The 103,022-nt window shown below is 39.8% G+C and overlaps 2 protein-coding genes across 6 annotated transcripts; one reads left to right on the forward strand and one right to left on the reverse strand.

Moving 5' to 3' along the window:
• Positions 1–41,311: 41,311 nt before the first annotated feature.
• Positions 41,312–79,476, reverse strand: C11H12orf4 (chromosome 11 C12orf4 homolog). Of its 2 annotated transcripts, XM_060112908.1 has the most exons (14): positions 79,202–79,476; positions 77,394–77,596; positions 75,287–75,432; positions 72,992–73,173; positions 69,824–69,923; positions 69,613–69,734; positions 64,141–64,247; positions 63,578–63,775; positions 62,365–62,493; positions 58,215–58,289; positions 54,087–54,289; positions 43,289–43,346; positions 42,511–42,578; positions 41,312–41,909 (listed from the first exon to the last, which is right to left on the reverse strand). In XM_060112908.1, exons 2-14 carry the CDS (start codon positions 77,569–77,571, stop codon positions 41,817–41,819), a joined length of 1,659 nt encoding a protein of 552 aa, XP_059968891.1. In that variant the 5' UTR covers positions 77,572–77,596; positions 79,202–79,476; the 3' UTR covers positions 41,312–41,816. The 2 variants fall into 2 exon arrangements, with proteins under 2 accessions (XP_059968891.1, XP_059968892.1); XM_060112909.1 differs by lacking the exons at positions 41,312–41,909; positions 42,511–42,578; positions 43,289–43,346 and adding an exon at positions 49,886–50,986.
• A 124-nt stretch (positions 79,477–79,600) lies between these two features.
• Positions 79,601–102,664, forward strand: RAD51AP1 (RAD51 associated protein 1). Of its 4 annotated transcripts, XR_009533836.1 has the most exons (10): positions 79,601–79,750; positions 85,090–85,139; positions 86,941–87,082; positions 89,893–90,002; positions 91,964–92,050; positions 92,557–92,706; positions 96,861–97,022; positions 99,992–100,141; positions 101,130–101,270; positions 102,266–102,349. XR_009533836.1 is itself a non-coding variant. In XM_060113765.1 (9 exons), exons 1-9 carry the CDS (start codon positions 79,734–79,736, stop codon positions 102,394–102,396), a joined length of 999 nt encoding a protein of 332 aa, XP_059969748.1. In that variant the 5' UTR covers positions 79,601–79,733; the 3' UTR covers positions 102,397–102,664. The 4 variants fall into 4 exon arrangements, 3 of the variants coding, with proteins under 3 accessions (XP_059969748.1, XP_059969750.1, XP_059969749.1); XM_060113765.1 differs by lacking the exon at positions 101,130–101,270 and having other exon boundaries at positions 102,266–102,664; XM_060113767.1 differs by having other exon boundaries at positions 101,130–102,358.
• The last annotated feature ends 358 nt before the right edge of the window (positions 102,665–103,022 follow it).

Here is a 103,022-nt window from a genome sequence, read left to right on the forward strand (position 1 = left end):
CCAGCCTTCCACCTCCTGCTGGGCCGCTGATGGGTATTTCTTTTCCTTCCAAAGCTGAGGACCCCAAGCCCTCAAGGAGCCAGTGCTGCTTTATGTTCTGTTTCAAAACCAGGACCAGTATCTTTGTCCCTTCTTAGAGTGATGCTTGTTAGAGGAATGTCTGCCCAGAACTACTTGTGCCCTGGGGATTTCCTCTTTTGGATTTTATATTCAGACTCCTTGCCTGCAGAGGACCAATCTTCGTTATGGGTCAAGCCAATAGGTTGGGTTCCCTTTTCCTCCAGGATGGGTTCTTTCTCAGGGGACCCCTCAAAGCTCAGGCAAATAGACTTCTGCTGGGGTCAGCCCACCAGTGGTCTAGAAGCAGAAGTTCAGACTAGAGACCTTGCTCCTCTCCCAGCCGTCCTCTGCTGGGGAGGGGTGAGGCTGGACGCTCAGCTTTGTGGCCTGGTTGTCCAAGGATTTGCAGAGTCTGCTGGCCAGGGCCGTGTCATCCTCTCCACCCCAGAAATCACCACCGTGGGTTCAAGTGCTTCCTGATCGACGCCCTTCAGTCTGAAACCCATCCTGCTGTGTCTCCCAGTCTCCCCCTCTCTCTCTTTCTTCTCTCTGGGTCTCACCCGCTCTCTCTACCCCCACCCTCTCCCCTCTCCCCCTGACTGTCCTCCAGCCTCATATACAAGCCTAGAGCGTGAGCCAACTGCCCAGGAGGCGGCAGCTCAGGGTTGGTTGACCACGAGGCCAAACACCTCAGCTGACTTTGCAAAGGGCAGACGGGTCAGATAACTTTCTGGAACCTGGGAACAGAAGGGATTTGGGCTTGCCTCAGAGCTTTGAGGTTTCTCAGATTTGCTTTTCATGATCATCATCGAGTAATACCTGCTGCGGGCTGAGGCAGGGGTGCACCCTGCCAGCCACCGTACAGAGTTACGTAAAAGACTCAGCCCTCGGTGGCAGGCTCCCCAGTGTGGCAGGACAGGCCCTCCACGTCCTGACCTCCGCTGGCCTCTCTTGCTCCATCCCCTGCCTCTTCCCCTTTGGGAATTTTTGCTGGAGTGGCCAGTGGCTCTTGGGCACACGTTGTGCTGCTTCTGCTTCCGTGTCTTTGCTCAAGCTGTCCTCTCTTTGCCTGGCAAATGGCTTCCCATCTTTAAAGACTCAGCTGAAATGTCACCTCCGGAAGCAATCCCTGACAACTTTCCACCTGTCCCTAAGCTGGACTTGGTACCTCTGTCTTCCCTCCCCCGCATCCTCCCTTCATGAATGTTTTTTTATTTTTTTTATTTTTATTTTTTTATTAAAAAAATTTTTTTTATTAGTTTCTGCTTTATAACAAAGTGAATCAGTCATACATATACATCCATTCCCACATCCCTTCCCTCATGCATCTCCCTCCCTCCCACCCTCCCCATCCCACCCCTCCAGGCAGTCACAAAGCACCGAGCTGATCTCCCCGTGCTCTGTGGCTGCTTCCCACTATCTATCTACCTCACGTTTGGTAGTGTATACATGTCCATGCCTCTCTTTCGCTTTGTCACAGCTTACACTTCCCCCTCCCCATATCCTCAAGTCCATTCTCAAGTAGGTCTGTGTCTTTATTCCCGTTTTACCCCTAGGTTCTTCATGACATTTTTTTTTAAATTCCATATATATGTGTTAGCATACGGTATTTGTCTTTCTCTTTCTGACTTACTTCACTCTGTATGACAGACTCTAGGTCTATCCACCTCATTATAAATAGCTCAGTTTCGTTTCTTTTTATGGCTGAGTAATATTCCATTGTATATATGTGCCACATCTTCTTTATCCATTCATCCGATGATGGACATTTAGGTTGTTTCCAGCTCTGGGCTATTGTGAATAGAGCTGCAATGAACATTTTGGTACATGTCTCTTTTTGAATTATGCTTTTCTCAGGGTATATGCCTAGTAGTGGGATTGCTTGGTCATATGGTAGTTCTATTTTTAGCTTTTTAAGGAACCTCCATACTGTTCTCCATAGTGGCTATACCAATTCACATTCCCACCAGCAGTGCAAGAGTGTTCCCTTTTCTCCACACCCTCTCCAGCATTTATTGTTTCTAGATTTCTTGATGATGGCCATTCTGACTGGTGTGAGATGATATCTCATTGTAGTTTTGATTTGCATTTCTCTAATGATTAATGATGTTGAGCATTCTTTCATGTGTTTGTTGGCAGTCTGTATATCTTCTGTGGAGAAATGCCTATTTAAGTCTTCTGCCCATTTTTGGATTGGGTTGTTTGTTTTTTTGCTATTGAGCTGCATGAGCTGTTTATAAATTTTGGAGATTAATCCTTTGTCAGTTGCTTCATTTGCAAATATTTTCTCCCATTCTGAGGGTTCTCTTTTGGTGTTGTTTATGGTTTCCTTTGCTGTGCAAAAGCTTTGAAGTTTCATTAGGTCCCATTTGTTTATCTTTGTTTTTATTTCCATTTCTCTAGGAGGTGGGTCCAAAAGGATCTTGCTGTGATTTATGTCATAGAGTGTTCTGCCTATGTTTTCCTCTAAGAGTTTGATAGTGTCTGGCCTTACATTTAGGTCTTTAATCCATTTTGAGCTTATTTTTGTGTATGGTGTTAGGGAATGATCTAATCTCATACTTTTACATGTCCCTGTCCAGTTTTCCCAGCACCACTTATTGAAGAGGCTGTCCTTTCTCCACTGTACATTCCTGCCTCCTTTATCAAAGATAAGGTGACCATATGTCCGTGGGTTTATCTCTGGGCTTTCTATCCTGTTCCATTGATCTATCTTTCTGTTTTTATGCCAGTACCACACTGTCTTGATTACTGTAGCTTTGTAGTATAGTCTGAAGTCAGGGAGCCTGATTCCTCCAGCTCCGTTTTTCGTTCTCAAGATTGCTTTGGCTATTCGGGGTCTTTTGTTTTTCCAAACAAATTTTGAAATTTTTTGTTCTAGTTCTGTGAAAAATGCCAGTGGTAGTTTGATAGGGATTGCATTGAATCTGTAGATTGTTTTGGGTAGTAGAGTCATTTTCACAATATTGATTCTTCCAATCCAGGAGCATGGTATATCTCTCCATCTACTTGTATCATCTTTAATTTCTTTCATCAGTGTCTTATAATTTTCTGCATACAGGTCTTTTGTCTCCTTAGGTAGGTTTATTCCTAGATATTTTATTCTTTTTGTTGCAATGGTAAATGGGAGTGTTTTCTTGATTTCATTGTCAGATTTTTCATCATTAGTGTACAGGAATGCCAGAGATTTCTGTGCATTTTGTATCCTGCTACTTTTGTAGCAGGATAATTTTGTATCCTGCTACTTTACCAAATTCATTGATTAGGTCTAGTAGTTTTCTGGTAGCATCTTTAGGATTCTCTATGTATAGTATCATGTCATCTGCAAACAGTGACAGCTTTACTTCTTCTTTTCCAATTTGGATTCCTTTTATTTCCTTTTCTTCTCTGATTGCTGTGGCTAGAACTTCCAAAACTAGGTTGAATAAGAGTGGTGAGAGTGGGCAGCCTTGTCTTGTTCCTGATCTTAGTGGAAATGGTTTCAGTTTTTCATCATTGAGAACAATGTTGGCTGTGGGTTTGTCATATATGGCCTTTATTATGTTGAGGAAAGTTCCCTCTATGCCTACTTTCTGCAGGGTTTTTATCATAAATGGGTGTTGAATTTTGTCGAAAGCTTTCTCTGCATCTATTGAGATGATCATATGGTTTTTCTCCTTCAACTTGTTAATATGAATGTTTTGCATGTTTCTCTATCACTACCTCTACCAGCTTATACCATAATAATCTGATTAGGTAATCATTCTGATAGTGAAGTCTTGGATGCAGCCATGGGGCCTTATTCGTCTCTGTATGTTCAGAACCTAGCACAGTATCCGCCACATAATAAGGTTCATGAAATAGTTGAATAAATGGTATTGAATTCAAGGCTTTGAATCTGTGGATTTCACTAGATGAGTGATTCTCAAACAAGTCCCAAGCCCTCTGTGGAGGTGTGATCAGAACTTTTGTGGGGCATATTAATTTGAAAAACCACTTTTGATATTACGATTTGCCTTCTGTCATAAAAAAACTTAAACTGGGGGCTTCCCTGGTGGTGCAGTGGTTGAGAGTCCGCCTGCCGATGCAGGGGATACGGGTTTGTGCCCCAGTCCGGAAGGATCCCACATGCCGCGGAGCGGCTGGACCCGTGAGCCATGGCCGCTGGGCCTGCGCGTCCGGAGCCTGTGCTCCGCAACGGGAGAGGCCACAACAGTGAGAGGCCCGCCTACCGCAAAAAAAAAAAAAAAAAAAAAAAAGTTACACTGGTGACATCGGCTTCCACTATGATGGAGAAACTTGTACTGGCCTTGTGCTCCCATAAGCGACAGTTGGAAAAATAGATGAAACAAATTCTTAGATACTGGTAACAGGCAGCCCTGTTACTGTGATCCCTGAAAGGAAGGAAACAAATGAGATGGACCCTAGGATCACCTTTTCTTTCTGCTTGGAGGCACCTTCTAGGTCACAGAGCAGGAAAGGAGAACCCAAGAAGAGCCCACAGGCCCCTGAGTTGAGGATACAGAGACCAGAGTTTGGGGAGGATGAGGCAGCCAGAATTTGGTACCAAAGAAGAGACAGTATGTAGAGAAAGAGCTCCAGAAATCGGTATGCATTCTCCCTTAAGTCTATTGCTGAATACTAAGCCACACAAGTATAGGGTGAAACTCCATGAAACCAGGAAAAGCCCTGCCAGACAGCTGTACGTGGAATGATTTCCAACACTCACACTGGGCTGTTTGTGGTCAGACCAGTCAGAGTGGAGACCACTAGATTTTCTCAGCAGAGAGCACAGAAGAGCCACATCTTAGCAGTGGAGATACATGGGATCTGGGCTAAGACTCTGGACTCTCTCCCCAACATTTTCAAGACTTCTACTTGGACCAAGAGGCAATAACAGGATCTGGATTTACCCTCCTCATCCAAACAACTAAAAAACTGGAAAAGATTAGTCAAACAACAGTTTTCCATATATTAGACATCAGGCAAGAAAAAACAGTGATTCCTGAGAAATTAGAAATTGGCAAGGTGAATCCTACACTTGCCCCACTTACTATCTTAAGAGAGTTTTCAGGCATGCCACAGGAGGAGAAACCTAGGTGGAGCCTGGTAGACACCGTGAATTGAGGAGGGGAAGCTGACTGAGGGGACCAAGGCAAAGGGAGTTTTCAGGGTAGAATTCCAGAGAAGAGAGAATGCATGGAGAACTCAGAGACATGCGGAGGACAACCCTCTTGAGTGATCAGCAGAGTTCTGATTAGTGCACGTATAAGCCACCCAAGGCTGGGGAAAGACTCCCCCCAAAGACTTAGACAGCACAGTAGCTGGAGTTCACATAGGACTGGAGACAGTGCCTGTTCCCACCAGACAGAGGGAAATATACAATAATTCACAGGACATTGGTTTGAGTATTCCCAAGGGTCTCACCTTAAGAGTGGGAGATGGTTATCCTCAGACCAAATGCTGCTCTAATACCGAGCAAATATTAAAAGAAAAATCCCAAAGGATCAATCTGTTTCCAAGTAACTTAAATTCACTCCCAGAAAAACTCAAGAATATTCATAAAAATACAAGAATATCCAGACCCCAACAGGACAAAATTTAAATGTCTGGCATACAATAAAAAATTACCAGTCATACAAAGAAGCAGGATAGTATGAGTCATAATAAGGAGAAAAAATTTTAAAGTAGAAACTAACTCAGAACTGACACAGATGTTAGCATTATCAGATAAGCACATTGAAATAGTTATTATAATTCTATTTTATATAATTCTATTTTATAATAGTTATTATAATTCCAAATGCTAAAGGAAAAAATAAAAATGTTAAGTAGAGACACAGATGATATAGAAAAGACCCAAACTGAACTTCTAGAGATGAAAACCACAGTGCTTAAGATGAAAACTGCACTGGATGTGATCAATGACAGATTAGACATTGCAGAAGAAAAGGTTAGTAAAATCAAAGCCATAATAATAGAAACTATTCAAAATGAATCATAGAGAGAAAAGGTAATTTTTAAACTGTACAGAACATCATTCAAGCACCCTAATATATGTGGAGCTGGAGTCTCTGATGAACGGGAAGTGACAAAAAATATTTGAGGAAATAATGGCTGATATTTTTCCGAATTTGAGGGAAACTATAAAGTCCCAGTTTCAAGACACTCAAACCCCAAGCACAAGAAACATAAAGAAAACTATAAGGTAATCATAATCAAATTATTGAAAACCAGTGACAAACAGAAAATCTTAAAAGCAGCCAAAGAAAAAACACATATTATATACAGAGAAACAAAGGGAAGGATGACAGCAGGTTTTTTTTTTTCCCCATAGGAAATATGACAAATGAGAAGACAGTGGACCAACATCTTTAAAATACTGAAAACACTGTCAATCTAGAACTCTATAGTCAGCAAAACATCTTTTTTTTAACAAAGGAAAAATAACATCATTTTCAGCTAACAAAAGCTGAAAGAAGTTATAACTAGCAGACCCACACTGAAAGAAATGTTAAAGGAAGTCCTTCTGGGAGAAGAAAAATGGTACTAGGGGAAAGTATGGGTCTACATAAAGGAACGAAGAGCACCAGAATGGTAAATATGTTGGCAAAAACACAAAATTTTTAAATTTGTTATTTAAATCCCTTTAAAAGATAGTTGATGGATTATTGTTATTATTTGTGTTTAATCCATCAACTATCTTTATCTTTGAGCTTATAATATATGTAGAATGTACATTGCATAAAATGTATGGCAACTATAGTAGAAAGCCCAGGAGGAGAGAAATGCAGTAAGGTTCTTATGCTGTATGTGAAGTAGGATAATATCACTTGAACATAGGGTGTAAGTCAAAAATGTACCCTATACACCCTAAAAAAAAAATAACAAAGAGTTACAGCTAATAAGCTAACAAATGAGTTAAAATGGAATCCTAAAAAATACTCAGTTAACTCAAAAGAAGGCAGAAGAAAAAATGAAAGAGCAAAGAAAACAAATAGCAATATGTTAGATTTAAACCTAACTGTATCAATAATCACATTAAATGCAAAAAGTTTAAGTATGTCAATTAGTAGGTAGAGATTGTCACATTGGATAAAAAAAGCTGACTCAATGGATGCTGCCTAGGAAAAACCCACTATAAATACACAAATACATTAAAAATAAATCAAAATAAAGCTGGAATGTCTATGCTAATGTCAGTCATAGTAGACTTCATATCAAAAAATAGCATAAAAAATAAAGAAGATCATTTCATAATGGAAAAAAGGCAATTAATTAAGAGGACATAAGAGTCATAAATTATTATGCACCTGACATTAGAATTTCAGGAAACATGAAGCAAAAACTGATTTAACCACAGAGAGAAATAGACAAATCCACAATTACATTCAAATATTTAAATACTGTCTTGCAACAATTCACAGAACAAGGAGACTGAAAATAAGTAAGGATGGAGAAGACGTGAACAGCCCTATCAACCAACCTGACCTAGTTGACATTTATAAAACTCTCCATCCCAAAACAGCAGAATACTATTATTTTCAAGGGCACATAGTACATTTATCAAGAAAGATTAGGGTATGGGCCAGAAAACAAGCAATGGTAGGATCCAAGTCATATAAAGTATGTCCTCTGACAACCATGAAATTAGAAATCAGTGACAGAAAATATCTGGAAAATCCCCAAATGTTTTAAAAACTAAATAACACAATTCTAAACAATCCATGGGTAAAAGGAGAAATCTAAAGGGAAATTTAAAAGTGTTTTGAACTGAATGAAAATGGTAATACAACTTGCCAAAATGTGTGGAATTCCATTAAAATAGTATTTAGAGGAAAATTTAGAGCACTTAAGAAAGATCTCAAATCAATGACCTCAGCTTTTGATTTCTCAGAACTAGCAAGGATAAACTGGAACTTCCTCAGCTTGATAAAGGGTATCTATGAAAAACCTGTGCTAACCTTATACTTAATGGTGAAAGACTGAATGCTTTCACCCTAATATCAGGAGCAAGGCAAATATGTTTTCTCTCTCACTTCCTTTCAATATTGCCATTGGAGGTTCTGACCAGTGCAACCTGGCAAGAAAAAGTAAAAGGTGCTGAGATTGAAAAGGAGTTAGTAAAACTGTATTTGCCGATGACATGATATCATTATGTTGTAGGTAGAAAATCTAAAGAAGTTAAAAAAAACCACACAAAACTGTATTAAAACTAATAAGCGAGTTCCATAAGTTTATGTATTAAAATCAATTGTATTTCTATGTACTAACAATGAACAGCCTGCAAATGAAACTAAGAAAATAATTCCATTCACAACAACACCAAAAAGAATACAGTACTGAGGAATAAATTTAACAAATGACGTTCAAGACTTGTACACTGAAAAGACAAAACACTGCTGAAAGAAATTAAAGATCTAAATAAATGGATAGACATTCCACGACCATGGATCGTTAACACTCAGTGTTATTAAAATGGCAATTCTTCCCTAAGTGATAGATTCAGTGTAATCGCTATAAAATTTCAACTGTTTTTTTTTTCAGAAATTGGCAATGTAATTTTAAAATTTATATTAAAATGCAAAAACCCCTAATAGCCAAAGGAAAACCTTTTTGAGACAGAACAAAATGGGAGAACTTCTTGATTTTAAAACTTACCATCTTGATTGCAAGATTAGATTTCTAGTAAGTTTTTTAAAAATAAATCTTTTTCATAAGGATAGAAATATAGATCAACAGAACAGAACTGAGAGTCCAGAAATAAACTTGTACATTTGTGGTCAGTTGATTTTAGACACAGTGGCCAAGGAAATTCAGTGGCTGGGGTGGGTCTGGGGGGGTGGGTAATCTTTTCAACAATGGTTCTGAGACAGCTGGATGTCCATATGTAAGAACACAAATTCTTCTAGAACAACATCACGTCATACGCAAAAGTTAACTTTAAAAATCTGATAAATTTGACTTCTTCAAAATTAAAAGTGTTTGTACTTCATTTTACTTTCATTAATAAAGTAAAAGAAGCAGATGTAAACTATTATATATAGGATGGATAAACAACAAGTTCCTACTGTATTAAAAAAAAAGTAAAAGGAGCCCCAGACTTGGAAAAACATTTGTAAATCATATATCTGATAAAGAACTTATATCCAGAATATATAAAGCCCTCTTACAACCAATTACAAGAAGACAAATAACCCAATTAAAAACAGGCAAGAGATTTTAGTAGATGTTACCAAAGAATATATATGAATAGCCAAAAAGCAAATGAAAAGATGCTCAAGATCATTAGTTGTCAGAGAAATGCAATTTAAAACTACAAGATAATCCTTCACACCCTCCAGGATGACTTTACAAAACAAAACAGATAATAACAAGAGTTTGTGAGAGTCTGGAAAAACATGGAACCCTCAACACTGTTGGTGGGAATGTAAAATGATGCAGCCTTGAATAATAGTTTGGCAGATCCTCAAAAAGTTAAACATAAAGTGAAATTAAAATATATGTCCACAGAAAGACTTGTATATGAGGCTCATAGCAGTATCATTCACAGTTATCCCAAAGTGGAAACCTTCAAATGTCCATCAACTTGTGAAGGCAGAAACAAAATGTGGTCTATTCCTACAACAGAATACCATTCGGCAAGAAACTGTTACAAAGTACTGAAACATGCTACAAAATAATAGAACCTTGAAAACATTATCCTAAATGAAAGAAGCCAGAAAAAAAGATCACATATTATATGACTCTATTTACCTGAGATGTCCCTAAAAGGCAAATCTATAAACACAAAAGAAGACTGGTGGTTGCCTGGGGTTGGGGGTTGGAAAGGGGAGTTATAGCAAATGTACATGAGGGATCTTTTAGGAATGATGGAAACATTCTAAAATTGAATTATGGTGTTGGTTGTACAACTCTATAAGTTACTTAAACTCTGGATTTTACCCTTACAATGAATAAATTTTATGGTATGCAAATTATACCTCAATAAACCTGTTAAAAAGAAAAGAGGGCTTCTCATAGAAGCTGATGATTTGCCTCTAAAATTTATAAGAAATGTAAAAGTCCTAGAATAGTAAAATTGCTTTTTTGAAAGAGAACAACAAAGTTGGAAAACTTACACCAGCTGATTTCAAGACTTCTTTAAAGCTACAGAAATCAAGAGAGTGTGGTATTGGATTGAGACAGATACATGATCAGTGGAACTGAATACAGCCCAGAAATAGATTCACACATGTAAAAACAACTGATTTCCTCAGAGATGCCAAGGTAATTCAACAAATGGTGCCAGCACAATCCACAAACGTGGTAGGCTGAATAATATTCCCCCACCCCCAAAGATGTCCATGTTCTAATCCCCGGAACCTGAGAATAAGTTACTTTACATGGCAAAAGAGATAGTGCATATGTGATTAAATTAAGGACCTTAATATTATTGATATTATTGTTTATTTCAGTATTATGATAAATAACCTGACTGAATGAAAGATTTGGGGAGGTGGGGAGATTATCCAAGATTATCCAGGTGGGCCCGATGTAATTACAAGGGTCCGTAAACATGGAAGAGAGAGGCAGAAAAAGAGTCAGAGGATGATGTGATTACAGAAAAAAGATACAGAGCAATGCAATATCACTGGATTTGAAGATGAAGAGAATAGGCCATGAACCAAGCAACGTGGGTGGCTCCTAGAACCTAGAAACGCAAGGAAATAGATTGTCCTTCATTTCCTCCAGAAAAGAGTGCAGGTCTGCTGACATCTTGACCTTAGCCCAGTGAGACCTGTGTTGGACTTCTAGAGAACTGTGATAGAGTAAGTCTGTGCTGTTTTGAGTTACTAAATATATAGTAATTTGTTATTGCAGCTACTTTGATCCATACCTCATATCATATATAAAAACTACCTCAATGTAAAACTAATACTGTGAAACTTCCAAAAGAAAACATATGAGAAAACACTTAATGACCTTGCTTAGGAAATGACTTCTAGGTATAACACCAGAAGTAGGATCCATACAAGAAAAGACTTTTAAATTGGACTTCATCTAAATTAAAAACTTCTGCTGTTCAAAAACAATGTTGAGAAAGTGAAAAGCCAAGCCACAGCATAAGAGAAATAAAGGACTTTGACAGTTCAATAATAAGGTAAATAACCTGACCGAATGAAAGATTTGAACAGAACCTTCATAAAAATTACACAAATGGTCCATTAGCAGATGAAAAAATGCTTTACATCAATATTTGTCAAGGAAGGGTGAATTAAAACCACTAGGAGATACAACTTCATACCTACTAGAATGGCTAAAATTTAAAAATGTGATAATGCCAAGTGGTGGAGAGGATGTGGAGCAACTTAGAAATCTCAAACCCTGCTGGTGGGAATGTAAAATGATACAACCACTGTGTAGTTCTTCTAAAGTTAAAGCACACACTTACTATTCGACTCAGCAATTTCACCTGGAGATCTTAACCTGTGAGAAATGAAAACATGTTTCACACAAAAAGTGTAAACTTGTACATGAAAATGGTAAACTTTATGTGGAAATTCATAGCAGATGTATACACAGTTGCTCCAACTGGAAACAACCCAAATGCCCATCAGCAAGAGAATGATTGACAAACTGCAATCCATCCACACAATGGAAAACTGCTGAATAATAAAAAGGAAGGAACTACTGTAATATGCAGTAAACCTGGATGAATCTGAAAAACAATTTGCTGAGCCCAAGCTAATTTAGGCAAAAGGGTTCATACTTTATGACTGCCTATGGAAAATGAAATGCTAGAACAGGCCAAAAAAAAGTGTAAAATGACAGAAGGCAGAGCAGCGGTGTCCTCAGCCAGTGATGAGGCATGAGGGAACATTTGGGGTGTGTGGAAATCTTCTATATCTTAACTGTGGTGGTACACATTTTCCAAAACTTATTGAATAGTTTACTTCAAAGGACTGTATCTTATTCTATGTAAATTATATTTAAGAAAGTTGATGAAATATGACTTTGAAATTTCAAATAATAAAAGGAAAGCCATACATTATTGATTCTATCTGAATAGATAGAATAGACTGAGCACTGACTCAAGATACTTGAGAAATAAAGACATACACAGTCCCAAGGTGACATCAGCTCCAATATTCTACAACTTCATGAAAGAGGTTGAAAGCTCAACAAAAGAGGTTTAGGTTTGACATCAGGCAGAAATTCCTAGAAGTAAATATAGAAGAATAATTCATTTGGGAGTTAGAGGGGAAATTGGTGGTCATCTCATACAGCTTTGCATTCTATTTAGGAATCCCTATGATAGAATCTTCTATAGTTCATCACAGAGCCGCTGCTTGCAGATACCACCCTACAAAGTTAATCCATTGTTGGTCTATTCTAATTGTTTAAAAATTCTTGAACTGGGAATCTCTCTGCTGGTGACTTTTACCCCTGGGTCTTAGTTATCCAATTTTGGGGTTTTACTGTTACGAGCAAGTCATTTAGGGGGATGTGCCTCTCCTGAAACTCACTTTCAGGGCAAGAGAGATATCCATCTCCATGGTGGTCAGAGTGCTGCCCCTAATAAAAGACTCCACTAGTGCTTGCCACGTTCCTGCTAATAGCCAAGGGGCTCAAAGATTGTCCCTCAACTAGCTTGGCCTCAACTCTTTACCTTTCTTGCAATTCTGCACTTTGACCAAAGGCTCTGTCATATATTTATGGTGCCCAAGCTAATTTACTAGTGGGAGAGGAAATCTTGGTGTAATCCCTCAATTCAAAAGAAGGGATGCAAACATCTGATGGGAGCTGGACCTAGTGATTTCTGAGGTCCTGTGGTTCTAGGAAAGTTACAATACACTGTTCATATTAGTCAATTCAGAGTGTCACACATGGCCATACATATCAGGCTTCTGTGACAAGCAATGTTAGCTGGCTACCCAACAGATTTCCTTTCTTTCTGCTTTCACATGCAGCTGTGTATGCATGTAGTATGGGCAGTGGCAACCCTTTTGTGACCATGAAGTTTCCACAAAGCCAAGAAAAATGCAGGAGGCTGAACAAGAACCTGACATTGTTGAGCTGCTGAATTAAGCAACTCTGAAATCTCCCACATCTAGACACTTTCAACAATGAAATAAATCCCATTGTCGAAGTACTTTTAAGTTGGGTGTTCTCTTTTGTTCTCTTTCCCTAGACAGATGCATTCAAACTAAACACAAATTCCTAAGCCATCCTAATATGCAGATCCTAGACTGAGACCGGAGATACATCTTTTAGCTCTCTTTGTATTTAGGTGGTAGGTAGCCAGCTTCTAAAATGGGCCCCATTGATCTTTGCCTCTCGGTGTTTACACCCTTAGCTAGCCTCCCCCGACAATGAATCAGGACAGGTCACTCTGACCCAACAGACTATGGTAGATGTGAAGGTGTATGATGTCTGATGTTGGGTCATGAAAAGATTGTAGATCCCATCTGGGTCTCTTGGTTTGCTTTGTCCCTGCCATGTTGTGAGGACTCTCAAGCAGCCCTGGGGAGGGGACCGCGTGGAGGAGAGCTGAGGCCTCCAGTCAACAGCCACGTCAACTGGTCAGGCATGTGAGTAGAGCAGGTCCTCCAGCTGAGGCCAAGCCTTCAGATGGCTACAGCTCTAAAGCTGATCTCTGACTTCACCATGTGGGAAACCATGAGCCAGAGCACCTGGCCAGACCACTCTTGACTTCCTGACCCACAGAAATTATGGGAGATGATCAATATTTAAGTCACTGAGTTTTGGGCTAATTTGTTGCACAGAAATAGATAATGGATACAGGGAGAAAATCTTTTTATGTTAGGACCCAAATACTTCTCCTCAGTACTTGGTCACAAATACTTTCCTTGCAAGTACACAAAACCCCCCTTGATTTCCTAAATTTCACCCAGAAATGATTCACACTGCGATTTTTCTTCCTTTTGCACCCAGCCCATAAGTCCAGATGCTCCACATTGTCCCTGTTCTAAAAACAACTATTGCCTAGTCTTCACCTCTTCCTTTTCTTCTCCTTCCTAGATTTTTCAATACCAGGTCCTCATAGTATTAGATCACTCGGGGCAGGAGTCAGCAAACTACATCTTGATGGCCAAATCCGACCCTCTGCCTGTTTTTGAAATGAAGTTCAGTTGGAACACAGCCGTGCTCACTTGTCTACTTATTGTCTATGTCTCCTTTGCACTACAGAGTTGAGTAGTTGTGACAGAAACCATGTGGCTCACAAACCTAAAGTATGTACTATTTGGCCCTTAACAGAAACAGCTTGCATCCCCAGCATTAGGGTTTCTAGTATTTTATACGTGTTGCAAAACTCCAGGGGAGAACCAGTCACAACTACCTTTGTGTGGCAGTGTTCACCTTCCCAATGTAGGGACTCTGTTCCTCTCCGGTCCTCACCTCCTGTTCTGTAGACATCAGCACATCACAGCCCAACTAATTCAGCTCTTCTGCTGTTGATACTGGAGTTCTCAATCCACATGCGAGGTTTCGAGGCAGGGGAATGGTTCCTTTTATTTTTGCCATTCCCTCCCTCCCTCCCACCCTCTCACCCTCCCTCTTTCTTTCCTTCTTCCTTCCTTCCTTCCTTCCTTCTTTCTCTCCACTAAGGATGCATGAAGTGGTAAAAATATTTTAATTCATTACTTATGAATTGAGAAACAATGCAAGGAGATGGGAAAATTTTACTCTGGAAACACACATACACACACACACACGCTCACACTCACACACAAAACCAGGCCAAGTAAGTTTGGCATGGAGATGTCATACCCTGACCCGTAATCACAGAGCACTTCTCAGATCTGGCCCTTCAAAGAGGAAGAGGAACAAGGGTAATTCCAGCTATTACAGGCTCCTGGGCACCAAATGAAACGCTCTGCTGTAAATTGTATATAATCAGGGAGGAAGACTTTTATTTGTCCATGGTTATGAATGGGACTTTTCCTTCCTCTTGTCTAGAAGGAAAGGAACGGGTTTAGATCAATCTGGGGGAGTTTCACTTGGCTGAGGTGACCAGAACGCTCTCTGGATACAACCAGGACCTCTGTCCTATATTCAGTACCTATGTAAACAGAGAATCTCCTGTCCCTTTTCTTATACCAAGATTTCCCTTCTCTTTACCACACAATTTCTGTCCTTAGGACGAAGCACATTAACTGCACGGTGGTGGAAAATTTCAGATGCTTAAAAGTGATGGATACAGAATACAAGCACCTGCTCATCCTATAACATTTTTTTTTAATTTTATTACTTTATTTTATTTATTTTTATTATTATTTTATTTATTTATTTTTGGCTGCGTTGGGTCTTTGTTGCTGTGCGTGGACTTTCTCTAGTTGCGGCGAGCAGGGGCTACTCTTTGTTGCGGTGCACGGGCTTCTCATTGTGGTGGCTTCTCTTGTTGCAGAGCACGGGCTCTAGAGCACCCGGGTGAAGGCTTCAGTAGTTGTGGCATGCAGTTCAGTAGTTGTGGTGCACGGGCTTAGTTGCTCCGTGGCATGTGGGATCTTCCCGGACCAGGGCTTGAACCCATGCCCCCTGCGTTGGCAGGCGGATTCTTAACCACTGAGATACCAGGAAAGTCCCTCATCCTATAACATTTTTGCAACTTTATCCACATAGTCTCTGCCCTCTGGGAGCTCACAGTTTTGTAAGGGAGACCAATTATTTATAGGAAAATGCTGAATTACAGAGGACTGGACCCTTGAGAGGCACAATTGAGAAGGACCGTCAGATACTGTATACGTGTTTTCTGTGCAGGGCAGGCTGAACAATCTCCTCCAGGTTAAGCTTTTAGAGATGAACCTTCCAGGGGTGATTGGTGATGTCCTGCAGGGTGGTAACAGTGGCAGTTGGAGATTGGATTGCCCCTACGATTCCCACTTCTACACCAGGACTTTTCTTCAACCCATTTTCTCTCAGCCCCACACGGGGTGAGATACCAAGAAATTGGAGTGAGGGGTGGATTTACTCCCACTGGGGACATAGTCTTCTGGAATGGAGACAAGAATTGCATCCACAAAGCAATTAGAAAACCAGACAGAAGAAAATCCATTTCTGAACTGTGCAGAACAGAGAACAGGGAGTTCCCAAGCGGAGGAGCATGGTTTGGAAACCAGAGAAGCCGGGGCTGAGCATCGTGGGAGTGGGGTGGGTGGAGAGGAGCGGGGCAGGGCCAGGCAGGGGGAGAGCAGCCCCTCCACCCACAGAATAAGTCATCCAGTCCCTCCCGACCTGGTCCTCACCGCCACCTTCCCTTTCGTTTTCCCTTTATGCTTTTTTTCCTTTTAGTATCTGATGCTATTGTTTATATTTTATTCTGAGTTTATCATCTACAATCGTTGATCTCTCTCATTTATATAATTTAATCAGTTACTTTTTGCCACCACTTTTCTACCTCTATAACGTTTTCATTGTGATCTATTTATTTTTCAATATTTTTAATCTGTCCAGATCAATCTATCTACTATCCAGCTATCTATCTACTCTCATCTATCTATCTGTTGTCTATCAAACCATCTATTTCTTGAGCCTCATTTATCTTCATCTATCTGGTTTTTTTTTTTTTTTTCGGTACGTGGGCCTCTCACTGTTGTGGCCTCTCCTGTTGCGGAGCACAGACTCCGGACGCGCAGGCTCAGTGGCCATGGCTCACGGGCCCAGCCGCTCCGTGGCATGTGGGATCCTCCTGGACCGGGGCATGAACCCGTGTCCCCTGCCTCGGCAGGCGGACTCTCAACCACTGCGCCACCAGGGAAGCCCCATCTATCTGTTTTTATTTCCTCTCCTTTCTCCTTCATGTCTAAATGGTTATCTACCTTAATTCTTTCATCCCTAATATTCGCCCTAGTTTTCCTCTTCATTCCCTCTACTCTTTTCCCCACCCTTATTTCCATGCAATAGTATCTTCCTTTATAGGGAAACTCCTCCCTCCCCCCAACTATTTGGTTTCCTCTCATTAGTTAGTAATAACAAGCAAACAGTCCTTCTATGTACCAGGCAGGGTTATAACTGTTTTACATATGTTCATTCATTTAATCCTCATGACACCACCGTGAGGTAATTGACTCTCATTATCCCCATTTTGAGGAAAAACCCAGGAACAGAGAGGTTTAGTAACACGCCCAGGCTCTACAGCTAATAAATAGCAGCGCCAAGACTCAGTCCTCCAGCATCCGTGCTGTTAACCACTATGCTATGCTAGCTCTCAAGAAGGTCCATGGTACCTCAACTTGTCTAACTGTGACACTGAGCCCCATGCTGCCATGCTGGTTAATGGAGGCTCCTTCATCATTTGGGGTCCTCACTCCTCAGGGTAGGACAAAATCCCAGGAGTTTTATGCAGAACAGAATGCTTAGGAGAGAGGCCCTTCTGGTCTTTGGTCCACTTAGTCGAGCTCATACGTTCCCTTGGGTACAGGAGTCCCTTTGGAGGCTCGGAGCCCTGGAGCCCTAGGGCTTGGGGTCAAGCTTCCAAGATGCAGCACCATCACCCGTTCTGAGTTCCCTACTAGCCTCAGAACCAGAAATCACTGGTTCTTCAAAGTTTGGGGGAATCCTCCACTCTGTTCTCTCTGCCCTCTCAGTTTCAGCTCTCATTACTCTCAAAGGGTCTCCTTGCTCTCCCTCATCCCAACAGCAGCCCAACATTGAGTTCAGAATTTCTAAACAGGAGGGTTGTCTACAGGCAAGTTGCTTTTGGCCTTGTTCCCCCAAACTGCATCCATGAGGGAACACAATGTCTGCACCATCCAGGAATGAGGGAGGGAGATACAGAGGAAAGAAGACATAGCTTTTTATCTCAATAAATTATCCTACCACACATCCTGCTGTCCTGGATGGAGTGAGAAGACTGTAGGCAGGAGGTGGCACTATGTCATATCCTGTCCAGGTCCTCATGCCTCTGAGCCTCTTAGCTTGTTTCTGTGTCCTGTTTCTCCTCACGTAACCATTCCTGCTTTTGTAGCTGGGGTGATCTGCTTGAAACACAACTTTATCCCATGCATTTTCTGTTCAGAAGGATACTATCTGTTCTGGAATTAGATCATGGTGAGGGTTGCATGACTTTGTGACAATAGTAAAAACTTACACTTTAAAAAGGTGAGTTTTATGGCATGTGAATTATAGCTCAGTTTTTAAAACGAAGGCTATTATCATCTTCACCCTCGGAGTTAAATGCCCAGTCTTCAAGGTCTTCCACAATATGATCCTACGTTATTTCTCCAGGCTTATTTCCCTCTACTCACCTCTCTTCTCCACTCTTCAGCTCAGTTCTCCAGACCTCTGGTCCTGTCACTTCCTCGACCTAAAATCCTTTTCTCCTTCCGTTCATAAATCTCTCTCTCATAGTTTCTTCAAGATCAGTTCAAGTTCTTCCTCCTTGATGGAACTTTCTCTGACCTTAGCCTTCATGGATCTCTTCTATTCTAACACCTTTTCCATGATGTATTCCTACTTTGGCATAAACTTTAGTAGACTGACTGTTCCTTGAGTGAAGGGACTCTTCCTTTTCATCTTTGTGACTCAGCATCCCACAGTGCCTGGCATTGAGTAGCCACCTTAAAAAGTGAATGAGTGAATGAATAAATGCATTTCCCTAATCTCTAAATGGTTCACATGTGCCTCTCTTGTTTTTTCAACTAGATTGTAAGGTCCTGCAGGAAGGGTCCAGGTCTTCACTTGAGATTTAACACTGGATCAGAACAGGATACCTGGTTGACCCTTCAGCTACAGTAAGTCCCCTACATACGAACCTTCAAGTTGTGAACTTTCAAAAGTGTGAACGTGCATTTGCGTGTCCAATCACGTAAGTTAGTTCACATGTCTGGTGTACATTGTCATGTGCATGCATCCTCTACAAGTGGTTGTGCTTCTGTGTACTTTACTGTACAGTACTATACAGAGTACAGTACAGTATCTTTATAGATAGAATTGAATCCAGCAAGGAACCAGAACCTGTGCCATCAACGTCAGGCGTGAGTGAAATTGCAGCTTGCCCCCCGTTCCCTTTGCTGACGATCCTTCAGCTCTACCATCTCCCACCTCCTCTCCCACCTCCAGTCAGTAATTCTTCTTGCCTGTTCACTCAATGCCAGCCCCTGTATGCCAGCTCTTGTGCTGGACTACTATACTTTTCAAGGTACTGTACCACAAGATTAAAAATGTTTTCTATATTTGTTGTTTGTTTGTTTTTATGTATTATTTGTGTGAAAAGCATTATAAACCTATTACAGTACAGTACTATATAGCTGATTGTGTTAGCTGGGTACTTAGGCTAACTTTGTTGGACTTATGAACACATGGAACACTCTTGGAACGGAACTCGTTCATATGTAGGGGACTTACTGTACTTAGTTACCTGATGGTTTAGCAGAGAAAGTTGCCCTTTCCCATTTCATTGGTGATGGGCTGGAAAGGGAGGATGCTGAACAGGCAGGGAGAGTCCCCAGGATGCCTGGTTGAATGGTGGTTGCTCCACCCTTAACCACAAATGGTTCATTGACCACCGCTTTGGCATCTACAACAGTCTTTGGAAAGAGATGTAGTAATTTCCCCCACGGGGCTTATTTTTAAAATCAGTGGCTGAGAATGCCTGCCAGAAGTGGGGTCAGACAGCTCTGAGCTGCCGGTGGATGGGATGGGTGCTGTCTGAGAGGAGATAGAGGGGTTGGCCCTTAATTTTGGACCTCTGCTTCCCTGGAAGAGGAAGCCAGGCCAAAGGGAAGGGATGGCTTACACAAAACAGACCACAGCTTCTATGAGGATGCAACCATCTAGCCAGGCAGTGTTTTCTCAGTTCTAAAGTTTGAAGACTGGGGCTGGGCCAGCCAGAGAGCTACTGGCCTTCCATTCACTCAATGGAAAAAATTAAAGTTTTATTAGTTCGTACATGTGCCAAGTACTCTTCCAGGCACTAGGGATTAAAGTGTGGGCTTGATATAGTTTCCGCCCTCCAGAGGCTTACAGACACGTGGGAGAAGACAGACAAGTATCTGTGTAAATATGCTAGCAGGTAAATATATTAGTGCGGTAAGTGCAGCAACGTAGGTAGAGGGGTAAGGAGTCCAAGGAGTCTTCGAAGAAGTGGCATCCAGCTTGAGACCTGGTGATGAATAAGGGTAGCCAGACAAGGGAGACAGGCATTCCAGACAGTAGACTGTGCAGTGCTCAAAAGAGGAAAGAAAATGCCACGTCCACAGGTAGTTCAGTTGTCTAAAGCAGGGGTCACCACATAGTGGCTCAAGAGCCAAATTCAGCCAGCCACTTGTTTCTGTAATTAAAGCTTTATTTTCACATAGTTCCACCCATGTATTTACATATTGCCTATGGCTGCTTTTGTGCTACAGCTAGAGTTGAGTCATTGCAACAGAGGACATATGGCCCTGAAAGCCTAAAACATTTACTATGCTGGTCGAGAGACTGTGGTTCAGGGAAGAGATTGGAGAGTGCCAGGAAATGAGGCTGGAGAGGTGACTGGGAGGCAGACAATGAAAGGCCTTGTAACCAGGCTAAAGGTTCACTATTTTAAAAGTTAGTGGGGAGGAACGGATGTCTTTTCAGCGGGAACACAACATGAGGATATTTGAATTTTAGGTAATTGGGGTGGGATGAAGAGAGAAGAAGAAGCAAAACTGGGGTTAGGGAGGACAGTTGTGGGGATGGTATACAGGTAAGAAATAATGCCCTGGACTATAAAGGCACCAATGGAATGGAGAGAAATGGAAACATTTGAGAGAAATATGCAAGATTTGGTGATTGATTAGATATGAGGGTGTGTGAGAGGATGAGCTATGAGGCAAAGCTTCTATTTGGAATTTGTCTAAGATGAGGAATAAGCAATCACGACCCAATAGCCCTTCGGTAAAATTTGTCTTCTTTGCATTCATTACTCGAATGCATCAAATTCCTTGTCTCAGGATTTGTTTGTTTTTACAGTCTGCTTAGACTCAATATTATCACTTTCATGGGATGTAGAAACCTTATCCCCGTAGAGGTCTCTTCATATTGTAGTTGTTTTGTGCATACCATCTACATACATTGAAAAGCTCATTACACAATGTTACAGTTTTTGCTGTCAACTGTCAAGTGTATTTTAAAGAACTCAAAAGGAGAATAGTCTATCATATGTACGTGACATTTACCATTTCTGTGGCTCTTCCTTCATCCCTGATGCTCCAGGTTTCCTCCTGAACCTTAATGTCTGAAGAACTTCCTTTAGCAATACTTTTAAAGCAGGTCTTCTGGCAACAAATTCTCTTAGTCTTTCTTCATCACTGAATGTCTTTATTTGTTTCATGCCTGAAGATATTTTCACTGGGTAGAATTCTGGGGTGACAGTCTTTTTCCACTTCCTCCTGCTTCCATGGTTTCTAATGAGAAATCTACTGCCACTCCTATTGGTGTTGCCCTGTAGGTAATGCATTGTTATTTTCTGGCTGCTTTCAAGATTTTTGTTTGTTTGTTTTTAGTTTTCAGCAGTTTGATTATGATGTGTCTGGGTGTAGATTTCATTGAATTTATCCTGTTTGGGATTTACTGAACTTCTTGAACCTGTAAGTTTATATCATTCATTAATTGGGAAGTTTTCAGCCAATATTTCTTTGAATATTTTTCAGTACTACATTCTTTCGCCTTTTGGGACTCTAATGACATGAGTGTCAGACATTTTGCTACTTTCTCACAGTCCCCTGAGGCTCAGCTCATTTTTTCACCAATCTTTTTTTCTCTCTGCTGTTTAGCATGAAGAATTTCTATCAATCTGTCTTCAAGTTCACTCATTCCTCTCTCTGTCATCTCCATTCTGCTTCTGATCCTATTCAGGATTCCTTTATTTTTTTTTTTTTTTAATTTTTTTTTTATTTATTTATGGCTGTGTTGGGTCTTCGTTTCTGTGCGAGGGCTTTCTCCAGTTGTGGCAAGTGGGGGCCACTCCTCATCGCGGTGCGCGGGCCTCTCACTATCGCGGCCTCCCCCATTGCGGAGCACAGGCTCCAGACGCACAGGCTCAGTAATTGTGGCTCACGGGGCCAGCTGCTCCCCGGCATGTGGGATTTTCCCAGACCAGGGCCCGAACCCGTGTGTCCTGCATTGGCAGGCGGATTCTCAACCACTGCGCCACCAGGGAAGCCCCAGGATTCCTTTATTTTGAAGACTGAAATTTTTAGCTCTAAAGTTTCCACGTAGTTCTTCTTTATATCTATTTCTTGGCTAAGAATTCTTTTTATTCATCAAGAGAGTTTTGTACTTATTTCATAAAGCATGTTTTAATAATAGCTTTGTGGTATAATCCCAATATCTGTGCCATCTTAGGTTATCTTTTAGGAGTTGAGATTTTTCTCGTTTGTATGGCAAGTGTTTTTAGATTGTATTCAGGACATTTAAAATATTATGTTATCAGATTCTAGGTTTTGTTTAAATCCTATGGAGAATGTTGATATTTTTCTCCTAGCAGGAAATCAACCCAGTTTGTTTCAGGCCACAAGTTCAGACAAACATGTTGTGGGTTATGGTTTGAATGAGAGTTCCATTTTCAAAGTCTTTGCAGTGCTATTAGAATTTTTCTTGCATGGGTGCTTCTCAGTGGACAGACTGGAATCTGGGTGGTGGTCTATCACGTCGTTCAATTCTCAAAGTTTTTAGTATGAGGTTTAGGATCAGATCCATGCTGTCATATCTCTGGAGTAAGCCCAGGAGCTCATAAACTATTTTACGGTATAGGTTTCAACTTCTCCCTCTCTATGATTTCCCTGGTACATTCCCTGTACCAGACATCTGGGAATTTAGTTTCCCTACTCAGTGTACTTACTGCAACTGCTGTTTTTAAAATTTTTGTTTATTTGTTTAATTTTATTTCCTCAACCTGGGAAAGCATCTTCCTGTACTCTGTCTGGCTAACTAATATTAATTTTTCAGGTCTTAGCTTAAATGTCATTTTATCCTAAAAGCCTTCCCTTATTGTCATATCATTTATGTTCCCCTTATCTTCCCATAGGGTTACATATGTATTTGTTTATTGATCTAATATATCTCTCCTACTGGACAGGAGATGAGATGATGTGTCTTGTTCACCTTTATGTAATATTTCTATATTTAAAAGTTTATGACATAAAAGACATACTCAACACATACTTATTTTTCTTCCATCTTCCCACCCACCCATCCATGTCCTGCCTCACCCCCCAAAAGATATTAAGATCCTCATATTCAAAAATGGCTTTGGCTCTCAAGAATCAAATTAAATCTTATCTTTTCATAACTTTATAATTTGTAAAGCATTCTCACATTTCCTTTTTTTTTTCTTGCCTGATTTTATGAAGTTGAGAGGGGGGAAAAGGTACTTTAGAGACAAGTAAACAAAGAGTCAAAGACATGAAATATTTGTCCAAGGCCATATCTGGTTAGTAATGGAAATGATGAGTAGGGCTGGTAGTAGGGTGAGGCAAGTGAGATGGCTACGGACCAAATTTAAGGAGCATTTACTCTCAGGGTTGTGAATGCTTGCACACCCCTGAGAGTGAATGCTTTCTTATATACTTCACTCTTGGCATTTTGTTTACCTCTTCTTAGGCTTGGCCCTGCTGGTGGATCAGTTCAGGTCTTTTTGACTCCAAAGTCTCCTTCAATATTTTGACAGAGAGCTCTAATCAAATGTAACCAGCCATTCATTCAGGTCTGACTTTCAACAGTACTTTGAGGAATTTTGGTGTCACAGACGTCTGGCTTTTAGCCTAAACTCCTCTCTAGTAACTGTATTACCTTGGGCAAATTACTTTTCCTTAGATATAAAACAGATATGATATCTATCTCATAGGCTTGCTTAAAGATTAAAATGATATAATGTAGGTATGGCAATCGGCTGGTTGTCCTTAATATTTGTTTTCTTCTTCTATAGACATAGGAATACCAGTTTTTATTTGGGACATGGCACCCAAAAAAGGGACTCAATTTCCCAACTCTTTTGCATGTAGGTGTGAACATGTAACTATGTTCTAGCCAGTGGGATGTGAGTGGCAGGGATGTGTATGACTTTTGGATTGTATCCCATTACCACTTTCCCCTTCTTACTGAGTGGAATGCAGACATAGTGGCAGGATCTCTTGGGCCATGAAATAAGAGCAGCACCTTAGTGATAGTTGAACAAAAGATGGAGTCCTGGAACCCTGATACCTTTCCAGAGCAGAGCTGGCATTCTAACTTGGATTTGAATATAAAAGTAAAGTAAAATTGTATCTTTCCTTCACCAACATAACCTTGATACTTGGTCACAGAAGTTGAATTTACATCTTAAACTTATGCAGTAGGTAAAGGAGCATAGGGCTTAGAAGAGAGTAAGTGTTTAATACTGGTAAGATATTGGTAAGTATAATCTGCATGTTTCTGTTAAGCCTCATTCATTAACATGGACATAGATTGATTTGAATGTGGGGAAGAAGTCCATATCATGAGTAGGTTTGGAGTTCAAGTTTACACTATCCATGTGTTTTGGGAACAACCAGTTTTTAATAAACTAACATAAAATTTGGTCCTAGGCTAAGAATACCCTTGGGTAGCCTAAAAGAAAAATACATTAAACCTTTCTGGAGGGACAAATTCTCAAACCAGTTTATACAGACTTATTACAAAGATCCAATGAAAGGTAACTTCATAATAAAAAATTACAAAGCAAACAAGGACACAGTCAACAGTGTATGAGAACATGCAGACTCCATAAACAGAAGAGATTCCTAAGAACTTGAGATAATTGAATGGTCTTTAATTCATACATTAAGGGAAAAAGAAAGAGCTTAAATAAACAACTGAACCTTACATCTCAAGGAACTAGAAAAAGAACAACGTAAGCCCAAAGTTACCAGAAGTAAGAAAATAACAAATATCAGAGTAGAAATAAATTAAATAGACACTAAAAAGACAATAGAAAAGATCAACGAAACTAAGAGTTGTTTTTAAAAAAAGATAAGCAAAATGGATAAACCTTTAGCCAGACTTACCAAGAATAAAAGAGAGAGGACTCAAAATTAGAATGAAAGAGGAGACATTACAACTAATACTACACAAGTACAAAGAATCATAAAAAACTACTATGAACAATTATATACAAAAAAAATCAGACAACCTAGAAGAAATGGTAAATTCCTGGAAACATTCACTCTACTGAAACTGAATCATAAAGAAATAGAAAACTCAAACAGATCAATTACTAGTAAGGAGACTGAAGCCATAACCAAAAATCTCCCAACAAAGAAAAGTCTAGGATAGGATGGCCCCACTGGTGAATTCCACCAAACATTTAAAGAATTAACACCAATGCTTCTCAAAGTCTTCCGAAAAAATAGAAGAAAAGGGAACACTTCCAAACTCATCTTATGAGGCCAACATTACCCTGATAACAAATCAGAAAAGGAAATTACAGACCAACATCCTTGATGAACATAGATGCAAAAATCCTCAACAAATTATTAGCAAACTGGAATACATAAAAATGATCATACACCATGATCAAGTGGGATTTATTGAAGGGATGAAAAGATGGTTCAACATCCACAAATCAATCAACATGATAGACTGCATTAACAAAATGAAAGATAAAAATAATTTGATCATCTCAATAGATGCAAAAAAGGCATACATGTCAAGGCCATACATGTCAAGCCCACAGCTAAATTTATATTCAGTGGTGAAAAGCTGAAAGCTCTTCCTTTAAGACCACGAACAAGACAAGGATGCCTGCTCTTGCCACCTTTATTTAACATAGCACTGGAAGTCCTGGCCAGAGCAATTAGGCAGGAAAAAAAATAAGGTGTCAAAATAAGAAAAAAAGAAGTAAAATTGTCTCTATTTGCAGATGACATAGTATTATATGTTAAAAAACTATAAAGAGTCCACCAAAAAAGTTAGAACCAATAGACAAATTTGGTAAAGGTGCAGGATAAAAAATCAATATAAAAATCATTTGTATTTCTACACACTAACAACAAACTATCAGGAAGAGAAATTAAGGAAAGAATCCCATTTACAATTACATCAAAAAGAATAAAATATCTAGGAATAAATTTAACCAAGAAAGTGAAGGATCTCTACACTGAAAACTCTAAGACACTGATGCAAGAAACTGAAGAAGATACAAATAAATGGACAGATATTCTGCACTCAAGGATTGGAAGAATTAATATTATTAAAATTCCATACTACCCAAAGCAGTCTACAGATTCAATGTAGTCTTCTGTCAAGATTCCAACAGCATTTTTCTCAGAAATAGAAAAAATAATTTTAAAATTTGCATTGAACCACAAAAGTCTCTGAATAGCAAAAGCAATCTTGAGAAAGAGCAAGACTGGAGGCATCACAGCTCTTGATCAAACTATATTACAAAGCCATAGTACTCAGAAGAGTATAGTATTGGCATAAAATAGTGAAACAGAATAGAGAGCCCAGAAATAGGTCCACACACAAATGGTTAATTAATTTATGACAAAGGAGCCAAGGATATATAATGGGGAAAGGACAGGCTCTTCAATAAATGGTGTTGGGAAAACTGGACAGTCACAAGCAAAAGAATAAAACTGAACCCTCATCTTAAACCACTCACAAAATTCAACTCAAAATGTATTAAAGACTTGAATGCTAAGGCCTGAAACCATAAAACTCCTAGAAGAAAACGTACAGCATAAGCTCCTTGACATTGGCCTTGGCAATGATTTTTTGGATTTGACACTAAAAGAAAGGCAACAAAAGCAAAAATAAACAAGTGGGACTATTCCAAACTAAAGAGCTTCTGCAGGGCAAAGGAAAACATCAACAAAATGAAAATGCAACCTATGTATGGAATGGGAGAAAATATTTGCAAATCATGTATCTGATAAGGGGTTAATATCCAAAATATATAAGGAACTCATACAACTCAATAACAAAAACAAACAAACAAATAAACAACTCAATTAAAAAATCAGCAGAGGAACTGAATAGGCATTTTTCCAAAGAGACATACAAATAGCCAATAGGTACATGAAAAGATACTCAATATCACTAATAACCAGGGAAATGCAAATCAAAAGTGCAATGAGATATCACTTCACACCTGTTAGAATGGCTATTATCAAAAAGACAAGAGACAACAAGTGTTGGCAAAGATGTGTAGAAAAGGGAACCCTTGTGCATGGTTGGTGAGAATGTAAACAGGTGCAGTCACTGTGGAAAACAGCCTGGAGGTTCCTCAAAAACTATTCAAACAGTTCATGACCAGGGAAATCAAAATGGCCAACAAACATGCTATGCTACACAACATCACCAGTGACAACAGAAATGCAAAACCAAATGGCACTATTTCTTACTGGAATGGCAAAAATTAAAATTTCTGAAAAGTTCTTGCCTGGTTTCTACAAGGATATGGAGGAAAAAAGGAGTGTTCATATACTGTCAGTGGAAGGGGAATTTGGGAAAAACATTTTGGACTTAAATTTGGAACTAACCAATTCGAAGTTGTTAATACTCTAGAATCCACCAATTCCACTCACAGAGATACACCCTGGAGAAGCTAACGTGCATGCACAATGCAAAGCGCCTCACTGTCCATCAAGAGGAGAATAAACAGATAAACAAACTGGGCCGTACGCATATAATTTAGAGCACTCAAAAATAGTATATAGCAGCTAAAATGAATGAAGTGGCTCTATCTGTATCAGTATGGTTAAATTTCAAAAGCATGATATGGGGTTTAACAAAAGCAAGTTGTTGAGTGACATGCAGAAGATAATGCTTTCAGTATGACACCTTCAGCACACCTCAATACGATACATTTTATGGCTACACTATATAGACATGGATGTACACCATACAGATATGCACTGAAACTATAAATAAACCCAGGAGAATGAAGAACATCAAAGTTAAGACAGCAATCACTACGGAGGAAAGACTGATACACTGGTAGCAGAAATATTCCCAAATTTTCTCCCCACCCCGTGTCCATGCTTTTTGCTATGGGACTTTAGTAGCACTTCTCAACAAAACAGGGAGCCTATTACCTCACTCCTAGAATATGCGATGGCTTTGGGACTTGCTTTAACCAACGGAATGTGGTATACAAGTGATGTGTGTCAGTTCTGAGTCTAGGCCTCGGAGGCATCGCACGATCCCACTGTCTCTTCCGATCTGCTGACGCACGTGAGCAAATTGGGGCCAGCCTCTTGGAGGATGAGACCCAGTGAAGGACAGTCCAGGTGTCCCAGCTGAGGTCAGCCTATTCCAGCCCACAGCCAGCTGACCTCCAAACACCTGAGAGAGACAAGCCAAGATCATCAGAGCCGCCCACCTGACCTACTGAAGCGGATCTGAAGACTGAGCCCAGGTAAGACCAGAGCAGCCGAGGTGACCAAGGAGTCATGTGGAGTAATAGGGCTTATTGTTTCGGCCACTAAGTTTCCAGGTGGTTTGTTACTGAGAAATAGCTGACACTGGAGGAACACAGAATGCAGGAGGGCAAAAGGGACAAGGGTTCAACTGTGTCTTTGATGCTTCACGTCTTAAGAGAGACCCGAAGCAAACACAGCAAAACTTTAAGACTGCACAAATATAGGTAGTAGAGAAATGAGGATTTGTTATCTAATTCTCCTAGCTTCTCTGTGTGAAGTATTTCACAATAAAAGAAAATTCACACGGAAGAGTAAATGTCCAATGTGCTACACCAGACAAGGTGGCCTAGAGGGTTTTAAAAAAGAACAAAGAGATGAACTTGCCCTCTTGCCCCCTCCCTACTTCACCGTCACCACACACACACACACACACACACACACACACACACACGCAGAGCCGAGGGAGTGGCCCAGGGATTTCTGAGTTCACATTCTCTTCTCTTATCCCCGGGACGCCTTCCCTAACCGTCCTGGAACTGAATCCTTTGCCAGCATTTAATCCTCTGGCCTCAGTGAGTCATCTGCACAACAGCACACAGCTGATCAGCTCACGGACAGGAGATCCTCAGAGATGAAGCAGGGCAGAAAGCACCACAGGGGCAAATTCGATGCTCCTGCTCCGGGGGCAGCAGACTTTAAACCTCCGAACTACTTCCTATTATCGTGACGTCCAAAATCCAGATTCACCCGATAAATATGTGAGAGTCCTTCCTGTTCCACTCAAATACAGGGTCAGTCACCTACCCTGTGACTTCCTCCTGACACTCTCACCTGCCCCCCCCCGCCCTTTGAATGTGTTGCCGCTCCTGGCACAGGTGGCGTTGTGTGTCTGCCAGGAGATCTGGGCTTGCCCATCGAGAGGGACGAAAGCTCCAGGGGATACGTACTCCATGCCAGAGAGAGAAAGGGCCAGGCCGTCTGCTCCCAAGGGGCTCAACATCCCTCTCGGCCCAACGCATTGCTCGTGTTTCTGTTTTGACGTCCACAGCCATCTATGTGCATCGCATTCTGCACTGACTGTGTACCTTCCTGTGTGCGGACTGGTCCTGCGAGTTACCCTGAGTTCTCGTCCCAACTCAATTGGGCTGCACGCTGCCTCAGGACACGGTGAGGTAAGTGACTTCGTGTCCCTACAATCCAGTGAAAGGAAAGAAGGAAAAGAGGAGAAAGGTCAGACAGGAAGGAAGAAAGGAAGGAAGGCAGGATAACAGCAGCACATATTTATAGAATGATTATATGCCAGGTCGTGCGCGCTTTCTTCTTTAATCCTCCCAACTACTAAGTGAGGTAGATACTATTATTAATGTTTCCTAGCTTACAGATGAGGAAACACGCTTCCGAGGGTAGCTAATACGCCTGAGGACAAGCCATAGCAAGTAAATCAGGGAGGCAGTCTTTGAGGCAGATTTGTTTAACTGGGTTCCCATCTCTGATGTCAGACTGTCATGCTGAGAGTTTTGAGCACAGAGGAGCAGATACCAAGGAACCAGGACTTCACCATAAAGAAAGAAAGGAAGGAAGGATAGAAAGCAGAAGAGAACACAGAGGTAGGGAGAGGCCCACTAACACAGGCGTCACACCGAAACTGCACGGTTTCTGCTTCATCCCTCGACATCTCCAGAAAGGATCTGCGTGCTTCTTGGGTACTGTGTTCTGGGTTTCATTCTCTATGTGCCAAAGGCATCCACAGAGAGCTCGTCATGCTCTCCTGCCTGCGAGAGAAGACAGGCAGACAGTCGACTCTGGGGCTGTGGACCCTGAGTTAGCAAATCCTGCAAGCCTCTCATCACATTTTCATCAGCCAGTCAATATATAACCTTTCTTATGTGTGTTTCTTTCTAAAGACTCCTTATTTAATACAGATTGTTGACTCATTAACATTGAACTCACGACCAGCAGCGCCGCAACTGATGCCTAAGTGGACAAAGCTCACCTAACACCTGTATTTCTCCATAAGGCACATCACACCCTCCTTGCACTTACGAACCCCAGATAGCCTTTCAGCACTACCCTTGCATTTTAAACAGCAAAATCACCAAGAAAAAGCACAAAAATGTAAAAAATGTGGCAGGAAATAGACCTTGAAAAGGACACTTGTTTATGTTAGTGGAGCTGAGACCGGAAGGTGGAGGGTCACAATTCTTCTCTCAGCTGGGAGTGTGTGTCCGGCGACTCAGTTTTCCGCTGCTCTGTGCATGTGCACAAATGATGCCCAAGACGGTGCCAAAGGGCCCCCCTTTCATCCCGAGGGTCGGTGACAATATCCACGCAACTTGGAGTTGATGAGACTACTGCTTTTGTAAATGCTTTATTATTTTGGAGTTACAAATACATTTTAGCAAGCAGGAGAATTTGCAAATGTAGAGGCCACGATGAGTGAGGATTCACTGCATGTAGCATGCAGTTGAGCCAGTTCTCACACTCGGACATAGGAGGAACTCTGCTTCTTCTGGGAAGACAGGAAAAGCAGCAGTAGTAGTAACTGTAGCTGTGTATATGGAACAGGACCTCACGTGTTAGTCCTGCAGGGAACCTCAGGAGGCTCCCCATCCATTCCCGGGCTTTAGTTGGGATTTTGTTCTGGTCATGAGAGATTGTCAGCATCACAGGTCACAGAAAAGTCTAAATCTTCTTACTTTAATCAAATAGCTCCTCAAGTCCATCGCCTTTGTACAGCCTTCTAGATGCTGGATCTTGCTTAGTTCTGCGCCTTCGTGTACAGAAGAAACTTGGCAAACACTTGCTGTGTATTGAACGAGACTCAGGTCAATCTGCCACTACGCGGTCCTTACCCCACCCTCCCTTTGTAACATATTCACATGTAAATATTTCCTTTTAAAGCTGTGTTTCCCACCTTGAGGTTTCTGGAATTCGCGGTCCTTAGAGTTGTCTTAAATATGTCACTGAGCTATTGAAAAAAATCTTTCCAAAAATACATTTCACTAGGACAAGACTTCACAGGTTAACATAAAATGGCAAGGTTTTGTTTTTGATTTTGTGAACCCGCCTGGAACTATAGAGTGATAATTTTTTTTTGTAATTCATCAGTATTTTATTTATTTAATTTTTGGCTGCATTGGGTCTTCATTGCTGCATGCAGGCTTTCTCTAGTTGTGGTGAGTGGGGGCTACTCTTCGTTGCAGTGTGCGGGTTTCTCATTACGGTGGCTCCTCTTTTTGCAGCACGGGCTCTAGGAGCACAGGCTTCAGTAGTTGTGGCGCACAGGCTCAGTAGTTGTGGTGCACGGGCTCTAGAACACAGGCTCAGTAGTTACGGTGCACGGGCTTAGTTGCTCAGTGGCATGTGGATTCTTAACCACTGTGCCACCAGCGAAGTCCCTGTACAGTGATAATCCTATGCCATGATACTATCTATTGCTTCCTAATACCATCTATCTCTCAGCTCCACAGACATGTCTTTGATGAATGAAAAACAGATAACTGCTCAAATTGTTTGCTAAGGGAAAGTTTTCAGAACATTTCAGGGAAATATGGGGGTAGATAATGGAAAGGTTCTTTGATGGTTCAAGGATAGAAAACCATCCATCTAAATGGTTCTGAACACATGGAACTTTTTGTAAATAGGTGTTATAAAATATTTTTTTATTATTTCTAAGTAATGATAAGGATTTTTACACTACCCTGACTTCTTTTAGGCAAAGCAGTCCAATTTCACCTAAATGGGAAAACTAAGTAACAGAAGCAAACTTCTTCACCTAGAAGCTGGAGAACAGGCCTGCGGAGCTGCTCTTTCAGCTTTGCTCGTTCTTTCAACACGGCTCTGCTGATTCTCCCGAGGGCCTCTTGAACAGGAATCTGTGAATTCACCTTTCCTTTGTGGAACATTTTTTCTTCTTGTGAGAATCAGCCAGGATCCAACAGCAGTGACACAGACAGCATGTACTGGGCCAGTAAGAGATCTGCGAGCATCCAGGCAACCTAAGTTGTGTTTCTCTTGAAATTCCTTTTCATGCATTTCTTCCATTCCCGTTGCAATGTCATTCCGAGGAACAGCTGGTGCCACCCTTCCCCATCGAGGCAAGGTTACAGCCTCGCTGGGTTTTGTGCTTTGAGAACAGAAATGGGGGCAGGGGAGGAAAGGGCAGTAGGGACTGGAGACCTCAGGCTCAGTGCCTGCTTCATTTCCAAAGTGTGTTTTTAAAGCCTTGAGGACCTTGTCGTCTGTCGTAAGAATGCTTAACTGTTTGTACAAATAGAGAACCTGACGCTCAGTGAGACAGTCTTCACCAATGTCTGCACGAAGGCCCGGGCCCTGACCGGTATCCGCAGAAGGCTCTTGCAATCAGCTTCTTCACCATCCGGGCTTTGTATCCCGCCTCCTTTATCTACTCCTGCTCGCATCTGGACCTGACACCGAGGATGCCCCTTCTCTTCTCAGCCAGCCAAGCCATCTTCTTCACATCATTCACGGAGTGTCTGAGACCACTCCCGTCCAGGAAGGCTTCTAGACACTCAGGGAAATAGTCTTAATCTCATCCTTCTCAGTCCAAATACAAAACTACAGACTTCATCTAAAATCTTTACCATTTAGTATTTTAAAGTATGTAAATTATGTATTTGTTATCGGCTTAGTGTTTGGTGTGTCTTCATAAAAATGGTATGTAACACCATAGCTTGATTTTTTCCAGTCTTACCACTTCTGTATATTTCATAATAGAGCACCATGTGAAAAACAGATACCTAACACATTTATTTTGATTTCATAGGCGCAATGGTACCTTTAAATTGCCCTGCTGTGAAAGCCACCACTTCATACCTACTAAAACAGCCTCGAGGTGACAGAGGAAGGGCTGGGTAGCAGCTCTTACCCACCTTCTGTGAAGGAACCCTTATCCCTGCACCTGACTGCACCCTTCAAGCTGTTGGCTTTATACTTGGTTACAGGAATTCTGTGAAGATTCTCCTCTTTTTGAATGCCTTTTATTCATTTACTAAAATTTTTTTTTAATTTAATTTTACTGAAGTATTGTTGATTTACAATGCTGTGTTAGTTTCTGGTGTACAGCAAAGTGATTCAGATACATATATACATACTTCTTCAGATTCTTTTCCATATAGTTTATTATAAGATATTGACTATAGTTCCCTGTACTATAGGTAGGACCTTGTTATCTATTTTATATTATATATAGTAGTTTGTCTCTGCTAATCCCAAACTCCTAATTTATTGAATAGGCATAAACTGAACATCTTTTGATCATACTACACCCACTTCAACTCGACCTGTCATAGTACAAACCTCGACAGTCTCTGACCCTGGTCTTGCACAGACCAGTCTTCTGTCTACCTGGCTTTGCATGAGAAGCAGTTGCAATGGTAGCATTCATGCTCAGAAGACAATTTCTTGCTCCAAGAACAGAGCACCTACCTTGTTCTTGGTGGGATCACCAGGCTCTTTGGAAAAGGATGTGGAAAGTGTTAGTGAGTAATGGACCCAGTCTGGAGTGGTGTTCTCCTTAGGGTTGTTACTGGACAGTTGTTTCCTTGAGTAGAAAATCAAGACACATTCTATGAGAAAGTTTTTTCTGTGCCAAAAGAGTTTCCCTCAGTTATTACATTTAGGCATACTAATAGAGTGCTTTTTGTTTCTTGGAATCAAGACAGACCATCTTATGATGATGTCAGAGGTCCTCCAGTTCAGTCCGCTGGCCAGTTACAATCTGCATACAATTTGGATTGGATGAAACTATTGCTTTTGTAGATGCCTTTATTCGTTGTAGTCACTACTTGTAGCAAATATGTTCTAGATGGGATAGGTAAGGGATAGGGAGCATCTGAGAATGTAGTTCTACAAGGAAAGACAGTGGAAAAGGTGGCAAAACAGCAGAGACAGAAATGGGGACACAGTTATTGGCCAAGTAATGCAGGAAGCCGAAGGATTAAGGAAGCTGAGAGCGCAGTAAGCAGAAATAAAGATGCTCCCCGCTGTCTGATCATCACCGTGTTGACTCAGTGTCACTAAAACACTGCCAGTTGCTGCTTTAGACCAACTTCCACCAGGCCCACAAGTAGGCACACTACTTTCCCAGTCCACGAAACGTTATTAATAGACAAGGGCAAGGTCACAAAGGGAAGATGAGATGGGGTAAAGAATCCAAAGTCCTTTTTTGACTCATATAAAACCTTAGAAAGAGTACCTTAAAAGCAAGTTTTTGAAAGGGAGGGATTTAAAACAGTCACATTTGTCTCCCATGCTTCTATAAAAAGATTATCACAAGAAATCCATACTTGCAATGTATATTTCACTGCTTTGTAATTTTTAAAATTTAATTGGAAAATAAGGAAGAGGGAAGGTTTTATTTGTATGTTAATTAAGCCTTGTACCTGGTATGATTCAAATCTTTTGGAAAAGTCAAATATCTCCATGAAATTGTAGTGAATAGTCTCCTACACCTAGTATCTGTGTGTGACACATAGGAAGTTTTAACTCACGAATATTCACAGATAGGACATAATGGTAGGAAAAAAGGATACTTTTTTTTCATAGAGACTTTAAGAATAACTGTATAGAGGAGAGGAACCAAGATGGCAGAGCGGAAGGACGTGCTCTCACTCCCTCTTGCGAGAACACCAGAATCACAACTAACTGCTGAACAATCATCGACAGGAAGACACTGGAATTCACCAAAAAAGATACCCCACATCCAAAGACAAAGGAGAAGCCACAATGAGATGGTAGGAAGGGCACAATCACAGTAAAATCAAATCCCATAACTGCTGGGTGGGTGACTCACAGACTGGAGAACACTAATGCCACAGAAGTCCACTCACTGGAGTGAAGGTTCTGAGTCCCACGTCAGGCTTCCCAACCTGGGGGTCTGGCAACGGGAAGAGGAATTCCTAGAGAATCAGACTTTGAAGCCTAGTGGGAATTAATTGTAGGACTTTGACAGGACTGGGGGAAACAGAGACTCCACTCTGGGAGGGCACACACAAAGTAGTGTGCACATGGGGACCCAGGGGAAGGAGCAGTGACCCCAGGGGAGACTGAACCAGACCTACCTGCTAGTGTTGGAGGGTCTCCTGCAGAGGCAGGAGGTGGCTGTGTCTCACCCTGAGCACAAGGACACTGGCAGCAGAAGTTCTGGGAAGTACTCCTTGGCGTGAGCCCTCCCAGAGTCTGCCACTAGCCCCAACAAAGAGCCTGGGTAGGCTCCAGTGTTGGGTTGCCTCAGGCCAAACAACCAACAGGGAGGGATCCCAGCCCCACCCATCAACAGTCAAGTGGATTAAAGTTTTACTGAGCTCTGCCCACCAGAACAACAGCCAGCTCTACCCACCACCAGTCCCTCCCATCAAGCCTCTTAGATAGCCTCATCCACCAGAGGGCAGAGAGAAGAAGAAAGAAGAACTACAATCCTGCAGCCTGTGGAACAAAAACCACAGTCACATAAAGATAGGCAAGATGAAAAGGCAGAGGGCTATGTACCAGATGAAGGAACAAGATAAAACCCCAGAAAAACAACTAAATGAAGTGGAGATAGGCAACCTTCCAGAAAAAGAATTCAGAATAATGAGACTGAAGATGATCCAGGACCTCGGAAAAAGAATGGAGGCAAAGATCGAGAAGACACAAGAAATGTTTAACAAAGACCTAGAAGAATTAAAGAACAAACAAACAGAGATGAACAATACAATAACTGAAATGAAAACTACACTAGAAGGAATCAATAGCAGAATAATTGAGGCAGAAGAACGGATAAGTGACCTGGAAGACAGAATGGTGGAGTTCACTCCTGTGGAAAAGAATAAAGAAAACAGAATGAAAACAAATGAAGACAGCCTAAGAGACCTCTGGGACAAAATTAAATGCAACAACATTCACATTATAGGGGTCCCAGAAGGAGAAGAGAGAGAGAAAGGACCTGAGAAAATATTTGAAGAGATTATAGTCAAAAACTTCCCTAACATGGGAAAGGAAATAGCCACCCAAGTCCAGGAAGCACAGAGAGTCCCATACAGGATAAACCCAAGGAGAAACACACTGAGACACATAGTAATCAAATTGGCAAAAATTAAAGAAAAAGTATTGAAAGCAGCAAGGGAAAAATGACAAATAACATACAAAGGAACTCCCATAAGGTTAACAGCTGATTTCTCAGCAGAAACTCTACTAGCCAGAAGGGAGTGGCATGATATACTTAAAGAGATGAACGGGAAGAAACTACAACCAAGATTACTCTACCCAGCAAGGATCTCATTCAGATTTGATGGAGAAATCAAAAGCTTTCCAGACAAGCAAAAGCTAAGAGAATTCAGCACCAACAAACCAGCTCTACAACAAATGCAAAAGGAACTTCTCTAAGCGGGAAACACAAGAGAAGAAAAGGGTCTACAGAAACAAACCCAGAAAAATTAAGAAAATGGTCATAGGAACATACATATCGATAATTACCTTAAACACAAATGGATTAAATGCTCCAACCAAAAGACACAGGATTGCTGAATGGATACAAAAACAAGACCCATCTATATGCTGTCTACAAGAGACCCACTTCAGACCTAGGGACACATACAGACTGAAAGTGAGGGGATGGAAAAAGATATTCCATGCAAATGGAAATCAAAAGAAAGCTGAAGCAGCTATATCATATCAGATAAAATAGACTTTAAAATAAAGAATGTTACAAGCGACAAGGAAGGACACTACATCATGATCAAGTTATCAATCCAAGAAGATATAACAATTATCAATATATATGCACCCAATATAGGTGCACCTCAATACATAAGGCAACTGCTAACAGCTATAAAAGAGGAAACTGACAGTAACACAATAATAGTGGGGGACATTAACACCTCACACCAATGGACAGATCATCCAAAATGAAAATAAATAAGGAAACAGAAGCTTTAAGTGACACAACAGACCAGATAGATTTAATTGTTATTTATAGGACATTCCATCCAAAAACAGCAGATTACACTTTCTTCTCAAGTGCGCATGGAACATTCTCCAGGATAGATCACATCTTAGGTCACAAATCAAGCCTCAGTAAATTTAAGAAAATTGAAATCATATCAAACATCTTATCTGACCACAATGCTATGAGATTAGAAATGAATTACAGGGGGAAAAAAACGTAAAAAACACAAACACATGGAGGCTAAACAATATGTTACTAAATAACCAAGCGATCACTGAAGAAATCAAAGAGGAAATCAAAAAATACCTAGAGACAAATGACAATGAAAACACGACGATCCAAAACCTATGGGATGCAGCAAAAGCAGTTCTAAGAGGGAAGTTTACAGCTAGACAAGCCTACTTCAAGAAACAAGAAAAATCTCAAATAAACAATCTAACCTTACACCTAAAGGAACAAGAGGAAGAAGAACAAACAAAACCCAAAGTTACCAGAAGGAAAGAAATCATAAAGATCAGAGCAGAAATAAATGAAATAGAAACAAAGAAAACAATAGCAAAGATCAATAAAACTAAAAGCTGGTTCTTTGAGAAGATAAACAAAATTGATAAACCATTAGCCAGACTCATCAAGAAAAAGAGGGAGAGGACTCAAATCAATAAAATTAGAAATGAAAAAGGAGAAGTTACGACACCGCAGAAATACAAAGCATCCTAAGAGACTACTACAAGCAACTCTATGCCAATAAAATGGACAACATGGAAGAAATGGACAAATTCTTAGAAAGGTATAACCTTCCAGGACTGAACCAGGAAGAAATAGAAAATATGAACAGAGCAATCACAAGTAATGAAATTGAAACTGTGATTAAAAATCTTCCAACAAATGTCCTGGACCAGATGGCTTCACAGGTGAATTCTATCAAACATTTAGAGAATAGCTAACACCCATCCTTCTCAAACTCTTCCAAAAAATTGCAGAGGAAGGAACACTCCCAAACTCATTCTATGAGGCCACCATCAGCCTGATACCAAAAGCAGACAAAGATATTACAAAAAAAGAAAATGACAGACCAATATCACTGATGAATATAGATGCAAAAATCCTTGACAAAATACTAGCAAACAGAATCCAACACATTAAAAGGATCATACACCATGATCAAGTGGGATTTATCCCAGGGATGCAAGGATTCTTCAATATACACAAATCAATCAATGTGATACACCATATTATCAAACTGAAGAATAAAAACCATATGATCATCGCAAAAGATGCAGAAAAAGCTTTTGACAAAATTCAACACCCATTTATGATAAAAACTCTCCAGAAAATGGGCATAGAGGGAACCTACCTCACATAATAAAGGCCATATATGATAAACCCACAGCAAACATCATTCTCAATGGTGAAAAACTGAAAGCATTTCCTCTAACATCAGGAACAAGACAAGGATGTCCACTCTCACCACTATTATTCAACATAGTTTTGCAAGTCCTAGCCACGGCAATCAGAGAAGAAAAAGAAATAAAAGGAATACTAATTGGAAAAGAAGAAGTAAAACTGTCACTGTTTGCAGATGACATACTATACGTAGAGAATCCTAAAAATGCCACCAGAAAACTACTAGAATGAAAACTACTAGAATCAATGAATTTGGTAAAGTTGCAGGATACAAAATTAATGCACAGAAATCTCTTGCATTCTTATACACTAATGATGAAAAATCTGAAAGAGAAATTATGGAAACACTCCCATTTACCATGCATCAAAAAGAATAAAATACCTAGGAATAAACCTACCTAGGGAGACAAAAGACCTGTATGCAGAAAATTATAAGACACTGATGAAAGAAATTAAAGATGATACCAACAGATGGAGAGATATACCATGTTCTTGGATTGGTATAATCAATATTGTGAAAATGACTATACTAGCCAAAGCAATCTACAGATTCAATGCAATCCCTATAAAATTACCAATGGCAATTTTTACAGAACTAGAACAAATTATCTTAAAATTTGTATGGAGACACAAAAGACCCCGAATAGCCAAAGCAGTCTTGAGGGAAAAAAACGGAGCTGGAGGAATCAGACTCCGTGACTTCAGACTATACTACAAATCTACAGTGATCAAGACAATATGGTACTGGCACAAAAACAGAAACATAGATCAATGGAACAAGACAGAAAGCCAAGAGATAAACCCACACACCTATGGTCAACTAATCTATGACAAAGGAGGCAAGGATATACCATGAAGGAAAGACAGTCTCTTCAATAAGTGGTTCTGGGAAAACTGGACAGCTACATGTAAAAGAATGATATTAGAACACTCCCTAACACCATACACAAAAATAAACTCAAAATGGATTAGAGACCTAAATGTAAGACCATACAGTATAAAACTCTTAGAAGAAAACATAGGAAGAACACTCTTTGACATAAATCACAGCAAGATCTTTTTTGATCCACCTCCTAGAGTAATGGAAATAAAAACAAAAGTAAACAAGTGGGACCTAATGAAACTTCAAAGCTTTTGCACAGCAAAGGAAGCCATAAACAAGACGAAAAGACAACCCTCAGAATGGGAGAAAATATTTGCAAACAAATCAATGGACAAAGGATTAATCTCCAAAATATATAAACAGCTCATGCAGCTCAATATTAAGGAAACAAACAACCCAATCCAAAAATGGGCAGAAGATCTAAAAAGACATTTCTCCAAAGACATACAGATGGACAAGAAGCACATGAAAAGCTGCTCAACATCACTCATTATTAGAGAAATGCAAATCAAAACTATAATGAGGTATCATCTCACACCAGTTAGAATGGGCATCATCAGAAAATCTACAAATGCTGGAGAGGGTGTGGAGAAAAGGGAACGCTCTTGCACTGTTGGTGGGAATGTAAATTGATACACCCACAGTGGAGAACAGTATGGAGGTTCCTTAAAAAACTAAAAATAGAATTACCATATGATCCAGCAATCCTGTTACTGGCATTACTGGGCGTATACCCAGAGAAAACCATAATTCAAAAAGACACATGCACCCTAATGTTCACTGCAGCACTATTTACAATAGCCAGGTCATGGAAGCAACCTAAATGCCCATCAACAGACAAATGGATAAAGAAGTTGTGGTACATACATACAATGGAATATTATGCAGCCATAAAAAAGAAAAAAATTGAGTCATTTGTTGAGACGTGGATGGATCTAGAGACTGTCATACAGAGTGAAGTCAGAAAAGAGAAAAACAAATATTGTATAATAACGCATGTAAGTGGAACCTAGAAAAATGGTACAGATGAACCGGTTTGCAGGGCAGAAGCTGAGACACAGATGTAGAGAACAAACATATGGACACCAAGGGGGAAAACCACGGTAGGGTGGGGATGGTGGTGTGCTGAATTGGGCAATTGGGATTGACATGTATACACTGATATGTATAAAATTGATGACTAATAAGAATCTGCAGTGTAAAAAAACAAACAAAAAGACAACTAATACTAAACTTTCTTTGGGTTATTTGTATGGAAATATGTTAATATAAATGTTTCAGACATTACATGAAATTTCTAAAAATCTTTTATGTTCTGGTATAATGTTATAAGTCATAATTCTAGTTATTACTTTAAAATGTATATCTCAGAAATAACTAAATTTCCTTGTCAATTGCATTATAATGAACTTTCACCAAATCTTTAACCGTGGTCATTTTTAAGTCTTTTGTCATTTACAGACAGTTCTGGGTGTACTCATGCTTTCGCAAAAATGTTCCTATAAAAGGGTTTCATCTTCAAGGAATTCATGGAAAAGACTCTGACAAGTACAGGTTTCTGGTAACTGACTATACTGCTGAACTGAATGAATAAGCATTTTCAGAACTTTAATGGAAAACTGATGAATTCATAAAAGTGCTAACAAAAGATCAAGATGAAAAAAAAATTAATTACATGGGACTGAGTGAACTGATGAGGATGATTATAATTTTTGTGACTTTGTTTGAATTAAAAAAAAATCCCACAAGGACTCGGAGGCAAAAAATATACAAATCAATTTTCACTGCAAAGTAAAGGAGCTGTTACAGTGGAGGATTACTGGACTGAATGTCAATATTATGACATAGTATGAGTGTGTTTCGTGTTTGGTAATTGCAATCATTGTTGCTTTTGTTGTGGTCATCCATTTACAATGCCTGGTGTCAGTTTATCTCTTGTAAAAATAAAATACAGTGTGTGTGTGTGTGTGTGTGTGTGAAAAAAAAGAATAACTGTATAAGTAAGGGGCTGAGCACTAGTCTGTACAGCATGTGGATTTTGGAACGTTTAACAGATGTTTATCATGATTTGATTCGTGGCTTGGGTGGCAAGTCCTCTTTCTGGGCGTCTTTTGCTTGACAGAATCCCAGCACATCTCAAGTTCCTGGATAGTTTACGCATCCTCTTCTGCCAGATATCAATCTAGGGGGTTTAGTGCTTAGATGTCAGGGTGAGTGTTGATGATACTCGGAAGATCTGGGGAAGCATGTTACTAAGTTGGTAAAACATTTCTTCAGAAATGCTCTGTTAAGAGGTAAGAAAAAAAAGTTTGCACTTGTTAAATCATCACTGATTAAAAAAATTTTTAAGTATTCTAAAACATGGAAGTCATGGCAGTAGTTCTAGACATGGAGTGTAATATGTGAACACTATCTTTCAGAGCTGATTTAACTGCACAGCTGTGGGCAGGGGTGTTTCTCTGGATCCAGCCTCTGAGAACCTATGCTATTTCTGTCAAATAATAAGTCTGATTACCAGAAAAAGCCCTAGATAACAGTAGTGCATTCAGTGATAAGTTTTGCTAAATTCTACATAGAACACGGAATCATTCTCTGCTCATGTCCTTCTTTATGAATCTATATAACATAAATGTGGGGCGGGGGATGAAAGATGAGTTAAGTTCAGCTTTGGGGTTTAATCAAAGATCCCTTGAGTGGCAGATACTAACATCTTTGACAGTAAGTTAAGTGCCTTGATGGCATCCAAACACTTCTCCCCTTAAAACACAGAAAGCTGCTAGCATTTTCTTATGCTATTTTGAGTTTACGGCAGTGTGCCCAGCTATGTCTGCGAGGAATATCACAACAGAGACTGAACTGGGGTGAGAGCTATCCAGATAACACACCTGTGGTACCAGAAATTGCACTGTCCTAGAAATTCCTCCATCCCATGAAGCCATTTCCATCATGAAACCTAAAATAGAACAACAGACTTTGCTGAATTATGAGTTCTGGTCTTCAAACCTACCAGTCCTTTATTGAAAATAAACTGAATTTTCATCGTGGGGCTGCACGTCTTGACTTTTTAGGTAGCTACTTGCCAATAGGAAAGGTTAAGCCTGAAGGCCAGATAAACTTCTGCAATCCTTATTTCTCCAGGCCAGAGAGGTTTCACATAGTTCCATCAAAACACTTGTAATGATTATTTCTTAAGTCCTATTTTGCCTCCACACAATGAAGCCAAACAGGTTATTAAAGATTAATTAAACACGTGGTTCTATTTTCTTTTCTTTTTAAGAAAATAAAAGGTAACAGAGAGTAAGCTCCATCAATGTCCAAATATCCTCACATTTCAAGAGGTCTGGAGGGAGTTCCCTGGTGGCCTAGTGGTTAGGATTACAGGCTTTCACTCCTGTGACCCAGGTTCAATCCCTGGTCAGGGAACTGAGATCCTGCAGGCCGTGTGACACGGCCCAAAAAAAGAGGAGGGCTGGAGATTTTATTTTGTGGTTGGAAAAAGGTAGATAAAAAAGCCGCTATGAAATATTTGCTTGTTAAACCATTTAACTGAGGCACCAGATGACAGGGGTAACTGCTACAATTCTTTCTCCTGGCTTGCTCTACTTTCAATATTTTCAAGGAAGAAATATAGGTCGCTGTTGTTAAATATAAGGTTGTGTTTACCTTTGACACACTTAAACACAAGTTCTGCTCTCCTTAAGCACCACGGTATAGTCATTTCCTAAAAACAGAAACAAAACAAATCATGTTTTTAACTGAACTTTGTAAGAAAGAAAAAAATATATATATGGTCAGATCTTAATTTATCTATAATGTTGACCATCCACTTACAGGCAACCATTAGCTAATTTCAGCTAGATTTCCTCTGGTTTTTAGGCATGTAACCTGTTCCAGCTGTTAGAATATACTTGTGGAATGCAAACTAACTGAATTAGCCTAGTCAATATAATTTTAAAAATGAACATTCCCTTAAAACTTTCTATATAATTAACTCTAAAGACAAATATATGTGACATAGGAACTCCACCTACTTCTCTCAATATGTTAGCACGAATAATTCTATTAAATTGTACAATATTTGAATAAGCAATGCATTAAAATGGTTTCCTTGGGGCTTCCCTGGTGGCTCAGTGGTTAAGAATCTGCCTGCCAATGCAGGGGACACGGATTCTATCCCTGGTCTGGGAAGATCCAACATGCCACAGAGCAACTAAGCCCGTGCGCTGCAACTACTGAGCCTGTGCTCTTGAGCTCATGAGCCACAACTACTGAGCCTGCAAGTCACAACTACTGAAGCCCATGCGCCTAGAGCCCGTGCTCCGCAACAAGAGAAGCCACCTCAGTGAGAAGCCCTCGCACCGCAACGAAGAGTAGCCCCCACTCGCCGCAACTAGAGAAAGCCCACATGCAGCAATGAGGACCCAATGCAGCCAAAAATAAATAAATTTAAATAAAAAATGTTTTCTGTGTATAACATGTTGTTACAAAGTACCAGAAACAAACAAGCGTCCTATCTCAGCCACCTAACAAACCAAATGAGCTCTTTTTTGGACGCTCCTTCCTAACCCTTGACCAAGTGAGCACATGCGTGCTGCGAACCAACCAACCCACACATTTATACTTTTCTGTGGTCATGATCAGTGATTGTGCCATTTTAACTTCTATTTCTTTTCACTATTATCGAATTACTTTCCCATGCTGCAAGTCTCTATAACTGTAACAATAAAATATGTTTATTAATTCATTATGGTGATCCTTCATCTCTTTGGGCCTTAGGATCTTTTTTACACTCTTAAAAACCACTGAGGACTGCACTGAGCTTTTGTCCTTGTGGATTATGTCTCCTGACATTTATTGCATTAGAAATTAAAACAGAAAAAAATTAAATTAATTTCATTTAAAAACGATAAACCCACCATATGTTAATGTAACGTATTTTTTTAAATGTAAAGTTACTATATTTTCCAAAACAAAAAAATTTGAGTCAGAAGAGGGGCAATGCCTTACATATCTACAACTCTCATTAATGCCTGGCCTCACAGAAGACATCTGGACTCTCACATCTGCCTCTGCATCAATCTGCTGTGTGATCATACAGCTTCGGGAAGAACTCAATGACGCTCAAGCAAGAATGAGAATGCAAAAGGCACAGAATGTCTTAGTATTATCATGAAAATATTTTTAGTTTTGCTGACCCCCAGAAGGGGCTAGCATCCTGGGGGTATCTTCAGAACACAATTTAAAAACTGCTGTTTTATTGAGTTAATGCATCATAATTTATTTAAATGGCCTCTTATAACTCAATTTCCCCTTTTTGTTAATAACGTTGCAGTGGACATATTTATGTATATGATGCATGTGTGTATCTACATCTATAGATGTCTTGTTTTTTGAATAATTTCTTGGAATACTTACTCCTATAGATTAGTGAAATAAAATTCAAGTTTTTCCCTAAAAGGTAATATCAATTTACATTAGCCATTTAGCAATGTATGCATCATCCAATTTCATCATATTGTTCACCAGCATTTGGACACTTAAATATTATTTAAAACATTATTTAACATATTTTCTAATTTAATAGATCCAAAACAGTATCACCCTGATGGCTTTTAAAAAATAGGTTTTGGGCTTCCCTGGTGGCGCAGTGGTTGAGAGTCCACCTGCCGATGCAGGGGACACGGGTTCGTGCCCCGGTCTGGGAAGATCCCACATGCCACGGAGCGGCTGGGCCTGTGAGCCATGGCCGCTGAGGCTGCATGTCTGGAGCCTGTGCTCCGCAACGGGAGAGGCCACAACAGTGAGAGGCCCGCATACGGAAAAAAAAAAAAAAATAGGTTTTATTTTTTGAAAGTTTTAGGTTGACAGAAAAATTATGAAAATGGTACCGAGAATTGCCATACACTCCCACACTCAGTTTCCCCTGTTAACATCTTATATTAGTAGAGCCCTAGAAGTGAGGCTGTCCACGTACCTATCAAGAATAAAGAGAACATACGACACACATGAACTTATCTACAAAACAAAAACAGACTCACAGACATAGAGAACAGACTTGTGGTGGCCAAGGGGGAGGGGGGAGGGGGAAGGAAGGACTGGGAGTTTGGGATTAGCAGATGCAAACTATTACATATAGGATGGATAAACAACAAGGTCCTACTGTAGAGCACAGGGAACCATATTCAATATCCTGTGATAAGCCATAATGGGAAAGAATATGAAAGAAATGTAAATATATGTATAACAGTCACTTCGCTATATAACAGAAATTCAACACAACACTGTAAATCAACTATACTTCAATAAAATTTTTAAAAAAGGAATAAAGAAACCAGACTACATCAAACAATGGCAGGAAAATCCTTCAGCAATTCTAATCTACTTGGGGTTTTCAGCGATACGTACATCTAAAGCAATAGCAGACTACAACTGAATTTTTTTCTACATTGTAAAATCACAATTGTGAAGTTATAGGAATTCGGGTGATGACACTGAGGTGAAATAACCAACACACACACAAACACAGAAACAGAAAGTCCTATTTTTAACAACTGACAGGAGAAAATTATTAAGAGAGAACTTAGAAGTTCATTTTGGAAATGTTTCCCCACCAAATAAGGGCTTTAGCCCGTATCATTTAAGGAGCCAGATGAATCAGAGGCTGTTAGAAAGAAGCAGCTAGAATCTGATCTTCCAAGTACCCCATGTACTTTTATTGAACTTAATCATAACTGTCAAATTGCCATGATGTCACTAAAGGATTTCTATTTGCAGTCAGTTAAAAATTAAACCCCAAGTACATTTTTATTCTTTCTACTGGGTGCACTATTCTCTTTGTAAATGCAGTACTATAAACAAATTACTTAAAAATCAGAAAAAAAACCTGAACTACTATTGATACCTTATTATTAACTCAAATCCATTGTGCACGCAGATTTCCCCAGCTTTTACCTAATGATGTTTTCTGTTCGAGGACCACATCCAGGACACTTCACTCTATTGAGTCATTATGTCGCCCCAGGCTTCTCTTGCCCTGAGTTTCTCAGACTTCCCTTGTTTTTGATGAGCCTGAGTTTTGAGGAGGGCTGGTCAGGTTTGAGGAGGGCTGGTCAGGTATTTTGTAGGATGCCCCCTATTAGAATTTGATGTCTGCATCATGATTAGACAGAAGCTATGGATTTGGGCAGGAAGACTACAGAGGTGAAGTCTCATTTTCATCACACTATGTCAAGGGTAGATAATCCATGTGATTTATGACTAGTGATGTGAGCCTGGAACACCTGGCTGGGGTGGTGTTTTTAAGGTCCCCAGTCCTGACCTTCCCCTCTGACCTCTGTGGAAAGAAGTCACTAACTGTGGGCAGCCCACACTTAAAAGAGGTGGAGATTTTGTGCTCCCCTCCTTGAGGATGGAGTACCTACATAAGTTACTTGGAATTCGTCTGCATGGGAGGTTTGTTTCTTCTCCCCTATTCATTTACTTATTCGAGCATTTGTTTATATCAGTCTGGACTCATGGATATTTACTTTATATTTTGGGTTATAATTACCTAACCTTCTCTCAGTCTTGCTCTAATTGGCCTCTCCGGCATTATTCACACTTTGCATGAAACGTGCCGGCCCCTCTCCTGGGCTGAGTGTCACTGAGCTATCCCAGGCCTTCACCCATCTCTGACAGTCTCTGCAATCTCAGGTCTAGTTATTGCTATTGCTTCCCACGCAGTTTCCTGGACCCCAGAATTTCCCCCTCGAACTGATTTGGCTGATTTATCTGAAATACCTTCTGATCACATTAGACTCCTGTTTAGTAAGTTGCAATTGCTTCCTACTGCCGCATGAATATCATCTAAGACTTTCTTTAGTATTTAAGGCTAATTACCTTAGAACCCGAACTATCTCAGCTTCTATGACTTTTAAATTAAAAAGTGAGGTTTCACTCCAGCCTGCCTGTCCGCCTTTTCCTGAACATGATCTGCAATGCCTGTCACCCGCTCCTCCCATGTTCCTCAAGCCATTTTTTTGCCTAGAATGCCCTCCCCATTCTTCCCATCTGTTGAAACCTGCTCTTCCTTCCCTAACCGTCCTCTCCTTCATGAAGTACTTCCTAGTTCCCCAGCTACAAATGGTGTCTCTGAACTCCCAAAGTACTTTGTTTTTGTTTTATCTCCATGATCACATTTTACTCTGTCTTTTTTGGGGGGGGTGGGGTGGGGGGCGGTGGTAGAGGAATAGGTAGGGAGATGGGATCTATGTCTTCTTTACTAAGGTGTGTGCTCTCTAAGGGCAGGAGCCACTTTTTATTTACCTTTATTACCTTTATGATGATGCCTCCTGCAATACTGAGCATACAGATGCTCAAGCATACAGGTTGAGTGAGTGAATCCTTTATTATCCATGGAAATTTAAAAAGAAAGTGACTTTCTCTGTAGCTAGAGAATTAGGCTTTGAGAGGAAACTACTTTTTTTTCTTTTTCTTTCTGACTGTGCCTTGCGGCATGCGGGATCTTACTTCCCCGACCAGGGATCGAACCCGGGCCCTCAGCAGTGAAGTGCAGAGTACTAACCACTGAACTGCAGGGAATTCCCAGGAAACTACTTTTTCGTGTCCAAGATACTTTTAAGATTGATAAATAAAAGGGGTCTCGTTGCCAAAAGGGCTAAAACGTAAAGAATCCTCTTTTCCAAGACTCTGGAAGCTTATAAAAATGACTAGTAGAATTGCCTGATGTTTAAATTAAGTTTATAATACGTCTTAGCTTCAAAGTTCAGGAAGAATATTTCCTTGTAACTGCCAAGGCTGTTACAAGAGAGCCACGATGCCTTACGGGAGTACACACATGCACGGAGTGACAAGTTTTTGTCTTTTGGCTTATTTCTGCCTAGTTTTAAAAAATGTACAGAGGGAGCAAGGTGACTAAGAAATACCTACCTGCGGCTAAGAGGAAATGCTGATAGCTCTGAAAACTACAATAATAATGTCTTACATTTACATGGAGCTTTACAATATACATGATTTGTATCTCACACAAAACAACTTTTATAAACTTTTTCATTTAGGACACTGAGAAAGGTAAACCACTCAAGGTCACGTGACAGGCTGAGACCTGCATTTTGTCATTTTCTTAACAGTATCTTTTGATGAGAAAAGGTTTTAAATCTTAATGAAGTACAATTTATTAAGCGTTTCTTTTATGGTTTATGTTTTTTTGGTGTCTTAACAAATCTCTGCTTAATCTGATACCAGGATTTTCTTTTGTGTTTTCCTCTAGAGGTTTTATACTATTAGCTTTTTTGGCTTAGGTCTATGATCCATTTTAAGTTAATTTTTATGTATGATTGTGAGGTAAAGCTCAAGGTTTTTTGTTTTTTGTTTTCCTGTATGAATACCCAATTTTTCCAACACCACTGGTTGGAAACACTACACTTTCTCACACTGAACTGCCTTGGCATATCTGCTGTAAATCAAATGACCATATATGCACAGATTTATTTCTGGATTCTTTATTCTGTTCCCTTGATCCACAGTCTATTCTTTTGCCAATGTCACACTTTACTGGTTATTGTAGCTTGCTAAGCTTGTAAGCCTTGAAATCAATTGCTGTAAGTTCCCCAACTTTGTTCTTTTTCAAAATTGTTTTGACTGTTTTAGGTCCTGTGTATTTCATATAAATTTTAGAATTAGCTTTATCTCCAAAATCACCTTATAAGGATTTTGATTGGGATTTAAATCTATAGATCACTTTGAAGAGAACAGATAACAGTACTGAGTCTTCCAACCAATGAACATAGTATATCTATTTATTTAGGTCTTTTAAATTTCTTTCAGTAACTAAAAACTCAGTTTTGTAGTTGCTAGGTCATTTTTCACAGCATCTTTTTACTTGAAGACATTTTAAGCTTGTCTTCAAGCTCTCTAAACACAGTAATCAACTATTTTATGGTCCGTGTCTCACAATTCCAGTGCCTCAAAAGTCTTTGTGTATCTGTTTTTAGGTTTCATTGTTCCTGTTGGTTTTCATTAGTGGTGTTTTATTTACTTACCCTTCACTTGGCATTAAACATTTTATTGAAGGATCATATGCGGGCATAAATGCTAAAGTATAACTGAGTATTTGCATCACCTTAAAATGCTACTCTAAAACATAACATTTTTTCAAAATACCATGGAAATAATCAGAATCAAGGAATTATTACTATTCATACTATTATAATAAAGCACGTTTTTACATATAAAAAAGCATTATCTGACAGTAGCTTGTCCTATCTGTAATTTATTGTCATCTACGATTAGCCTTTGAAACATCTCAGGCTAAGGCCAAGGCTAAGCACTGCTTACATGAGGACAACCATTGTGCAGTATGAGCACAGAGCTTCCAAAGGGCCAGGCTTCAGCACCAACATACAGAATACATATGATCCCACTGTATTAAAGTCAGGATCATGATGGAAATGATGAAAGACTGAAGCACAAGTTAGAACAGGGATAGTTCTAGTGGTTTGACCAAAAGTAGATGGAAAAAATCAAGTCCCTTCACTGCCCCACTTCTCCAAAGATCATCCCCTTTTATCCCTCAATATCTTGCTTTCTTGCTTTTGGTATGTGTGGTTAATAGCGCGGTCTAGAGCAAATATCTATGAGCCAAATTAATACGAACTCTTCAGAATGATGTGAATTAACACAAAGTTTCATCAGTGCTATACAGAGAACACACCAAAATACCAGCTCCAGGCAGGATCCCAGGATATCTTCGAAGTGACAGACAATTTAATTTTCAGATGATATGAACACTCACGTTCTGTTTACTTTCGCTTAGCGCTACTTAGCAGCAGGTGGATCAGAAAGGAAACTAGAAAGCTGCAGGCACCTGCATAAATACACACCCAGGTGGTTTTTAAAACCCCCATTTGCCCACACAGAGGCTCCATCCCAAGCACCCCCGTCATTTGTTCTCTGATCGAAACCAGCACCTGAAAAGAATGGCTTTGAGGACTCTAAACCGCAAGCTTTAGAAGTCAACAAGGTCACAAGAAGACATGATTTACTGGGTGTCATCGTGGGATGTGGCCTGTAGTCCTGCTCTCTTCTGGAAGTAACCCTTAGTATATATTATACAGTAGGTGGCGTCTACAACACAGTGGGTCAGGTAAGCACAGAACGCTTTTGATCATGAGTTCTAACTAACAGCCAAGTGACTAAATCTTAGCGTCACATCTGTGAGAGCACATGTGAAAGAAATCCATTGAAGAAGCTGAACGGATCATGTGAAACACTTCAGACTTCAGAAATGAGGCAGGAAACTGGGTCTGGCGGCTATACTTTAGATGATAAGTGGGCACGGCACACACAGAGTAAATTCTAAACCTGTGAAATTGAAATGAGGATGCCAGTTCTAATTATGATCACAGACAATATATTGTATCTAAAGTTAGTGGCTGCACTTTGACTACCTAACCTGAATCTTCCAATTAGAGTAAGGCTGAACTGCAGAGCTGATTAACTGGTATATACTTTTAGGTCTTCACTGTGTGTCTTAGATGGTAGATATAAGAGTTATTTCCTGGGTTTATGCACCCCTGAGGGAAATTGCAAGACTATCCTTTATCTCAAGCTTGTGCCTTGGAGGTTCCTGACACACTCATATGAATCGGTTTCATAAGCATCAGCAGAAGGTGAGAAACAGCCGTCTGTCTTTCTCATTTTTTACGTTCAACAATCACTTTGGGAAATTATTTGACTGGATCTACCAAAGCTAAACAGGTGCCTGGCCTACCGTCTACGAATTCCATCCCTAAGTATGTATCCAACAGAAATGCCAAAACATATGTTCTAGAATGTTCACAGCAACATTCGTCGCAATAATCAAAACCTGGAAACCACCCGAATGTCCACAAATAGTAGAATGACTAAACAACTGTGGTCCAGTCATGCAATGGAACGCTATGTGACAATGAGAATGAGCAATCTACAACCACAAACGGTACTATGGATAAATTTCACACACACCATACTGAGTGAAAGAAGCCAGATATGGGAGTATGTACAATAGGATTCCATCCACATAAATTACAAAAACACACCTAACTAACCTATGCTTTTCAAAGGTGGAGGGAGGGAATGTGGGTTAAGCGATGGGAAGGGAGCACAGGGCGACGCTGGGGTGCTGGCTGGTGACGTTCTGTTTCATCATCTGGGCGTTGGTGATGCTGGTGTTCAGTTGGTGAAAATGTGAGCTGTATATTTATGTGTGCTTTTCTTTATGTGTATTATATGCTAATAAAAGGTTAAGAACAACATCTGCATCAACCACAACAATTATAACAACTAAAACACTTCAGTCCCAAATGATTCAACAAGTTAACAGCACAAACAAAAGGAAAGGTCAGGAACTCAGGATTCGTGACCTGCACGTTCATTCCCCGTCTATCAGGTTAGACTGAACTCCAGGATGACAGTGTCTTCAGATCACAAAGATCTACAGAGATAAAATTGGTAAGAGCAGGATGTCTTCCTTCTTGCCGATAGATTATTTTTTCCTTTCCTGTTTTTTTAAACTGCAATTCATTTCTACAGCTGTTTTTATCGACGCTGGGACATGGACTGTTTCCGACACTGTCATCATTACCTTGCACACACTGCAGTATGGGAACTGAGAGCCTGGCAAGTCTGTTACAGGAAGAAAACAAGAGCCGAAATGCTTTGGGATCCTTGCACGAAAGCTAAGACAAATACTGCCTCTATATCCTGTGCAGTGTTGTCTGAGTTTGTAGGATAAACTTCTTGACCTGAATGGATGTTTAAATACGACCAATGGGAGGATGGTGGCTCAATATACTTTCGTGAATTAAAATGGACACTCTGGAAACAGACTTAATGTTCTGCAGCTGGCTGTCCCAATTTAAAACCTGTAACCTTTGTGACACTGTGGGAGAGGGCACGCTATAGTATCAGATGTCTGGAAGTAAATCCGAACTTAGTGACTTTTGGAAACACTGTTTTTGAGGTTGTTTCCCACCTACATATAACCATTTTTATAAACTGGTTAACCAGGAGTCCAGCTGCAAGAATGTTTGGATGTTTCCGTGTGGCTGGAATTCATCACAAACTTTCTTTGTCACTCCCCAAAGACTCTTTTATAGATGGACTAGTTAGTGACGCTAACGATGGCTAAAAATTCCTGATGGGACTAAAACTTTATAAAGCTACAGTGGGAAAAACAAAACAAAACAAAACATGTTGGTCAATCTCTCCTAATGCCGTATTAGGTATGACTGAGGCTGAGAAATTAAAAAGTTTGATGCAGCTTGCATCTAATGGAACCAGAATTCTTTTAATCAAAACGATAGTGTGTCTGGTAAAAAATACAAATGAATTGTAAGTGGGAAATCATTTAAAATCATCCTGTCTTATATGGAATTGATTTTTTTGTGTGTGTTTATATAGAGTATTGCATTTAAAATGAGGTGCCCTATATTGTGATGAGTCTAACTGGGGACTGAGTCACTCTAAAAAGTACAATATCAGATCTTTTACCCTGCGCTTTATGATACAGTATTTATATACATCTATTACTTTGGTAAATAACTTTTAATAATCGATGATCAAACTTCCTTCCTTTCACAAGCTGTACTTGCCAGTTAGCCATTTTGCTTTTTAAAAAAGTGCCACTCAAAACAAGCAGGCACCATGTTGCTGACATGGGTTCCTTCACCACGTGGGCCACTGGCTCTCCCAGAAGGACTTGCCTGCACCTGTTTGTCTTGAGGCTGCTTTGCTCCTCCAGACTATCTGAAGTTGAATTTTTAGTCTCTGTATTGTATTTCTACAACTTATCCCTTCTAACCAGTTTTTATGTAGGTAAGGGACGAAAGCAGGAGAGAAAGCAAACAGCCATGGAAAGAGATTTTTAAATTAAAAACGTAAAATAAAGTTCAGTACATCATAAAATGAATGAATGATTACGCCACATTTTGGTCATAGAAGCCAGCACTTGTATTATCCTAAGAGCATCCTTGAGAAAACGTTAAAATGAGGCTGGCTTCTTCCCGTCATCTAGCTTCTCTTTCTATTGCCTGTTAATGCCTACTCAGAGAATGCAAACTAATTTTAATGTTAGCCAAAGCCAAATACAAATGTGGAGGTAAATCTAAAGCTACTTAAGACAAAAATAGACGAGAAGGGGGAGGATTAGGGGCACATGCCTTATCCAAAGCTAAAAATAAGTCTGGCTTTCTAGTTTACCTACTATAGGATAATGCTAGAGTTCTTCTGAACATATATGGTTAAGGATTATTCAGTTTTATGTTATATGTCACTCAATTCTATTGATGACGTATAGGAGATGCTGATAGGAGATGCCAAGCCTCATTAGTTAAACAGAGCTTTTACAATGTAAAGTGGATTATTATTATTATACAATATCTTAACATTTTCAGAAAACGTTGTTATTTTTCTATCTGCTTACCTCTGACATATCATGCACCAGCAGGAGAGGAATACTTATTGTTGTGATGTCATGGGTGCAGCAAACCTTGAGTATGTTTCGGAGACCCATAATGGCAGGGTCCCGAGCAGTGATGTTTCCCGATTTCACGTTGTCGTCCACACAAAGATGGAAAGCAACATGTATTTCTGAGAGATTAGAATGCCGAGTAATGTAAAATTCTCCTGTGAACAGCAGATACAATCATGACTTTCAAATGCATAAGTCACACTCATCAGTGGGCTTCATAGACAACTGTAGTGGGCAGCCAGTGTGTTGAACCAGCAGAGGTGTTATCAGGAATGTCTGTTGGACTCAGGAAGCAAATATAATTAGTGCTCCTTCATTCTTGGAAAGAAGGGTGATGAAAAAAGAGGCCAAATGTACCTTAGGTTCCTAAATTGGTACGAAGAGACCACCAAGCTTATTTACTCATAAGTAGGTCAAATGAGTACTCGTCATCACTATATTGATGTAAATGCTCAAAACGTGGTACTGAACTCAACTTAACATGTAAAAACAGGCTCCTTGATGACCTGTCTTCCCTGCACCCTGAACCTGCTTCTCTCCATCACGGTTTAGGGGTCCAGTCCCCCTCCCGTTAGCTGCACAGGACAGAAACCAGGAGTTGCCCTTAATTACTTTCTTTCTCTCACTGCCTCTTCCCCAATCCAATTCACCACCAACTATTTTCAGTGTATCTGCAACATATACCTCAAATATCTCAAACCTGAGCATTCCAGTTTTATTGCTATCACCCTAGTTCATGCTGCCATCATTTCACTTAGGTTTCTGTAATAGCCTCTTAATTAACCTCTGCTCCTAGTCTTGCCCATCTACAAACCACATCCACATGTGCAGTTAAAATGATTTAAGTATAAATCAGATTATATCACTCTCCCATTTAACGTGGCTCACACGACACTCGGGAAAAAATCCAAACTCCGTCCTCTTGTCTCACCCTCTGCTCCTGCCTCAGCCACACAGACTCTGCTTAAGATCTTCAGACACACAGGGCTTGTTCCTGACCCAGGGCTGCTCCCCGAGAGAGGCTTTCCCCCAAGATTCTTGTCGACTGACTGCTTTTCGCCAATCACACCTCAGAGTGAAGGTCACCTCCTCCCAGAGGTCTTCCTTGACTGACCCATCTGACTGATATAGGACTCCCTCACCCCTCACTTATTCTCTTTCACACTGTTCTATGTTCTTCTCAGCACTGAAATTCTTCTGTTATTTGTTTATGAGGTTATTTTAAAGGGACCACTGTTTACATGCTGTGACTGTAGGGATTTTTTTCTCTCTTGTTTAATGTTCTATCTCTGGCACATGCAACAACAGGGCCTGGAACATAGAAGGTACTCAGTAAACATCTGTTCACTGAATGGGAAACAAATGTTTTGGACTGAATGCCGGCGCAGTGTTTATCAAACCTTAACATCCAGGCTTTCTGCAATCACTCTATCTTCTATGTAGCCACGCTAGCCATTGGCTTTTATATTCTGCAGTTTCTGTCAATATAAATAAAATATATAAAAAATATGTTTTTATAAACACACCTGCCTCACTGGAAAATCTGTTACGTCCTTCTAGGAAAACTCTGCTCTTCTAAGAACTATTCTTCTATCGCTAACCCACATCCTCACAAATTCTGCTCATCCTGGCTTCAAAGTCCTTATCTTAGGATTTTACTTATATTTACTTATAAACATATAGTAATTTTGAAGTATTGAATATACTTTGGCACAATGTTTAACCATTTCCAATTACTAGTGTACATAAGCTGTGCCCATGGATGCCACTGAAAGGCCCCAGGCAGAGGTCTTTTTTTGTCTTTAACTTATACAATAAAAGAACTAGATAAGCAGTAAAAGAGAAAGGCCAGGGACTTCCCTGGTGGCACAGTGGTTAAGAATCTGCCTGCCAATGCAGGGGACACGGGTTCGAGCCCTGGTCCGGGAAGATCCCACATGCCGCAGAGCAACTAAGCCCGTGTGCCACAACTACTGAGCCCGCGCTCTAGAGCCCGTGAGCCACATCTACTGAGCCCTCGTGCCACAACTACTGAAGCCCACGCACCTAGAGCCCGTGCTCTGCAACAAGAGAAGCCACGGCAATGAGAAGCCCGCGCACTGCAACGAAGAATAGCCCCCACTCGCCACAACTAGAGAAAGCCCGCGTGCAGCAACGAAGACCCAATGCACCCAAAAATATATAAATAACTAAATTTTAAAAAAAGAGAAAGGCCAGTGACAGATCTAAACAAACCAGACAAAGGAAAAGTAAAAAAAAAAAATTGTCCGGCGAGTAGTAGTATAGCAATTTCCCTGGCAGGCAATAAAAGACGCAGACTGCTTATCAGAGACCCAGTATATCCAATGAAGCGTCTCACCTCTTGAACTCCTACTGATGGTTCACATGATGGTACTCATAGCATTAAACATGGGCTACGGTCCAGGACTGAGGCTGAGGACTTAGTGGACAAGTCAGGTGCTCCTAATCCCCAAACTGGCACTGCTTCCTTTGACCTCAGATAACCTGTCCTGGGCCTCATTTTACCCGTTAGTAAGATGGGGGTCTCGGCGCTGGTAGTAGTAATCAAAATAACATAAAAAGGACCAGACTGGGTGTTAAAAAGATCTGGTCTCTAGCATTTATTGGCGGAATGATCTTGAGCAAATCAATTCAACTTACAGATCCTCTGTACTTCGTGAATTAAATGGGGAAAATAATGCCTGACTGCTCTCCTCAGAAAATCGTTTTGAGAATTAGATGATATAAACTACAAATACTTAGATAATGATAAAGCAAACCCACTGGTTAAAAGATACATAAATCAAACTTTTTCTTTGCAACTTCAAAATCTAAAAGCATTCTGTGATTTGGATCTTTCTCTCCTCCTGTACACTTCCTGGCCATGCAGCATCCTTTACCCAAATGGAAATTCAGATGCTATCAGCATAGCTAACTGAATTGTCACTACTTCTCTGCTAGTGAGGACTTCTGACACAGTCTTCTGATTTGCTGGTAATAATGAGATACTAACCTATAGGCTTTTTCCAAAAAGGAGCAAGAAGGAAAATAAATACAGCAGTAAAGAGTTAAGTTTAAAAAAAACCAGACGTTGGTACCTCCGGAACAGATAAGATTGGCACATTTTAAGAAAGCCACAAAATATAGATGATTTAAATTATGGATCTACGAAGAGAAATACAATAAATCCTGTCTCAATGAAGGTATTTTTAGATGGAGCGGAGGACAGTTTCCTGTTCCACATAGTGGAGGAAACAGCATGTGGTGATGCAATCTGCCACTAACATTATCCACTAAGGTGGGCTATCTGAGGTGGGAGCATATTCGGAAGCTGACGACCACAAGCGAACTGGCCAGGAGACAAGATGAGCACCAGGATTAAACGGAATGTGACCTATGTGTAGAAAATCCGGGGGAGGAAACAAACTTGGTTGTTTATGAACCTGCAACATTTACCATTTGGCTTAAAAGACTTTACACTTATAACGTCTACAAATAGGCCTTCCCTGTTATGCCCTGTCATACAAACACTGCCAAGGATCATCAGAGTGCATTCAACCTGGAAGAGGATCAAGAGAGTGAATTTCCAGCTGATAAAACAATATATCCAAGAATAATAAAGCAGATAAGAAACGGAAAGCAGGAAAATTTACGGGGAAATGGCAAAAAGAAAGGTTCTAAATCAGACGACCCGTGTTCTTTCCACATGTTCAACTGTTCACATCTCTATTTAGTATTGCTTATTTCATAGTAAAAATTATTCTTTGGTTCATTTAAGAAACTAAGAAACAATGTATAAAAGAGGACATTTGAAATAGCAAATAATGATTAGACGTATGTAACTGCTTGAGGAAGTTTTCTTGTATGGATCCAGGAAAAGTCAGTGCTACTATAAGAATAAAGATTTAGTTGCAGAACATTGTGACAGTGTGTTTATAGATGATAGATACAATGTTCTAAAGTGATACACTGACCAACAAAAATTGTATAAGGTACACCATAAGAACTTATGTTTCAAATCGATGATTTCAATGTATGTGATTATAAGGAGATTGCAGTTTAAAGTAAAATAATACTTACCAGGTAAAATATTTAAATAGTTTCTATCTGCATTCTTAGTCTTATCATCACTTCCTCCATTTCGGTTTCCAGAATCTATTCATAAGGTAGTAATGCAACGGGAAAGAACACAATAACATATGAAAGCACATTACGACTACTATTCCCCAAACAACCACAACAACAGCAAAAATTTACTAAGGATCTCTAGGTGCCAGGTAGTCAGATACATGCTTTACATGGATGGTCTCATTTAATTCTTACAAAATCCCTCTAACCACAGTCCTTTGAGGGACTGGTGTTCTCTTCACGTTATACACGGGAACAGAGGATTAGCGAGGAAGGCACAGGTAAGTGGTGGAACCAGGTCTTGATCCCACATGCTCAGACTCCAAAGCCTGTGGTCTTGACCACTTTAGACTTGCCAATCCCCTATTTTTCATCTGGGAGGTTCAGGGCACTAAGTGAACTACACATAAAATAACTTCATTAGACAGTTGTGGGGTGGCCAGCTTTATTTTTAGAATCTGAGTCACTGCTGTTGATATAACTTGTTCAGGACGATAAGCTAGTGGTTAGCAGCACCAGGAATCACCTGCTATTCAGCCCATTCCTGAAATTTGTTACTTCTTATCTAACACTATATACAATTTCTTTCAAACAGACGGGTGAGATTCTGTTTCAAATGGAATATTTTTCTTCAGATATTCAATAGTTTTTCTTTCTTTTTAGGAGGCATGATATTACTTTGAGGGATAAATGTTGGTAAAATAAGATATATCGCATTTGATCGTTCATTATTATGGTTGAACACAAATTATTTTATATATGTACATATATTTTTAATAGAAGATACATCTGAATTTTATAAGAATTCTATGAGAACTGAAAACTGCAGGATGAATATTAGCATTCAAAGTAGTTATCTTTAAGAGGCTGTATATTTATTCAAATTAAATATAAAGCTATATTGAAATGGCCTTCAACATCAGAAAATCACTTGAAAACAGAACTTCAAATGAGTAAACTGAAAATACCAAGGGAGCCTTATGGTTTCAAAAAAGTTCTGAATAAAAGTAACCTAATATTTTTACCCACTGACTACTTTGAGTAACTGATTTACAACATCATACCTTGTAAATGCATATATTTTATAAATAGACAGAGGGAGAGAGAAGCATAGAGAGAAGACTCTGTGTTGCCAGAATCCACATGTAATGCAACAGTCTGATTCTCATACAGACCCATGTAATTGATAGGCTTCGAATAAATGTCTGCTCACAGTGCAGAAAACAAAAAACGATAAATGAAGACTCTAATTTTGTTCACATAGGATATAAACAGACAGAATCCCTACTAAGTAAACAAGAAAGAACAGTTTATAGTCCATCTCCCTTTCCATGTTTCAATGGTAATACCTTGTAATACTAAGAAGATGGCTAAATTTTTTTTAATGTGTATAAAACATGTACAAAAAATGAAGTTGCTTTTGGCTTATCATGAACCACAGAAATATAAAGATGCTGATATAATAGGCACAGTGAGAAAAACAATGGAATGTCTTAGAATAGACAGTACTTGCGTATCAGGATGTAAACGTGTAGAACAAACACGTGGGCATGCTCAGAAAAGGAAAAGATGGAGAAAGTATTTTTGCAAAACTCTTCTATAACACACGGGTTCCTCTAAGAAAGTAGTCTTTTATAAACCTACTTGTTTCACTGACTCACTTAAACCACAAAATAGTTGCTTGAACAAGAACAAAATACTACCATGATGTACACACGTTGCCTTAACCGTATGTGGTTTAAAAACTTCCTCTCATAAATAAACTTTGCGTCCTCCGCCTTCTCCCACACCTGTCATGATCTCAATCTTCATGCTTTTAGTTACTACTAAGAATAATAGTTGAATGTGTCTGATCACATCCTTGCTAGTTTGAATGAGATGGAGGAAGGAGATGGCAGAAGAATAAGAGGACAGACTGTAATTTTCTGAAAGGTCCTTCGTTGGGATACACTTCCACACCGATTTCCCAAGACTCAGCCTGGCTCTGTTGTATGTAACAGACATTGCCACTACAAAGCCATGGTTACCCGGAGTGGAAATACAAACTGGTGGGGCCGCTATGGACAGCAGTTGCTGACACTATCAAAATTACAAATGTATGTGCCCTTTAGCTCAGGAATTTCTCTTTACAAATCTATTCCATAGATATGCTCAGGGCTTCCCTGGTGGCGCAGTGGTTGAGAGTCCGCCTGCCAATGCAGGGGACACGGGTTCGTGCCCCGGTCCGGGAAGATCCCACGTGCCGCAGAGCGGCTGGACCCGTGAGCCATGGCCACTGAGCCTGCGTGTCTGGAGCCTGTGCTCCACAACGGGAGAGGCCACAACAGTGAGAGGCCCACGTACCAAAAAAAAACAAAACAAAACAAAACAAAAAAAAAACAAAAAAACTCATAGATATGCTCAGTCACGCATGACGATATATGTGTAAGGTTATTCATGCATTATTACTTATAAGAGCAAAACTTGGGAACAGATAAAATGTCTATCAATAGGGAACTGATCACTAATGGGATATCCTGCAGGGGAACACTATCCAGCAGTGAGAAGCTCTAAGGATGCTCTTTCTGTACAGATATGAAATGATGTCCAAGATAAACTATCCAGTGAGAAAAAGCAGAGGACAGAGAAGTGTGCAGAGAAAGTTGCCATTTGTGTGAAAAGGCAAAATACATAAATACACACATACACCCGCTCACACACACACACATAAACATGTCCGGAAGGTACATGTGACACAGCACTGGCTGCCTCTGGAGCAGGAAACTGGATGGCTGGTGGACAGAGATACAGAGACTTTCACTGTATGCTCTTTTGTACAGTTTGAATTGTGAATCTGCAGATTGTTTTACCTATTTTAGAAATGATTAAAATATAAATAAAATGCTTTTTTAAAAACCTACTGAATAAACACGAAAACTACCGTGACTGCTAATCAAGTTGAGCCTAGAGAGCTGCATTCTAGAATTCTAGCATCAAGAGAACAGGAGGAATTCCTCATGGGGTAGAGAACAAAGACACCAAGCAAAGATACAGCAGTCTCTCTCTCTGTTTACTAAAAGATACAAACCATGTGAACCCAAAGTATATAAGGGTTTCTTTGAAACACTGCAGTTGCAAAACAAACAAACAAGACAGACATCCAAAGTACCAGAAGTAGATTTAAAGGTCTGACCAGCAACCGTTTAAAACCCTGCCGTATTTTATTTCCTGGGCAAGACATCAAGTTTCCATAAGAAATAATAAAACACTGAGTATGCACTCAAGCCAGATAGAAGCATGTATTATAATTTTATGCCTGTGACATAACATGAAATGTCAGAAAAATAAGAAAAACATACCTTATGTATATTTTTAAATGAATACTACTCTTATATTTTTTAGCTCCTAACTAAACAGACTTATGGCACCAATTTAATTTTTAAAAAGACTACTTTTTAAACTTTCATTTTTCAATTAAAGATAGCAGAACTACTCCATAATTTGTTTTCTTTTATGTCTTCCCTAAGGTCTCCTTAGGCATAAATAGAAATCTTCTCAAGAAAAATGCCATGAACTTCTTCCATAGCTTTAAAATCATCTTCCAGTAAATTTCCTAGAAGGATGTTCAGATTGTGGATAAATATAGAAAAAGCAGGACATAATTCTAAACTTAGTAATTTTTTAAAAGAACAACCAAAACCAATTCTTGTAACTGACTTTGTGCTACCTAAGTGGATCAAAGATGGAACATATAAAAAGTGTATATTTTGGGCTATTTACCCTATGATTTCAATGTCCTTTATAGTACTAATTATATCCATTTTAGAGATGTAGAACTTGGATCAAAAGATCACCAACTTTCCACTGAGTGCCTACTTCAAGTATAACTATGGAATTGAATTTTAAAAACAGTTTTTCTAAGGATCTTGAACAAAATCACACAAACAAGGAAATTAAGAACAGAATTCAAGCTTCTAAAGACCTTGAATTTTGTTCTTAATTTCTTTCTTGCATCTTCCCACCAATACAACTCTCTCTACTTCAGATGGCCCATATGCTAGGAGAGTGCTTAAGGACAGAACATCCTGAAAGTGAAATTTTTAAAAATCTGAGTTTCACTGACCGTGTGATTCTTTCAGCTTGCTCCTGCGCTGGGTTCTGGCATAAAGTACCACCTGCTGGACAACCTCCAGCTGCTCTTCAATTCGGGGAAAATGAAAGTCAGTGCATTCTTGGCAAACTGTGGCGAAATCTAAGGGATCCAACACAGTTACGAACTTCTAAAGGTGAAGTATCAAGTATTTAGTATTTACTTACAGACAATGAGATCTAGCAGAGAGAGAATATAGCATTCACAAGGACAACTTCTCATACTTGTCCTTTCAATAATTATGTCTTACTAAGTTAGGGGACAACAATTTGGTTTTGATCAGAAACTTAATCTCTCAATCGCCCAGAAGAGTAAACAATTAATAGGCAAGGAAATTTTAATATAAGTCCAAACCTTCTTTAAATAATACATACTTTGATCATAATCCAGTCCCCAAAAGTGCTAAGAAATGTAAGGTTCTTTTATTTATAATAGAAAATAAACTCTATTCAAGCTTCTTTTAAAAACAGTTATAGGGCTTCCCTGGTGGCGCAGTGGTTGAGAGTCCGCCTGCCAATGCAGGGGATACAGGTTCGTGCCCCGGTCTGGGAAGATCCCACATGCCGTGGAGCGGCTGGGCCTGTGAGCCATGGCCACTGAGCCTGTGCATCCGGAGCCTGTGCTCCGTAACAGCAGAGGCCAGAACAGTGAGAGGCTCGTGTACCGCAAAAAAAAAAAAAAAAAAAAAAAAAAAAAAAAAAAACCGTTATACATTTGAATATACTTTATATATTAAAATTTTTTTAATAATCATAAAAAATTAATTGTACTAAGAGGGAAAGTAGAATTTTACCTAGAATATTTAAGAAATAGGTTATTTAAAAGAAGAAAGAAAAAAAGGACAAATGGATGAACTAAAATTCACTGAGTCAGAATCTGCTCCTTTTTGAAAAATACATTTATATCTTGATTATTCTTTTTGTTATACCTTGAAACAAGGATCCTGTACGAGTATTATCTACAATGTGGTAGAATTTTAAGAAAAATGAAATACCTGAAGCACACTAGGCCTGCTAAAGTATGAAACAAATCTCAAATGGCAGTGTCTGGGTATGTGTGCTGTTTGGTCTACTTGAATACTGGGGTGACTCATGCCTTTTTTTAAGTTTTTCACTAATTCCTTTCTTTTTAGAATGGTATTAAATGGAGAACTTTAATGGCATAAATATGCATAATGTTAACTTACCTCTTTTAATACCACTATATGAATTGATTCGGTTATCCACTAGCAACACCAGGCCACAGAGGGACGTGGAGTAAAGCGACAGTGCTGTCTGGAGTCGGTGGAGCTTCACACCGCTTCGGTGGCTCCTCTTGTGCTTACAGAAATCCAGCATATCTGCTCTCAGCAACCTCAGGTTATGCATGGTCTTCAACTGGGCTCCTGGGGGTAGGCAACAGGCCCAGAAAGATACTTAGACAGCTGCAGAAAGCCAGCAGGGCAGGAGGCAAATCTCTGTGGCAAGAATCCAGATAAATCTGTGCTACGAATAATTAAAATGGGCCTTGCAATTTTCTATTTGAATAACTATTAACATTTCATCTTTCTATTTGCAAAGAAATAATATATGAGCTAAAATAGAAAACTTATAGCCAATAAACTCTAGGCTTTCTTGGAGCAGAACACGATTTTTAATAAAAAGAACCTGGGTATATTCTACTCATATGCTAGGGATTTTTCTCTTACAGCATTAAAAAATGTTTCACAGGTTACAATAAATTGTGACTGCAAAAAATTAATATACTTACCTAAGTGAATAGTAAAACTTTCTTCTAACTTTCTCTGTTCCTCATAAATCCTTCCATTTGCTTCAGCGGATTCTCTGAGCTGACTCGGTTGAACTTTAATTTCCTCACTGAAATTGAAAAAATTATTGATATGCTTTTTTTTCTTTTTTGTATGTTTGTCAAAAACCTTTCCTAAAGGAAAGCAAGCTTTACAGTGAAATGAGATGAAACAGCAGGAAGTAGCACTTAATTTATTCCTAAATTTATCCTTTATCCATGGGGACAAGTAAGATCATTAACACAGGTTGTAAAATTCCTACTTATTCTTTCATTTCTTTGGTTATTTCTTTCAGTAAGTGATGCATATTTTTTTAGTCATTACAATATCGATTATATGTCATCATTTAATATTTCTTAGTAGCCTAAGAAAATGATTAAATGAAGTAACTAACATTAATATGTTTAAAATGACATTTTAATATATCCTCTATCAGCCTTAGGGCTGGCGAAACTAGAAAATAAGTGAAGTGATAGAAATGAAAATGAAAAATTAAACTGTCAAATAAATGTCAAATAATAAAAAAAGATGAAGCTCGTTTTGATGTATTCATATCCTCTTTTTTTTTTTGTTTTACCATTTCCTGCTTTTTCACCACCAACAGTCTCCCATTAAAGGACTTCTCTCTTCACTCTACTCTGCCCTGGCACTTCGGAAAAGGTTTCCATGGAGGCACCAGAACTGTACAACTGTTCAATTCAAATTTCATGGTGAGCTGAAGATGGTATAAGCCTGTAACAGTCATCCACGCCCCTGACTACATTTTGGGGGTCAATCCAAACAGTCTCATTAGCGTCACTGATTGACTTCATTAGTAAATATGGCAAATTTAAACCCCAAAGTAAATTCATATAAATTTATATTAATAAAATATCCTCATCTTAGGACACAGAAAGCCACAAGAGAATGATGTTCCCATGCTAATAGCAAGAAAAGCCTAGATAACCCATAAGATCATAAATTTTCTGGAGCTCATCAGAGATTTGAGGTAACAAGGCAACCAAGAAACTAAATTCTAAAGTGTGACACGCTTTAGAAGGAGAGACAGGACACACAGATAGTTTTCAGTTTGGGCAGAGCACAGTAGAAGTGGGTTGCTGTAATGTATATAAGAGGGTAAGAAAAAATCAGCTAAAATTTTAACAAATTCGTGAAGGTCAAGTATGGGCTAGCATGTCCATTTAGAACAGCTATGAGCTCCAGGCACCAGGGGACTTTGCATATGCTCTTGCAAACTCTTTCCTGTTGGCCTCCACCAGGCGCTTCCAAGAAAACCTTGGGGGCAGGGCAAGAGAAGAGACAGGCCACTCGGTGGCACAGGCAGATGTGCTAAAGTGCCCCAAGCCCAAGGCCCCGATCTGCTGGACTTACCTAAGACTGAAGCTGGACAAAGACCACAGAGACCCGCCTCCCACCCCTGACCAGGAGCCTGGCATCAAGTAACAACAACGTTAGTCTACTGCTGGCGGGTGGGCAGAGCAACAGCACACACGGGGACCTGCTGCTGTGGCACAGGCCTGCAAAGGCTACTGAAAGCTGAGGGTGGAGCAGGATGACGGAGGAGAACAGTCTAGAAGCCAAAGCCCCACTCTCAACACAAACTGGCAGCAGTGCACTGTTGTAGAAAAGGAAGCCTGCGGTGGACTGAAGAGCAGAAACCAAACACAGCCCAACTGCTGACTAGACTTCCATAACCTTCACATCAACGGCCTGCTCATTTCTGGGCATAAGTACAATTGACCTCAGTCTCTTCTTTTCTAATACACACAACAGCCAGCATTCAGTTTTAAAAAGAGAGAGAGAAACAGAGAGGGGGAAAGACCTAAAAAAGCAAGCAAAAATAGATAAATAACCCACTGTCAAGAGAGAAAGCAATCAACAGAAACAGACTTAGAGATGACCCAGATATTGGGGCTAAAAGAAAGGGACTTTCAAATAACTATGACTAACATGCTAAAATATTTAGTGTAAAACAACACACAGGACAGATAAGGAATTTCAGCAAAGAGAGAAGTACTAGAAATAAAACATGCTATCAGATCGATGATCACAGATGTCAATTCCTTTGACAGGCTCATCAGCAGACCACCAATCATTTTATGATGCCATCATTACCCTGATATCAAAACCAAATGAAGATATTATAAGAAAAACAAAGTTACAGACCAACATATATACAGTGGATGTATTTATTTACTATTTTATAGTGGATATATTTAAATTTACATATAATATATATGAAATAATACATCATGAGTTACATGTATAAACTTGAACTATACAATTTCTAGAAGAAAACATAGGAGAAAACCTTTGTGATCTTGAATTAGGCAATGATAACTGAGATAAGAAACAAACCATTTAAAAATTGATAAATTAGGGCTTCCCTGGTGGCGCAGTGGTTGAGAGTCCGCCTGCCAATGCAGGGGACACGGGTTCGTGCCCCGGTCCGGGAAGATCCCACATGTCGCGGAGTGGCTGGGCCCGTGAGCCATGGCCGCTGAGCCTGTGCGTCCGGAGCCTGGGCTCCGCAACGGGAGAGGCCACAGCAGTGAGAGGCCCGCGTATCGCAAAAAAAAAAAAATTGATAAATTACACTTAATTAAAATGAAAAACTTTGCTCTTCAAAAGAAACCATTAAGAAAATGAAACAACAAGCCACAGCATGAGAGAAAATATTTGTAAAACACATATCTGATGATAGACCTGTATCCAGAATATATAGAGAACTTTCACAACTCAATAATAATAATGGAAAAAAAAAAGGAGAGGTATGGATAGAAGATCAGCACGTGAAAAAATGTTCAATGTTAGTAGCCGTCCAGGAAATGCAAAGTAAAACCACAATGAGACGCCACTACAAAACCTACTAGAATTGCTGAATATCACCACCAGGTGCTGAGGAGGGTGAGGAGCCCCTGGGACCCTCCCACATTGGTGGTGGGAGTGCGAGATGGTACAGCCACTTTGGAGAACCAGCTTCTTATAAAATTAAGCACACCATGGATTTTACTTCCCATGTTTTCCAGCAATCTCACTCCTAGGTATTTACATAAGAAAATTATAAACATATGTCTATAGAAAGACCAATATGTGAATGTTTATAGCCGCTTTATTTATAATTGCCGAAATACTTTGAATGTCCACCACTGAGTGAATGGATAAACAAAGAATAACAGAGCAATAAAAAGGGAAGAACCACTCATAAATGCAACAACATGAATGAGTCTCAAAAGCGTTATGTCAAGTGAAGGAAGAAAGACACAAACTGCTACATACAGCTTGATTCCATTTATATGACATTTTGTAAAAATCAAAATGACAGGGACAGAAATCAGATCAGGTTGCCACAAGCTGGGCAAGGGGAAGGGGGGTTAATATAAAGGTATAAAAAGGAAATGCTATGTCTTGATTGCAGTGATGGTTTCATGACTAATTAAGTTTGTCAAAACTCATCAAAATGTAAACCTAAAACAAGTGACTTTTACTCTATGTAATTTATCCTTCAATAGACCTGACTTTAAACAAAAGGGCAAAAACGGACATATATACACTACCAAATGTAAAACAGATAGCCAGTGTAAAGCAGCTGCATAGCACAGGGAGATCAGTTCGGTGCTTTGTGACCACCTAGAGGGGTGGGATAGGGAGGGTGGGAGGGAGACGCAAGAGGGAGGAGATATGGGGATATATGTATATGTATAACTGATTCACTTTGTTATAAAGCAGAAACTAACACAACATTGTAAAGCAATTATACTCCAATAAAGATGTTAAAAAAATAAACAAATAAATAAATTTTTTAAATTGATCAATCTCACACAGGAGTTCTATACGTAGTTATGTTGAAAACGGGTTTCTGCTCCCCAAGGAAATCCCTATCAAAAAGGAAAGCAAACTAACCAAGTCACAGTAAAAACACTCTTTCCTAGGAATATTTGGTTTTTAAAGCAGCAGCAGCTAGAGGCCAATATTTACACAAAGGTATTGATCCTACAGAATGAATTTCTGAAACTAGAGGAGTAAAGCAAGAGATAATTTTTGCAGCAAGAGGCTTTCTTAGCTTCCATAGGTTGATGACTTCCTACTTTTTTGACCACAATATAGAGTACATATTTCACATTTTGGCTCCATGCACACATGAGTAACGTGCTGATACTTTTTTCCCTAGTCTATTCTATTCAGTTCTGTTCCATTCAATTCCATTCCATTTTATTGTCATTTTTAAAAGTCCAATTGGAAAGTAAAGGATCTAGCATGGTCCCTGGCAGACTGCAACCAGCAATTTGAGAAACACCATTGGACCTTATAGTACACAGGTGTTCCCAGCCTGTCTGTCGCCTCACCTGTCCCTCTGTATTGTATTCAGCACTATTTTCATTTGAAATGAGGGGGATATATATGTTAGTGTCCAGGAGGTTATCCCATTTCTAATTATAAAAAATTGTTTAAATATTTCTAAGGTGTTGTCTTGGGGAAAACAACAACACAAATGACAGATTATAATAAGAGATGATACAGACTGTGTCAGGTAAATAGTTTAATGATAATCCATCCCTCTGCCTGGTTTACACCCATCCCATAAATATTTATTTATATGCCTGTGTCAAGAGCTAGACACTTGACAAAGACCTGGGTATACGACAGCAGAAAAACAGACATGGTTTTTGTCTTCAAGGCAAGACAGGTGGGGGAGAATGACATTAGACAAATAAAGGGCAATATCTAAATGTTTATAGCATACACTAGAAGATGCTGGAAATAGGATTATTATACTGTACTAAATATATTCCCAATCGGATATACTTTAGGATTTGAAAGAAGAAATTCTCAAAGGTGAGTACACAGGAAAGAACAGGCACTGTCGAGCTCTAGGGCAACACATGAAACACAATGTATTTAGGCCATAAGGCACCACACAAATTGTGACTTATGGAAAGTCCTCTAGACTATTTCGGTACCTTGTACATGCTTCTGTTACTGCACACATCATTCTGTACAGTACTGTTTTATTCACAGGTCAGTGTCTCTAGAATATAAGCTCCACATGGGCAGTTATCTTTTTTTTGCTCTTCTGCTTAAAGAGTGCTTGGCATTTAAGGTGCAGTCGACCAGTGTGTATTGCACTGAAAAGAAACCAACTTAAGGAAACAAGAGACGGTAACGGCGGTATTTAGGTATACACACCCACAAGATTTACAAGGCTAAGTTCTAGCGGGGAAATCACTACTGTAAAACAGCCAGTTACCTGCCCCACCCCGCAAATCATCCACATAAAGTCTATAAAATGAAAGGTGTTAAAAGAAGTATAGATTATCTTGAATTTTCACCGGCAACTTAAAAATATCTACAACTAAAAAGGTCCAGTTTTACAATAAATACAAACTATTACTGACAATGACCTTCATCTAATAAAAACAACACCCTATTAATACCTGAGAGAGCTGTTTTTGGGGTTTTTTAGGTCTTGATGAAGTTTCATCACCCATTCCTGATACTCTTGCTTTTGTATGGCAGTCGACTGTTTTAATTCATTGGACCATTTATTTTCCAAGTCCTAAAAAGAGACAGTACACTACTAACTACTTTTTTTACAAAAATAAATAAGTGGAAAATGCAACCCCAAAGTCATTATACTTCACTCACCTGCTGGGATTCGAAATGCTGAGCAGCCAGTGAATTTACATCTTGATCTGTCAGTGATTTTCCCAGTTCCTGCATCACTTTTTCCATTTCAATGCCTTGTCTGAACCATAAATAAAGCAGATCAGATATATTCATCAAAGTTTTAATACAACCACTCTGGATTTATTGAACAACCTCTACAAAGTCAAAAGAAAATTTTTGTTTTCTAGGACTACGTCCAGTTAGGGCAACTATACTACCTGGAAGGCACTTTGAAGCCTTGCCAATGGAGATGTGGAAATAATAATGATAATGTCATATAATATCAACAACGTCATTTGTGCAGCTAAATTGGAATCTAAAGTGAGTGCATAAATGAAAGCATTCAAAATCTAGGTGATCTTTCAACTTCCATGGCTAATATTTAAGAGGCTTCAGATTTTCACAAAGAAGATACTCTGCAATTCCAGCTTAAATACATTTTCTTTTTATTTGAACATGAGTTAAAGTGACTTCACCCTTCAAAAGGTACTTTATATTACAACCAGAAGCTGCCAATTAGGTTCTAAGAATCAAGCTGGTATTAAGTCACAAGGTTCCCTTTTTAGAGGAATATGAAATACATTCTGAAGATACATTTTAGTCTTCTTCATTTATCCAAATAAACGTACAGAAATTAAATATGGTTTCCTCTATGGGAAAAACTAATCAGTGGTGTTAGAAGTTCAGATAATGGTTATTTATGGGGGAAATGGGTGGTGACTGCCGGATGGGCAGGAGGGAGCCTTCCGCAGGTCTGGAAATCATTTCTTGATCTGGGAGATGAGCACATGGGTGTACTTACTTTGTGAAAATTTACGGAGCTGTATACCTATCGTTTATTGCCTTTTCTGTATGTGTATTATATTTTAGTAAGTTCATTAAAATTATCTTCTAATAAAAATGTATTTAAAAAATTTGTCCTGAAACATATTTCAAACAAACTTGTAAACAACGAAACACAGACATGAACTAAAAGGATTTTACTATCATTCTAGTCAATTTAAGTAAATTGCTCTTAAAAGAGAACTTATACTTATTTATAACAACTGATTAAGATACTTATATGTATATGATAAATGAAACTCATTCATATGTTATACTTCTACACATTTCTATGTATACCTTCTAGTATCAAATATTCAATATCACTTAATTCCCACTTAACTATAAGTGGGCAGGTGACCCCATTAATTTTTTAATAACTACTAGAGGTCAGGTGAAGGATGTGCTTGCAAGTAAGATTGTTATTTAAAACAGAAATAACTACTAAGCATTAATAACTATAAACTTCGATACAAATATATTAATATTTTACATTACACATGTTCCCTCTAGTGGATAAAGAGTATCATTGCCACTTTTAAGTTTCAAAGAAATATCTTGAATCTGATTTGCTAAAAGAAGCAAATTTCCAGTGAGGAAAAAGAAGACCAATAAATAATAATTCAACAAATAAAATTTCACAAACATTTATTTCACCCTAAATGTTTTAGAAGTGCAAGTAGTTAATGATACAGTTAATGATACAATATATATTTTCTATGATTAAGATCAAAGAAAATTTTATTATTTTTCAGATGAAATACTAACAATCTATTGGCTCAGTATGTCTGGTGGGGTGATTCTGACAACCTGTATATTACCTCGAACAAACTTAGGAAAGAAGATCATTGTAACAATTGATGCTATACTGAGAAAAGTTCTTTTAAAGATGTAAAATGGAATTAAAATGAAAGGAGAAATGAGAAAGGTGTCACTTCTGCTCATGAATTAGATAAATGAATTAAGCACCAAAATTGTGGGTGAACTTCCATCAATGAATTCCAACTCACCATTAGTTATACTGTTCACCTTTGCAAAAAATATTACCTACCTTAAAGGGAACATAGCTTATTTTTATTTTTTAAGCTACCAGTTTGGACTTGTGAAAAATAAACTATAAAACTGTTCTTAAAATAAATGTATTCAAATACTATTTATACGTTTAGGTGGGGAAAAGCAAAGCCCCATCAAGAAGTCTGGCCAAAGGACATTTCAAAAAAATAACGTAAACCAAAACAAACCCCTGCTGAAAAACCATTCCACGATAGAAAATGTATATGAAGTACCAGTAAATGCAGATAATTAGTAAGTTAATTCAGATTCCCAAAGGACAGATTCAGAATGAGATGAAGATTATATTATTTGAAGTCCTGGTAGGAAAAGTCAAACAAATGTAGTTCAACAGAAGGTAATTCATTATTGTTAGGTAATTATACTCTTACATATTGTAAAAAATCCAATCTGTATTTCATTCTTCAAGTATGTTCACAATATGATTGGCTACATCATAAAGAACTAGAAGAAAATCAAAATTTTGCCTCAGTAAAATGGGGATGATAACAGCAGGATTGTGCTAAGAGATCCAGTGAGACAGGGTATCTGTTATGGACTGCATGTTTGTGTCTCCCCTGAATTCATATGTTGAAACCCTAACCCTCAATGTGATGGTATCTGGAGGTGGGGCCTTTGGGAGGTAAGTAGGTTTAGGTGAGCTCAAAAGGTTGGAGCCGTCCTGATGGAATTAGTGCCTAGAAGAGTTGCTACAGCTGTCTGTCTACGAGCAACACACCAGGAGCACGCACTGAGGAAACACCACGTGAGCGACATTAAGAAGGCACGGTCTGCAAGCCAGGCAGTGGGTCCTCAGCAGACATGGAGTCTGCTGGCACCTTGATCTTGGACTACCCAGCCTCCAGACGGTTAGAAATCAATTTCTGTTGTTTAAGCCACCCAGTCTGTGGTTTTTTTTTTTTTTTTTTCAAGAGCAGCCTGAACTAAGACAGCATCCAAAGCACTTTGCACAGTGCCTGGAACAAAGAAGACCTTCAAAAGAGGTAAGCTATTCCTCTTATTAGAACTAAGAATAGATAAGACCACCGTACTTGTTTAGGTAAATCACTGGAGAAGTTCTATAAACCTATGAGGACCTCATCTTCCCAGATGAAATGACAGATTTAAACGCATAAGAAAATTAAGTTCTAAAGTTAAAGATTCTTTTTATTTGATTCTTCAATTTTATAACAAAATGAGAACAAGCTGTTCTGCAGCCCATCAATATTTGAGGACATAACATTTAATTATGATAATGCAAGAACTTTGAAATACCTCTCTCGTAATTTTTTCAGCTCCACATCTCTTTCGCCAATCAGTTCTGAGATACTAACAAAGTAATTGTGTTCCAAGTTTAGGAGAGTTTCAGAGGCAGGAGAATGGATTAGGTCATGGTACACATCTGCGAAATCTTCATCCCAGCTGGGCTCCTCGGGCCTTGCATGCTCTAATGTGGTCTACGAGATGAGACATGAATAGTCTTAAATCTTGATGTAGTATTTTTATTTATTAACACACTACTAGAGAAGTGCATATATTATGATTCCATTTCTGTACATCAAAGGACAGAAAGACCCTCCATCTATATATGTGTATATAGGTTACATAGGATTATCTGAATATTCAAAAAAAATACAGAAAGATGTCAACTAAGCTGTTAATGTGGGTTACCTGGAGGCAGGGGTAAGGGGAAGGCGTTAATGTGGAGGAAGAAATAGGAAGTGCCCACAAAAAAAAAAAATGGTAAGTAAGCTAAGATCCCATTTCTGTGAAACTCAAACACACTCAAAGGGGCTGTTTTGGCAGAGTGGGACTTCTGAAGACCTTTACTTTGTATTCTAAGGTGCTGCATAACAGAATAACTTGCATATATTAATTATATAATCAGAAGAGGCTTTCCATTATTAAAAATATATTGCTATGAAAGGTTTTGTAGGCTATATATTTAGAGAATGAGGTTACCTATGCAATAACACTGACCTTGAAAACCCAATTCATGCATAGGATTTTATATCAAGATGTACATTTGCAATCTTCTTACTCTGAACTTTTCAAGTATTGTTTTCTTTATAAAATGTAAGCATGTTTTAAAGTGTATGAAAACAGTAGCTATCAAAATGATAAAGGGACTCAGTAAACACCAATAAACAAGAAAAACAGAAACATGCAGAGAGGCAGAATGGAGATACCCCAAGCACACACACAAATCCATCCAGAGGACAGACGCCTGTCCCCAGACGTGTGCCATGCCAGCACATCTGACACACACAGTGCTCTCCAGGGGAGGAAACTGGCATGCTGGGAAGTCTCCTGTCAAAGGTCATACAATTTAAAGGCGAAAGTGGAAATATTTTTTCTATTATTGATCTTTGCAGACAGACATCTACAAAAAACAATAATCTAAATTCTTCCATTTTCAAAGTGAAAATGTCAAAAACTGGAATCTATGACAGGACTAAGAGTAATAATTTACCTTAAATAAAACAAATGGATAAATGACAGAAACAGGTATTTTCAACTGGGTCAATTGGGTAAACTTTTCCCCTTGTTTCTTTTCACTTATACTTCGATTGACTGCCAGATCAGGAGAGAAGAGTTTCAGAAGACCAGCTGAATCTAGAAGACGGATTTCATCTACCCCATGCCTCTGAAAATCTGAACCCGCATTCTCATAACTGCTCTACATCTCTAGACCCTGGCACTGCTCTAGAAATTATAACCAGCCCATGTGACTTAAGCCTTGTTCCAAATTCACATCAGGCTCAGGCTGAAGTTTTGCAGGAAGGAGCCAGGGCCAAATCACAGGGATCTGCTTGGCCCTACGTAACACCAGACATTTGGAAACCCCATGAACCAGATCTGCTCACTACATAATTTTCAGCAACAATTTAAAACCCAGCCTAGAGTGAGCCTTGTGAATAGTCAGAAGCTACCTACATGAGAAGCACTGAACGGAGTTCTTATTTGACCTAACTGGCGCCATATTCCCTCAGGAGAGGTGACCCTAAAAAGGGGACTGTGACAGCCGAGAGGAATGGGCACTGAGTAAGGGCCTGTGGAGAAACTACTCCACGTCCAGGCCCATCTGGACTTCTCTGTCTCCTCCATCACTATACTTTAAAAACAAACAAACAAAATCACAGAAAAAGAGGTCAGATTTGCAGTTAACTGAGGCTGGGGATGGGGGAAGGGGAAATTGGATGACTGCAGTCAAAAGATGCAAACTTCCAGTTACAATAAGTACTAGGCATGTAATGTACAATGTAATAAATATAATTAACACTGCCTTATGGTGTATATGAAAGTTGTTGAGAGTAAATCCTAAGCGTTCTCCGCACAAAAAAGTATTTCATTTTCTATTTCTTTAATTTTGTATCTATATGAGAGGACGGATGTTCACTAAACTTGTGATAATCACTTTGTGATGTGTGTAAATCAAAGTACTATGCTGTATGCCTTAAGCTTACACAATGTCGCATGTCAACTACATCTCAATAAAGCTGTAAGGAAAGAAACCTTCATCAAAGCTCAGAATATCCTCAACATTTACAATGTGATCTATTGTTTTACCTCCGCATAAGCTTTGGCCCAGGTACTTGCCAGCTGATGTAAATCTACGTCACCTGACTTCACAGCTTCCAGGGCTGCTTCAGCATCTCTGTCATAATCTTTGAGGGATTCTTCTTCGATAAACTGGCTCAGAGCTTCTTTTAAGTCTGTAACAGGGACAACAAATACCATTGTCAGTACACATAAATAGGGAACATTTTACCTGGCTAAGCATTCCAATGTCAAACTTAATTTTATCAAGCTTAACAGAATGTCTAACTAAAATAGTGTCTTAACAGAATGAGACAATGAGAATACCCTTAACCCTTAAGAGAATGTCTAACTAAAATAAAATCAGCTTAGGGGATCATTTAACTAATCTCACAATTATTCTTCTTTACAATCACAGGTTACTGAATGGTCAAAATTCTTAACTCTGATACTAACTTAAAATGTTGGGACTTCCCTGGCCATCCAGTGGTTAAGACTTTGCCTTCCAATGCAGGGGGTGTGGGTTCAATCCCTGGTCGGGGAGCTAAGATCCCACATGCCTCACGGCCAAAAAAACCAAAACATAAAACAGAAGCAATATTGTAACAAATTCAATAAGACTTTAAAAATGGTCCACATCAAAAAAATCTTAAATTAAAAATGTTAATTTCTTAAGCCTGATTCTTTATCTGAAACTGAGTAGGGAAAAGCACATAAAGACCTCCTACAGATTTAGAGCGGCTAAAGGTTTCTGTTTTTAAATGAGTTTCCTATTTAACTTTCAAGGGTATATATTGTTACAGTCTTTGAATCTGAGAGAGAAATTGAGTGATTAGCATATTAAAACTGATTTATTTCAGATGATCTACAATTCCAACTTTAGAGACACTATTCAGAGACTGCTTTGAGGATATAAGAAGACCATGGCTTTCATCTTGGGCACTTGCTCCCTCACTCTTTTAGGTTGCTGGCCCTGGTGGAGGCCAGCTGCAGGTCCTGAGGTGACCCTATGAAGAGGCCCACATGACAAGGCTTGACAACAACCTCACAAGGGATCTTGGAAACAATCCTCTGTCAGTAGAGCCTTCAGATGAGACTGTAGCCCTGACCAATGGTTTGGCTGCAACCCCATGAGAAACCCTGAGTCAGAGGCACCCAGCTAGGTTGCACCTGCATCCCTGAACGACAGTAACGGTAAGGACAAGATAATACATATTTGTTGCTTTATGCTGCTTTGAAAAAAAAAAGATTGATTGAAGAGCACTGGCATGGAAACCAGGATACCTGGGTTCTGGTCTTGGCTCTGTCATTATATAACTTTGGACCAGAGGTTCTCAGTCGTTAAGATGCATCAGAGTTCCCTGAAGAGCTTACTGGAATAGACTGCTGCATGCACTCCCAGAGTTCCTGATTCAAAGGGAATTGGGTGGAGCCTGCCCAACAATCCACATTTCTAACAAGTTCCCAAGTGATGCTGTAGCTGCTGATCAGGGAACAATTTTTGAGAATCACTGCGTTGGGCAAATAATTTAACCTTTCTAGGTATCAGTTTCCTTATTTGTACAATGAGATTGTGCTGGAAAGTTTCTAAGTTCCCTTGTAACTTCGACCTTCTATGATCCAACATATTCTCAATTAAAACATTTTCCCTCATCTGTAGACAGAACACAGACCTCTTAACATGGTTTAATACAGACTTTATTGATGACTTTATGGAATTAATTTAGGTGAGCAAAGATTATTGAAAGACAGGTACCCCTTCTCTCCCATGACATCTCAGGAATTGAGGACCGGATCATTAAAAGGGCAACGCATTTAGCACATAGCTAGTGATAGCTGACATGCCTTATGAATCCATCCAACTACATTAAGAGGTTAAGAGTTCTAATCCAGACTCTGTAATTTTTCATATTTAATTTTAATTTTTATACTAAAATGCCTAATAAACAATTACAAGGGATACAGAAAAAAATACTCCATAAAACAAAGGTCTGGGGAACCTTTTTATTCTTGAAAGCTTCACATTTTGTGGTTGTTTCCAATGCTTCTTAGGTTTATGTTTTCTAATATAAAACTTCTAATGACAGAGACTATAGGAAAATAACGAAGGGATATTTTAAAAGAAATCAATCCTCACCTTTTTCTATAAAGCATGGTAAATTGTGCAGCAGCATCAGACGGCTATGTAAATGACTGGCATTCTCTTGAACAGGAAATTTGAGAGGCACCCTCAGTTCTAAGCACTGACTTCCCACTTTAAATTCATACACAAATTCCCTCTCTCTGTTGCAGAATCTTTCTCTGTTTTTCTTCATCTTCTTTGGCAGGATTTCTATAGAACTAACAACAACAACAAAGCTCAGCGGGTTATAAGTCCATTTAAAAAAAAACATGATGTTTCATTATTGCTGTTCCACTTCTAAGATGTTCCCCCACTCAGAGGTTTCATTTGTGTGACTCTGAGCTGATTATTCTATTTCCCTACGTTTATCCCTGCATTTTCATCTTCGTGATGAAAACAAAGTGCTTCTTTTTTTAAGGAAAAGGTTCTTCTAAACTTCATTTAAGAAAAAAATTATGCCCACAAAATACTTAGCATTCCTAGGCAGAGTTCTCAGGAATAGGTAAGGATCATGGAGAGAAGAACAGAGAGGATTCTTAGGAACAGACGCATGGTGGGTGGATACAGTTCATGAAACAGTTGGTGAATACAAAGTCAAAGAAACAGATCAGGGACCCACAATTTATCCTGAAGAGCTTAGAGGTGGTGGGCATGAGATCTGATTGGGGGTGGAGAGAAGGGAGATGGTGCTGGAAAGATTTCCATGAAGGAAAAAGATACAGAGAAAGTGGAAAGTACAGGACAGCCCACAAGGCAAAGTGGACACTATTCATAAAGAAGAAAATCTAGTCAAAAAGAACACAGCAACTGAAGATTTACTTATTAGCCTCCTAACTGGACTCCTGTCCCCAGGCATTTCCCCGTCAAATCAGTTCTCACACTATTTTCTACACTGAAGTCACAGCAATCGTTTTAAAGTGCATATCTGACCATGTTGCTCATTTGCTTAAAATCCTTCTATGACATTCCTTGTACGACTCAGGATACAATACAGACTCGTTAACGGAGCTTACCACGCCCCTGCTTATACCTCCAAACTCTTATTTCAGCACCTGGACCCCGTCCTCTCCAACACACAAATCCACAAACTTTATTTTCCAGCCATACTAAACTTCTTTCAATACCAAACCTCTCGCTCCACTCCCAACCTTTCCGAATGTTTTTCCTTTGCCCAGCACACGCTTACTGCTCTTCTTTCCTTGGCCACATCTCAGCTGAGATAGGCTCCAGGAAACCTTTTAACTTGTAGGACTGTCATTAGGCTTAATCAAATAATAAATACGAAGCATCCAACAAACATAAGATGACCAATAAATGGAAGCTGGTAAAAATAATAAAGAATAACAGGAAGCTCTATCAGTTAAAAAAAAAATCAAAGGCTGCTAAATGAGCACACATGATGCAGGCAAAGGCAGTAAAAAAACATTTTGCAGGGAACTGAAAATTACGGAAATAGGGGCTCATGGTCTCATCTTGTCTCGAGTCATAATTTTCGGCAAACAAAAACCATTAGCTCTGGTTTCAGTTGGTTCAACCTTTAGCCGTATTGTGTTTCAACAAATTGATACTTTAGCTCTCTCTCCGCGATCTGTTATTAACAGCAGGGCTGAAATCAAGTAAGGTTTCCGTACAATTATGGGATGCGAGGAGGAGAGCTGAACCGAACTCATGCAGCCCCAGTCGAGTGGAGGTTCTGAGGCTTAAATGAGTCAGGGAAGGGAGGGCAGACAAAGAGCCGAGAAGCCACGGCCGAGTGAAGGGATCAGCCCCCAGTTAGAGGGTTTCGGTCTGAGGGGGCTTCCTCCCTCCGGTCGCGGGCTCACCTCCCCTCGTTCCGAGTCTCCTGCTGTCGGCACACCCGGCGCTGTCAACCAGCCCCGGTGCAGGAACCGTCAGCTGACCGCCGCCTTGTTTTTAACAGCCGGAAGATCAGCTCCGGCAGATTCGTCCGCATCTTTTCCTCTTTCCCGGCACCCCGTGGAAAATTCCTCGGTCTAAGTGTCCCCTTGTTCCATAATACCTAGTTGAATCATTTAAAAAGTGTAAGAAAGTGTATTTCTACTGTTATTGTCCATTTCAGAGACGGCGCAGAGGTCACCGTCGTGACGAAAGTGCAGCGGCGAAGCACCAGCTCGGCTCTGGTAGACCGGATGCGGAAGGGCGGTGCTTGGAGGGGGCGGGAACTAACGCGCGCTTCTCAGAGCGCGTGCGCGCCCGCGGGGATGGCGGGAGAGGATTGGAGGACTGGCGGCAGGACGGGGAGCTTCAAGTCTGGTTTTGCGCGGGAATTGGAACGGCCGCCGCCGCTGCCGACAGGAGCCTGCGAGCTGCAGGTTTCCAGCCTTGGAGGGGACCATGGTGCGGCCTGCGAGGTGAGTAGTTTATGGCATCCGGCGCGGATGGGGAGGAAAGGCAGGAGGACGCTGTAGGCCGCGTCACCTGTATGGGATGGAGGGAAGGGCCCGAGGACCAGGGTAGCGATGGTGGGACCTACAGCTAAACGCTCTAGACTCCAGTGAGAGCTGCCGCTCCTCGGAAAGGTCCTAGCATCCAAGCTGTTTCCTTCTCTTGGCTCCTTTGACAGTTACTGCCGTTTTTTTAACCCACCCCGTTCAAATAAGGCCTGGTTACAGCGCTTTGCATTTCACCATGCTCCTGCTTACGTGTTATTTCATTTGTTCGTCCCTATACTTCTTTGAGATAGAAAGTTTGGGTCTCCCTATTTTATCAATTTAAAATTCTGGGCACGAAAGCCAGTTTAGCTGAGTCACACAGCTAGTAAGTTACAGGATAACACGCAAACCTCAGCCAGCTGGCGCCAGATCCTCTGTGTTTTCCATTAAATGTACTGTTTGAAACTGTTCCTCCAGTTAATCTCAGTTGAGCACCATGGAGGCCTAGGGTCAGCCGTTCATTTAGTAGAGTTTTGAATATATTTACTTTTGTGCTGGAGGTATATATTTACTAGATACATATATTTACTAGGTGCTGGAGGTTGCAGTCTAGTCAAGGGATGAAGTTAGGAGACGGAAAATGAACATGGCAATGTGAGAGAGTGAGAAGGAGGAAAGCCCTACTTTAATTTTAATTTTAAAAAAATTCTATCGAAGTATAATTATTTATAATGTGTTTCTGGTGTACATACTTTTTCATATTCTTTTCCATTCTGGTCTATTACAGGATGTTGAATATAGCTCCCTGTGCTATACAGTAGGTCCTTATCTATTTTATTTATAGTAGTTTGCACCTGCTAATCCCAAACTCCTAATTTATCCCTCCCCATCCCCTTTCCCCTTTGGTAACCATGTTTGTTTTCTATGTCTGAGTCTGTTTCTGTTTTGTAAGTAAGTTCATTTGTATCATATTTTAGATTCCACATATAAGTGATATCATATGGTTTTTGTCTTTCTTTTTCTGACTTACTTCACTTAGTATCATAATCTCTAGGTCCAGCCATGTTGCTGCAAATGTCATTATTTCATTCTTGTTGACGGCTGAGTAATATTCCATTGTATATGTATACCACACTTCTTCATACATTCATCTGTCGGTGGACATTTAGGTTGCTTCCATGCCTTGGCTATTGTAAGTAGTGCTGCTATGGACATTGGGGTGCATGTATCTTTTCTTTTTTTTTTTTTTTTCTTTTTTCTTTTTTCCATTTTTTTTTATTAGTTTCTGCTTTATAACAAAGTGAATCAGTCATACATATACATCTGTTCCCACATCCCCTCCCTCATGCATCTCCCTCCCTCCCACCCTCCCCATCCCTCCCCTCCAGGCAGTCACAAAGCACCGAGCTGATCTCCCTGTGCTCTGCGGCTGCTTCCCACTATCTATCTACCCTACGTTTGGTAGTGTATATATGTCCATGCCTCTCTTTCGCTTTGTCACAGCTTACCCTTCCCCCTCCCCATATCCTCAAGTCCATTCTCAAGTAGGTCTGTATCTTTATTCCCGTTTTACCCCTAGGTTCTTCATGACATTTTTTTTTCTTATATTCCATATATATGTGTTAGCATACGGTATTTGTCTTTCTCTTTCTGACTTACTTCACTCTGTATGACAGACTCTAGGTCTATCCACCTCATTACAAATAGCTCAGTTTCGTTTCTTTTTATGGCTGAGTAATATTCCATTGTATATATGTGCCACATCTTCTTTATCCATTCATCCGATGATGGACACTTAGGTTGTTTCCAGCTCCGGGCTATTGTGAATAGAGCTGCAATGAACATTTTGGTACATGTATCTTTTTGAATTATGGTTTTCTCCAGGTATATGCCCAGGAGTGGGATTGCTGGATCATATGGCAACTCTATTTTTTTTTTTTTTATAAAGACTTTTTTTTTTTTGCTGTGTTGCGTCTTCGTTTCTGTGCGAGGGCTTTCTCTAGTTGTGGCAAGCGGGGGCCACTCTTCATCGCGGTGTGCGGGCCTCTCACTATCGTGGCCTCTTGTTGCGGAGCACAGGCTCCAGACGCGCAGGCTCAGTAGTCGTGGCTCACGGGCCTAGTCGCTCCGCGGCATGTGGGATCTTCCCAGACCGGGGCTCGAACCCGCGTCCCCTGCACTAGCAGGCAAACTCCCAACCACTGCGCCACCAGGGAAGCCCTGGCAACTCTATTTTTAACAAGAATATGCTTGGCTTTAATATCCTGTCTGAGGCGATGATGAGAAGGACGCATAAAGCACTCACATCTATGATGGTTGTCTTAAGAAAAACAACTTGTGAGGTTGTTTGAGTTGTGAGCCTCTTTTTCATAGAACACCATTTTCACTTGAAAGAACAACTGACTGACAAACTGGGTTATTCACACTTGGGTACTTGGCAGAAGATAAAAATGAAAACTAGAGTTTCATTTAGTGCAGGGGAAGGAGGAAGGAAATTATTTTATTCACTTTGAATATCACTTTCTTCTACTGCCCTCTAAAGTAGTGTAATATACTGTATATTGCCCTCTAAAGTAGTTCGTTTTCAGGTGTCAAGTACAAAGACACTCACCATGTTTTAAATGTCCATTGCATAATGAACATTATTTAATATTGTGGGAGATAAAAGAAAATGGCTTTCAGTGTCAAGAAGTTTATAATCTAATAGGGAAGACAGAATTCATGTATAAAACAAAAGAATACATACAATAGGAACTTCTAAATGCCCAACAGCAATTAAACACTGTATAAACTTTGAGTGATAATTATATTGATTATTCTTACTTTATGTGTTATCTAAATTAACTTTCTTCCTTATCAGGTACATCCAGTATAGTTACATCTTTTTCAGCTAATGCTAAATCCTTGCTGTAAAATGTAAATCATGTTTTTAATTTATATATTCTTTTTTTTTACTGCTCATTTCCCTACATCTTTTTTTAATTTTTGAATTTTATTTTATTTATTTTTTTATACAACAGGGTCTTATTAGTTATGCATTTTATACACATCAATGTATACATGTGAATCCCAATCTCCCAATTCATCCCACCCCCAACCCCCCGCCACTTTCCCCCTCTTGGTGTCCATATGTTTGTTCTCTACGTCTGTGTCTCAATTTCTGCCCTGCAAACCGGTTCATCTGTACCATTTTTCTAGGTCCCACATATATGCATTAATATACGATATTTGTTTTTCTCTTTCTGACTTACTTCACTCTATATGACAGTCTCTAGATCCATCCACGTCTCAACAAATGGACCCCTATAATGTGAATGTTGTTGCATATAATGTTGTCCCAGAGGTCTCTGAGGCTGTCTTCATTTCTTTTCATTCTTTTTTCTTTATTCTGTTCCGTGGCAGTAAATTCCACCATTCTGTCTTCCAGGTCACTTATCTGTTCTTCTGCCTCAGTTATTCTGCTATTGATTCCTTCTAGTGTAGTTTTCATTTCAGTTATTGTATTGATTGTATTGTATTGTATTGTATTGTATTGTATTGTATTGTTATTGTATTGCAAACAAACAGATGGCCAAGAGGCACATGAAAAGCTGCTCAATATCACTAATTATTAGAGAAATACAAATCAAAATTACAATGAGGTATCACCTCACACCAGTTAGAATGAGCATCATCAGAAAATCTACAAACAACAAATGCTGGAGAGGCTGTGGAGAAAAGGGAACCCTCCTGCACTGTTGGTGGGAATGTAAATTAATACAGCCATTATGGAGAACAGTATGTAGGTTCCTCAAAAAACTAAAAATAGAATTACCATATGATCCAGCAATCCCAATACTGGGCATATACCCAGAGTAAACCATAATTCAAAAAGACACATGCACCCCAGTGTTCACTGCAACACTATTTACAATAGCCAGGTCATGGAAGCAACCTAAATGCCCATCGACAGACAAATGGATAAAGAAGTTGTGGTACATATATACAATGGAATATTACTCAGCCATAAAAAGGAATGAAATTGGGTCATTTGTTGTATTGTCCATCTCTGTTTGTTTGTTCTTTAATTCTTCTAGATGTTTGTTCCTTAATTCTTCTAGTTCTTTGTTAAACGTTTCTTGCATCTTCTCCATCTCTGCCTCCATTCTTTTTCCGAGGTCCTGGATCATCTTCACTATCATTATTCTGAATTCTTTTTCTGGAAGATTGCCTATCTCCATTTCATTTAGTTGGTTTTCTGGGGTTTTATCTTGTTCCTTCATCTGGTACATAGCCCTCTGCCTTTTTATCTTTCTGTCTTTCTGTGAATGTGGTTTTTGTTCCACAGGCTGCAGGATTGTAGTTCTTCTTGCTTCTGCTGTCTGCTGTCTGGTGGATGAGGCTATCTAAGAGGCTTGTGCAAGTTTCCTGATGGGAGGGACTGGTGGTGGGTAGAGCTGGCTGTTGCTCTGGTGGGCAGAGCTCAATAAAACTTGAATCCACTTGTCTGCTGATGGGTGGGGCTGGGTTCCCTCCCTGTTGGTTTTTTGGCCTGAGGCAACCCAACACTGGAGCCTACCTAGGCTCTTTGTTGGGGCTAATGGCGGACTCTGGGAGGGCCCACGCCAAGGAGTACTTCCCAGAACTTCTGCTGCCAGTGTCCTTGTGCTCAGGGTGAGACACAGCCACCTCCTGCCTCTGCAGGAGACCCTCCAACACTAGCAGGTAGGTCTGGTTCAGTCTCCCCTGGGGTCACTGCTCCTTCCCCTGGGTCCTGATGCGCACACTACTTTGTGTGTGCCCTCTAAGAATGGAGTCTCTGTTTCCCCCAGTCCTGTTGAAGTCCTGCAATCAAATCCCGCTAACCTTCAAAGTCTGATTCTCTGGGAATTCCTCCTCCCATTGGCAGACCCCCAGGTTGGGAAGCCTGACGTGGGGCTCAGAACCTTCACTCCAGTGGGTGGACTTCTGTGTTATAAGTGTTCTCCAGTCTGTGAGTCACCCACCCAGCAGTTATGGGATTTGATTTTATGGTGATTGTGCCCCTCCTACCATCTCATTGTGGCTTCTCCTTTGTCTTTGGATGTGGGGTATCTTTTTGCTGAGTTCCAGTGTCTTCCTGTCGATGATGGTTCAGCAGTTAGTTGTGATTCTGGTGTTGTCGCAAGAGGGAGTGAAAGCACGTCCTTCCGCTCTGCCATCTTGGTTCAGGGCCTTAATTTATATATTCTTAAGGGAATCCAAACATATTTTTATTTACTCAAGACTATTCATGACCTTAAAGAATGGAGGTGAGAAATTGACATTTGTGTAAATGAAAATTTCTGTTTTCATTACAGGCACAAGAAGCCAGTCAATTACTCCCAGTTTGAGGACTCTGATAGTGATGGTAAGTAGAGCTTCTTATGCCTTCTTTAAACATTTGGAAATTTATTTCCTCACAATTTATAGGATGTGTGTGTGTGTGTGTGTGTGTGTGTGTATGGCTAAAATATGGTTAGTACCAATTGCGTATGAGGTAGGCCTGGAAAAATAATATTCTAAGCACTTAGGATACTTATGTTGATAATTATACTGACAAGAATTATTGGCATAGATCATAACCAAATAGGGCAAGGTAAAATGGCTTCTTAGATCTAAACTCTGTGAGGTCCATGTTTCTCACTGTGGGATTTGTACCCTTTTATCCCTTCCTCTAAGAAGAACACACTTTCTGAGACACAAATGTGTTACAGAATATAATGTGAAATCCCCGTTAATTGTACAATAAAACAAGACATTGAAGAAAGCTCAGGCATGAGCTTTACCCTATTGTGTTTTATATATATATATATATATATATAAAATATATATATATATATATATATATATATATATATATTTGCTTGTCTCTGCTATTAAGAGAACTTTGGTCAAAAAGTTTGAGAAACATTGTTAGATTACATTATACTTAAAGGTAAGTTTTGTGTTTCTTTCTTAGACCATTGGAGTTTTCTGCAGGTCAGATATTTAGTAATTCCTCTGTTTGAAGGAATCTGGTTTTCACCTTGAGCCCAGTCTTACATGTGTCTAATACTTGGGAGAAAAGAGCATAGGGTATAACTTCTAGCTTTTTAATTATTGTCATCAATCTGTCACTAAATTGTTATAAATTGCTGGTTGTATTCTGGAGACTGTGGCATGGGGGTGGGGGGCGAGTCACAAAGTATTATATTCCTACCTGGGGAAGCATAAAAGAGACGACAGGTATTAATAAATGCGAAAGTGCGTGATTCAGACTACACGCACATGAAGGTATCCATACATGTGTCATGTATGAGTTAGAATGCTAGAGCAGCAGTCTTAGCTTGAGTGTCAACAGAAGAACTACCTCACTTCTGAGGATTGGTAGTGCAGAAGACTGGGAGAACAGAATGGGCTGGAAAAGAGCATCCCTTTGCCAAAAATCATTTTCTTCCACTTGTCAATATGATAAAATTATAAAGGGAATTTTAATAATTTTTCTAATGGTTTTGCAGATTTTTAATTAATTGTTCTTTTCTTTGCCACTTACACATACTAGCTTAGTTGCCTTTGCAGGTTTTTGGGGGATTAGTTTTTGATAGATTGATATTTTAAAAAATCAAGGCCACTAAAACAAAGTTGAAAAGCTTGAGGGAGAATAAAGACAAACAGTATACCAACAGTATTTTTTAAGCTGTGGAAAGCAAACAATTTGCTTGTCTTTGCTTTTTTTCTTTTTTTAATTAATTTATTTATTTTTGGCTGTGTTGGGTCTTCGTTGCTACCGGGCTTTCTCTAGTTGCGGCGAGCTGGGACTACTCTTCGTTGCTGTGCGCAGGCTTCTCATTGCGGTGGCTTCTCTTGTTGCAGAGCACGGGCTCTAGGCATGCGGGCTTCAGTAGTTGTGGCATGCGGGCTCTAGAGCGCAGGCTCAGTAGTCGTGGTGCAAGGCTTAGTTGCTCCGCGGCATGTGGGATCTTCCCGGACCAGGGCTCGAACCCGAGTCCCCTGCATTGACAGGTGGATTCTCAACCACTGTGCCACCAGGGAAGCCCCAATTTGCTTATCTTTAAAACTTGAACACACATGGTAATGAACCTCAGCTACCAAGAAAGTAATTTTATTTATTTCTTCCTAAGGAAAAGCAATTTAATATGTTCTTTTATTTTTAATTCACACATGAATAGATGATTTTGTTCCTGCAACTGCACCGTTAAATAAAAAATCCAGAACTACACAAAGGGAGTTAAAACTAGAAAAACCAGAACCTAAACTGAAGAATCTCCAGGAAAAAGACATCCCACTACAAGAGAAAACCCCTAAAAAAAGGTGAGAGGTAAGACATACAGTAAATATGACATTAGGTGTGTTAATTTAAAAGAGAGATAAATTCAAATTCCTGGTCTGAATTGGAATTTGAGCAGCCATCATGGGTCTTATTTTATTTAGTGCATGTAGGAGAACAAGGATGTACCATTAATCCCCTTCTGACTTTCCGAACTTCTTTAAGTTCACAAATGTATGAGAAAATATCCATTTAAGTATTAAGACAATCATAATTACCAAGTTTAGAAGGTATGACTTGCATTTACAAGACCTAGTACCTGTCTCTGCAGTCCTCAGGTTTTACAAGACTACTTTGTTAAAAATTACATTTGTCAGGACAGTTTTATGAGATTTAAAACCACGTATCTGTAACATATGAGATGATGGATGTTCCCTAGACTTCTTGTGGTCATCATTGCATGATGCATGTAAGTCAGATCACTGTGACTCACTGTAATGTACACCTTAAACTTATACAGTGCTGGATGTCAATTATATGTCAGTAAAACTGGAAGAAAAAAGTTAAACCATGTATTTTTCTAGAGATAAAAAATATTTTCTCTTTATGTTACTGAGTTTTGTCCAGCAGTGAGCAGGACCTGTGGTTTCTAGACTCACCCTGGAGTTCCATTAGTCAGTACCAAGAGAGAGGGTAAAATGAGGGAAGGAAGCCCCAAGAGGCTTGCACTATGGGGAGGAGGGATACTGACAAATGGAACGTAGGACGTGTGATGCTTTACTGCTACAATAAATGTGAGGAAAGTTAATTAACATAGAGAGACTTAGCCCGTGTCCTTCTCCTTACTTTTTTCTTTTTTGTTTTTGAGCTTCTTGTACTACCTTTAAAATATAGTTAACAAAACAACCCATGGATGGGAGAAAATATTTGCAAATCATAGAACCCATTAGGGACTTGTATCTGAATATATAGTGAACTCTTACAGTCCAACAATAAAAAGAATAATGACCCAAGTTAGAAATGGGCAAAGGACTTGAATAGACACTTCTTTAAAGAATATATACAAATGGCTGATAGCACGTGAAAAGATGCTCAACATCCCTAGCCATCAGGGAAATACAAATCAAAACCACAATAAGATAACATGTCACGCCCAGAGGGATGGCTGTAAGCATAAGGACAGACAATAGCAAGTGTTGAGGAGGATGTGGAGAAATGGAAACCCTCACACATTGCTGCTGCAAATACAAAATGGTGCAGCCACATTGGACAACAGAGTAGCAGTTCCTTGAAATAAACAGTTATTATATGACCCAGCCTAGGTATATACCCCAGAGAAATAAAAATCTATGCCCACACAAAAACCTGTACATGAATATCTATAGGAGCATTATTCATAATAGCCAAAAAAATGGAAGTCATCCAAATGTTTATCAACCAATGACTGGATAAGTGAAATGTGATATATCCATACAGTGGAATATTATTCAGCAATAAACAGAAATGAAGTACAGGGAGGGGGAAGGGGAAGCTGGGACGAAGTGAGAGAGTGGCATGGACATATATACACTACCAAATGTAAAACAGATAGCTAGTGGGAAGCAGCCGCATAGCACAGGGAGGTCAGCTCGGTGCTTTGTGACCACCTGGAGGGGTGGGAGACGCAAGAGTGAGGAGATAAGGGGACATATGTATATGCATAGCTGATTCACTTTGTTATAAAGCAGAAACTAACACACCACTGTAAAGCAATTATACTCCAATAAAGATGTTAAAAAAAAAGAGAGAAATGAAGTACTGATATATTGTGCAATATGGATGAACCTTGAAAACATTGTAGGGAGCCAAAGAAGCCTGGCACAAAAGGCCACATATTATATGGTTCCAGTAATACGACATGTCTGGAATAGACAAGTCCACAGAAACAGAAAGTAGATTAGTGGTTGCCAGATGTTAGGGAGGGGGAAACGGGGACTGACTGCTAGTGGATATGAGGTTTCTTTTTGGGCTGATGACAGTGTTCTGAAATTACATAGTGGTGATGCTTTCACAGCTCTCTGAATATACTAAAAGCTGCTGAATTGTATGCTTCAAAAGGGTGGATTTTATACTGTGTGACTTACATCTCAATAAAATTGTTATTTTAAAAAATAAATCCTTCAAGGTGCATCTCAGTATTACCTCCTTTACATAGCCTTTTCTTACCTTCAGACCTTTTCAAACCTTTCTTTGCTTTCTCTTCCTCTTAAGCACTATAGCACTCTTGACCACCTTGAACAGGAGACGTGGTAATCTTTTTATATAGGGTAATTATTATGGGACTTGTTTTCCTACCTCCTCATTAACTGCAGACTTTTTGAGGGCACTTTTAATATCCTGTCTAGTGCAATGCCGCACAGAGTAAGTACTTGCTGAAATATTTGTCAAAATCCAGATTGGGTGGAACAGATGTAAAAAAAAAAGTAATTTCAATTTAATAAAGGAGCTATAACAGCTGTCTAAAGAGGTGTGGGTGAGGTCAAGGAACATTTCTAAGTGGAAGTGATGTTTGAGCCACGTCCGTTCTCAGCTGGGCAGGTGCTTCCCACCTGGACGGAGCTGGTGGTGAGGAAGAGACATCACAATGAAATGGACATTGTCACGTGATGCTCCTATTTCAAATCTGTTCTGCTGGGTCCAACATGACACTTAACATTTCGGGAGGCTTAACGTTAAGGAGCAATTATGATCATGATTATTTTTGAAGAACATCTTTCTGAGGTTGGAAAGAGACTCTTAGTCACTGAGGAAAATCTCAGATTTTAGTTGAGATTGATAGTTTACAAGCTCATTATTATTTGTGTGTCTATTTTAGAATGCCTTTAGATGATAAGCTCTACCAGAGAGACCTAGAAGTCGCACTGGCTTTATCAGTGAAGGAACTTCCAGCCGTCACCATTGATGTGGAGGAGTCTCAAGATAAAAGTAACTTTATTTTTGATAATTATCTTTAAAGCCTTCTTATTGCTTTTGTAATCATTTCGTTGGATGAGCCTTTGCAGAGGGAAGAATGTAGTTTTAAAACTTTGGACTAAAAAAGGAACAATTTGCAGAGGGTGCCGTTGGATTCAGTTGTTTATTCTGTTGCATAAATCTCATCCACACATAAATACCTCTCTGCTGCCTAACACTCAGATTCAACCGGAGGACGTGGACTATGACCCTGCATGTCCAAAGTTCATCTTTATATGCAGTGAAAATTTAATTTCATGATCCAATAAATTGACCTATACATCCGAACAATCCACCTTCTTCCTCTCCAAATTCAGATTAGTTAAACATAATCTAATGGTGGTCATTTTTATTTTTTACAGAGGCTAAAGGTACTAATTTGGTTAGCAAGCTCAGTAGACTTGATAGATTTATGACTGCTGGCTTTATCTGTGGATTTTTCTGGCAATTGGTCAGCAGATGGCAATATTGATATTCTGGAGAAGCAGCAATCATTATTCCCGGAAAAGACATTAAAATTGCTTGGTTGCTTTTTGGATTAAACTGCTTTGGCCTAACTTCTTTTATCTTGGAGGATATTTTCAGCCCATTTGCTTATTTAGGGGTATAGATGTTTAAGTCAGTAGTGCTTCCTGTTTGAAAATAAGTGAGATAGTGTGGATTCGGGGGCCCTTTTAGTAATCAGGCGTCAAAGAAACTGAAAAAGAGAATTGTCATGGATCTAAAACTGAGAAAATGAAAATCTCTTTCCTGTAAGAGATCGTGGCATCGTATAGCCAGGTTTCCTTGGAAGTACCACTTCTCCAAGAGTAGTAATACCAATCATCATGACTTAAAGTTCTCTTAAAATACTCTAGATCATTTTAAAGTTGTGATAATGATTGAAGAGGCTTTACATTAGTAAAAGCGTGGATCTGCCTACACAGAAATGATAGTTAATGTTTGACCACTGTTTCCTTTGTGCTGGGCACCACAATAAGCAATTTCCACATTCAGTCAATATTTAATTCCCCACAATAGCCTCATTTAATCCCCACACTGTTTTTTTTTTTTTGGGTTTTTGGGTTTTTTTGGCTGCGTCGGGTCTTCGTTGCTGTGCGTGGGCTTTCTCTAGTTTCGGCGAGCCGGGGCTGCTCTTCCTTGCGGTGCGCGGGCTTCTCACTGCGGTGGCTTCTCTGGTTGCGGAGCACGGGCTTTAGGCATACAGGCTTCAGCAGTTGTGGCACACGGGCTCAGTAGTTGTGGCTCGTGGACTCTAGAGCGCAGGCTCAGTAGTCGTGGCACACGGGCTTCGTTGCTCCGTGGCATGTGGGATCTTCCCGGACCAGGGCTCAAACCCGTGTCCCCTGCATTGGCAGGCGGATTCTCAACTACGGCACCACCAGGGAAGCCCCCCAGACTGTTTTTATCTCCACATTATAGATGAGGAGATTAAGTCTTGTAGAGGATAAGCAACTTTCCCCTGGTATATTGCCGATTTAAGAGCCTGAATTTGAACTTAAGTCTGATTAAAGTTTGTGTGATTTCAGAGCCAAAACTTCCTAACCGTATGTTAGCCTCGCCAAGTAAAGTCACTGTGCTAGTTTGAACCTGGATCAGCGGTCCCCGACCTTTTTGGTGCCAGGGACCGGTTTTGTGGAAAACAGTTTTTCCACGGTGGGGAGGGGGAGAATGGTTCAGGCGGTAATGCGAGCGGTGGGCAGGGATAGGGAGCGGCTGTAAATACAGATGCAGCTTCGCTCACTCGCCGCTCCCCTCCTGCTGTGTGGCCCAGTTCCTAACAGGCTGCGGACTGGCACCAGTCCACAGCCCAGGGGTTGGGGACCCCTGGTCTGGATCATTTATCTGTATCTAAATGGTATTAGATTTTAGCACTTATCTTCCGATTTCTAGACATTGGTTGATTAGGGTGCTTTCTTCTTCCTTATATTTAGCCATTGACAAACATGGCAATAGTGAAACAGAAGCAGTGAGTAAACCTCCTCATATCTCCAACTGCAGTGTAGCCAGTGATTACTTAGGTAAGTTTTTGATATTCATAATATTTTTTCCATCGACATTTTCTAACTCTTATTGAAATTCCTGAAACTGTAACTAGAACCAAGGTGTTCACATTTGTGAAGGTTCTCTTCACCCCTTCTCCCTTGTTTCTTTCTGTTTCAGTTTTCCTCTCTTTTAACTGCAGACCCAGTTTCTTCCCTGGTGGAGGGTCACGACTACCCATGGCTTCTAGTTGACATCAGTTGAACACTGAAGAAAGGGGCTCTATCTTCCCAGCTCCATTTTGAAAATTCTTGGGGAAAGACTCTTCCAGTGTGGGCCTTGGACTTTTGCTTAACTCAGACTGTTGCCAGGAGACTGATGTATTATGATTGACCCAGATTGGGCTGTGTGGTCTGTTACTAGAAACACAGGAAGGACAAAGCTGGGCAAATAAAAAGAGCAGGTGTACTAGAAGTCTACTCCACAGTTCTTTAAATGTTACCTGGCACAAAAAGTTTCGTTGATTTTTTTTTTTATCCTGAAGATCTGGATAAGATCACGGAGGAGGATGATTCCCAGGGTTCTCAGCGGAGAAGAAAAGCAGCTTCCCAAGCCGTGGTCCAGCAGAGGAAGATTCTTTTGGAAAACAGTGACGGCGACGGTGCCGATGACTCCGAACCAGACTTTGCAACTGGTAGGTTATGTCCTAACTCAAAATTAACCCTATGGAGAGTCAGTAGAAAGTTCTTGGAGACCATGAACGTATGCAAAGCACTGCTAAACGTTTGGTGTCTGCAAACTTGAGGAATACACAGGACAGTTCAATTCAGCTATGGCATTTGGGGGAAAAGCTTTATCTGGAGGTGACCTTTAAGCTGTGCCTTAAAAAATGAGTAGCATTTAGGGGTGAAATAGCACTTCTGACTGATAAAAGGGCATAAACAGGAGAACAGGCAAGTGCACATACAAGAGCTCAGTGGCGCTGGAGGTTCCTCAAAAAGCTAAAACTAGGACCACCTCAGGATCCAGCAGTTCCACTCCTGAGTATTTATCCAAAGAAAACAAAAGCACTAATTAGAAAAGATATCTGCACCCGCATGTGCACTGCAGCATTATTCACAGTAGCCAAGATGTGAAAGCAACCTAAGTGCCCGTCAGTAGATGAAGGGATAAAGAGGATGTGGTATATGTGTGTGTCCACACACACACACACACACACACACACACACACACAGTGACTATTACTCAGCCATAGAAAACATGCCATTTGCAGCAACATGGGTGGACCTAGAGGGCATTGTGCTAAGTGAAATAAGTCAGACAGAGAAAGACAAAAACTGTATGATTTCACTTATATGTGGAATCTAAAAAACAAAACAAATGATCAAACAACAAAACAGAAACAGTTACAGATACAGAGGACAAACAGGTGGTTGCCTGAGGGGAGGAGGGTGGGGAGAGGAAAGAAATAGTTGAGGGAGATTAAGAGGGACAGACTTCCAGTTGCAAATTAAATGAGTCATGGAAGGTACAGTGTGGGGAATATACTCAATAATTATGTAATATCTTTGTGTAGTGACAGATGGTAACTAGCTTATTGCGGTGATCATTGTGAAATGTATAGAAATAGCGAATCACTGTGTTGTGTACCAGGAGCTAACACAGTGTTGTAGGTCAATTATACTTCACAGACAAACTCATGGAAAAAGAGATCAGGGTTGTGGTTACCAGAGGCAGGTGTTGGGGGAGGGGGAATGGGATGGAGGCAGTCAGTAAGTACACACGTGCAGCTATAAGATAAATAAGCACTAGGGATATAACGTACAACAGGATGAAGACGATGAGCACAGCTCTGTGTTTCATATGAAAGTTAAGAGAGTAAATCCTAAGAGTTCTCATCACAAGGAAAACATTTTTTTCGATTTCTTTAATCTTGTGTCTGCGAGATGATGGAGGTTCACCAGACTTCTTGTGATGGTCACTTCATGATGAACGTAAGTCACATCGTTATGTTATACACCTTAAACTTACACAGTGCTGCATGTCAGTTATATCTCAATAAAACTGGAAGAAACAAAAGAAAAAGACGTAGAAACACACACACACACACACACAGAGTTCAGTGAGGTTTGCAGGGAAGGCAGAATGTGATGGAGGTTGGAGAGGCTGCCTGGTGCCAGATCGTGAAGGGTCTCAAGCCTGCTTTACCTTAAATGGAAGGACAGACATGTTCCCTGATACACTCAGTGTCCTTCAAGGAGCAGTACTACCAGTTTATTTCCATCTGCCCTGAGCCAAGAATGACTCACTCTCCCATCCCCCCAGAGCTGGTTGTTTATTATACTTGAATGCGCTGCTGGATTCATTTCAGACAACCTGAGTTATCTGGGACAGGGTCCCTTCTTTAAGTGACATTTCAGAGTTTTCCTCCTTCACTGGCTCACCCTAGATGAGAAGAGAAAGGAACTTCTGTGACCTTCAGTGGGAAAAGAAAAGTGAAAATGGAGAGAATCAAGGCTTTTCTTAAGGACATCTAAAGATACCCCAAATCTATAACCTGAGTGTCTGGGCCTTCCAGATTTCCCAGTATGAGATGCTAGTGACTTGGGATTCTGGGAACTCCATTTCCCCACCTCCAGTTTATTTAAATAGCATTATAGCCTGCTCCTACAGTTTATATTATAGCCTGCTTCTCCTCTCAAGCCAAGAAAAGAACACATGAGATACCATAACTATTGGGGTTATAGGAAGCTGTATCCTCCTAGATTCTATAGTCTGAAATTTTGGAGAAACTTCTCCACTGCTTGCCCTCCCTGAACCTAGATCCTCTTGGGAATCCAGAAATAATTATTTGATTTCGCAAGGTACTATTTATAGCGGCCTTCATGTGATCTGCTGACCTTATATGGTGAATTCTGTATAACACGGTAACTATTATGTGAATACATGGGTTGATTATCTGTTTTTAAAATTTTATTTGTGTGGGAAGAGTGATAGAATAAGGACGTCACAATTTGAAGATTGTAATGACATTGTTGATTTAGGCAAAGATCATCAATAGAAGGCTGACGAGGATCTTTACAATGGAGAATTCAGGCTGGCGTCAGCTGAACCAGCCAGGAGTGGGGCAGCCATACATTCTGTGCTTTCTGATATGACTGACATAATATGGAGAACAGAGCATCACCTGTGATGTGTATTCTTGCCCAAAAAAGTAATAATAATAATGTGAGCTTGATTCTAATTGAGCCTTGAGAAAATTCCAGCTCACAGGAAATGCAAGAGTTAGTTAAGTGATACCATGAGGAAGAAAACAGACCAATCCAGAATGTAGGACATTCCATAGGACAACTGACCTGGTTGCTTCAACATGTCAAAGGCATGGGAGGAAAAGGGATGGGATATTGCTCTATATTAAAAGTGATTAATATGGGCTGGATAGAAGATGATTCCAAGAAACTATTGTTGATATCGTTAGATATGATAATGACGTGTTTTTTATAAGTCCGTGTTTTTTAGAGATGCATTCTGAAGTATGTGGAAATGTAATAATGCAGTGTCTTGGGTTTATTTTTATATACTCTGAGAAGGAAAGGGAAGAGAAGATAGGTAGATGAAACAAATGTTGCAAAATGTTGATGATTGTTGAATCTGGGTGGTAGTTTATTATTATCTACTGTTGTGTATGTTTGAAAATTTTCATATATATATATATATTTTACATAAAATATATTATTCCATATAGATAGGTAGATATTATATATGGTGGGTATGACAGTGTTTATCTCTGAGTGAGGAGATGAGGGAGTGGGCTTTCTTCTTCCTTAATACTTTTTTGGTATGGTCGGCATCTTCTACAGTAAGCATGTACTGCATTTGTAATAATGTATAAAAAAGTGTAAAAAGGTTTTTTATGAATATAGGGCTAATCCTTATTTACACTTAATTTTCACAGTTTAGTATTTACAGGACATGATTTTCTGATCCTCTCTTCCCCCGAAAAATAGAAGAATCATTGCTTAACTCTCGAGTATTCTCTATGCTTTTTTCCAGAAGCTGTAGCTACTTAACACATTCCATCACTGGCTTGTATCATCCCATGCAGAATAGAAAGGAGTTTGTGGGAAATCAGAGGTGTGTCCCAGGTGAAATCATACACAGGATTGTCAGTTAAGATGGTTATGGTACGGTCAGTCTCTTCTCCATTCCCAGTGGGTTTCTGTTCCGGCATGTTGAAGTTGGTGTGATTAAGGAAAGGCATACGGTTATTATTACCATCAACGTTATCGTTTTGGAAGAGCAGCTAATGTTATACCCAGCCGTTCTTCTCAAAAGTTGCTGAGTTAAACTGGTAAAATCAGAAGTAAAGATTACTGATGGGAAATTAATGATAATAGCAATAGCAAGCAATGCTCTTCTGTTCGCTATATGCCAGATGTTATTCTTTCCCTATATTAACTCACTTAATCTGCACAACAACCCTGTGATGCAGGTTTTAGGGTTCTCCCTATTTTATACATAGGAAACTGAGGCACATTGAAGTTAGGGACCTGTCTCAGGTCACACGACGTGTCAGTGGAGGGGCCAGGATCCAGACCCAGGCACCATGCATTGTTTTGCCTCTGGAAAATCTGGTGCAGAAAACGAAGTGGAGGCACTAGAAGCCTCACCATTTTTTTTTTTTTTTTTTTTTTTTGCCACGCTGAGCGCCGTTTGGGATCTTAGATCTTAGGATTGAACTCCCTGCAGTGGAAGCGTGGAGTCCTAACCACTGGACCGCCAGGGAAGTCCCAGAAGCCTCACTTTTTAGAACCTTTTAGAGATGAGGTATGTGATCTTCTGTTTCAGGTGAGGATTCTGAGGACGATTCTGATTTTAGTGAGAGTGAAGATGACGAAAGTTTCACTGTGAGAAAAAGTAAAGTTAAAGAAATTAAAAAGAAAGAAGTGAAAGGGAAATCTCCAGTTGAAAAGAAAGAGAAGAAAGCCAAATCCAAACGGGATGATGTGGGTAAGAGCAGTCCCCCATACGTCACTTCGTACTGGATATGCTTGCTTGCTTGCTTACCGTGCTTCTCTCACCTTTGCCTTTAGTCTCCTTAACCTTTTGCCAGCGATCGTTTCTTGTTAAGGTCCGTGGAAGAGAGCAGGCTGGGGTGGGGAAGGCAGAAGGGCAGATAGGGGCACTGACCCCACCCCCCCAGCACGGACTGTTTGTCTCCCTTCATGCTGGGCCTCCCTCTGAGTGGCTCCTGTCACCTGCGTTTCACAGCGACAAAACTGAGGCTCCGAGAGGTTAAACCGTTGGTTGGAATTCTTATACCTGATAAGCGAGGGGCTAGAATTTGCACCCAGGCTTGTCCATTCCGAGTGTAAATCTGTCCATTAGACCACATTTTCTCCACACGATTAAACGGGGAAGTTGGCGTGATTCTCATTTTCTGCTGTTGCACGTGACTCAGTCTTTGAGTTGAGAATGCTTTTGTCATGTGTTTAGGGCCCTGTGGTTTCTTCAGAATGAGTTCAGTTAGGAGAAACCAGTTTCACAATAAAACTTTTGGAATTTGTGACGACTTGAACGTGGAATATTTGTTTCTTGTGTAAAAGAAGTTAGGATATTTTTGAGTTCATAACATACAATAGATTATTGTAAAATATAACTTCCTTTAACCTGCTTTGTTTTACTTATTGATAGATATTTTTATGTCTTGGTTGTTTAATATATGTACTGTTAGAAACTAAACTTTCCATTATTCAGACCCCATTCATTAAGGGTGGGCATTGCTCTCACCTTAAGTAGCATGGTGCTGAGTACCGGTGCTGAGTACTTACTAAGAAATGAGAACTAAGTACTGATTGAGTCGTATTCCTCCCACCACTGTATTCTCAATTAGCCAGGTTTTAATTGGTGTGTTTTCTGTTTTTTGTTTTTTTTGTTTGCAATTGGCAAATTCATCTGGTTTCCAGAAATTAGATTTTAAATGTAGGGGTTTTTAGAGATAAAGCTGTGTATTAGTTTCCAATTGCTGCTGTAAAAATTTATCACAAATTCAGTGGCTTAAATCAACACAGATTTATTACTTTACTGTTCTGCAGGTCATAGGTTCAAAATTTTCCTCACTCAGCTAAAATTAAGCTGCTGGCAGAGCTCTGTTCCTCTGTGGAAGTTCAAGGGGAGAAGATCCCCCTTTGCTGCCTTTTCTAGCTTCTAGAGGCCACCTGCTCTCTGACAGGTGGTCCACTTCTCCCTTCAGAGCCATCACATAACTCTCATTCTCCTACTTCTCACTTTCACTTATAAGCACCCTTGTGAGTACACTGGGGCCATCGGATAATTCAGGATAATCTCCCCATCTCCAGATCCTTAATTTAGTCACAGCTGCTAAGTCCCTTTGCTGTGTAAGGTAACATGTGCACACATTCTGGGAATTAGGAGACAGGTCTCTTTAAGGGACTGCCTACCACAAACTGATAGGAAAAAGTCATTGACAATAGGAAAAAACCTAACATGAATATATTTCATATTTTCTTCAGATGTTTGTTTATGCTTTCTCACCAAAACATTCTAAAAACTAAAGATAAAATTTCAGTTTCCACGTTGGAGTTCGCTGCTTAAAGTCTTCCCTATACCCTGGAGCAAGTTGCTTCCTGAGAAAATTTCCTATGTAATATTAGAAGTAAAGTTTAACAGCTAAATAATGGGATTAAGAATTTGGAAAGATGGATTATATTTCTAGTCCCACTAATGTACTGATAACCTCTAAGCATCTCTGACGTGGCAGGTGTTATAATTTTTCCCTGAATAGAGAAAATTGCAAGAGCTATGGTGTCCAGTATGGTAGCCACTAGCCAAAGTAGCTCTATCATATTTAAATTAATTTAAATTAGATAAAATTTAAAAGTCAGTTCCTTGGTTTTGCACACCACATTTCAAGTGCTCACTAACTGTATGTGGCTTGTGGCTACCGCATTGGACAACACGAAATACAGAACGTTCCCATCACGGCAGAAAAGTCTGTGGGATGGGGCTGACCTAGAGAATGTAGATGTTAACGTTAAGAAGAGTGTATAGTGAAAATGTTCATATGCACATGCAGTTAGATGCCACTTAGGTATCTCGAAGCAAGCATTATCTGAAAGTGAATTTGTATTCTGCTTCTCCTCCCTCCATCAAAAACAAACAAACAAAAAACCCAAACCCACTCCCATTCTGTGTTCATTCTCTGGGTAAATGGTGCCATCAGATGGTGTGTTCCTGACAGGAACTTGCCAATCATGATTATTCCCTCATCTCCAGCATGCCTCCCCCTTCTAATTACTAAAAGCCATCCACTCTGCTGTTTTCCCTCCTTTCTCCCCCTTAGTTCAGGCCCTGATCCCCTCTCACCTGGGTTACCACAGAGCCGTCTAGGTGGTCTGCTTTTACACTGCCCTCGGCAAGATGCTTCTAGATGTAGGTTCCCTGCCCCGTGACCGCCTCTAGAGTCTGTCATCTCTCTCACCATGTTGCACTGTACGCATCTCTGTACTTTTCTGCCCTTTCTACTAGAGTCTAGTGATTGGACCATAAATTTCTAGAGCCTAATAAAATGTCTCACTGACATATTCCGATGAGACACTATTGTGTGATGATTACAAGTGTGGACTCTGGACTCAGACACTTACTAGCTCTCAAACTACAGGCAGATTGTTTAACCTCTGTTTCCTTAACTGACAGTAGGGATAGTCACTTCTGTATTGGAGTTGCTCTAAGGGTTAGAGGTAATGTATATGATATGCTTACCATACTTCCTAGCATGTAATGCTCATAAAAGATGGCTATTCTTAGACTCTCAATAAATGTTGATTAATGAGTTTTTCAAACTTATGATTCTGCTTCTTTAATTCTTATAAGCTTATGTAACTTGATAATTTTCACACATACATGCTAGACTTTATCTTCCTCTGTGACCCCTTTTTTATATATATTTTTCAAATAAGTGACTTCAGTAGATTCTGCTCCTGCTGCTGTCAAGTTAGAATCTTGGCCCTCACCGAAAAAGGTTTCTCCTTCTTCAGAGGCAACAAGGAAGCCGTTACAAATACGAAGTCCTCCAGCTGAAAGCAAGAGACCTAAGTGGGTCCCACCAGGTATGGTATATTTATTTACTGCTCAAGGGCAGGGGCTTGGAAAATTACCACTAGTAGATTTGTTTTTTCTTAGTTGTAAATGTTACATATGAGCACTTCCTCATATTATTTTTTTAATTTATTTTTATTTTATTAAAAAAATTTTGGGGGGCTGTGTTGGGTCTTCGTTGCTGCACGCGGGCTTTCTCTAATTGCGGCGAACAGGGGCTACTCTTCGTTGCGGTGCGCAGGCTTCTCATCGTGGTGGCTTCTCTTGTTGCAGAGTGTGGGCTCTGGGTGTGCAGGCTTCAGTAGTTGCAGCCTGCGGGCTCAGTAGTTGTGGCTCGCGGGCTCTAAAGCTCAGGATCAGTTGTGGCGCATGGGCTTGGTTGCTTCGCGGCATGTGGGATCTTCCTGGACCAGGGCTCAAAACCGTGTCTCCTGCATTGGCAGGCGGATTCTTAACCACTAAGCCACCAGGAAAGTCCCGGAAGATTAGTTATTGAAATAATGAAGCTTTGTCAGTTCAAGGATAATCCTTAGTGTATTTCTTCTGAGAATAATTAGTGACTCCGCAACAAAAGAATTTTAAAAGTATTGATATAATGACTGTAGAAATTTGAAGGTAGCATCAGCAAAAAGATAAAAATGAAATAACGGATTGATGGGTAAGGAGTCACGTCATAAAACACAAAGTGCTTATAAATTCATTGTGGGGAAGGGCCGGGCAGGTGACAGAGGTGAGGGAATCGGGCCTGGGGAGGAAGCGTGAGTGAGCGGGCGTTGCTGCCCTCGAGAGCGCGTGCCCTCTGGAAGGAAGCCGCCCTTCCTCTGCTCCACCTGGTTGTCAACATGCAGGATTATGGGCCTCGTGTTTCCACGTCTTGAGTTTTTCAAGAGGAGCCAGAAGTACAGATTTTAGTGTGAAACCTCCTAGTTCTTAAAAGTGGATTTTTTAAAACACCATGTGGACCAAACAGTATATCTGAGAGCAGGATTTGACCCTCAGGTTGCCACCTAGCCTCCTGTCTTATACGAATGTGAGAAGACCAGCAAGATTCCAATGGGAAAATGAGCCAAGGACATAACATACCACTGCCCCCAAGAAGTACAACTAGAAACCAATATGAAAAGAATTGCAGCCTCACTGGTAATCAAGGAAATGTAAATTAAAATAATAAAACACTGTTTTATACCTCTCAAACTAGAAAATAATAAAGCTGTATCAACCAATGCACTCTGGGTTGTGGGGTAGCAGGTATAATTATTTATTATAAATTTATAATCCCTTTACAGGACAGCTTGACAGGAGCCATAAAAATAAATCGATCTTTTGACTTAGGAACTAATCTTGGGAATTTATCCTTAAAAAGAATTCAAAAGAAGGAAAAGTAGTAAGTGGTCAGTAGTAAGTGATTTCTTTATAGCCATTTATAGAAAAGTGGTGAAAAATTGGAAACAACCCAGAAGTTTGTTGTAGGAATTTGATCAATATGTGGCACGTATGTGCAACTAAGTATGATAATTCAGATGGCTGGAAACATGGAAATGTTCATAAAACCTTTGTATGAAAAAAGTACACACACTTGTACTTATTACGGCTAAAATCATGATCAGCTACGAACATACATGTGGATAAATTCTGAAATTTAATACTCGTTGGAAATGATTCCTCTATTAGAGTGGTAGCATAAATGAAACTAGTATAAATAAAGAAAAATGGTATTTGTCATATTTAAACTTATGTGATATTTGAAAAAATAGATTCTATAAGGAGTACTTGTAAAAGTTGTAGAATTTTGTAAAAATGCGTTAGATTTTGCTACTACTTTAGAAATTATAATTCCATTCATTTTTTTATGTCTTTACAATCAGTGTTCTTTGCTCCTAACTTTCCTATTTAGCTCTCACATTTAAAGTTTCGGTGTCATTACCTTGGCCTCTGAGGATGTTTGAAAATATGCAATGCTATATATTTTCTGCTCTTTAGTACTTCCCATTCTTTTGATCTAATATGTAACTTGATAGAACCTGCATAGCAGAAAAAATGCTTAACTCCTTTTTTTGGCCTCTTCTGTTTTATAAACTGACCTTTGGTACGAGATTTCTGACGTTCTCAGCATCAGGTGATCTGTCTTCTTGCAGCGGTGTCTGGAAGCAGCAGCCGTAGCCCACTGGCAAGAGTGTCTGTGAAGTCTCCAACTCAGAGTCTCCGCCTTGGCTTGTCCCGATTAGCACGAGTTAAACCTTTGCATCCAAATGCTGCTAGTAGCTGAGTGTAGTGGCAAGAAAATGTTTGATTAAGAAGATCTCACTTTTATAAGCATGTTTATATTTGTGTTTATATTTGAGGAGGGTATTGTAACATAAATGAATCCTTTGAAGTTGTATAAATGATCTCTACCTGTTTTGTGATCGTTCTCTGAAAAGCTCTCTGAGACTTCAGTAAGAGGTTTGTTTATAAGAATTATCTTGGAATGTCATTCCCTTCTGAAGAGCATATTGTCTTTCCCTTATATGTATATAATAAAGTCATTGTCATTACGTGGCTGTCAATTTGACATGGAGGATGTCCCCGTTACATGTTGTTCTTTCCTGGTAACGTGCCCGATGCTTCTTTCTGGCTTTGTCTAGTTTATGGCACCTGAAATTTAACTGTGTAGAGTTTATCTGGCAAAAGGAAAATTCCCATTTCTCCCAGGAGACATTTCTGAAATCTTATAAGTTACTTAACCTGCACTGTCAGTTTTGTTGCAATGATGTTTCATATTTTAGCCAAATGTTTTTATATTGAGAATTCAGAATAATTTTCCATATTAAAACAGTTGCTATACTATAGCGTATGTCTCCTACTTCGAAGTAGATGGTTAGGTAGCAAATAGAATTTCGTGACATTTTATGA

Source organism: Mesoplodon densirostris, chromosome 11 (genome assembly GCF_025265405.1).
Source record: "Mesoplodon densirostris isolate mMesDen1 chromosome 11, mMesDen1 primary haplotype, whole genome shotgun sequence".
In the NCBI taxonomy this organism is placed as follows: Eukaryota; Metazoa; Chordata; class Mammalia; order Artiodactyla; family Ziphiidae; genus Mesoplodon; species Mesoplodon densirostris.

Excerpts from the sequence above, each read along its gene's own strand:
- C11H12orf4 (XM_060112908.1), bottom strand. The coding sequence starts at position 77,571 with ATGAAGAAAAACAGAGAAAGATTCTGCAACAGAGAGAGGGAATTTGTG. Across the intron at positions 75,433-77,393 it reads ACCATGCTTTATAGAAAAAG|ACTTAAAAGAAGCTCTGAGC; the intron begins GTGAGGATTGAT and ends TCCCTGTTACAG. Across the intron at positions 62,494-63,577 it reads ATATAGTGGTATTAAAAGAG|ATTTCGCCACAGTTTGCCAA; the intron begins GTAAGTTAACAT and ends TGGATCCCTTAG.
- RAD51AP1 (XM_060113765.1), top strand. Across the intron at positions 90,003-91,963 it reads GGAGGAGTCTCAAGATAAAA|CCATTGACAAACATGGCAAT; the intron begins GTAACTTTATTT and ends CCTTATATTTAG. Across the intron at positions 92,051-92,556 it reads TGTAGCCAGTGATTACTTAG|ATCTGGATAAGATCACGGAG; the intron begins GTAAGTTTTTGA and ends TTTATCCTGAAG.